Source organism: Furipterus horrens, unplaced genomic scaffold (genome assembly GCF_987537825.1).
Source record: "Furipterus horrens unplaced genomic scaffold, mFurHor1.1.pri manual_scaffold_10, whole genome shotgun sequence".
NCBI lineage: Eukaryota > Metazoa > Chordata > Mammalia > Chiroptera > Furipteridae > Furipterus > Furipterus horrens.
In genome coordinates, this window is record NW_028327180.1 from 31,774,987 (window position 1) to 31,919,165 (window position 144,179).

Genomic DNA, 144,179 nt, shown 5'->3' on the forward strand with positions numbered 1-144,179 from the left:
CCCGCTGCCAGAATTATAACTCTCAATACCAGAGTTTGGTGAAAAGAAAAAGAATTGTTTATTTGCACATAGTTCTGCCTCCCCCTCCCAGACCTGGCCAGTCTTAGGAAAGTCAGAAACACCGTTTCCCTACTTCCTAGGCACAGTTCAGCTTTACCAGTAGCTGCCAATCACTCAGTTCTGATTGGGGAGGTCCTTTCTGTGCTGTGGTGCCCTCCAGCTCTCAATGCAGAACCGCCTGGATTCTCAGCCTCCTTGCAAACTGCCTTCTTCCTGTAAACTGCATGGATCTCCTCTCCTTCTCAACACCGCATGGCAAGAGCTTCTTCTTTAAGCAGCCTGGAGACCCCTTATCCTCCAAGCCACATGGAGGGAGCACACCAGAGCCAGAGCCAGAGCCAGCCTCTTAAAGCAGCCTGGAGACCCCTGCTCCTCCAATCCACATGGAGGGAGCACACAAGAGAGAGCCAGAGCCAGAGAGCGAGCTAAAATGTCAGCAGCTGCTTATATCTCCCTGATTGCGTCCCCTGACGCAGTGGGTGTTGCAAGCAGTTCTGACCAGTCACAGAACCCTAGGCAGGCTCTGTAGGCTCCTTCCGTACCAGCCCACAGTCCAAGATCCCTCCCATCTTCCTGAGCCTTGGAAGTAAAGCGGATCTTTGTGCAACAATGTTTCCAGCCACTAGCCCCAGGCATGCAAGGGCATCCTGAAAGCTGCTTCCTTTTCCCTATCTCCCAGCCGCAAACTCTGGGGTTTGTTTTTGGACTCCCCTGTTTCTATAACAATAATGTGTACGTTGGCCTACTTGATGGTATCCCACAGGTCTCTAAGGTTCTATGCATTTCAACCTTTTTTCTTTTTGTTTCTCAGGCTCAATAGTTTCCATTGTTCTTTCTTCAAGTTTGCTGATATTTTTCTTTTGCCTGCTCACATCTGCTGTTGAACCCCTCTAGTGAATTTTTTACTTCAGTTATTGTATTTTCCAGCTCCAAAATTTCTCTTTGATTTCTCTTTAGGTTCTTTGTCTTTATTGATATTTCCATTTTGTCCTTATATTGTTTTCTTGCTTTTATTCCACATCTTCCTCCCATTCTTTAAAACAACTATTTTAAGATCTTTGTCTAATATTTCTGCTATCAGATCATTTTTAGGGACAGTTTTTATTGATTTTTTTGAATATGCCAAACTTTCCTGTTTCTTTCTATACCTTGTGATTTTTTTGTTGTTGTTCAAAACTGAACATTTGAATTTAATAATATGATTACTCTGGAAATCTGATTCTCCTTCTTTCCAGGGTTTGCTCATGTATATGTGTGGCAGGGGTTGGGGGCTTTCTCTGTGCCAAGGGTCAGACTTAGGTATAAACCCAAGGTCTTCTTGGGTCTCTTCTGAGCCTTTTCCTGGGCACACCCAGTCACTTTCTAATATTCCCCATATATGCTGTTCTCTTTTAATGTCCTAGTCTTTAATGTCTAACTATCAAAAAAGAAAAATGAAGGGGGTAAAAAAAAAAGGGATCACAGACCTTTAAATCTCCTGGTGTCACTTCAGCCAGATGGGGCAGGACTTGCATTAATGGAGGGTGGTGCAACAACCATGGTTGCCTGCCTCATTGTCTTCACATCTGTGATCAGAAGCAGCAATCAGTGATCAGAGCACAGATCACTGATATTTGGAGGACAGCGTTCTTTTTGCCCACCCTGGCTCCTGCAAGCTGTATGCAAGCTGCTCCAGGAACATATGTACAGCTGCCTGCCTTATGGCTGGGGGTGGGGAATGGGTTGCTGCTACAGTGCTAAGAGCTGAAATTGACCCAAGTTGACTGTCCCCTGGAAGTTGCAAGCCTTCAATAAACTGTCCAGGGTTCCAAAATGATTACATCAGACAGATTCTGTCAATGCAATTATTGTCTAGAAGGGAGACAGACAGATCCTTAGCGCTTCCTACTCAACCATCTTCCCAGAATCCTCTAGGATTTTTAATATAAATTTTATTTTAGAGCAGTTATAGGTTCACAGCAAAAATAAATGAAGGGTACAAAGATTCTCCATATACTCCTGCCTCCATACATGCATAGCCTCCCCCATTATCAACAGAAAAACGCCTCAGGGACTTTAAACTACCATTAGTAAAATCATGTGTAAGAAAAGATTGTTTTTTAGAAAAGATCAAAAGTCATATTGGATCATTTCAATGCTCTGCACAGCAGACAAGTCCAGCAGGCAAGTCTGGCCCTTTTAAGACCAGCATTTGTATTACCACCGGGTGGTCTCAGTACCTAAGAGGGCAGAAACACTCATGGTTTCTTCTCTGCGTAAATGAAAAATGCAGGAATAACAGCAATCCTGCCTTTCCAAAGTCATTTTGCCACTTTTTGTCAGTGGCCATAACTTTTTCCTAGTCATCCAGTAATCGTTTTTCACAATGACTTATTCTACTTGAAGCCTCTTTATGAACACAGTTGCCAAATTCTAGAGATTCTGTCACTGCAACACCTTATCATTTCAATGCTCTCTCCCACTACTCTAATTCACCCTTGTATTATATGTGGACTTGGGTCTGTTATAACAGTCTCCTAAACAACTTCCCCCCACCCGCCCCCTGCCAGACACTCCTGGCTCCCATCACATGGTTACTCAATGTATCAACCTAAAGCACCGCTTTAATTATCTCAGACTTCTGCTCAAAAAGAGGAAAGCTTCCAAAGTCAAACCCTAGGAATTGGCTGGGGTTCCTGAGGTGCTTTCTCAAAGTATGAGATCTTAGTTCTAGAGTACTTATTTTATGTGTTTGGATGCCATTTCATCAAAGTAGTGCTTTCTGAGGAACTATCATATGCAAGAGTTCTGTTTTATGACAATCTATAAGAAGAAAATAGTAATAGTCTAGAATTCTCCTGTTTTCCCCACCAAAAAAGAAAAAAGAAAAAGCTTTTTCTTTAAGTTGTTTTCTTGCGCCACCTGGTGTTAAAACTAAACAGCAGCTTTAGAGGAAAAGCAAGAACCTACAATAAATGTTTTATCCCAATTTAAGGATTTTTAGTGCGTGCTAGAAAGGAATCTTGGAGAACAGCTGCCTCATTTTATAGATTGGTACTTTACACAGGATTTAGTGGCAGAACTGTATCTAGATTTCTTGAATCCCAGGCTCCTCAATATTCCAGCACATCTCTATAGCCCCTTAAGTAAGACTCCCAAAGAATTGGGCCAGAGTGATCATACCACCTTTGGAAGAAACAAACATGGATACAAACACTTATGATCTCTTATTATAAGCCAATTATTATGCCAAATACACTTACAAACATCTCATCATTCTTCACAAGTAACTAGTTCTTATTTCTGTTTTACAAATTGCCAAGATTCAGACAAGTTAGGTAACTCATTAAAATTACAGTGTATTATCTGTTCACAATTATTCATTCCTTCCCTGTCCTTGCTATCCTTCTGGTATAGGCCAGATATATACTGCCTGACTTTGGGCTTGGCTAAGTCGGCTTTCTTTGGTTAATGAAATGTGGATGCACTTGGTATGCTCACCATGTGAGCAAAGCTTTGAATTTCGTGGTTTGATTAGGTGCACTTCCTCCTAACCTCCTCCGCGAGAACAACATGCCTTAGAGAGTGGTGGTTCTTTCAACCCTGGGTCCTGAAATGAGATGACACATGGATCTGAGCTGAAGGCAGCTAAGCTGAGCCCATCAGAGTTACACCTGACCCGCAGTTAACCTACAACCCTCCTGCATGTGAGCAAAAAATGAGTAGTTTTTAAACCATTGAGATTTGGGGGTAGTTTGTTGCTCTGGCAAAAGTTGATATACAGGTTTTGAACAAAAGGCTGTCTCCAAAATCTCTCTGGCACCTCGCTGTGAAAAAGAACCTTGATCCCAGGATGATGTCTAATTTAACTAACTGGGGAACCTATGTGTTAGGTCTTAAGTTGTGGACCATCTCACTTCCTTCAAATCTTTGCTAAATTCAACTCTCTCGCTGACACTTATCTTGAGCATCCACTTTAGTTATGCGGCCTGATTCTCGGCTCCACCTCCTCAAGTACTTTTTATTTCTTTTACCTTGATTTACTTTTTTCTCTTTTTAAAAGTATTTGCTTTCCAATAACCAGTTAACTTAATTATAATGCATATGTATAGTTTAAATGTCTCCCCAGCTGAGTTTTAAGAAGGATGATTTTTTTGTCTGTTTTGTGTACTTTCATCCCTAAAACAGTGCCTGGCACATAGTAGGTGCTAAAAAGTTTTTGTTAAATGAATGAATGAAAATATGAAAACACTTCTGAAAAGAACAGTAGCTGTTGTATTTTGATAACACGACCAGTAGAGGTCATAGATGAGTTCTTTAAGTAAGTTGGAACTGCAACTATTTTTATATCTGTGTGAATACAAGGATATACTCGCTCTGGATGTCTCAGGATTAGTGTGGATGGCCATTTGATCAATTTAATGGTGGCAGTTGGCATAGAGCATGAGAACTGCTGAAAGATAAAAATTGATGATGGCTCAGTTTGTTTCTCCTCCATATATGACCTAGTCTTGGGAGCAAAGCCAGAAAAAAAGCAGATCGAAATAGAAAACAGGATACAAGATGCGGCAAAAATTATTGGCTTTTATGTTGTATCCGCTTCTATAAATTGATAAATTGCTTATAAATAAAAGTTGAAGTCAAACACCCAGAAAAGATAGTAAATGCCTATGTTTAACTGCAAAACTCTTTGCCTGGATTAACAGCACAGCCTTCCAAAAGTGTGTGTGCGTTTGTGTGCAGATACAGTCTATTACTATTAGAACTCTTAACTGACTTTCTTCTCTCCTCTTTTGTAACAAAAAATGGCAAACCAAGAATCACAAGCCACGATTCTGCTTGAAGGATGGTTTATTCGCCCTGGCTCAACAGCTCATGACTAAGTGCCATAGTATACAGCTACATGGGGGGTGTAAAGGAATGCTGACACTGGGTTGGAAGCAAGTAGTGTAGATTGAATGTTGATTTTGATTGATTAGTTCAAGCATAAAACTTGAGAAGACAATAAATTTAATTTTATTGATTGCCTCCCACATATCAGGCACTATGATAAGTACTTTTACATATTACCTCACTTACTCCCTGAAGTGAACAGTATCAAAGAAAACATCTAGAACTTGGTAGAAGCTCAATAATCACTGAATAACTGAATGAGTAATTATTGGGAAGAAGATCTATTTATTTTGTTTTGGTTTGTTTGAGAGGGTGGATTTTATTATATTTCCTTGATAGAATTAAATTCAATTCAAACCTGAAATATGGGTACATATATGTTCAGTGTTCATTATTTATTTCATGTATCCATTTACTGGGCACTGAAAAGTATGCATAGAATATGGTTCCAGCCCTGACCAGTGTGGCTTAGTTGGTTGGGCATTGTCCCTCAAAGCAAAAGGTCAGTGGTTCAACTCTGGCCAGTGCATATGCCTGGGTTGCGGGTTCAGTCCTCAGTCAGGACACGTATGAAAGGCAATCGACAAGTGTTGCTCTCCCTCTCTTTCTCCCTCCTTTTCCTTTTCTCTAAAAATAAATAATAAATAAAATATTTTTAAAAAGAATATTGTTCCAGTCATCAGACACAGGCATGGATGGAGAGCCAAGAGGAACGGATGTTAATTCTGGTCCTGCTATGAAATTGACCTTTCCTTAAGATTCTGTACAATGAAAATGATAATTACATAATTCTTACCTTTTATACTTTACAACATGTCATGAAAAAAATCTAGGATACCATATCTGAAATGTTTTAGAGTGATTAAATAGGGAAGTTAAGCAATAATTGGAGGTTTAATACATTTTCTTCTATGATGCCCCTTTGGGGAGGGGGTATGACTGACTCACAAACTCCATCCCGTTACACATGTTACTCTGGCTGTCTTTGTCTAAACGAGTGGATGAACAAAAGTGAACAATAATCAACATCATATACTATCTACACCTGTTCTGTATCCATGGGTAGTATGGATTTCCAGACTGAAGAACTCCATCGTGTTGGAGTATTAGTGATGATGACTTTCTTGAGCTTTGTGTTGTTAACACATTGCATACAGGTGGCAAGAATTCTCATCATTTCTAAAAGGCATTTAAATTCCCCGGTACACAATGTGTTAAATAGCTAGCCAACATAGTTTTATTCTATCATATTATGAGGCTTATAGCCAGATAAGTGCAAGGGTAGATTCTCTTATGTGTTGATATGAAAGAGAATATGCAAATTACTCAAAATATGTTTAGTGTGGAGCATGTTGGGTGGGCAGATGGTGAGGGGCAGACAGTGGAAGAGCTCCGTCTATGAGTTTATGGAGGTTCAGTTTTACTCCAACAGAAGTAAAGTAGAACTTCTTTCTTCCTCTCTCTCTTTTCCTCTTCTACTGCACTTAGAGCTTTAGGTAACCATTAGGCATATAGTATACTCTCTGCAAGCAAAGTCACCACAGATGCCAAATGTGCATGAACAAATTAGAGGTTCTTAGTCAAATCCAAATAAATGTATACCTGATAATGGCTTTGGCTGAAGTATATTTTTATATTTTATAGCATGTTCACATTTGCCAGTGGTTAGCAAAGATTAGGCTTGCCAAACCTTAATGTGGTACAAATGCCATGTTCAAGGCAAAGTAAGTGGACTGTTACAAGATCTGGCAAATCAAAAGCATTATCAACAGCTGCGGTTTTCAAATGCTTTGTGAAGCTGAATAATAAAGCACATATGCATTTAGAGTCGGCATTAATTCTCCCATTAATTTTTAAAATATAACTTATGATCACTGGTAGTTTCAGATGGTTTTATGGTTACAATCAACTTTGGATTAGATTTGATAATGACCAGAAGGCAAAAATTGATCAAGGCCTTACTTCATTAAGAATTTATTAAGAGACTGAGTTCAGAGTCATACTTTTGGACTATTGTGGGCAATAACTTCACGCCCCTCCCCATCCATACTTTTTCTATTCATCACCACTAGAGGACGCATCTTTAGAAATGAAAAGGTCAAAAGGAAGAAGAATTGTCATAAGGATAATGAAAAATGGTGATGCTAAATTGCTAAATAATTGACCTCTATAGAGTAGGATTCTATATATGTTTCTAACTATCTGATATCAACAATCATTTGAAAAGTGACAGATTAACATTTTGCTTTATCTAGTGACTTGAATCATTAAAGTTTTGTCATAAATATGACCAAATATGACACAAATCATTATCAATATCTTGGTTTTTTATATTTTAAAACTCCAATCCACTCACCGTAATTACAACTCTGTACAATCAATTAAAAATTGCCTGTCAGAGATTATCTGAAGTCTAGATTATCTGCATAAGACTGGAATTTACTGTTTTATACAGAACAGGCTCTCAAAGGATACTGTTTCTCCTTTGGAGCTACCTGCAAGAAGACCTGAATAATGTTAGTTTACTTCACAAAAAAAAAAAAAAATGAGAAACTACCATGAACCTCATGACATTAGACTAGTTGGGAAAAAATCTGAATTATTAAAGTACTAATTGGGATTTTATTTTTTAAAAGTGCTTTTGTTAATTTCAAATATTTTTAACAACACACTTGATTTAATCACCAACATTATTGCCTAGTAAATGTCCTTTGCTGATGTTTTTAAGGCAAAGATAAAACTTGATCCAAGACTTGCATATCTAAACTTTGATATGGTCTAGATGTCCAAGTCATCATTATTCTCCTAGAAGTCAATAACCTAACTGTACCTATAAATTGTTTAACTTAACTGGACCCATCAATTTTTTTAATTGAAATAAAACAATGTTCCCAAGAAGAATTGGTTAACCTTTTCAGTACTTTAACCTATCTTCCCTAATCACTGTAGCATGCTAACTTATACAGTTGATAAAAAATGTTTGCTAAAAAAGTTAAATTTTATGCAGTCTAGGAAAATTATTCTAAATTTGAAAATTAGTTCAAATTATTAACAAGAAAACCTTATACTTGTATTCTTTAATGTGAATAAATATTTTCATGTAGTATAATTCTCTTTATTTCTCTTTTAGTAACATTTTTCTTATAGTATTTTACTGTGAATATAATCCCCCTGATAAAAATTTAACACTCTATTAGTTTATATTGAGGGAGGCTCTTAGGGAAGAACTTGAGCAGACCACAAAAACTTTAGCTATCTCGTCGTCGTCGGCAGCCATCCGTCTCGAGAGACGATGGTGTAGCTTCTTAAGAGTCTATCTGCACCGCCGAGAATGGCTGTGCAGTCCGACTCGGGAGTGACATGGTAGTATCTGTCTCCTCCCGTGTTGAATCGACATCTTGCGATGACGCTGAAGCTACAGAGCCTGGGCAGGGTAATATGGAGGGTCTGCTGTTGCCCATGCAGCAGACCCCCCCCTCTCTTCGCAGCTGAAGGGTCCAAGGGAAAGACGGAGTCAATACAGCTTGGCTTCAGGTGCGCCGCAGGAGTTGCCGGTGTTGACTACAACGTCAAACCGCCTTAGGGACTCCGGCTCCGGATTTTCTGTCGCGGTTTACTCCCTTAGCCTTTCCCCTGAAGAGGTATGCCGCAAGGCAGCGGAGGTTTTTTGGAGTCAGAGTTTTCCTTCTCTGATGTACCCTGACTGGAAGATCGAACCAGCGACACTTAGCTCACAGGCCGACGCTCAATCCACTGAGCTAAACCAGCCAGGGCTATTTAGCTATCTGAGCAGAGCATAAATGACGTATTTAGCTGTGTTTGATGGTGTTTTATACTGTTAGTAGTTAGCTATTTGGTTTTATGTCTCATTTCTTAACAAAATCAAAATTGTACCTTTTCCTCTGAAAGTTTATAGTAACAATTCAGTCCACTACAAAGATATATCTCCATGTTGTGTAAGCATGTCACTTAAAAAATATTAGCTGCTTCTTCTAACCTACTGTAGCCTCACTAAAGCAAATAATGGAAACTTTGAATTTATCAGTTCAGGATGCATCTGATTGGCACAAAGCATTTCTCTGAAAAGCAACTAAGGTAGGATTAGCCTTCTAGATATCAACATGCAAGGTCACTTTCTGTATATGTAAAGCCTAAGAGCTGTGTGAAGCTCGTTATAATGAGTGATTGATGCTATGTAGAAATTGTCAGTCATCATCTATTTCTGCCAATTATCCAAGTTCCTGTGACAATAACAAAAAAGAAAATTACATATACCCGTTATGAGTTCTCAGCTGACAAGAATTTACTGTTGTGGAAATACTTTCCTGATTCTGTAACATCATTTGAAAATTTTAAGGTTGAGTAACCCAAAAGTAAAAGTTATTTTAAAGGGGAAAAAAAGCAGTTACACTACGTTGACAAATTCATAACCACCATTTTGACTTACTTTTTTTGGTCTTAGCACATTTTTTTTTCATTTTCCAAAAGATTTCTTGTTACTAATTAGGAAGGTTTAGCCATAAACTCAGAGGGCAAAGCTGTTCAAAAAGATTCCTTTTCTTGAGTTTCATTCAATAGCAAAGAATTTTCTGGTTATTCTAATTGGTAGCTGGCTTCCCAACAGTTTTCCAATGCAGTAATACTATTTCATTCCACTTAATTTAAAAGACATCCATTTCTGTGTCTCTCACACATCTATTGGATCCCTTCTTGCTTCCCCTAAGGGAAGTACAGTGGGCTAGTGTATTTCCCAGTCTATACAGTTGCTGGTGCTGTTAGAGCCCTGTATTCTTTTATTTCATTGGTTCAAGGCCCATCGAGACTCACAAGAGGACTGGATTCAGAACATTTGTTCCTGAAGCCAGCCTGCCTCACCAACTTTTTTATCTTACATAAACCTTCACAATGCCAATATACCCCTGGATAATATTAGCTCTTTTTCTCCTCTTCTTGCCTGCTGCCTTCCCTGACCCCTACATCTTCTCCAGGGACCTAAGAGGGTGTTTCACAATTGCTATTAATGATTATAATAGGTAATATTTATTGATATAGATAACATCTAAGAACAAGATTCCTTCTCTAGTCCTGGCTATCAACACTTCTGTTGACACTTCATTCCCAAGCCATTGCGGACTGGGGCCCCAAGTTAGAAGTTCCCCTGGACTAGAGTTGCCAGATTTAGCAAATAAAAATACAGGAAGCTCAGTTAAATCTGAATTCTATATAAACAATAGGAAAAAAAATGAGTGTGTGTCCCAAATATTTCATGGGAGGTACCTATATTTAAAAAATTATTTGCTATTTATCTGAAATACAAGCTTAGTTGGGCTTTCTGTAGTTTATCTAATAACCCTATATGGGAGCCTTCCTGTGCTGCACAAGGAAGTGAGCCACAACCCTGATGCCTTTCTCCACACCCATCCAGATGTTTGAGGTTGAGCCCCAGGAAATTGGGTAGAGAACAAAAACACTAGTGTCTGACTTCTCCTTTCTTCCCCCATATCTTGGACTTTTACCTTCTTTCACTCCATATCCTCCTACTCTCTGCTCCAGGTATGCTTAAAACTCTGTGGTCTCTAGTCTTATTCATTTAAATTGCCAGCATGAATAAAAATCATTGAAACTTCTCACACTAGTAGAACTATGAGTAATAAAGAATAATTAGCATAGACTAGTCACAAACATTTTGTCAAATGTGAAGACAAAATTGAATGTATGTTTTTCTAGTTTCATGGTGGAGATATAGAAACTAAAATTCTACATTGGTTAACACTTATCTTCTTACAAGTTGTACTTGTTACAAGGAATATCCATAATTAAATATTATAAATTAACTTTTTACATATATTCATATTTCAAATATCAAATATAATGTAAACATAATGAAAACTAATTATAAAGGAAAACTGTGATCTCTTCAGTCAAGTCTTCTTCATAGGGGTTGTTCAAAAAACCTGGATTTTAAGGATTACTATCTTACTGCTGACTTGGAAATCATATTTGGATGTCAGCAACTAAATATTAAATCTTTAAATCATTTTGCATTCCTCCTGCATTACTGTATCCCCTTCCCCATTCCTTGGCAGATAGATGGCTCTGGCTAAGAAGGATACCAAGGAATGCAAAGGAGAAATGCCCATTGATGTATTTGTGGGAGGAGAGATTTCTTCCATTAATTTATACATATATTCAGCTTATTGTCTGTCTTTTACCTTTGCTCCTACACCAATCTAGAGTTTAATCTTCATGAGAACACAGACCTTGCCCTGGAAATAATACCAGGCACATAGTAGCCACCTAGTAAATATTTGTTGGAAGAATGAACAAGCTCTCATTTTACAGTGAGGCAAGTGAGACTCAGGAAGTTCATTTGCCTGCTTGGCACTGCAGAGCTGGGCCTCTTGTAGATCTCACTAACGGATGAGCCCCAGCACTTCATTACTGATACAAATGCCCCAACCTTGAGATAATAATTTCTTGGTCAGAGCCACATGTATACTATGAGATGCCTTTGTGTGAATTAGGGGAAAAAATGCACCTTTTGCTGACCAAGCATAGCATAGCTCCATGGCACACAGCTTGGTAGGGGGAATATAGGCTGAACTTCAAGCCCCATTAACCACCTTCATGGAATGAATGAACAGTCCACACCTCTGTAGGTAATGGCTCCTTTCTTGGCATAGCTGGCCCTTGGTCTAGAGTTATATTAAAAGTTGGGAAAGCTTTCTTTCTTCATAGGTATTTGTTGCTGTCTGTTATTGCCTGTTTTCTCAGTATCTTGCCTCTCTCCCAACCTAAGCTGGGATACTCTCCCAGAAAAATTACTCAAAGATTTCCTTCCCTTCCCTATGCCCAACCTCAATTAGGCAGGCAAGCACAAAGTCTTTCAACTTCTTAAGCCCCTCCCATATGCCTGGTTTCACCTTTCCAATTCCCCACTGATGTCCAGGACAAAGTAACTATTGCCCTCTGCACCAGTAAATAAATAACTGTATCTTTCCCAGACCAGGTCAATAGATCTACCCAACTCTTGAACTTCCTGTGATAACAGGAAAAGTGGTCTCCCAATAGTTTTCCTCGGAGTAAATCATGTAAAATAGCCTGATTGTACAATTCTAAGTATACTTCATAAGCCCATGTGCAATGTGTGTTTTCTTAGACACACAGATAAAAATACCAACTTAACTTTGGAGGCAGCATGATATAGTGGAAAACACACAGCTTTTAGAACAAAGAAGATCTGTGTTCAATGACAGTCCTACCACTTACTCCCCATATGTCTCTGGTTCAGGTTCAGTGCCTCAGTTTCCTTGTTCGTAAAAAGAATAAGACTTAAATTGTAGAGTTGTACACTGATTTTCTGGGGCTGCATAACAAAGGACCACAAACTGGGAGGCTTAAACAGCAAACATTTATTACCTCACAGTTCTGGAGGCTGGAGTTTGAAATCAAGGTTCGACAGGTTTGGTTCCTTCTGGTTCCTTCTGAGGGCCATGAGGCCTCTCTCCTTGGATGGTAGATGGCTGTCTTTATATTCACATGCAGGTCTCCTTGCATATGTGTTTTTCTGCCTGAATTGCCCCTTTTTTATAAAGACACCAGTCCTATTGGATTAAGGCCCACCCTAATAACCTCACTTTAACCTATTATTCCTGCAAAGGTCCTTTCTCCAAATAAGGTCACACTTTGAGGTACTGAGAGTTAGAATTCCAGCATATCTTTTTGTGAGGAACTCATAGCAAGTTGCTAGATGTACTAAGTATGTAATGCATATAAAGCACTCATTAGAAATCCTGGGTATTAAGAAATACTTAATCAATAATAACATAGTTATATTTAATTTTGTTCTGTAATCATAAATACATGGTTACTCTCTGGAATTAATGGACATAGAAAAAGAGGGTCTTTGTGAGGGGAAAATGTATAAATATCCATAAAAGTCAGACATAAGAATCAATTATTGAGAATAAAAAACTTTCTGTTTATGTATGTATTTGGGTAGAGGGGAGGGAAAGAGCAGAGAAACAGGATAAATGGTGAATAGAGGTGATGAAAGTTAATTATCCAGATTGGCTGATTTTGAATTAATTAACACTCCATCTTACTTCATTTTGAAAGCAGTCAAAGAGTGATAGAGATGGAATCAAAGTCTACCCATAAACAATATAATTTGTGCCAGAAACAGTCAAAATCATTGTGTTTTTAAAGCAAAAACGGTCATTAGAGAACCAGCCACTTGATTCTGATGACAGAAAACTCAGACTGTAATTATTGCACAAACGGCATTACTTGGAAAATGTTTAGTAGAGTAACATTTTCAAGCCTCTTTGGGATTTAAAAGTGATGCATTTTCTGTGGCACCTTTGGTTTCAGTGTGTTACTTGAAGAGAAATTTTCATTGTTAATAAAACTAGAAAGGAGGAAATTATATTTGTTAGTTCATGAAGAGAAAGACATTTCGTTTGATCTTGAACTTTTCCCTTCAGGATATCCTCTATGGTGGCTGGGTAACTAAGACAATGCAATGGAATGCACCGCTGAGTGGGTGGGTCTTCAGGAAGATGAAAGGTTATTATGTAAGAATCTGTTCTCCATTAGGAATACAACAAGAGAAAATATGTTTGATTTTCAGAAGGAAGAATTTAAGCTAGATCCAAACACTCTCTATTTTGGTAATCAGTAAAATAGATACCCAAGACAGGCTAAGTAATACCATTCCAAAGAAAATCTATAAAATCATGATAAAAATTGCAGTGTTAATAGCTTTCAAAAATCATAAGACCTTGTGAATATTCTATCCAGCATATGAGATTTGTATTACTGTATCCAATTTTCCAATATCACTATCTTTTCTAAATAATCCTTCTTATTACTATTATTAGATTCAATAAAATACTATATTTTTAAAAACTGGATGGTGAAGTTTGATTAACTTCGTCAAACTGAAATTTAAATTTAATGTTACAAATGCATGGCCTTATGGTTTTTCCACTCAAAGATTTTCATTAAAGTCAAGCCAAAGAAATATTGAAAATGGAGAGAGTTTTAGATGTTAGAGATAAGGCCTATACCCTGATTTTCCTAAGAAGAGCCTAGATTTCTTTGAGAATGGTGTTCTTTCTTTCTTTCTTTCTTTCTTTCTTTCTTTCTTTCTTTCTTTCTTTCTTTCTTTCTTTCTTTCCTTTTCTTCCTTTTTTTCTTTCTTCCTTCCTTCCTTCCTTCCTTTCTTTCTTCCTTCCTTCCTTTTTCTTTCTTTCCTTCTTTCTTTCTCTTTCTTCTTTCTTCCTTCCTTCCTTTCTTCCTTCCTTCTTTCCTTCCTTCCTTCCTTCCTATCTCTTTCTTTCTTCCTTCCTTCCTTCCTTCCTTCTTTCCTTCCTTCCTTTCTTCCTTCCTTTCTTTTTTCTCCATTTTTTTCTTAGCTGATTCCAGAGAACCTTTCCCATAAGGAAGCACGCATACTCTCTGTTTTGTTTTGGAGAGTACAAAAAAACTGTGGTTGTGAAAGGTGAACAAAAGGAGGTGCTGCACTCTATATTATTTCTGTTGATTGAGACAGCAGATAATTGCACAGATCTTCTTTTCACCTTGCCTGAGAAGATATTTTCAATGTATGTCTATTGTATGTCTACAAAGGATTGAAAGTGGTTACCAAGCAAATCTATTTTCAGAAGTAATTTTATACACGAATCTTGACAGATAACAAGGACAAATATGACATAAGTACAAATACATGAAAAATAACATAGGACTTTTGTTTCTAGCAATATTGCTGACTAGATCATCTGAAACCTCTCTTACTAAAAATTACTTAACTATACTAAATAAAAATATAATAAGTGTGCCTTTAAGTGCTAATAAGAAAGTAAAGGGCTCCACAATTAAGAAGGAATACAACTACCTCAAAACTAGAGACAACCAGAAGTTCCAGAAAATCAAGCTGCATGGAAGTCCAACAGAACAAAGATATAAAGAAGAAATACTCATCCAGACAGGTAGGAGGGGTGGAGCCTGGGTGGAGAGGATGTGGTGTGGTGGTGGCAGTGGCAGCAGCAGCGGCAGGCTGGCGGAAAGTGCAGTCACACATTTTAAAAAGTGGGGAGGGACACCTGGGGAGTGTTCCCAGCTCCTCACCAGACCATGCAGCTCACGGTCCCAGCACCAGGGAAAATCAAGCCTCATTGCTTCTGATTATGCAAACCAGTGGGGGTTGGGGCAGAGGTAGAAACTGTCAGTCTCTCAGCAGACCCTGCTTGTTTAAAGGGCTCCCACGGTCCTAGAATGTCCACAGACCCACCCACTCTGGGAATAATGGCCAGGGAAACAGCTAGAGAGGCGCCAGTCCCATACGAAAGTGGGAGAAGTGCCTGGAAAAGGGGCAAGTGCTGAGCAAGTGGTATTGTTCCATCTCAGACCCCTCCCACACATACAGCACCACAACGTGTTGAAACAGGTCGCCCTGTACTGACAAATACATAAGGCTCCACCCCTTACAACATAACAGGAGCGACAGTTCTACTTAAGATACAAAGGCAAACAAACACAGGAGCTTGTCAAGATGAGGAGACAGAGAAGTGTAGCCCAAAAGGGGGAATAGATCAAAGTTCCAATGGGAGAACTAAGCGATGAGGAGATAGCCAACCTAACAAACATAGAATTCAAAATACTGGTGAAAAAGATGCTCACAGGCTTGACAGATATGCTTGAGTATGGCAAATACATAAGGGAAGTGAGGGCTATGCTAAGTGAAACAAAGGAAAATTCACACAAAACCAGTCGTGAAGGGAAGGAAACTGGGGTTCAAATCAATGATTTGGAATGTAAGAAAGAAAAAAACAGTCAACCAGTACAGAAGGAGGAAACAAGAATTGAAAAAAATGAGGAGAGGCTTAGGAACCTCTGGGACAACTTTAAACGTGCCAACATCTGAATCATTGGGGTGCCAGAGGAGAAGAGGAAGAGCAAGAAACTGAAAGCTTATGTGAAAAAATAATGAAGGAAAACTTCCCAAATTTGGTGAAGGAAAAAGACATACAAGTCTAGGAAGCACAGAGAGTCCCAAACAAGCTAGACCCAAGGAGGACCACACCAAGCCACATCATAATTAAAATGCAAAGGTTCAAGATAAAGAGAGAATCTTAAACACAGCAAGAGAAAAGCAGAGTTACCTACAAAGGGGTACCTATAAGACTATCAGCTGATTTCTCAACAGGAATTTTTCAGGCAAGAAGGGACTGGCAAGAAGTATTCAGTGTGATAAAAAGCAAGGACCTACAACCAAGATTACAGTATTCCCTCACTTATCGCAGGTATTACATTCTAGACCCCCCTGCGAAGTAGGGACCTTACATTTATTCTACATTCTTAAACCTACGTAACTTTAACAACATACATATACAATACTGCAAAATCCCGCGATATAGCGAAAAATCCGCGATAAATAATTAAATATAATATTTTTTAAAATCCCGCGATACAGTGAAGCCATGATAAGTGAACCACGATATAGAGAGGGACTACTGTACTCTATCCAGCAAGGCTATCATTTAGAATGGAAGGGCAGATAAAGTGCTTCCCAGACATGGCAAAGCTTAAGGAGTTCATTATCACCAAGTCATTATTGTATGAAATGTTAAAGGGACTTACTTAAGAAAAAGAAGATCAAAACTATGAACACTAAAATGACAACAAACACACAATTATCAACAACTGAATCTAAAAAATAAAAACAAACTCCAACTAAGCAAACCAGAATAGGAACAGAATCATAGGTATGGGGATCATTTGGAGGGTTATCAGCTGGGAGGGGAAAGGGAGAGGAATGGGGAAATGGTGCAGGGATTAAGAAACATGATTGATTGGTACAAAACAGACAGGGGGAAGTTAACAATAATATAGGAAAGGGTGAAGTCAAAGAACTTATTATGCACAACCCATGGACATGAACTAAGGGGGTGGGATTGCGGAAGAAGGTGGTAGTGGGCAGAGGGGAGCAAATGGGAAAAAAATTGGAGCTATTGTAACAATATAATCAATAAAATATACTTTAAAAAAAAGTAAAGGAAATACTCCAGAAATTTATCTGTTGACTGCTCTGGATTTATTTTTTGCCAGACTGGTTAACCATGGATTTGGCTTTAAAGGTATGAAGATACAGGTGACAAATGTTGGGGTCCACAAAGGACAGAAAACTTTCACATAAAGAACCCTGCAATACATCTGTGAAAGGGGAGAACTGAAAATGTTTGTCCCCTCCCAAAGAGAGCCTTAAAAACTTTTGGTTAGCCTGGGGAAGGGGCAAGGGAAGAAAAACTCCTAGAATCTGAAAAAAACCTGAGAACCTCAAGTTGCCCTCATTCAAGTTTAGGGTTTGAATTTACACTGTTTTGAGGGCCTAGATTATCCAACAAAATAGCATAAAAATGGTCTCAGGAGGATAACAATACTGGTGTCCTCAATAAAAGTAATTAAAAGCCTTCTCTAGAAAGACATATTTTCAACCCTGCACAGGGTTCCTATATATAAAGTCCCACCAAACCTGAACTCACAATTCTAAATTACAGAATGCTACATGAAGAAACAATCCAGAACCATCAGCAGAAACAACCAATATAATTAGACCCTGAGATCTTCAGAAGTAGGTTATAAAATAGGTATATTCAAAATTGTTAAAGAGAAAAAGCAAATACTGCTGAAATATTTACTAGGAGTAATTTTTTAGGTCTCTGAAGGGGTTAATTTGTGTCATTTTACTGTGAAATAACTTAGGGCCAGAGTTCTGCTTATGGACAAGAGGGCACCCCATGCTATTTTCAGACTAACCACTTCTGCATAGACTGGAGTTCAGTGAGCAGAACTGCTGGCCTTCGGTTGTGGGCCACCAGCAAAGGGAAGTTTGGATCATCTGAAGACAAGCTTGGAAAGCAGACTGATTAATTCCAAAAGGGTGGAAAGAGGGAGAACCAAGCAGAAGAAAGGCTAGACAAAGCCAGTGAATTTAGAAGGTGGAGAATGTGGGATTCCTTAACGTAAAACAATGCAAATGGAAGCAACCTTTATAGGTCACCTTCACAGGAGGCTGGGGCTGGCACCTGACTTGGGCAACATTCAGAAGTGTTGTTTTGACTGTGAAGTGAAGCCAGATCCAGTGAAAGAAATTTAGTTTCAGAAAGAGACTGTGTCTGCTAGAATGTTAATAGATTTTAATCCCTGGAACTGTACATATTTAACTGGACTTGGTTACTCCTGTCTTGACTCCAAGAACTTCTGTCCTTTGTTGTGTGGGTGTTGGAGACTAAACTACCAGAGTCTTCTGTCTATACTTATCAGCTCCCAAATGAATGGGACAGAAAACTTCCTCAGAATCAGACTTGGCCTTTGTGTTTTAATATAAATGTAGTATCCTGTCAGGTCTACAGGAAGCACATCATGATGAAAGGAAGCATGCTGAAGTCATATGATGGTTACTTTTATCTATATTCAATTGTTTGGAACTTTTTGATACTTGTTTTTAGGATTAGGAATGGAATAGATAAATAAGTAAAATCAGTCCAAACTCTTTTTGCTTAAGAAATTTCTCAATTTCCAAATAAATACCAGCTGTTTTTATTATTCAAATCCAACTCAAAGGTAAAAGCCAAATTAGCATAACATGAAGGGACACTTTATTGGTTGGACATGGTGGTGTTATAAAATGAAATGTTAAATAGGAATAAAATAGAGTGAGACCCCAAGGGATCTGAAAAATCATCAGGCAGTTATTTCCCTTTCTCCCTCCCTCCCCCCCTTTCCTTTTTCCTCCCCCTCCTCCACTATCTCCTTTTTTTTATTCCTCTCCCTCTCTTCTCTCACTCTCTCCATCTCTCCATCCTGGTTGTTCCTTTTTCTCTCAGCATCTGCCTTTGCAGGCATCATTTTTTGCCCAATCACCTGAAGCTTCCCACAATGGCCTCAGCCCTACTCCCAAAGTTTTACTGAGCTGTGCTCTGTGTTTGAGTCTGTATCAGGTGTTACGGACAGATGCCTCTTCCGGCCTGAGGCAGGCATGGACGGGGTGGACATAATCATAGTCCTAAAATTTCTAGAAATTGAGTGGAGTTACTTTTTATCTCCTTGAATAAAAATAGAGCCACCCTTTGCCCCATGGGATAATTTTCAAGCTCCTTTCTCTGTTTAAGGGCAGCTGGGCACCCAAGGGCTCCCACAATGATTTGTACCATATAATAGAAGTCTTCCCGTGTTTTTCCCAAATTTTGTGGAAGCTGGTGATGGTTGTGGTTAGTGTTTCTTCTAGGGATTGAGTGAGGAATTCTTCTGGGGCAGAGGAGGATGTCCCTTTTACAGATATCAGAAAACATGAAAGAGAAATACAGTAGTCCCTCTCTATATCATGGTTCACTTATCACAACCTCATTGTATTGCGGGATTTTTAAAAATATATTTAATTATTTATCACGGATTTGAGCTATATTGTGGGATTTTGCGGTACTGTATACATATGTTGTTAAAGTTACGTAGGTTTAAGAGTGTAGAATATGTTTAAGAACATAAATAGTGTTTATAAAAGTGTGGAAAAGGTTAATAAGGGAGTGAGAAAGGTTAATAAGGGACTGGGAACAGTTTATAAGTATGTGGGAAGGGTTTATAAAACCTTAAAATATATATAAACACTAAAATAAATGTAAGTTTCCTATTTCGTGGATTTTCACCTACTGCGGGGGAGTCTAGAACATAATACCCATGATAAGTGAGGGAATACTGTAGTTAAATTTAATATTTTTTAGATAATATTCTATTTTTCTTTCTACTTCACTTTTTTCTAGCTTCAGAAGCTAACAGGTTAGAAACAGGTTAAGTTTATACTTAAATAGTAGCTTTCTTTAGAACAGCATTTACAACACAGTTTGCGTGGTCTGAGGAATATTAGATATGAAAAATAAGGAATTTACACTAAATACATTTTAGAAATAGTTAATTTAACCAAATAAAACACGTTCCTTTACTGCAGGACTTTTCAATCCTTTAATATGCTAATGCATTATAATTACAGTTTTTTGAAATTTATTTGACCATCAAAAAAGCAGAGAAAGTGCTTCCAGGACAAAGTAAAACTGAAGGAGTTCATCAGATCCAAACCACTGTTATGAAATGTTAAAGGGAATTGTTTAGGAGAAAGAGGATCAAAGCTATGAACATTAAAATGAAAACTGTATCACAACAACCAACAACAGAAGCTAGGGAACCAAAACAAAGGCAAACTAAGTAGGCAATGAGAGTGGGAAAAGAATTATAGGTACGGGGAACATATTGGGAGGAGGTCAGCAGGGAGGGGGAAGGGGGAAAGGAGGGAGATGGTACAGGAATTAAGAAGCTTAGTAGGAGGGAGTGGAGTAGACAAGGAGATGTTGAGAAGAACTATATGCACAACCAGTGGGCATGGACTAAGATGGGGGGGACAACTGGAGGGAGGGGGATCACTGGGTGGAAGGAATCAAAGGGAAAAGAAATTGGGACAACTGTAACAGCATAATCAATAAAGCATATTAAGTAAATAAATAAATAAATAACAAAAATAAACAAAAGAAAAAGAAAAAAGCATAGTTGTGGAAACAAAAGCTTCTAACTTTGTTTCTGCCAATATAAGTTTCACTGCTCTCTTGACCCAAAGGCTGGTCTGATGCTGTGCTTGATTTACATACTGTCTCCCGACTCCAAATGCTCCCTTCTCTGCTATGTGATGCAGGGGCCCAGACTCTGGAAACCATGTTTTCTTTGGTCAGCTGCCTTCCTACAGGGGTGTTCATGAGGGGAACTGGACAGCAGGAGGAAAGAAGAGGAGTTTTCCTTCTTCCTTTTTGTCTGCTGTTTCTAGGTGTCACACTATCAACGGCCTTTCACTGGGCAGCAATAGTCAGTTGCTGTCTTCAGCTCTCCCCGTGCTCCCAGAACCTCAATGCAACCTGTCTTGGTGGCAGTGGCTCCGGGTAATGCTCCTCTCATGTGTCATGGCTCCAGATCCAAGGCAGCTCTCCCACAAGCACCTGAGGTACAAGCAGTGGCTTGGCACTGCCCCATCCTGAGACCTGGGTCCTAGCCCTATGTGTTCCTGACCCAACTTCTCCTTCTGGTAACTCCAGCCTCTTCCCTGAAAATGGAAGCTACTCCCACCTATCTATTGTTATCTTAGTGTTCTATTTTTCTTCTAAAGCCCTCCAACATCTGTAACAACTTTCCATATCAAATTCACTTTGTTAAAATACCTAGCCTGGTGTCTATTTTCCTCAGGAGGCTTCGATGGAAAGAGAATGGCAATGAGAACTACCCTGCCACAGGCTTTAGTGATTGAGGTAGGACGGTTGAGTGAGTAGAAGAGGTAGAGGAGGAAAAGCCTTGAATTCTTTCCTTGATTCTAAAGCAAGTTTTTCAAAATTTAGAAATTGAAGGGAATGCAGAAGAATTTCAGCTTGAAATTTTATAGCATCTCCTGAGATAACGAGATATTGTGGGGTGTTATAAAATAGAATTAGGAAATTTTTTCCACATCCACTGACTTATGTTACTCAGAAACTTATTAAAACGGAAGCAAATGTATCCTGCAGGGCTATATTAGCCACATGAATGAACCACACAGTGGCTGCTTGGAGACAGTGGAAGGAGGTAATGTGACTTGGTAGAGTATTGGAATTGGGAGTAAAATGTGGAATCTCCAAAGATGCATATTAAAATATTTGGCTTTAAAAAGTAACTAAACTAAGCCTCTGGTTCTCAAAATATGGCAGATCATTAGCATCATCTGGGGGAGCATTAAAATGATGAATTGCTGAGTTTGACCCCAGGACCAGGGAGTCAGACTTGCCTGGGTTGGGACCCTGGAACTGGTATTTTTAGAAAACCCCATGTGATCAAGAGATTCTGATGAATAACAGGTTTAGGATCCATTATTATATAGAAATAAAACTTTTCGATTTTTTTTTTTTTTTTTTTTTTTAGAACTTAGATTCAGAATTCAGTGTTTTGTTTTTTCCCCTGAAAGGTCTGAGCTGGGAGCACCACGGTGTTGACAGTCTCTCTCCTGGCAGGAGGCATTTGGGAAACACGGGGCTGGAAGAGAAAAAAGACAGAAGAGTTAGTGAAGGAGGCTGGCATTTGAAGGGCTTTTGATCCTCTCCACCCAGTGTCAAAGCCAATCATCGGTCCTCAGAGCCAGGCAGCGCTGCTGGTTCTCTTTCCCCACCGCGACACCATCTCTGTCCAGGATGCTGGAATTTAATTCATAAGTGGGTCTTTCACAATGTGTAGAGCTGTTCCCAGGTGGCTACCTTCGTGGGATTCTAAGATAGAGGGACCAGGCATCTGACTTAAAGAAACAGCCACATATACCCACAGTCACTGCCAGGAGCTTATCAAGAAAAGAGCAATGAAATAAATGAAAGAATATAGCCAAGATCAGCAGCAAGGAAGAGTCTCGTTTAGCTCTAGCCAGGGTCAGTTTTCTTGCTTTGTGTCTGAAATGAAATACAGAGCAGAGGAGAGCCTCCATATATTTTTTTTTCAAACAGGCGAGAGGGTGCCTCCGGGGCTGTGCAAGTGCCCTCCCTGTGCGCCTTCTGCATCACATCTGCAAAATTGGGGAAATCAAGAACTTTCTGCTCACAGTCAGGGGAAAGGATGCCAAATCTGTTAAGATCGAGAAAAATAAGGGTAATGTGAAGTGTAAAGTATGGTGCAGCAGATGTCTTTACCCTTGGCCGTCACAGACAAAGGAAAGGCAGAGAAGCAAAGGCGGCAATGCCTGCCCTTGAGTTTTGCTGTGAAGGGGTTGAAATGAACCAGACACACTGGTTTAACTGTATTAAAATTTTAAAAATTCAAACAAACATATACATTTTTAAAAATTTAAGGGATGATAAAGCTACTTGTTTTCTGATTGATCCAATCAGCCAATCACCCTATGGCATCCTGTTTGAGTAATGTGATGGGGCTGCTTCATGTGGAATAGTGAGTCCTGGATTTGATCAGGAAATTCACCAGGCATGTGGCTTTTCAAGAGTAGAATCTGTTGACACGAAAAATCCTCAACACATTGGGTGATTCAAGTGCACTTTCATAATTTGCTCTCATTTTCCCCCCTTTGTTATTTCCACATTCCACAGGAATCCATTGCTTCTCTGAATTATGTGCTGCTCAGGACTGATGCTCATACCACCCAGTCAGGAGGGCAACCTCAGCTTTTCCAACTCACAGAACCTATTGTTCCACCCCTCTCTTACCCAGCGATGTCACTGCAGCTCTATACTCCAGCTGGGAGGGCAGGGAAATGACTCCCCAGAGAGCCATTCATCATGGTAATAAATGCTCTAAGTTCCATCAAAGTTCACCTCCACACTGAAGCAAAACAATTGTTCTCTATGCGTTCCTTTTTTTATATCAACATATATACTGCCCATAAAAATGCATTAACTATTTGTGTATGTGTGATGGGTAAACTTGAAGCTGTGTATGCAGCTGTACATGAATTGTGCATAGGCATGTTTGTGTGTTTTTCAGTTTATATGAGCATCTGGCCATTATGCTAGGGCTAAATAGACACCTTAATGCCTGGCTGGACCACTGCCTTCATAGGCTTTATGTATGTACTACAACTACTTATATGCTTGGATTTCCATTAATTACTTCTTCCCAGCTTCCCAGGCATGTTGATTTTAATTGCTTCACTCATTTAAGCATCTCTGAAGACTATAATAGATTAGTTAGCTGCCTGAGCCTGCTGTTGGCTTTCCCCTCTCCCCCTTTTTTGCCCACACACCCAAATTAACCGGAAACAGTCATTGCTCAGTAATGAGGTTGGGGTTCCTCTCTATGGAGTCCAGAAAGACATAAAAGGCAGGCTGTCTTTATGTTACCATCGGCTCCTGCTCTCATCATCTCCTTTCTACTGTATGCTCTCTGCCAGCTTACTTTAGAAAAGCAGACATTACCCCAGCTTCCCAGAGCATGCAGTCCTGTTGTTGAGTCATCTTAGAACAATTTACTGTGTAAGACACCCAGAACAAAACAGCACACACACACTATGTCAAATAGGTTTTAAAGCTCATTTGCTCAATAGTACATTTAATAAAACATATACCAACTTACTTTGGCAATATTTAATGCAATAACTTAAACCTCCCAAAAGGCCTAAACATTTAGCCACAGATGTCATCAAATAAGGGAAAAGTTTGTAATAATGGCCTGTAATTTAAATTTTAGATTGTGAGAAACTTGTTAAGAAAAACAAAAGGGCTTTATTAACTCATTTGCTTTCTTTATCAACTCTGTTTTTGAATTGACTGAATAATACCCAATTAGAATGGTAATTTGTTGGGTCATATATTAGCTGAAAAGAAAAGCTATGTCAGAAGCTAGGAATTACCAAAAACTTATCTTGTTTGAATTAGGATCTGATATCTTTTAAGTAGGTTGATGACAATCTGTCCTTTTACATATTAAAGATGAATGACTTAGACATACTTCCTGCCTGGCTACCACAATCTTAATTGCAGGAAAAGACAATGTGAAACACAGATGATTAAACAACAACCCCCCCCCCCCAATAAAAAACCACAGGCTGCACCAACATATGTAAAAAAAGAACAGTTCCAAATATTGTGCTGAACTTAACTTTTCTTGAATTGATCCATAAGGCCTCCATACCGCATTCTTCCAAGTAACAAGACTTTGTGGGGATTTGGAATGGATGTTATCTGAAAGTTCAATTGGTTTGATCAAAATTGTGGTTGTGTAGACCTAGCTGTTCTCGGGGCAAAAATAGGTAACCAGAGGTTGACAATTAAGCTTTTTGTAAGGAAATCTGCAGTTTACAACTAAATTCCATGTTAACATAGCTGTTGTATGTTATCTTTACATTATGTTAAATTTAAACTTTGGAGGTGATAAGGAGGTTTTTTAAAATAATATAATGCAATCTGAGAAATGAGTTGATTAATCAATGGTTAACATAGTAATTACAAGCTTTTTAATAATAAAACATCTAGAAGAAAAGTTAAATAAACATCCAGATGTTTGATTGACAGACTCTAAATATCCACAGACTCGGTTTATGTAGATCCTGTTTTTTCAATGAATCTTTTATTTTTATCCATTTTTTCTTTTAATCATTGCTTTTGGGACTTAATAGATTTACCTAACTCTTGCAAGACTTGATCATGACATTTTGCTTCTTTCAGTTTAAGACTTCTTAAAATTTTTGAGAAGTTGTAGTGGACAATAATCGTCAAACCAGATTCCTCTTCTTCCTGGGCACACACATGGTTTCTTAGACCCCCGATGCTATTAGATGTGGACATGGGATTGAGTGCTGAGCCAATGGAATGTGTTCAGAGTGATGTGGACACTTCTGGGCCTGTTCCTCCAAGAGCATCCCATGATTGCTTCTCCATGCTCTTCCTTTCTTCTTCTGCCAGGTAAAATGCAAAGATGTGCAGGGCCTTTAGAAACCATATTCTGAAAATAGCGAGGTCATAAAATAGAAGGAAACTGGATCCCCAAAATTATGGCTTAAAGAACACTTCCCTCTGGTCAGGAATGCCCATTTACATGATCAACGAATAAACTTTTTGTGTGTGTTAAAGATTTTTTGGACATACACACATATATAATACAGAAAGTACTCCAGCATATAAAAGCCTTATTATGTGGGGAAGATATGTGGAGACAGATCTATATCTGCCATTATAGCTAAGGGTGGATAGATAATTCTTGTCACTTTTCCCTGGCAGAAAGAGCATGGGCATGTGGCCCTCACCCAACCAATCAGATGCTCCTGCCAGAGCCTTTGGCAGGAAGTGCCTAAGCAAACTTCTTACTTTCTCCATATTTTTGCTGACTAATAACTGGTAAACCCTACAGGGTTTTTTTCGTTTGTTTGTTTGTTAACACTCTATGGCTTGGGCCAATGTTTTTCAGAATGTTTATTGTAGAGAAGTCCATTTCTAGCTTTTGTCCATTACTAAGTTCTGTGTAGATTAGAAATTTTTAAAATCTACTAAAGGCTTTTATTAAGTGGTAATAAATTTGATTTCCCAGATTTTGTTACTTCTCTCCTACTTTTCACTCTGGAATAAGTGGCAGAGTAGGGTGAGACTATAAAGGAATGGACATCACTTTGACATGGGATAGTGGGAGTCTGGAATTTTGGCAGGCATGGGAAATTTGGATTTTGGTCAACATTTAGAATTGTCAGTCATGTCCCAATTAGTTTCCTATAGTCACATTTATTTTTCTAGATATTGTGTTAGGTAGTAAGGACACAGAAATGAGTAATACATGCTTTTACCTCTGAGAAGTCATAATCTGGAAGGGGAGACATATACATGAAAAGACATCCAAAATGATGTGGCAGGGTTATATGTGAAATAAATATAAAAGGAAAAGGACTCTGTATCAGGTTCCTAGGGCTACTGTAACAAATTACCACAAACTGGGTGGCTTAAAACAACAGAAATTTATATTAGAAGTCCAAAATCAAGGTGTGGGCACAGCCATATTCCCTCCGAAGATTATCCAGTAGAATCCCTTGTTGCTTCTTCTAGCTTTCAGTGTTTGCTGACAATACTTAATCATCCTTTGGCCTCTAGATGCATCACCCAAATCTCTACCTCCATCTTCACATGGCCTTCTCCCCTGATCCAGGCTCAATTTTTTTTCTCCTTATTAGGACGCCAGTCATATTCGATTGAAGACCCACCCTAATCCAGTATAATATCAGGTTAACTTGATTGTGTCTGAAAGACATTTCCAAATAAGGTCACCTTCACAGGTTCCGCATGGACAGGAATTTTGAGAAGACACTCTTCAACTCAGCTTAGGTTTCTAACCCAGATGAGGACACAGAAAGTCAGAAAGACCATCAAAGGCTATTTCCTAGAGGAGGTGATAGTTTAGCTCCATCTTTAGGGATGTATGAAAGTTAGAAATAAATGGTTTACTACCTAAACATTCATGATACCATATAAAGTAGATTAAAAAATATCTTCTTACACAGCAAATTTTATTGTGTTACTATTTTAATTAAGATGAGATTAAGTCTCAAACATTTACTTTATCTTTCTCCCTAGCAGTGCCTCCTTCACTACTCTAATCCATGCAATCCTACTTTATTCTCAGCTGTGAAATGTTTAGAGGCTATGTGTTAAATATTATCACATTAACACTTCCTGGTGCAAGAATCTCTCTGTAATCCCAGCCCCTTCAGGCTTATTCTAACTGTGAACAGGGAACACTTGTGGGCCTCTCATTTTTTGCTGATTTTGGGCCTAGGACTATCCTCATTTTTAAGGAAATATAAAAGATGACTGTATCAGAAACATTTATTTACTTATTCACATATTTATTCATTTCACAAATTTTTTTTTGTGTGTATTAATTGTGTGCAGACCACTGGGCTAGATGTGGAGAAGTTTAAAAAGATAAATACAATATGTCCTATCCTCAAAAAGTCAATCATCTAGGAGAAGAAGGAAAACCTAAGTGATATATACAGTTTCTGGCACACAATAATCATTCAAGAAATACTTGCTGAATTGAATAAGAAGGCTTCAATAACATTATAGGGAAGAATCCTGAGAGCTAGACTCTGGGCCCTTGCCTGCCTGAATCTATAAAATGAACTTAATTCCTCAAGCCTTTGAGTCATGTCAGCTTTGAAATTCAGTATTTAACCCTGCTGGGATCCCTGCCACCTTGCCTTATTTCTGTTGTGACTCTCAACCTGTTTTGTGCAGTCTCCTAGAGGCAACCATTTCTCAGATGCGTTTCTCAGGGCTTCCTGCTTATGTTTGAGAGTCACTGCTGGGGCAGATCAATCCATGACCACTTTTCAAACTGCTATGACTGCTTCCCATCTAGTTTTCACCTCATGAAACTCATGACAGATTGGAAGTCATCACTGAAACTTCAAACTGAGGAGTGCTGTAGGACAGATGGGATAGGAATTTGAAAACTATTTCTTCATGTTCTTATATCCTTTTAATATTTATCTTTTAACACGATGCTTGGTGCATAATAGTGCTCATTGGATGTATCAGGTTAGAAAAGTACCTAGAAGTGCTGATTCTGAGGATAATGAGAAGTAGTCACAGATTTCTTTCTAGTTTAGTGCGAGGATTTTTGTAATCTTTTTCAATGTAAATTCTCTCGAGTGGAGGGAGGCTTCTACTTTTACCTCTTAACATGCATGCTTTCAGGCCCCTTATAAGATATTCTAATGGATGAATAACAGGTGAGAATAAAACAGTGAAGAGATTTTTTTAAAAACATGGGCAAAGGGGGATAAATGGGGACAAAAAGAGACTTTGCTTTGGGTGGTGGGCACGCAATGCAGTGTGCAGATGATGTTTTGTTGAGTTGTACACTTGAAACCTGTATGGTTTTGTGAACCAATGTCACCCCAATAATTTCAATAAATAAACTAATTTATAAAGAAAGAACAAAAGAAGAAAGAAAGAAAGAAAGAAAGAAAGAAAGAAAGAAAGAAAGAAAGAAAGAAGAAGGAAGGAAGGAAGGAAGGAAGGAAGGAAGGAAGGAAGGAAGGAAGGAAGGAAGAAAGAAAAAAAGAAAGAAAGAGAGAGAGAGAAGAGAAGTACCACAGAACAGGAGGGAGATGATACAGGACTTGTTCCAACAAAGTTAGACAACAGTGATAAAATGCCACCTTTGTATTTCAGAATCAACTCCGGTATTATGTAATGATTAAGGCTAAAGAAGACATAAGGAAACCTAGAGGAATCTCCTTTACAGGGCCTGTAATACTAATGTCTATGGGTGGAAAATGCTAGACCAGACCTTCAACATGCTGCTCACCTGCCTTTCAAGAGTGAACCCCAAACCACAAAGAAGAAGAATAAAACAGTGGTCTACTCAGACCAGCATTCTGTCTAGGTTGAGACATTTTAGGGGAGAATTCACATACTATGAAAATATAAAATACTTTGAAAATATGTATTATATGAATCTTAACCTTACATCTTTATAATTTTTACACTGTGTTTACTACAGAAAGTATAGAAAACACTCATGCAAGTCACAGAATCCATTAGGATTTTTAGAGGACATTTCACCAGACTGAAGAGACTTTCAAGGAGATTTGGATCCACATGATCAATTTTGGAGACATCATTCAAGCACCGCCCCCCTACTTTTTTGATGGAGACACTTCTAGGCCAATTTATTAATTTTTTATTTTATATCCAGAAGTTATACAGGATCATTTTTTAAAATTCTGATAATACAGAATTAAAAGTAATGGTTCTTCCTGAATGCTCCTGAATATGTTACTGTTTATTTTCTCTTTTAATATTACCTGTAGCCATTATAAACATTATATTTCAAATGGTCTATGAAGTCAAAACCATTTTCATAATAATAATAGGGCATTATTTGCCTTTTTTACTGAGTTGATATTTTCACTAATGGTGCTAAAGCAATGATGGGTAGAAGAACTACTAGTATCTTAGCATGTAAAAAGGCCATGGCATTCAACTCTACTAGCAATCACTGTATCCATCAATGTCATGCACTGACAGGAACAAATAGTGTGTTTCAATTAAAAATGTTATTGAAGAATCAGTAAGAATGATGACTTTGATCAACTCTCAGCCCCGAGTATACATGTTTTAATATTCTGTAAAACAAGATTGTACACACACATAAAGCGCTTTTGCTGCATACTGAAGCCCAACAGTTGTCTGGTAGATAAGCACTTATGTCCTTATTTGTGTGGTGAGATTATCTTGCCCCTTTTTTTCATAGAATGCCAATTGTACTTAAAAGAATAACTAATAGACTGTGGTTATTCAGATTGAATTTTGGCAGGTATTTTCTCAAAAATGAACCTAGTATGTCAGTCACTTCAAAGAATGTTGCCAATGATAAAATTTGATCTTTCAAGTAAAAATTTCAATTTTGGAAAATTTGTTCTGCCAGTGTGAGATTGATAGCTTCTCAATGCTTAGAGATACTTCTGATGAGATCAGTGGTGTTATTAATTAGTTATAAAATGATGCATAAGTAAGAGATCCATTTGAAGTATAAGATGGACCAATGGATTTTAGTGAAACAGGACAACAAAGTACATTAATATGGTTTCAGATATCACACTGTAAGTAACCTTAAAGAAACTGCCATTTGTCCACTTGTAGTGTAGTGTCAAAGACAGAATAGCTACAATTATCTGAAAAGGCTATTATAATATTCCTCCCTTTTCCAACTATATATCTCTTTGAGGATGGATTTTATTCATATATTTCAACCAAAATAACATATAACAGATTGATTGCAAAAGAAGAGAGGAGAATATAGTTGACTTCTGATAATTCAGACTAAGAAAATTTCTATACTGTACATTACACAAAGGTGTTAAAACAATGCCACTCTTCTCCCTGATTTTTTGAAAATATATTCAAATATATATTTCAAATATATTTAAAAATATAAAAAACAATATCTATAAGACATTGTTAACATAAAATGAATAGTAAATATGTATTTAAAATTTCTCCATTTTAATTGCTAATATGGTTACTATCAACAAATTTAACAAACAAAACCTCTTTGGGGTACACAATAATTTTTAAGACTCTATCAGGGTCTTAAACCAAATACTGATTTAGAAGAATACTTAATGACACAAGAAAATACCAGAAATACAAATGTCAAGGGGTAAAAAGCAGAATACTAAAATGAATATACAGCGATTCCAATTATGGAAGAAATATATGTGCACAGAAAAGGAATAGGATGAAATTTATAAAATAACAATAATAACTTAGCTAATTCAAGTTTTATTTTATTTTCATGGATTTTCTAAGTTCTCTACAATAAAAATATTTTTTTAATTTAAAAATATTTATGTTTATGAAAACATTTTCCTTTTATCATCAGGAAGAATGAAACTTCAATTCCAATCACGTATTATACATATTGGCAGCTATCAAAAAACATAATTTTTTTTATTCATCACATATAAGAATTTAATATGTCTAAGAAAATAAATTTTTAAATAGAAAACTTACCAAAATCAAATGAGTTTATTTCTTCCTAGTAGTGCCTTTTAATATGCTTATTCAAATGATGGTTTGGGGGATGCTTATTGAAGAATTAACTGTGGAGTCAGCCACAAAAGAAATTACTTTTTATCTTTATAGAGATACAGCATTCTCTCTCCCTCCCTCCTCTGCCAGCTTAAGCTAATAGTTTTTTTGTGATCATTGGTAGTGACCTTGCAAGTTGTTCAGGATGGCTTTGGGACCATTTGCAGAGGCAGAACCCACACAAGCACCCCAGACTCCAAATAAAAGAAGGTCTATTTGTAGATTGCAAGATCCTATCGTAACTAGCAGAGGTTTGCTTGGCTGTTATCTATAAAGATGAATTATAGGAAAGTGAATAATTAATTGCATTTTCCTTTTTATCCCTACTCTGTACATTACACAATGCTGAACACAAAGCAGAGGCTCAATAAGTATTAATCAGGCATCTATGACACTGCACACAGTGCTTGTTGGGGCCTAAATTGTTAATATTGACTTATCATTAGGCCAAAGAGAAGCAAAGAGTGATCAGCTTCTTTAGATTAATGGATAATTCAGGTTTCTTAAGTATCCTAAAACTTGGTCTTCAACTAGGGCCACCAACTTGTCCCCATTTTTCCAGGACTTGTCTGGTTTTAGTCCTAAAATTCCTGCATTCCAAGAACCCTCTAAGACCCAGAAAACTGGGATGTTGGTCAATCTACCCAACAGTGACCTAACTTTATAATAATGCAACTTCTCTTTATTTTAATTTGACCTTGTTTTTCTAGCCAAACCTGTAAGCCCAAGGCCTACCAAAGCTAGATGGAGGCATCTGCTGGCCTGGCCATAAGACTTCTGCTGTATGTCTTTGTCTTGCAAATGAACAAGATAGAAAACAGAGGAACTATAATTGCACAGAGAGAGGGGCCCAAAATTAAAATATGGTTATGATTTTCCCAGGAAAGCCTTGGGATCCTGGCTTACCCATCCACTCCTTTTAAAGAATGACTGTTTTTCAGGTTGAGTCATCTCTTCTATTTTGCCCTACTATTTATAGAAAGACAAACCAATGAGCCTGAAATGACCCTCCTAAGAACAAAGTTTAATGCCAGATTTAATCTGCTGGAAAACTTGTCCCCCTAGAAAAGAAACCCCAGTCTTCACATCAGCAAAATGAACTTATTTTTATTTTTATTTATTTTTGCATTCAGAGAGGAATGATGATGTCATCCATGTCCTGGACACATCTTAATTTGTGGATTTTTTCTTATTTAACTCTCTTAATTGGATGAAAGTATGCTGCTGCTGATTTATGGATCTCCAGTTGTGCACAGCTGCTCTGCAGTAGTTTAACTTGGCAGATAGTATTAAACCATTGAATTGTGTCATTTATTTGTATACACATACAATAACCTCCTTGTGCAGGTTCTTCAAAAATCCTTGCAGGCCTGGTTTGGGCTGGGTATTTAAGAAGTCTCATAGAGCAGCAATTTTCAACCTTTTTCATCTCATGCCACACATAAACTAATTACTTAAATTCTGCAGCACACTAAAAATATATATATTTTTTGCCAATCTGAAAATAAAAGGTATAATTTTGATTCATTCACACTGAATGGTATTGTTGTGTTGGCTATTGTCATTTTTTTTATGTAATTTGTTTTATTCATAATTTGTTGTGTTTTAGGATACCAAAAGTGATTCCAATGGCTGCTATTGAACAAAAAAATTTTATCCTCATCTTAAATCCACTGATCCATTGCACTCAATGGCAATATTCAATGTTAAAAGGAACATAAAAACAAACATGCACACAATGGCACAGTTTTCATAAAGGTCTATTTCATTATTGGTGGGTAGCTCATTCAACAGTTAAATACATTTAAATAATGTATAGGTGACTGCACAACCGCAGCACTGGTGACTAGATAACCAATTCAACTAGAAACCAGCTAACAAGTAACTGTCTAAATATTTAAAACACAGCTCTTGTTTAGCTCATCCTTTGTTTTGATCATCTTGGAAGGAAAAAAGGCTGCTGGTCACACTGGAAACATACTAAGGCCAAATCTTCTGATATCCATTCCCAGAGGTTTCTTTCAGCTCGATTAAGCCTCCAACTCCAGGGCAAGCCCAAGTTTGTGGCCTCCAGCATTAATGCTCTTCCCATCTACCAGAGCAGACAGCGTAAGCTTCACACCAGGCCTCAGAGTCTGAGTGTAGCCCACTCCAATTAAACTAGAGTTGTTGACTTTTGCAGAAGTGGAAGCAGTGGGATCCAACTGATATTTAGCTGCAATGCCAACGCGAGTGCAGTTGGTACCCGATGTCCAAGCTAGGTTTACTGAAGTGTCAAGATCTTCACATACTTTCTGATAAATTGAGCCTCCAAATTCTGTGCCATCGTTGACATTAGTGTGTAGCTGGAAGTCCCCAGTCCTGTAGCCCACTGCAAAGTTATTCCTTGTCAGCTTTGATTTGGCACTATCAAAGGTCATCTGGTATCCAGCAAGCCAGCCCTCATAACCAAAGACAGCAGAACCATGGATTGCAGGTCCAGCAAAATCAAAGTCAACATTGCAACCAAAGTTTATACACTCCCTCTTGTAAGAAGACTTGATTTTACCACTTTTCTTTCCTGTGTTTGGTGAAAATGTGGTATCAAATGTCAGTTTCAAACCTTGACAAATCTGGTTTTCAATTGCAATTTCTGTTCCCAGAGTGTTATCAGTGTTCCATTTCTCTGTGAAAGTCAGACCATACTCACACCATTTATATTTGGTCTCCAAGGTCCCAGTAACTTTACCAGTGTCTGTATTAGATGAACCAGATGTTGAGAATTCCACACCACTGCATGACTTTGTTTTCACGTCCAGTTTCACCAACCCAAAACCAAATCCTTTGTTGAAAATATCTCTGGCAGCTTTGCCAAAGTCAGCACATGATGGAGGGATACACATTGACTGAGCGCAGCTCTGTCTGTAGGTCGCCATGGCGAAGCAGCGGGAAAAGGCGACCTAGTGGTCTCCTGAGAGGGGACGTTGCCACCGCTCGCCTGCCTCGGGATGGGGCTGCCTATTGTCACTTTTTACTTGAGAATCTAAGGAAAAAGAGTCAGTGCCCCTGACTAAATAGTCAGGTATTGCATGTTTTATTTTTTTATTTGTTTTTTAAAAGGTTTTATTTATTTATTTTTAGAGAGAGGGGAAGAGAGGGAGAAAGAGAGGGGGAGAAGCATTGATGCATAAGAGAAACGTTGATTGGTTGCCTCTCATGTGCCCCTAATTTGGGACCTGGGGAGAAGCATTGATGCGTAAGAGAAACGTTGATTGGTTGCCTCTCATATGCCCCTAATTTGGGACCTGGCCCACAACTCAGTCATGTGCCCTGACCAGGAATCAGACTGGTGACCTTTTAGTCTGTCGGATGATGCCCAACCCATTGAGCCATGCCAGTCAAGGCAGGTATTGCATGTTTTAAAAATTCTTACAGCACACCAGTGTGCTGTGGCGCACCAGTTGAAAACCACTATCTTAGAGTGATTTATTCTTTGGAAGGTTTTCAAAGTTTCCAGAATAAAGAAAGATATTATTTTGTGCCACTGATAAGTTCCCAGGGGAATCAGGGAGACAAGCTAAAGTGGAGAGGTTAACAGAGTGAGAGGTCTCAAGCTTATGTTTGGGAACTCCAGTTTCAGTGGTTGTTCAGGCAATGTAGAACAAGTTCCTGCTGACAAGAGTCTCACTTTCATTATGACATGCCACAGGGAAGCATCTAAAAGAGGGGGGTGATCTAATACAAGTCATTGTAGCATAAATAACTCGAGAAGCTCTGTTGACAATAGAATATCTGGCATTCAGTCATTAACAATGCTATCTTCAAATTTAAAGGGCCCTGAGATTTGTCACTGTTGTCCTTTGTAGTCAAGGAGGATACTGTTGACACTGTGGTTATCCCTGTAGGCAAGTGTAGCTGAAAATACTCCAGTGTGACAGATGATAAGGCCTTTCTGCAGAGTGTACGTGGAGAACCTTTTTTTGGTTTGTGCCTGTTGGCTTCCCAGCACATAACTTCCCTTGTCAAAAAGTCATTGTGTCTCTGCCCACAGCAGACCCAGCTGCTCTGATCACAGCCTCTTGGCTCTAGCATTCCACATATGTCTCCATTGCTTGAATGTCCTTCCTCTGGGGTCTTGTGATGATTATACCTCCTACTTAATCTGCTTACTGTCTCCCATGCCAAAGTTAGCCCTGTAGGTGGACTAGGTGGACACTTATATATATAGTTTATACAGTTTGTAAATATAAAGGTATGTTTCCATACCAGCTTATACTCAAAAAAATTTTTTAAGGCTAGAATTTACCAAAGTGTCATCTCCAAAACCTAATGAGTGTTTACAAGCATCTCAGAAAATCTTATACACTGGCTGCTCAGACAACCTACTTTGGGTAGCAATTAGACAAGAAAACTGAATAAAGGATAGTAAAAGAGCATCTTGATAGTGCCTTAGCCTTAAAATCTCCCATGTGAGGAACTACAAATTGTCTTGGATAGGGTAACCCAAAAATGTAACTAGCTATTTAAGCTCTGAGTGAATCATCAGATCTTTGTGAAGAGTCTGAACTGAGTGTAGCTTCATGCATTAGGAATGTTGTTGTTTTTATCCTCACCTGGGGAAAGTTTTTTCATTGCTTTTAGGGAGAGGGGAAGGTAGAGAGGTGAGAGAAAGAGAAACATTGATGTGAGAAACATTGCCTGGTTGCCGTCTTGTATGCACTTCGACTGGGGATCAAACCCACAACCCAGGCATGTGCCCTGACTGGCAATCAAATCCATGACCTTTTGGTCTATGGGACAATGCTCCAACCAACTGAGCCGCTCCAACCAACTGAGCCACACCAACCATGGCTAAGGAAGTTTTGATGAGGATAGTTGAGAGAGAAAACAATGAGAGCTCAGTCTCAGCGCTGGTCATGGGGCTTTCTCAGAAGGGAAAGGCTTCACCCAGAGCATCCATGACCAGCAAAGGGATATTGATGTCCAAGAAAGGACATCTTATAAGGAGAGAGAAGGAGCCTGAAATTAGGAAAGGGAAGGAACTATAAGCATACTTTGCCTATTTCACAATTTTGCTTCTATTTGATTTTGAGACAATCCAACAAAATAGTACCATCTGACAGAATTTTTGAAGTTGTTTCTCTAAGAAACAACTCTGAATTAGCTTTAAGCTCTTCTTGTGTCTCAAAAAATGCTAGAAGTGAGGCACAGATTCCCCAAGACTCCAGTCATAGAGTAACAATCTCTGATCTTCTATTTATTCAATTTTTCAGAGGAACTAAGAGGAATGGGATTGATAATAAGCAAGAGTTAGTATGAAGGGTATTTTGTTATTCCCACTTTATAGATGAGAAAACTGAGCAAAGCTGGGATCTAAACTGAGACTCATCTGCCAGAGTGAGCAGGTCCACAAATTAGTTCAGTCCAGAGAGCTTACCAAGTATCACTCTGTCACAGAACAGTTGACCCTTGAACAACACAGGTTTGAATTCTATGGGTCCACTTATACATGGAGTTTTTCAATAAATATACTGGAAAAATTTTTGGAGGCTTCCTTACTCCTGTGAAGTAATTTTATCAATTACATTAGACTACTATAAAGCAGTCATAATGCTGTTTTTTCATTATCAATGCATGAATTGTTATATCTGTAAATAAATTACTTTCTTTTCACATTATCTTTTCTTTTTTGATATTTAGTGTTAGTAATACATATAACATCTATGCTGCTTTGTATTATATAAGATACTGATGTAGGTACTGACAAATAATTCATCTGATAAATGGATGATGTAAACTTACTGTATCAATAAATGCATACAGTACTATAAATGTATTTTCTCCTTTTTTTTTTAAATTCAATTTGAGAATCTTTACTGGTGGCTTTAACCTATTTACACAAATTCTCAGCACCAGCATATTAGAACTATTATTACTATATAATTTCATGTTTTCTTTTTTAAAAAATATGTTTTATTGATTATACTGTTAGAGTTGTCCCAATTTCTTTTCCCTCTGCTCCCCTTCACCCAGTGGCCCCGCTCCCTCCAGTTGTCCCCCGCTTTTAGTCCATGTCCATTGGTTGTGCATGTAGTTCTTCTCAACCTCTTCCTGTCTACTCCACTCCCTCCTACCATGCTTCTTAATTCCTGTACCATCTCCCTCCCTTTCCCCCTTCCCCCTCCCTGCTGACCTCCCCCCAATATGTTCCCTATACCTATAGTTCTTTTTCCACTCTCGTTGCCTACTTAGTTGGCCTTTGTTTCGATTCCCTAGCTTCTGTTGTTTGTTGTTGTGATGCAGTTTTCATTTTAATGTTCATAATTTTGATCCTCCTTCTTCTAAACCAGTCCCTTTAACATCTCATATAATAGTGGTTTGGATCTGATGAATTCCTTCAGTTTTACATTGTCCTGGAAGCACTTTCTCTGCCCTTCTATTCTGAATGACAGTTTCACTGGATAATTTGTTGCTGTAGGTTTTTGATTTTCATGACTTTGAATATTTCTTGCCAGTCCCTTCTTGCCTGCAGGGTCTCCTTTGAGAAATCAGCTCATAGTCTAATTGGGACCACTTTGTACATAATTCTTTTCTTCTCTCGCTGCTTTTAAGATTCTCTCTTTATCTTTAACTTCTGACAATTTGACTATAATATGTCTTGGAGTGGTTCTCCCTGGGTCCAGTTTTTCTGTAACTCTCTGTGCTTCCTGGACCTGTAAGTCTATTTCCTTCCCCAGGTTCAGGAAGTTCTGCTTCATTATTTTTTCACGTAATTTTTCTATTTCTAGTTCTTCTTTTTCACCTTGTGGCAGTCCTATAATTCGAATGTGTATTCACTTACAGTTGTCCCAGAGGTTTCTGAGCCTCTCCTCACATTCCTTACTTTTTGTTTCCTCTTTCTGCACTGGTTGACTCTTTGTTCCTTCCCTATGTTCCAATTTGTTAATTTGATCTCTGGTTTTCATTTTCTTACCACTTGTCTCGTATGTGTTTTCATTCATTTCAGTATGACTAGCTTTCATTCCTTCCCCATCTTGTTCCAAATCTTTTGTTAATTCTGTAAGCCACCGTATGACTATAGCTCTGAACTGAGCCTCAGAAAGATTTCCTATTTGCTCATCGGTTAGGTCCCTCATCTGCTGCCTGGTGAGCTACGTCATTGGGATTTCAATCATGGTCTGCTTCATCCTGACAGTTTTGTGTTTAGCTTTGCTTCCTGGGGGGGCTGTAGGGGGTGGAGCCCTGTGCACTTGTCACTACCCAGCGACCTGCAACCTTTTTCACCACTCTGTGGCACTTTGTGTGGGGGTAGGGGTCCAAGCTGGATTCCTGCCATTACTGTCTGCTGAGAGACCCGGAGCCTCCTTCCCGATGCCCTCTGGGCCTCACAGTCCAAGGCAATGGGGGGTCTGCCTTCCCCAGCGTTTGAATCGCGAGCTACCGGGTCTCGACTGCTGCTGGCATTGCTCCTCTGGCATTTCTCAAAGTCCCGCCGCTATCCCCGCTGCTACTGCGAACAACACAGCCTGACCTTTCTGTCCCGATTCCGATTTTGCCCCTCCTACCCGTCCAGATGAGCACCGCTGGTTTATAACTTCATATGTTGGGCTTCCATGTAGTTTTATTTTCTGGAATTTCTGGTTATTTTTGGTTTTGAGGTAGTTGTATTCCTACTTAGTTGTGGAGGGAGACAGAGCGTGTCAGTCTAAGCCTCCATCTTGGCCGGAAGTCCTCTATTTTCTCCTTCTTAATAGCAATTTTTTCTATAGCTTTCTTCATTATAAGAATACAGTATATAATACATATAACATATAAAATGTGTGGTAATTGACTATTTATATTATCGGTACATTTTCCCGTCGACAGTAGGCTAATTAGTAATTAAGTATTCAGGGAATCAAAAGTCATACATAGATTTTTGACTGTGCAGGGTGTCAGTGTCACTAACCCTTGTGTTATTCAAGGGTCAACTGTATTTCAGGGTTATTCACTATATAAATATTAAGAATAAAAATAGTCAATATTTCTGCTTGCAAGGTGTGCAGAAATATGAGAGACCCATAGAGGATTTTCTCTCAATTGATACATGGTAGTGCATGACAAATGCTACACTAAATATTGCAACCATTCCCCTATAAATAAGAAGGGAGCCCTGGAGGCTGAGCAGTCATGAAAACAGCTGAACTTTGAAGGGAAAAGAGAACACAGGCCAAGAGGAGGGAGCTTCTACTTATGCAGGCAGGTGTGGAGACAGGAATGTAATGACACATTTGCAAACCTACAACGGACAAATTTGGTTGAAGAGAATGTTTACCTAAAAAAGCTGTAGAGGGGTTAGGACTGGTCTCTGGAGGGCCTGGAATGCCGAAGAAACTTTCCTGTAGTAATGAGGAAGGACAGGACAGGGATTAGAAGCAAGGTCAAGAGACTACCGGAAGGTTATTGCAATGATCTGAGTATGGAATATTGAATGCTTGAATTTTTTCACATGGCAGGAAAACACCTCTCTGTTTTTTCCATTTAGTTTTCTTTACTGTAGAGAATCAAGGCAAACTTTCTCGATAACTTTGTATATGTAAGGATTGACTTATAGCATCATTAATAAATCTGTTACCTCAAGTGGCACTTTCATAGACTTGCTCATTCAAGAGGGTATCATCCAAGTGTGTGTAGTGCTTCATTCTGTCATGCATTTTGCAATCAGGTCATTCCCTGGAGGTGTAAGGGGTCAGGTCTAAAGGACCTCACAGAAGGGAGCCTCCCAACCAGGATAAGAGAGAGCTTTGGTGTGGGGGCAGGTTGATAGAAGTGACACCTGTTGTACATGGGCAAGCCAGTTATAATTTCTGCTCTCCAAGTGAGAAAACTAGTTCAAAATACATGCTCTCCCCACAAAACAACAACAACAACAAAAAAAAAAAATAAACCCACAGGGTATTAACAAGCAAGTTGCTTGGCCAGAGGGAGCCCCTTGATAAAGTAAGTGCTAAACATCTGTGTCTTTAACCCTAAAGTTATAGATTGAAATGTCCTATTGTGGTTTCCTATTATTCTTATGTAATAGTCTTGGGTTATTGACCTTGTGAGAAACATGGGAAAGTCTCACACCTGCCTCTCCACAAATGAATGAGGTGCCATCTTACATGGTCCCAGTTCCCACAATCCTGGGAACCTCCCACAATCCTGGGTCCTTAGTTTCATAGTGAGACCAATAGATCATTATCAAAGGCTTTGGCAGACCACCATGTAAGCAAGCTTTTAAATATTTTACAGAGCCCATGGCTGACAGAAGTCAAATTTTATATATTAAAGGAGTATTAAAAACACAGCTATTTCCAATAATTTATTATGTACATGCTCATAAACACATTACTCTTGCCATGGAACATATACCTGTAGTAGGACTTCCAGATGGGAATAAATAACACTCACCTAAGGAGAAGGTTGATGTTGTTTTGCAAATGTCAAGTGCACCAAGTTTCCAGCATTGAAGCAGGGTCACAGTTGGCAATCTTTTAAGGAGGAGTCCACTCACCATTGGCCACCTGTGAGAATAAGGCCACTGATTGGAAACCACTCGTCGTCGTCGAGTTGCTGCTATAAAGAGAAGTGAAAGGTTTTTGTTCGGTGTCCTAGCAAATAACTGCTCTTCCTTGTGCTTCATCAGGGCAGACTGAGCTGGTGTTATGGTCCCTGCCTGCTTCACAGTCCAGCATTGACCCTGCATATCAGAGGGGCTGTTGAAGAGGCTCAGGGAGTCTCTTTTCTCCCTCTCTACACCAGAGGCCAGAGAAGCATAGAGGAGAATTAGGAACCAATGCATCTGTATCCTTCTTACCAAAACTAGCATCTGAATGTGCCAAAGGCCAGGGTGACCTGACTGCAGCCATTCCCCATGTTGCTCAGAAAAGCCTCCTGCAGAGGCAGGGGTGGCGATTCAGAGAGGGCTCACCATTAAGCCCAGGCCACAGCCCACGCAACTGCAGAGGAATGAAAAGGAGAACTCTTGTAGAAAAATGCAGCAAATTCTGAAGACAGAAAAACACACAGATGTTTCGTTTGGACATTGAAAAAGCTCATGATGGCACAACAAAGAAAAAGAGAATTATCCCACATTTCAGAAGACTTGGGGAGTGAAGCCAGTTCCTTGTGTTCCTTTGTTGTTATGAGAAAAAGAATATGTATTTTTTTTGCTTTTGACTTGAGTTTGTCTCTGTTTTGCACAGAGAGTCAAAACGTTGGGTAATCATCCTTAGTCATTAAAAGCATAATTGATACTTGGGGCCTGGCATGCAGACAGTCTTTTCACCCACTGCCCAGGGAGGTGTCTGTCCTTCCAGATCTAACCTAAGGAGGCTTGCACTCAGGACTGAGACATCTCCTGGAAACCAGAAACTTGATATTCTTTTGTTAGTCCACTTTTAACTCAGGTTTTATCTACAGGATCTTGCCATTTCTAGTATTTTTGGCATACATGCATTCTAAAAAAGTAATCGCAGTCTTGTAGTGAACAAGGAGTATGTGAAAGTTATAGGTATACTGCACCTAGATAACTTGATTCATAGGTTCTGCTCATCCTGTGTGTGTGCCCTGTTTTCCCTCTTGCTCCAGTCCTGTTTCACTCCCAGCATCCTCTCTCTGTCTCCCCAAAGGAATCCTTATTCTCTGTGAAAGTATTTCATTTGTTTAAGGTCTGTCTATGTTTCTAAATCCAGGGTTGGGGTCTGTGCATTGCCCTGGATTCCGGAGTGCCTAGCAGGGCACAAGGACCCTCAGGATATGCCTCTGCTGGGCTGTAAATGGAATACTCTCTGAGTTGCCTGAATGGGAGTAGGAATCTCAAGATCCCTGAGTGTCCTTAGGATGGCCAGGGCTCACTGAGGTGACCTGAACCTAGGGGCTGATCATGCACCTAATAGGGCCATTAGGAGCCCGGGGTATATCAGGGGGCATCTAGCCATTCTGACACTGTGTCAGGGGATTAAGTCCACTCAGTAAAAACAGAAAATCAAATGATAGCTAAGTGGTTAGTCCTACAATTGTCCTATAGAAATATTGAATATAATGCAAGTCACACATGTAATTGTAAATGTTTCAGTAGCCACATCTAAAGCGGTAAAAAGAAAAGGGTGAAATTAATTTTAATATTAATTAAAATGGCTCTAGCTTAGAGCCAGGCCTGCTTCCCCTTTTAATCCAATGTAGTTAAAATAGAATCATTTCACTATGTAACCGATATAAAATTATTGAGATATTTTACATTTTAATATTAGATCTTCAAAACATGCTGTGTGTTTTATACTTAGATAACATCTCAGTTTATATCAGCCATATTTCAAGTGCTTAATAACTGAAGAGGCTAGTGGCTACTGTTAGGCAGTGAAGTTTTAATCAATGATTCAATCTGTGAATTCTTTGACCTTATCTCCTCAATAAAGTTATTATTAATGATCTAACCTGTTGCCCTGGAGTCTGTATGTATTTTATTCATCATTTTTCATTCAATCAATACTGTTTTAGATACTTTGGACATGGCATCTCTGACCTTTATGAACAAGGTCCCTCCTCTCTAGGACTTTACATCCTAGTGCCTGACATGGGCAATAAGTTAGTAACAAAAATAAGAATATATAATAATTGCTGCTTGTAAGAAGCAATAGGAAGAAAATAAAACAGAATATTGAATAAACACTTATCAAGCTGTCTGAATTTTTGGCAAGGCTGGGCTTGCCCTCTGCCTTGATCTATTCTACACTCTGCCCTGAGGAAGACACAAGTGTTAGCTGGATCGTGAGAGGTGCTACAAACTTGCATTCTCAGAATACAGTCTCTCAATGAACAAAACAACCACCAAACTAATAAAAAATTGTGGTTGTAAAGAAACACTACCAGAATAGTACTTCCCTTTTGTCAAACTATCATTTTCAAAATCCTAAAAATGTATGAGTGGTGCCACATCCCTTAGGATGGCTCTTATAAAAAAAATTAAATGTTGGTGAAGATATGGAAAAATTGGAAATCTCATGAATTGATGATAGGAAAATGTAATGGTGCAAATGCTATGAAAAGCAACTTGGGCATTTCTCAAAAAGTTAAACATAAAATTACCATATTATCCAGCAATTCCACTCTTACGTATAAAAGAATAGAAAGCAGGGACCCAAGCAGATACCTGCACACCAAAGTTTGTAGCAGCAGTAGTCACAATAACCAAAAGATGGAAACAGCTCAAGTGTTCATCACCAGATAAATGGCTTAACAAAATATGCTATAGTCCTGACTGGCTGGGTGTCATTCCCCAAAGTGAAAGGTCACTGGTGCAATTCCTGGTCAGGGCAACATGCCTGGGTTGCAGGTTCAGTCCCTGGTTGGGGCATATAGAGAGGCGACCAATCGAATGTCTCCCTTTTGCATCGATGTTTCTCTCCCTCTGTTTCCTCCTCCCTTCCCCTCTCTCTCTAAAAATAAAGTCTTTTTAAAAATGTACTATGTACATACAATGGACTATTATCTAGCCTTTAAAAGGAATGAAGTTCACATACATAATACAAGATGGTTGAAACTTGAAAACATTATACTAAGTGAAATATGCCAGATGCAAAAGACAAATATTATATGACTTGATTTATACAAAGTGTCTAGAATAGTCAAATTCACAGAGACAGAAAGTAGAACTGTGGTAACCAGGGGCTGGAAGGAGAGGAAAGTGGGGAGTTATTATTTAACGGGAACAGACTTTAAGTTTTGGTAGGTGAAAAATTCTGGAATGGACCATGGTGATGGTTGCACAACAATGTGAATGTGCTTAATGCCACTGAACTGTACAGCAAAAAAAAAAAAAAAAAAAAAAAAAAAAAAAAAAACCAGTGAAAATGGCAAATATTATGTAATATATATTTTACCACAATTTTTATGCGTGTGTGTGCATAGATAGTACACACAGTGTCCTGACCTCACTTGTTTTGTTCATGAAGCAGCTGGTCCATCTTCACAGGTGTGAAAGGATTGTCACTTTCTTTTCTTCAAACCTTCCTTTGAACAGAGAAAAATTAGCATTGGGGGAGACTTGGCACTCACTAGCTTCCAAGTCCTACTTCCCTGTGATTTAAAGAACATTAGTGGATGAAATGCCCAATCTGAAGGGGGAAAGAAAGGTGGGGGAGTGAGAGAGGTTAAAAAATAAGAGGAAAGAGGAGGAGGAAGGAGGAAGGGAAGAGGAGAAAAACCTTAAGAAACTTCAGAGTGCTTATACTTACAGATAAATGAAAAGTTTCTTTTTTATTTGATATATAAACTTGTCCTAAGCAATGCACTCAAAGAGAAAACTCTCAAGCAGCCGTGCTGGGTTTGAAGTCATTTGTCAACTTAATCATGATATATTTCCTTGCCTTGAATAGTGTCAGCTGGAATATGTTACATTCCATGCTAGTAAGGGAATCCAAGTGAACAATTCCCAAAAAAACAATTGTTCTGTCTACAGAGAGTGAAAACCTCCAAACTTTCATTTACTGTTTACAATATTTTTCCATGATCTTCCAATTGGGGAGATATAGTCAAATGGGAAAACAAGGATTGGAAGCTTAAACAGAGTTTTGGAACCAACACAGTGTTGGTTTTAAGGGAGACCAAGATTTCAATCAGAAGGCAATGCTGGGTTTGGTACAAGATATTCACTTAGGGAGAATGGAAAAAAATAATAAGTCAGACCTGATAAAATTTGACACAAACTTAAGAAGTCAAAATGCTTAACTCAGCCTGTTTCCCAAGTACCTGAAATAAATGAATGGTATAATAATGAAATTTTAGCATTCAGCCATGTAATATTTGACAAAGTAATGAAATTAATACCCCAAATTGCAAAAGTATAGTGAATTGTAAAACTGAATATCAATTTGAAGACTATAATAGATTTCAAGTGTAAATTTTTATAATTCTGAAATGGTATTATGTTCATTTACTTCATTTGAAGTAAAATATGTGAACATTCTATTTGACTCATCAAACTTGATGTAACCACCTTATTCATGAATATCCACAACGAAAAACTGAACTTGGCTATAAACTAGTTTCTCTAGTTTCTGAAGGTTATCAGCTATGAATTCTTCTCCCATCTCTTCAAAATTTGGGCCGAATATTAGTATACAACAGGGGGCATATGAATCTATACATGAAAAGTAGGAAACTGGAAATTTCCTGTATCATTTGCATTAACAAAAAATTTCTCATGGGATATACAATGAATTGAAGCAATATTTTTTAAAGAAAATGTATTTTTCTTAATTATAATTTACCAAGCTAATTTCCTCTATTCTTCCTTGTTTGGATGTGAGTAGTTTATTGACAAAAGTACTAAAGAATCACGTCATCTAGTTTTTGGGCATTGGTTTAGAATCTAGACATCTCTTACATTATGCAAATAGAATCATTAGAATTTAACTTAAGTGACTACTCAATGAACTAGATGAGAAGTGAATTAATCCACCCAGGAGACAAGTAAGCATAGGCACAGAGCAGTTGATCCTTGACACACTAACTGTGGCCGTTTGGGTTCATGTGAATTGGAGGAGGATAGAAAAGACTGAATTTGTTGACAAAAATTGCTCGTCACCAAAGACCAGATTTTTTTGCCTTGGATTGTTTTGAAAGGACTTTGCCAGCAATTTAAGAAAGATGATAACTTGGATATTTGCCTATAATTCTTATAACCCCTCCAGGCTGGAGCTAACTATTAGCATTAAAACACTCATGTTAAACTGGTCCTTTGAGGTTTTGTATCTCTAGGCTGACTGAGTCTGCTCCCAATTGCATTTCACCTGAATTCTGAAAGCTACAAGTGTTCTGATATTTTAATGATGTTGAGTCACATTGAGTCAGTCAAGCCAGAAAGCTTTGGGAGTTAGTGGAGAACATTTTGAAATAATCTAAAAAAGAACATGCTTTTTAATTATAAGAGGGTGGAGAGTGAGGAGATTTCTCTCAAGTAATTGGACCCACATGGAAATGAGGCTCTGCAAAAAATGGAATTGTTTTAAAAATATCGGTAGGACGATGTCTAAATATTAAGTCAAACAGTGGCTCCTTACATATTTTAGCCTAAATAGACTCACAAAATCCACTCATTAATCCATTTACTGATGAAAACCCTTGCTGCGTGTTTACTGTGTGCAAAGCACATGGCTGGGTATTAGACAGCACTTAATGTGCAAGGCAAATAAAAAAGAAGTACCCTGTGTCCCTTCTCAGAGTGCCAGTCTTAGAGATGGCCCAACCCATGGACAATTGCCTGTTGCCATCTAGTCTCTCTACCGCTGACATTTTCCCACAATCCAAAAGGATAGAACTGTAGTTCTGAATGACCGTGGAAATATTTCATTGATTTACCCCATTTGCTTTTACAGGCATCAGAAAGAAATTTTGACAGTGGATAGTCACGCACACTGATGACACAGTGCATGGCTTGTAAGTAAACTCATCCCTGTTTTTAAACCCACTGATAAAAACAAACGTTTTGCCTCTTAAGACACACAGTTCAAGAACTAATTTCAACAAGGACCATCAAGTTGGGGACTGAGTCTGATCCAACTTTGTATTTTCAGCACCTTGTGTTGCTCAGAGTAGGTGTTTTGAAATATCTTGTTTTATCTGCACTGCCTGGTATGGCTCAGTGGATTCAGCACTGGCCTGCAAACCGAGAGGTCACCAGTTTAGACACATGCCTGGGATGTGGACCAGGTCCCTAGTTGAGGGCAAGTGAGAGGCAACAGCACATTGATGTTTCTCTCCCTGTCTCTCCCTCCCTTCCCTTTTCTCTAAAAAAGTAAATAAATAAAATATTTTTTTATCTTGTTTTATCTAAAATGAAAGGAGGAAAAAGCTTCTACACAGGGATGTACACAGTAAAGGCTCAGAAGTGTTCCCAGTGCAGTGATCCGTGTAACTTAAAGTTAATTTTGCCACTGTGTATAAACAAAGTCTGACTGAGGTATTTTTATTTCATTTAGTTTGGAAGTCACTCAAGGCAGAGTTCAGAATTAAGAAATTAGATACTATCTTGGATATTGGTAATGGGCCATAAAAAATAAATTAGGTCCTTTAAATTGTCAGTATAAAAAAATCTCCAGAATTTCCAGAGAAGAAAAATGGTGAAGCAAAGTTTTAATTTTTTTTTTTTTTTTTTTTTTACCCAATTGAATCTTTTTAGAATTCAGACAATATAATCAACTCAGAACCTGGTCATAAAAATAAAACTGCCAAAATAATAATATAATATAAATGTTGAATACTTTATTTTTATGAATGTGTTTTTTTAAAAGAAAATAAAGACTCTGCCAATTTATCCCTCAATAACCTTCTAACTGTGTAAAGCATTAAAATAATACATGCTATTTAAAAATTATTAGGAACCCATTAAATTGGCAAGTACTCAGGTTTCATGTATTCAGGATCTTGCTTTGGTGAGAAGCAAATTCTATAAACTCCATACTGGAATTAGATATTTTTGTATGTGAGCAACAGTTTTTTTTATAACTGGAGGGGAAATGTTGCATAAATAAGAGAAAATAATAAATTTTTATCTGTTAAACTCTTCTGTTAGCATAAGCCACCAACAAAACAATCCACAGGGAGGAAAAAGAGATCATCCTTCCATTCATGGATTCTCCCCTTCAAAGGAGTTAGATACACCAAAGGAGAGGACTCTTCTCCAGCTCCTTCAGGGTTAATGGCCATATCAGGAAGTCTTGTTACTGCTGGCTTTATTGTCTACACAAGGCCAGAGTCCACTAGTAAGGGCACATACTGTCACATGCTGTAGGCTCTTTGTGTGTGTATGTGTACATCTCTCCAGCAAATAAATGACAGCCTTCCCAGGGAGTCGTATCTTCTGCTAGGAGGCTGAGCATCTGACCCAGCTCAGAAAGAAAACCCACACAGAGCTGGGAACATAACAGTGCCTGTCCCCCTTTTATCATTTTTTTCTCTTCTGTTGTTTCCCACTTATCACTGGTAAGCACCTCCATATATGTTTACCAGCTGGCATCAGTTATTATAAGAACAGAAGGTAATAAGACTTTTAACTAGAGTGGGCATTGCTTATATGCAATCTACCATGCAAGTCATAAGGGAGACACAGGATGAACGAGGCCTAATTCCTTCCCCCACCACCTCAGTCTAAACGACTGAGCTCAGCTCACCAGCTCACAGGTGATTGGCGACTGGTATTTCAGTCATATTGATTTGTCAAAGTCTTTTTGTTGTTATTGTTGTTGAGCAAGGGGTCATAAACATGGTGAAAAATACAGTGAAAAAAATCAGTGGATCATTCTGTGTTAAATATACTTCATATGAATATTTGCTTATTAAAATGAGTTTTTGTTTTATACAACATTAAAGAACGCATATGACCCTTTCCTTAATTTCTTTTTAATACAGTTCAATGAAAGACCAGGATTTAGTGCCTTGATTTGTTATTTTTTAGCATTGTGGGAATTTTTAGAAACACAAGCATCCTAACTAATAGTAATGGAATGTTTTATTAAATAGTTTTTAAAAGTTAGATATGTTCATAGTTTAGTACAAAAAGGTGACTAAAATGAACAAATCTAATGAAATATCAGTGGTTCCTAGTAAAGACACTTTTAAAAATCCTCTGTGAGCAATAAACTTTAAACACATTTTTCCCCAAAGATCAAAAGATACAAGCTAGGATGAAATAAGGAAAGTCTTAAAAATGAAGGAAATTCTGACACATGCTACAACATGGATAAAGCTTGAAGACATTATGCTAAGTAAAAGAAGCTGGTCACAAAAGGACAAATATTGTACAATGTCCCTTATATGAAGTACCTAGAATAGTCAAATTCATAGAGACAGCAAGTGGAATGGTGAGTCCCAGGGGCTGGGGGTGGGAGGAATGGAGAGTTAGTGTTTAATGGGGACAGAACTTCAGTTTGGGAAGATAAAAAAGTTCTGGAGATGGATGGGTAGTGCTGGTCACACAACAATAAGAATGTACCTAATGCCAATGAAAAATGACACTTAAAGATGGTTAAAATGGTAAATTATATGTGATGTATATTTTACTGCAATTTAAGAAACAAAACTTGCTCCGTGGTGAAGGCAGCCTGACATTGAAAGCAAGTCTTTTCTGCCCTTAATTCCAAAAAAAAGGATTCCTGGGGCTGGGAGAAGGAGAAACAGGGAGGCAAGAATGAGAGGCAGACATGATGAGTTCCTGAGAAAGGGTCATGAACCCTGCTCTTGAGGAATGGGCAAAACCCTTCATACATCTGACAGAGGGAACTCAGACCTTGCTTCCTGGGTAAAGCCAAAGAATGGTAAGAATTCTGAAGAGGAAAAATTATGGCTATTTGCTATGCATTGGCCATCCAGGTCTCACAAGATCCCCAGGCCCCAGTGGGTGTAAGAGCTGCACAGTAATTGCTGTTTCCAGAAGTGGAGAGAAAGTGGGAGAAAGAGGCAAGGGAACTGAAGGGCAGACAGATGGGTCTGAAGGGACCTCACAAGGACTGAACTTATAACTAAGGACAAACCAGGTTGATGGGTAACTCGGTGTCCCCTGTGTGGACAGACAACATGGACAACCAGCTGAGCCTGTCCAGTACATTCGGTGATGTGACAGCAGGGACAAAGTTCCTGAACTGACTGAATGAAGGCTTGAAAAAGTTGTAGCTGCATCATCCAGTTACATTTCTTGCACCCTGAATCTCTAGCCTAATATCAAAAGGCATACTTACATTCCTCCCAGTCACTTGGGACCTTATTAATGACATCCCATGCTAATTTCATACTCATGTGAGAATTTCCATTATTATTGACTTCAGTTAGCATTGCTGGGTGATGTCTTATCTATTGATTCTTTATTTTACCTGGAACAGAGGAAGAAATTGGCTGTCCAATCTCCAAGAATTTGACATTACAAATGGCAGCACCACATCTAAGTGTGTTTACATGAACAAGCAGATAAAAGATGGAAGCTTGGAACACTGCCTCCTATGGCTCTTCCAGCCAAGCTCCCTTCATCAAGAGGAAAGAAAATTGTAGCTCACTGCCAGTTACTCTCTTACCTTACGTCCCACACTTGGACCTTTCAGAGTTAGGACACCCTGCTGCAATGAGCTTTTGAGTAAGTAATTGCCTGAAACATGTGTGGTCCAAAGGTTGAGCTCTTTATAAAGATGTGGCTTATATTTTTTTAGTAAAAGGGGAAAAATATTCACAGCAATGTTTTCTTCCCAGCTTCTCTTCCCTGTTAGGTAAATGCTTTTCTTGTGTCAGTCACAAAATGTTTCCACAAGGTGCATCAGTAGAACATCTGTCCACGGAGAGCTGAAATAGTCTCGCCTCCCAAAGCAGCAGAGCCCACACAGAAGCAGCTTTCAAGGGTAGGTGACTATTTTCTGTTTGGGCATGAAAAAACAAAGGTGAGTTGAATGAATATGATTAAACTCCTGGCCTGAGCTATTTTGCACATGGCCTTGTTTTTGTTTTTCTTTAAAAGAATGATTCTAAACCCTAGTGACTGTTTTTGGCTTCCCCAAACACTTGAAAATTTAAGCTAATTAGAAAAACATAACTTGTACTTAATAAAGCTTTAATCTGCTGATATCAATTTAATATGATTTTTCCCAGTGTTAACTTCAAGTTCCCAAGTCTCATGGAATAGGCGGCTCACAAAGAATCCCAATCTCTTCATGTCACTAATTCTACTGCAGATAAGTGTTCCCTGGGCTCTGCAGGCAAATCCTTGTAATCCTGGGAATGTAGTCCTTAAGTAACTAACTTCTTGCTGGAAAAAAACTACCAGTCCTGGTCTTCATCACATTTCTATACTCTACTCAGTCCAGGTTTGGGCAGTTTCCAGTGTTCCTGTGTCTAGAGACGTCAGCTGCCTATAAGACTTCTGAATGTTGTAGTTTTCCACACATGTCTGTTAGGGTGCGTCTCACAGTTTTAGCTCTCCCTCTTGCTGGCTCTTGTGTTCTCCCTTTCCTCTCTCACCCTGGGAATTAAAGGTATGTGCTCCACAGTCTCAGTAACACTGCCTTTTAAGTGAGACCACAGTCCAAAATAACAAATGAGATTTTCAACAATGTTTGAAGTGGGTACGAGCCATGTTGTACATTTCAAGACTGATATTCTTGCAGAAGCCATTGTGGAAGATGACGAAAGGCAAATGAGTCACAGATGAGGGTGAAACAAAAACAAATGAAATGAAGAAAATGAACAGACACCAATTTTAGAAATGATTTTCTATTCCTAATTAGGCTTGATACCACCATGTTTGGTTACTGGTGTGTTTTCACTCACATCTTTTGACCTTCTTAAAAAAAGGAAACAAATAAGTCACTTCAAGGTGCCCACATTTCAGTTGCAATGTGTGGCGTAATTAGTTCATGGTAAGAGTCTAGTAGCCCACACCTACCATAATACCTGGCTTCTTGTATGCTGTGTACTACCAGAATCTCATTTCATTACTCATGGAAATATAACATTCACTTGCACAGCATTCTGCATTGCTCCATTTCAGAACTTGGCATTTGATAGTCATAAAATCAGATGAGTGATTAAGAGAACCACAACACACAGCTCTTGGAACCCACTAATGCCCAACTTACTAGCCCAAGTATGCATGACAACTGTAAACCCAAATGGTACCCCAAATGACAAAGAAGTGAGCAGAGGATGAATAATTACCTAACAGCCTAATGCAGACATTGGTTTGTTTTCATAATTTTAGGCTAAATATACACAGCTTGATGAAAGCTTTGAAAAAGTGAGTATAGCCTTGACCGGTGTGGCTCAGTTGGTTGGGCATGATCCACAAAGGAAAAGGTCACCGGTTCGATTCCCAGTAAGGGTTCCTGGTTGGGGTGTGTGCAAGAGGCAACCAATTGATGTTTCCCTCTTGCATCAATCTCCCCCCCTTCCCCTCTCTCTAAAAATAAATAAGATCTTTTTAAAAGGAAAGAAAAGGTGAGTATAGTTTTTTATAAAAATCAAAAGCACAAGCAGTTGTTTTTTTTTTTTTTAAACTTACTTTAGAGAACTGGATTATTTTCATGGTGCCAAATTATCACCCCACAGGTGACTTGCTAATTGACAAAGGGAAAATGCACCTTACTAGTGAAGAGAGTTGTAGTTGCCACCACTTTATGCAGGGCTCAAACACAGCATCACCAATAGTGGGCATCCAGGCTAATTGTTCTGCCGATGTCACTGACTATGAAGTAGATCGTCTCACTTATGGAGTATTCTTCAAAATGTGTAACCTGAGTTTCATCAAGGCTTTACATAGATCCAAAGGATAGGCAGAAGATGGAGGAACAAGTTAAAGCACTATGAAAAAAGGATGCAGTTGCTGCCTCCTGAGACTCAATGGTTTGGCTGAACTAAGTGGCTGGGTTGGTGAAGAATGGGGTGGTCTGTGGGCTTCACTTTAAAACTGGTTTCTCTTTTCTGTCCTAAAGGCTTGGACAGAAAGAGCCCAGAGGCCTGAGAGGGGGGAAACCTAAAATATTTCCCTCAGCCCAAACTAAGTATAATGGGCAAAAGGGTTTTGGACAGGTGAGATGTACCTGGCACACCTTCCTCCAAAGAAGTCCTTCTTTTCCCTAATGTGGGACATTGAAAAATTAATACCTGTCTTTTGTTATCTAGTGGTTATGGATTGAATGATGTCCTTTAACCCTGTTGCCAAATCTGCTGCCTCCAGAATACAACAAGAATGCCAGCCTGTTAAATCAAGCATGCCGTTGTCCAGGGACAGCCAAGCAACCTGGAGTCTGCACGATCCTTCCCCATGTGGGAAGGCCACCCTCCCCTCCACACCCCCACTCTTATTAGGGATTTCAGGACCCACGGGTAGGTAGGACGACATCCATGTCCAGCTTGAAGCAGCTAGAGGAGCTCCAGACCTTTGCCCATTGTCCTTTATAAGATTATAAAGGGTCTTAAGTCTGAGAGGGAGGGATTGTTATTTTTTATTGTTAAAATAATTAATTAATTATTTTTAAAAAGAAGAATATATGAAAAGGTGAGGCAGGAGAGCTTGTACATACGACCCATGGGCATGAACTTGGGGGGGATTGTTGGGGGAGGGGTGGTACTGGGCGGAGGGGAGCAAAAGGGAAAAAATTGGAACTATTGTAACAAGATAATAAATAAAATATATTTAAAAAAAGAAAAAGATAAAAGGATGCAGAAGTGGAGAATTGGAGCATTCTATAAGGAACTGACCTCACCTCTTCAGAAAGTCAATAGCATGGAAAAGGGTGTGTGTGTGTGTGTGTGTGTGTGTGTGTGTGTGTACATGCACAGGGGATATCCTAGGTTAAAAGAGACTGAAGACATAATACAGTTTACCCTTGAACCATATGAGGCTCTAATCCCTGCTCAGTTGAAAATCCATGTATAACTTTGGACTCCCCAGTTGTCCCTTGACTTCTGCAGGGGACTGATTCTAGGCCCTTCACAAATACCAAAATTCATAGGTGATTAAGTTTCTTATTTAAATGACATTGACCAATGAATTCATAAAATCAGCCCTCAGCATCCACAGATTCCCAACCTTGGGAAAATACTGTCTTGATCTGTGGTTGCCTGAGTTCATGGACATGAAACCCAGGGATAAGGCTATGATGTCACTAGGCAATAGGAATTTTTCAGCTTCGTTATAATATGACCACCATCACATATGCAGTCCATCATTGACTGAAACATCATTATGTAGAGTGCATGACTATAGTTATAGGTGTTAGTGAAGAAGCATTTTTCTGGCGTGGTAGATTAGATACAGAAGTTGTAGCAACTCCCTTCTAAAGGTATTGACTATTTCCTCACCCCTTGATCTGGGCTGGTGTTGTGACTTGCTCTGACCAATGGAATGAAGGAGAAGTGATGGTATGTGACTTCCGAGGGTTAGTTTTGAAGCTTTTGCTCTCATTCTCTTGAAATGCTGCTCCCACCATATAGATTAGCACTGGCTTTCTTGCTGGAGAGAAGTGGCTCAGCTAACAGCCAGCAACAACCAGCAAACATGTGACTGTGGCTGTCTCAGACCAGCTAGCTTCAGTTAAGCTATCAAATGGCTAATGCTGCCTGCATGATCCCAGATGAAATCAGCCAAAGAACCACGCAGCTGAGCCTAGCACAAACTGCAGAACTGTGAGCAAATTAATGGTAGCTGTTTTAAGCCACAAGTTTGGGACAGTTTGTTATGTGGTAATATCTAAATACTTTAAGATGGTATTTAGGTTTTATTGAATTCTCAAAGATAATGAATTACTGAATATGAATTATTTAAAATTTTGTGTTTCCATGTCTCTACTCTCTTCATAGGCTATGTCATTTAACTTGGCAAATTTTGCATTCAAACTGCATTTTCTAGAATTCTAGAATTTTTAAACAGAAGAATCAGCAGGTCTTTGAGTCTGTAGTTCAAAGACTTTTTCCGCTTTCTTTTTGAGAAAAAAATGTGGACAGTGTTCAGGCACCTCTTTCATTCTCCATATTTTTAAAAGATTAAAGCAATGTCATCTGAAAATTCTATTAATATTCTGGTTTGTTATAAGTTGTTTGAACTTCTTTAGGACAACTAGCATTTGCTCTTAAGTAACCTTACTCTTCAATTCCCTTTACCAAACTCTGCCCCCTGCTTTCTAATCTAAAGAGTAAAATTGAGTCTGAGGGTATGGCCGCCTGTAACTTCCCCATTAACCTAATACTGAGAAAATACCAGCACAGTCCTTGGATAGATTTTATACTTGCTTCTGTTTCAAACTGTCCTCTTTACCATCTAAATTCTTCTGTATTCAGTCCTACTGACTTTTCTCTCATATTACTGGTAGATTTTTAAAAATCTATACTAGTTTTTCTAGATCATCTTTCACATTTTACATGCCCCATTTAAAACTATATGTTCTCAGCGGCAGCTTCTTGCATGAAGACACTAAATCTTTTTTGCTACCTTTTTCCATTTTATTTTCTTCTTCTTCCCTCCACCCAACACCCCTGCTTTGGACCATCTACAATAGTAGCATCAGAATTTTATTTTGAGGAATCTCCCCTGCTTCGTTTTGAACTTTCAGACTGGGAAGTCAAAGTCAGGCTTTTATAATTTCCTGAGATTTTTTAAAGCTTAAACTAACTGAGTGTGTGTCTGGCAGTGACCACATCCCTGTGGAATTTTCTGATGGCCAGGTGGCCCTCTTCCAGGATTCCTGTCACCCCTGATTTTCCATTTGGGGCCTCTGACTTGGCCAGAATTAGAAGCAGGGTGTTAATCCTCTTCATCACTTCCTTTCCCTTATGAAAGATGAAATTATCATTTGGGTTGGTGATTCCCAACCTGGGTGCACATTCAAATCACTTGGGGGCACTTTTAAAATGTCTGGGGCTCTACCCTGGGAGATTCTACTTTAATTAGAATGAGTGGAGCCTGCCTGTCATTTTTTCTTTTTTCTTTTTTCTTTTTTAATTCTGGGATTATTCTAATATATAGCCAGGGCTGAGAACTCTAATTGAGGCAAATCATGGCTTCATCAGATGTTCTGAGTTTAGAAATAAAACAGCTGGCTGATTCCTGGATAGTTCAAGGCCCCATCATGAAGATTTTGAATGCTTCTCTAGTCCATTAAGTTTCTACACAAGCAGTCTAGTTCTAGCATGTCTAAACAGTATAATGACAATCAGAACCATGCTATTACTTTCTGATTGTTGATGTTAATCTCAACACAGCTCTAACATCTTTAAACAAGGTGAAGCTAGACAGCCAAAAGTCCACTGAGAAGTTCAGAAGACAGTTTGGGACATTTGCTTTTCTGTAATTCCAAATAAAGATAAATTACATTGCTCTTGGTGGTTTTTTCTTATTAGTAAAGAGAGTAGTTTGACAAAGGAAGTGTATTTAAAATGAAAAAATAAAACACATTTTTTTCACCTTCTCTGGTCAGTTTCCAGATACAAATTCTGTGTTAATCAAAATGCAACTGAGATGTCAAATACATTAGATTTTTTGAAAACTCTCTCTTGCTACACATTGCACACATCACACATGTGGGGTTTTGAACATTTTAAGTTCTAATTGGTAATTATTATCACCAAGTATGGAAATATAATTTTTTATGAAGCTATTGTTCTCTTTTCACAGTCAAAATGGCCTTGTTTCTAGTTAGTGCCACAGCTGATTTTGGTGTCATTCTCAGAGGTAAACTAAGTGTCAGCCAAACTGGGACATTTAAGAGTAAGTGGCAAAGTCAACCTTGAAGCTATGTGATTTGGACTGAACATGTCTCTTCATAGTACTTACTGAAGGCCTGGCTGCGCCTTGACCATCACAGCATATGCTGGGAATGAACGAATGTGATGATGGAATTTGGTAGGCACTATTAGACATTACAGGCACACAGGGGGAATTCAGCCTCCTGTGAATCAGAGATGACGGTGGGAGAATAGGAGGATGTGTTTTCCTGAATGCTTGCTCAAGGAATAAAAGTCATACAGTGTTCTAAAACTCTAGCTCTAATCTGTTCTGAGTTAGCTGCATAGAAACTGCTATCTGGGGACAGTAGAAGTCCAGAGGTATGCTCTGTAGGAATCTAAAAACAGACAACTAAAAGGATAAGCAACATTCTCATGTTCAAATACTACAACTGCTTTCAATCACTCAAGCGCTTTCGGAATCACATGCATTTTTGTCAATAATTCAGTTTTGCAAATGTTTTGCAATATGGTTTTGCTGACAAACTCTCAATAATGTATTTTTCCACTTTCTAAAGAAAGCACATGTAGAAAAATGGTGTCAGATAACATTAAAGGGTGTGCTTTGAAACTGTGGACACTAGGAAAACTAGCATTGGTTCTCTCTCCAACTCTTAAGTCATGCCATCTTGAGCTGGGATTGCAGGACCCTGAAAGCAATGCATGAGAAGAGGGTGGAATGAAAAAGAATGCCTGACAAAACAAGACAGCTCACAGCAGAGTGAAGACAGCAGAGCCAGGGTTTCCTAAAATTGGTAGGCTTAACTCTCACTCCAGACTAAGAGTAATTTTAACGTCTCTTTCATTTTATTCAGATGGACATACCTAAATACACAGAAATGTTTTATCATCCACTGCCAAATAGCAACACTAAAACCAACATATACTTTTTGTTTTGTATCTGCAAAAATGGCAAACTCATGCACAAGTGTTTATGGAAGTTACCAAAAAAATTGTCACATTTCTGCTCCTTACCAAATTGTACAGTCTTTCTAAACAACTCTATTGACTCTCCTGGAGAAAAGAGAAGAACCCCACTGCTTCAAATTAAGGTCCACACATTGGCAGAGGAATCACTGGTTATGACTGATTAAAAACAGATTGGGGAGACTTCTGGCCAAGATGGAGGCGTAGACAGACACACTGAATTTCCCTCCACAACTAAGAAGGAATATAACTACCTCAAACTAGAAACAACCAGAAGTTCCGGAAAATCAAACTGCATGGAAGTTCAACAGACAAAGATATAAAGAAGAAACATTCATCCAGACAGGTAGGAGGGGCAGAGCCCGGGTGGAGAGGACACGGTGTGGTGGCAGCAGCGGTGGCAGCGGCAGGTGGGCAGAAAGCACAGACACAGGTTTTAAAAAGTCAGGAGGGACACCTGGGGAGCATTCCCAGCTCCTCACCGGACCTCGCAGCTCATGGTCCCAGCACTCGGGAAAATCAAGCCTCATTGCTTCTGACTGTGCAGACCAGTGGGGGTTCGGGCAGAGGTAGAAACTGCCAGTCTCAGCAGGGACCCCTTGTTTAACGGGCCCCCACAGTCCTAGAATGTCTGCAGACCCACCCACTCTGGGAACGATGGCCAGGGCAGCAGCTGGAGAGGCACCATTTCGGTGCGGAAGTGGGAGAGGTGCCTGGAAAAGGGGCGAGTGCTGGGCATGCAGAATTGTTCCCTCTCGGACCCTTCCCCCACATACAGCACCACAACGTGGTGAAACAGGTCACCCTGTACTGATGAATCCCTAAGGCTCCGCCCCTTACAACGCAACAGAAGCGACAGCTCTACCTGGGATGTGGAGGCAAACAAACACAGGAGCCTGTCAGAATGAGGAGACAGAAGTATGGCTCAAAAGAGGGAATGGATCAGGGTTCCAGTGGGAGAACTAAGCGACGAGGAGATAGCCAACCTAACAGATGAGCAGATAGACAACCTAACAGATGCAGAACTCAAAATACTGGTGATAAATTTTCTCACAGGCTTGACAGATATGCTTGAGTATGGCAAACGCATAAGAGAAGAAGTGAAGGCTATGCTAAGTGAAACGAAGGAAAATCCACCCAAAACCAATGGTGAAGGGAAGGAAACTGGGGTTCAACTCAATGATTTGGAACATAAGGAAGAAAAAAACTGTCAACCAGTGCAGAATGAGGAAGCAAGAATTGAAAAAAATGAGGAAAGTTTCCAAATTTTGCGAAGGAGATAGACATATAGGTCCGGGAAGCACGGAGGGTCCCAGTTGAAAGATAAAGACAGAGTCCTGGGGACAGCAAAAGAGGGGCAGAGAGATGCCCACAGGGGGCTGCCTATAGGACTATCAACTGATTTCTCTGAGGACACTCTGCTGGCAGGAAGGGACTGGCAAGCAGTATTCAATGTGATGAAATGCAACCTGCAACCAGGATTACTCTACCCAACAAAGCTATCATTTGGAATGGAAGGGCAGATGAAGTGCCTCCCAGACAAGGTAAAGCTAAAGGAATTCATCATCACCAAGCCATTATTATATGAAATGTCAAAGGGACTTACTTAAGAAAAAGAAGATCAAAACTATAAACACTAAAATGACAACAAACTCACAACTTTCAACAACTGAATCTAAAAATTAAAAATAAAAAATCCAACTAAGCAAATCAGAATAGGAACAGAATCATAGCTATAGGGATTTTTTGGAGGATTATCAGCTGGGAGGGGGAGGGGGGAAGGGGGGAAGAGGAGAAATGGTGCAGGGACTAAGAAGCATAATCAGTTGGTACAAAATAGACAGGGGGGTGTTAAGAATAATATAGGAAAGGGTGAAGCCAAAGAACTTATATGCATGACCCATGGACATGAACTAAGGGGGGTGGGATTGCTGGAGGGAAGTGGGGTACCTGGCAGAGGGGAGCAAAGGGGAAAAAATTGGAACTACTATAACAACATAATCAATAAAATATACTTTTAAGAAAACAGATGGGGTGTTTCTTCAGTTAGGAATAAGTACATTCATTTTGTAAATGGTTTTCCATAGGAAAACAGGCATGTTCACATCTTTCTTTAGTAATGCAGGGAAAAAACATAGTACCTCTAATGTTTTACTTTTATGTGCAATACAATCAATCTCCAAATTTCATCCTAACCCAGTAGGCATGCGTTCTTCCCTTGGTACAATTCAACCAGGATGGCATAAAATGGGGATCAAAAGAAGACATTGCACCTATCTCTTCACTTGAACACAGTCAGTGTAAATTAAAGTGTCAAACTTCATTTTGATGAGACAGGCTTGAAAGTCAATACTGTTTGGGTAAAAAAGAGGTTAATGAGGAAAATGTAATCCCCACTCAAATGCCTTTGGAATGCAAAGCCACATTTATTTGCATGTGTGGTATCTGTAAAAGGTCCAAGGAATTTTGTTTTTGGTGTTTTGAATTGTTTATAATGTATTTTCTTTTTATTCCATCGACTAACAATTCCCAGAAATGATGGAAATCAAAAGACAGAAAAATGTAAATGCATTTGGGTTCTAAGAAAATTACCAGTTGCCACATCAGCTCTAGCCGCAGTTTATAAAGCAGGTGATTATGGAGACAATAAAGAAAAATGTTATTAAATCAGTAACAATTCCTTGAATCTTGCCAATTCTGTGATAGCGCCTAAAAGTCTGACACTCCAAAATATTCCATGCCAAATTTTGCAATAAAATTTTACTAATAATCATGCTCATTTGCAAGCATACAGTTCAGATACTCAAGGCTGCAGGACATAGGGCACACTGGGTAATTTCTTTGACGTTGTTATGTTTCATTAAATCATTTACCAAAATAAAACAAATCTATTATTTTAAAATCAACCCTGAAAGGATTACTAGCTTTTCAATAGACCAGTTTTTCAACACACTTTTAAGTTGTTTTCTTGCACATTTCAGGGTCAGGAACTGCTTCATTAAGAACACTGGGTTTCAGAGCAGCCCCGTTTTCCTCAGGCGGAGCAGCCAGAGCGGCCAGGCCCTCAGAGCAAGGGCCATCTTGGCAGAAAGTCAGTCATATTAATATTCAGGCTTCAGTTCCCATGTACCATGGAGTCACCACCCTATTGCGGCAATATGATAGTTACTTTTCTTTCATGATAAGGGTTAGGATTATCATTGCTTAAACTTACATTTGAATGCCTTGATCAATTTGAATGTTTCCTCTAGGCTTTTAAAGTTGCAAGAATACAAAGGAGACAAAAATTAACATTTTTACAGCCTCTCCTAAGTCGTTTATTTCTGGCAAATTATTTTAGGTACATAGAGCACTGATTTTCAACCTTTTCCATCTCGGGGCACACATAAACTAATTATTAAAATTCTGAGGCACACCAAAAAACATAGTATATTTTTTGACAACTGTTGGAAACAAGGACATAGTGACTCCCAAACCAGTAAAAAGTCATTGGTAACAAAGGGCATATGTAATTAAAGGGTCTTAAGGGCAAATGTAATTAAAGGATCTCTGAGAAGGGAGTAGACAGCATTAGCATATTCACAAATCACAATAGGAGCATTTAGATGAACGTGTTAGATTGTAACTCTGGAGTATCCGGTCATGGGTCATGGAGAAACGGGGAAGAAGGAGAGGGGAGGGCAAACTAGTTGCGTTAGGGCGGGGAAGCTAATCGCTCTCACTTTAGGGGGGCAATTTCAGGGTGGGGAAGCCAAGACTATAAAACCAGGTTCCTTTGTCTATTTGGGGCGCACATTCTCCTGGCTGTGAGGGTGTGCCCGGCTCTGCAGACTCGTGAATAAAGGCCTCGCTTTACTGCTCAAGTCCTGTGTCCCGGTTTTTATTGTGAGCGTTTCTCACACAACCTGACAAAAAATAGGTATAATTTAGATTCACTTACACCGATGACTATTGTTGTGTTGGCTGTTGTCATTTTTTATTTGGCAATCTAAGGGAAAAGAGGTCAGTGCCCCTGACTAAACAGTTTTAAAAATTCTTGAGGCACACCAGTTGAAAATAGCTGACACACACTGATAAAATTCTACAGTTACAAAATCCCTTCAGGAACCTCTATTTCCTTCGCTTAGAGTTTTCAAGGGAAACTCCTTGAGGGTAATTCTTTGCACTCCTTCCCTCCTCATGCAAGGAAGAGCAGTGATTTGATTGGTATTTGGAGGAAGACACTGAGCATGCCCAGTCTGGCTTTCAAACCAAATGATGTCCAGGAAGAGAAGTGTCATTTATTAGGCCTCTAGAAACTCAACCGCTTCACAGAAGTAAATTAACTAATACAAAATTTATATTTTTAAATATGTTTTAGCCACATGTTCATCCTGGATTCCTACAGCCCTGCTCCACATTGTTCACTCTGGGCCCAGGCTGGGGAGCAGCCCCTATCTGCACCATTGCTGGTATGGGATTAGGACTGAAGACCAAGGGGAGCCATTTCCACTCACGCTTCATTGGCCAGGTGCAGTGCCGCAGAGTAGGGATGTCTACTGCCCCTGCAGAGAGGGGTAGGTACCATACATTTGTGGACAATGACATAGTTACGAGGGCCATCAGTTACTTCTGACAAAAATCAGTTCAGTGACATATATTCACTCTTATCTCTGCTCAGCAAGAATTGATGAGCTGAAGGATCAGCTCCTGAATAAAATCTGCAGGTTTGGGGTGCTAAGGGGGAGGGATGAGGGTTTGGGCAGGGAGACAGACAGTAGAGGCGGCCCTATTTTCTTCAGCTGCAGCGTAGCTTGGCAATGTCCATCTAGCTCTGGGTTCACACTGAGGAAAGCAGACTTACCCAAGTAACTTCTGTTCACCCTCAGGCTGGAAAAGGAAAACTCACTATCTTCCCTTAAGTAGGTTGTAGCCTCACTGGGAAGTGAGTGTCCAGAAATTACAGCAGAGTACAGGACTATATACAATCAAGTATCAAAATGCGCAAACAAATATTTTTTGCCAGAACTCTCCAAAAATTGCCTTTTTTCCTGCTTTGCTGTGAAAATCCAAAAGGAAAGCCAGTGGAAGTGAGGCTTTGTGGTGAGAGGTAGGAGATGAGAGCGATCCAGCACATGCATCCCTTCAGCCTATGGTTTGTGAATGGCAGGCACATTCTCCTGGATTGGGCTCACCAACCCCAAATTTCTCCTGGCTGAGGACAGTCATCTCACCACCTGCAGGGTCCATACAGTTCCGTGCCTACACTAATCAAGACCTCAGGCGCAAAGCACTAACATACTCATTCCCTGCACCAGCCAGGGTTCCATACGGAAAACACTAGATCTTTCTAGCTCAGAGGGATTTAGTACAAGTTATGAAGTGAAAGAGCTGGAGGAGAGGAGTCACCAACCATCAGAGCCCCCTGCACCCACGAGGCTGGTGACTAGTCAGTGGACCATGGAATGCGGCCACTGCCCATACTCATGCCTTCCAGAGTCTTCCTGTGTACCTGCAAAGCTGAGGAAAAAGACTGTCCTCTTTTCTGTCTTTCACATGCCATGTGACTGCATTTCATTATGAGAAGGTAAATGTCATTCTGAACTCCTGCTGTAGAGGTGATTGGGAATGATTGTTTTCATGCTTCTTGGCCCTGCAATACAAGGTGGTGGGGAAACCTAGGCATACTAAGTTCTGTAGACAATAACTAGCCACTGTTCTCCTACAGGGACTTGACTGTGAATCACTCTCCTTAGTGGTTTGTCCAAGAATAAGGTGCCCCAGAACCCATATTCTCTCAAGATGGAGAGACCCAAAACTAACCACTGAGAGCCAGTGTTATGATCCAGTCACCTTCCTCCAAATCTGATACCCTGGAAGTGTTGCGTGTGAGGGAACTGGTTTAGAGGGGAGCAGTGTGCTTGGAATTAAGGTGGTATTAAGGCTAAGAACTCAGGAGCATTTTCATCTTGCCCTGCCAGTCACCGTCCCACTCCACGCCCTTCTCAAGATTTTATAAGCGATGGTTCTCAAGGGCTGGTCCTGGGCCAGGAGTATCTGCATCCCTTAGGAACCTGTTAGAAATACAAATTTTCAAGATGCACCTCAGAAATGGTGAATCCAAAGGAGAAGTGGAACCCAGCAGTCTGTGTTTTATAAAGCCCTCCAGGTGATTTTGCTTCCCCCTAAAGTTTCAGAACAACTGCTGCAGGAGATAGATATTTCTGAAACAACAGAAAATGGGCAATAATGTCTATGTGATTACTAGGGGTGAAAAAGGAATAAACCTCAGTGTGGAGCTCTAGTCAGGCTAAAATGGAACCTGTGCCTAGATCCATCTCCCCCAAAGACTAAATCTGTATCTCCTTTCTGTATAGGTGACCACGCGGTACAGGAACCCAAAACCATGCCAGGTGAAGGGAAACAGGGTCACACCCAAGCTGGATCTTGGCTCAGCTAACCAATCCTAATATCTGAAGTGGAAGAAAGAGAAGGTTGACATTCCTGAGGGCAGGCTCTAGCAGGTTCTCTTACCAGGAAATAGGAGAAAGAACCAAAGAGCCGTCGCCTTTTAACGCAAAATGACCTGCCCCCTAGTAAATAGGGCTTACTCAGCGTCCTGAAACTTGAACAGTAAAAGTCTATCTGCACTTCTTCAACACAGAAGAGGAGAAACAGAAGCATTCCTCACCTCCAACATCAACCACTGAGCTCCTAAATTGCTTCCCACGGTTCAAGATTTTTTCTACTTTCCCCTGTTAAGATAATGAATCCCCATCCCATCCCAAAATTTCTGACTTCAGCCAATCTCTTCCCACTCCATATTCCCGAATGAATAAGGAGAGTTCTGCTTTAGTCTTTGCTGCAGAGTTCTTATTCAACTCTTCCTATTGTCTGCCACCAGTCTTCTCTGAGGCCTGGGGCTTTGTGTCACTATTGCCGGTCCTCTCCCTGGGGCCTCCCTGGATCTCCTATCCAGTATTATAATGCTTTCATAACCAGGAAAGAACCCACTGTGCTGAGATTTTAACAACTGAATGCCCATCTCCCAGTCTCATTTTCATTGAGGGTTGTTTTTGGTGTGAAGTCTACAATACTCATTTAGCTCAGTGTCATGCATCAGGGGGTAGCAGGCGCCTCAGCTTTGCACCCCAAACCCAAGAGCTTAATGATGATTGATACCTTGTTTGAGAAACACAAATTTTTCTAAAACCATGGCTTTCAAACTTTTTAAAAATGTAATTCATAAGAAATACATTTTACATCGTGACCCAGTACATATGTGCGTGTGTGTGAAAAGAGATTTTTGAAAGGATATTCTTACGGTCCTTCTGACATCTTGTTCTTTCCTGTTTTATTTAAAAAATGCTAGTGAAATCCCATAGTCTTGATTTCACGAGTTACTAATGGTTGATAGCCTGCAGTATGAAAAACACTGCTCTGAAGTGCACACTGCAATAAACACAACACTGGCACCACTAAAAAAAGCAGCATTAATACCACACTGTCATCATTACTAGCATTGCTAAGTGCTCTATGTATTTGTCTGTATGTTACTGTCATTTCAATTAAAATCTTCAAATTGCTATAAGCCATAATACCAACTTTATTCTCTTAGTATTGCAGTGAATTTTTTTAAACCACTTTTATTGAATTCATCTTAACTTCAAGTTTGGTGCTAATTTGCAGCAGAGAACATGTGGAAGGCTCAATTTTTATTACGAGATTAGCAGCTATTTTCTAAGTTTCAACAAACATTTTTATTCAATGAAGTTTGGTTTAAATCAAGCAAATCAATATAATCGATACAATTGCATAATGGAGTCTTTCCCTTCTCCCTGTGAAATAACAGTAGTTCAAAGACTGTTTAACATTTCAAGGATTAAAAAACGAGGTTTGAAAACCGAACCGTGTGCCTAATAGATGAAGAGCCTGAGTTGTCATAGGAGGAAAGATCTCCTTTCAGACCTGGGAGGATTTTTGTCTCTTTATAACCATGCACCTACTCTGTCACTTAGGGACAGGTACACACAACACCCGAGACCCGATTCCGTACCCATAGCTGTGCTCACACCGAGGCGCGCGCGTGCCCTCGCGGCTCGGCCCTTCTTCCGCAGCACAGACAGATACAGGATGCCGGCCGACTGGAACCGGCCTTCACCTCTCCTCGCTCGCCTTCTCCAAATCAAAACCCACCGTAAGCACAGCGAAGAGCGAGGAAACCTCATGGCTTTAATTACTTCAATTCCCCAAAGCTCCATGTGGCACACAGGACACCTCATTTCCCTTTAGGCTGGCCGTCTTCCTGCGAGGGGTGCGGAAGAAGAAAAAAGCCAAGCTCCATTTCCAAAGGGCGGAGGGCGCAGAGGGAGCGCGCCAGTCGGGGTCTGTGCTCGGTCTTCCACCCAGCGCTCAGCTTAGCACCGGCGGGGAGCTCCTCCCGCTCCAGCAGGGCTTGAGAGTTGGCGCCACCTGGCTTCTTAAAAAAGAACCAAAGGCTGAAGGTAGATGAGGTTGAACATGGGCCCGTGTTCTCTCCTTTTTCTACCGCGGGCAACAGCGCAGGGAAGAAAACCGCAGTGTGCTTTCCATTTCAAAGTCCCCAGAGCATTTGCGCAACCGCGCAGCTGGCAACGCAGAGCTGCCGTAGGAGAGGCAATTACCTTCCCGGGAATCGAAAACACAGGAACTCCCCTATGTTAGAATAGCTGATTCCCAATTTAAAGCAGATCCAAAGTGCACAAAGAAATGGCAACTCAAAGCAGCATAAATAAATAAGCACTGGTCAATTTACGCATTGGTCAGCTCTGACTGCTTTGCACAGATCACCTAATCTGCACAAACTTCCTACACAGACCCGGGGAAAAGAAAGAAAACAGGAGAAAGAGCATCCTAAGGTTCTGACATCCACTTGGTTGCAACATTGGAAAGGAGGCAGGTTGTGAAACGGATCCCCTATCCTTCGATGTGTTCATTTGCAAAATGGGGAAAACATTGTCTTCATAACCGCTCCAAGTGACCGATTTGAAAATAAAATGAAAGCCTGGTGGGAAAGTGCTTTCAACTTTTACCGTTTTACTAGTAAAAATGGTAATGGCCTATAATTACATGCAGTGATCTGTAAATTTCCACTAAGTTTGTCTTTATGTGTATGAATGTAATAGATTCACAGAATCTAATTGGAGGACATCTACAAACTACTTTATCTAAAACCTGGACTAGTTATCAGAAGTAATTATTTATCTACCTATCTCAGCATGCCTTTTAAGGGCTGGGATCTAGGGAAAGTATGTTTGAAAACTACTTTACTAGGTAACCAGCCATGCAGGTGCACAAGCAGACACATGGATGCATAGAATACAAACACATTAAGTGCATGTATGAAAATTGTACATGCATGGGGCAATGTGGGTTTGCATTGATTATAGTAATGACTCATATACAGTGCTACACAGTTTACAAAATACTTCTGCATTGATTTTTCACTTAATCCTCACAATATTAGGGGGCATTGTTATTCTCCATTTTACAGATGAAAAAACTGAGGCTCAGAAAAACAACTTTCCCAAAATCTTGATTATCAGAAGGTATAGAACCAAAGCCATTTATTTTAATTCTGGGCCATTTTCATCTCCAGCAAGCATGTGAGGGACAGCTATGTGTCCCAGGCATTAAAACATGTGGTCACAAATATTAAAGACTTATTCCACTGCCCTGAAGAACCCACACCTAAAGGAAAAGAGACAGAAATTGTAATCCTGTAGGGGTTTAGTGGAGGCTTCCAAGAAGAGGCGACAGCCAGGCTGAATCTTGCAGAACAAGTAGAATGAAGTCTATTGGAGATGGAGAGAAGTGTGTACCAGGCAGAAGACAACATATGCAAAGATATGAAGGCCAAAGAAACCAGAGTGTTCAGTTTAGTTCAGCAGAGACAGGGCTTAGTGTGTGTGTGCAGGGAGTGGCAAGAAAGAAGATTATTGAGAGCATTACATACTCAGTATTTGAGTTTTCCTGATCTATGGGGAATGAATGAAAGATTTAAAGTAGGGAAATGGCATGATCAAACTGCATTATACGAAGATCACTCTGGCTGCTGTGAGGACAGACTAGAGAGTAGCACACTGGCAGTGGGAAAAATGATGGCATGTTGCATGCCAAACTTAGTATCTGTCCATACTAAGGCAAGAAGTGGGGAGAGGAGAAGAGAGGGTGTATTTTAAAGATATTTAGGAGCACCTGGTGAAAGTTGCCAGGTTACTGGTCTGAGTGCCTGATGGTTGTTGGTACCATTCACAGAGACTAGGAGAACAGACTCTGAATGTACAGCAGGAACTAGAAATAAATTCTGTTTTGAGCATGGTGAATTTTAAAAATCTAAGCATGTCTGCAGGGACATGTCTCCCAAGCAGGGAATTGGATATTCAGGTCTAGTGTTCCAAGAAACACCGAATTGTAAAGAAATATGTCATCAATATGAACTGAAACCAGAGAATGGTTAATAATAATAATATTTCAAGCACCAAGTACTTACCATGTATCTGGCACTGTGCAAATCACTTTTAGATTACCTCACTTAATCCTGACAACCGCAGGAAGTACAGTGTTATGATTAAGAATCTCCCAGGAAGAGGTTTTCATATAAGAAGAGAAAGTCCAAAATAGGACCCTTGAGATGAAAAAGGCAGGAGAGCTCTTTTACTATAGTGCAGGCTATAGTTGCAAAGAACGATTTACATAATCATTCAGCCTTAAACACAAAGACAACATGTCTGCCTCCAGTTGGTTGAATTCTCAGATCCATTCTTGCTCCATTCCTGCCTAGAAAAACATCCTAGAGGGGCTGTCTGGGCTGCATAGTCCATTCCTGCATGCCTAATGTCCCTGCTGAGGGAATGCCCTCAGAGCTGGTGCTGTGTGGTTTTTTTTAGCCCCAAGTCATTAAGGTCCCCAGTCTGAAGGTGTTAGATGAACAGACTGCTTCTGGGCAGAGAAACTGCTTGTTCCACTATATACCTGGGTAAAACATATGATTGTTCTTCTGAAATACTTCAGAGTCCGGTCACACAGCATCAATCAGGATAGTCCAGGTCAACCAAGGCCAGACAGACAGGAGGCAGAAAGTGCCCTAGACTTAATTTTCAACATGGTGACAGTGCCCCAAGTCATTTTCTCACATCAAAAACATGCTCCCGCCCTGGCTGGTGTGGCTCAGTGGTTTGAGTGCCTGCCTGCGAACCAAAAGGTTGCCAGTTCGAATCCCAGTCAGGGCACATGCCTGGGTTGCAGGCCAGGTCCCCGGTTGGGGGCGTGTGAGAGGCAAACAACCGCACATTGATGTTTCTCTCCCTCTCTTTCTCCCTCCCTTCTCCTCCCTAAAAAAATAAAAATAAAAATATTTTTAAAAACAAACAACAGCAACAACAAAACATGCTCCCCAAAAGCAAAAGCACCTTCACTATTCTATTTTGAATGTTGGATAATTTTTTAGTCAACTCTTCCACCTGCTCCCAATATTGATAATTTGGGAGTTTGTTGTGTGAGGGGAGAAGACCAGCAGAATATTCTGAACATTGGCTTTACCTTTTTAATTAATTATTATTTTGCCTCTTTATTAAGCATGATCAGAGGTTTCTGTCTCTCTTACATTGCATTCAAGACTCTAAAAACAAATGAAACTTACTGCTGTATTTCTCATTAGAAAAACCATCGTCCTGTCCCAGTGATCTTTGAGAGTCTCACACAATAGAGCTGGTGTGTTTACAAAAGCACCACATAAGTGAAATGGTACTGATTGTGTTTTGCTTTAAATATCTACTTCAAGAAAATTATATTCTGGTCCAGATATTCTTGATATAAATGAGAAAATCGAATAATTGGGGTAGTAGAAGGAGGCACCCTAACGATTTGACCCATGCTCACTTAAACCTGTCACATAGACTGGTGGGTTCCATCTTTGCAAGAACTTTCTTGGAGGAGTGTAGCACTGAACAGGAAGGCCACCTAGTCTCTCCAGTTGTGTGACCCCAGGATATCAGCTCTCTGGGCACCAGTGTGCTCATCTGCATGATGAAGGGGCTGAAGCATCTCTAAAACATTTTGCAAGGTTACCATTCCCTGAGTACTTAATATAAGAATAAGCAGAGTTCTAGTGTTGGCTCTGCTGCTTCTCCATCTGGTATAAGTAAGGACCTCATTGTATGGTGATACGTATGATAACATCTGAAAATATGAGAACAGAAATTGGATTTATGGACAAATGGATGGTCTAGATTTACATATATTATTATTATATATTAATATGTATATTGATCTAGATATGGGATAGTGATCTAGATAATAAATTTATGTGGAGAGAGAAACAGATTAAGAGAGAGAGAGAGAAATAGCTCTTGACTGATCAAGAGATGCAGTGGGCAAAGCCAGGACTAAAGTCTAGATTTTCTAACTACTTGTCAGGTAATTTGCCTCCTGGTCTCTGTGTATAAATCATATAAGTCACCAGAATACTGGAAGATTTGATAAGATTGGTGTTTAATCAGCTCCATGTGTGGTTTGCTTCCTTCCCCCAACCATCATTGATATTGCATTAGAAAAAGCTGCAGGTTCTGGAGACAGCATGAATCTTCTTTTAAATGGGAGCCCTGAAAATTTACCACTGCCTTTAATACTAATCCTACATGTAAATTTGCAGAAGGGGAACATCCTGAGATCATTTTTCAGAGGTGATGAAAGGAATCCATTTAATGGAAGAAGCTAGAAGAGAGGAAATTATCCAGCTTGTCCTTCTACTGAGGGCAATATGAAATAGTGCGCCCAGTGGGCAGTAGGCACAAGGAAAGAGGGCACTTCCCCAGCTTCACCTGAGCTGTGTGCCCTGGGAAAGTAACTTTACCTTTCTGTATCTTAGTTCTTCAGGAAGTTCAGAAATTGAACTTGATCACTTTAATGATTCCAAATATTCCAAGATTTAATTCTGAGAAATTCCTAAGGCAAACTGCTTGAACTTTTAGTCAACTGTCTCCTGTGTCTCTTTGCTGGGTAATTTAAAAAACTGGGACAGTGATCTAAATCATAGATTATAATTATAACAAACAGCAGCAGTTAATGAGGAAGAGGAACTTTGCAACTGAATCTTGCTTAGACTGAAGTTAAAAAGTGTTTTTGCAGTCTACTGTTATCACTTAGTGTGCTCAACATTCATTCAGTAAAGATTGAAGTGCCTCCCATACACTGAGCAATAAGCTAAGGCCTGAGGATACAGCCAGTGTACCTTGACCACATGAACCACTTGGGAACAGGAAAACGTGCTTTTGCAGGTATAATGCCAAAAGCGACCCAGAATCTCTGAATCTGACAATGCCTCAACTCTGCCACAGCTGACTATGGGATCCTGGGCAAGTCCCGGTTCTCTCAGGCCTGGCCCTGCAGCCAGCCCATCTTCAAAGTCCCTCCCTGGGCTTCATTCAGTTCCTGAAAGACCTCATTGAGCGCCTCCGCACAGCAGCCAACTGCCTCACGCGAACGCAGGACGCCGTAGGTAACCCGAGCCTGCGGCTCCCTCCCATCTGAGAAGAAAAAAAAGGGGGGGGGGGGCGTGGGCAAGGATCAGGAAAAAAAAAAAGGAGAAAAATACTGAGAAACATGTTTTGGCAGGCAAGGCCTTCGGAGACTACCATATGTGCTCCATATTGAGCAGCCCCTGGTCTTTGATGTTTTTTCTGCAACTAAAGACATTCTTTCTCAAACTGCGCCTAAGTACTACGGACATTAAAACAATGAGGCCCGAGCGCGCGGACCTGGCTCTAAGGTGTTTAATTCGTCCTTCACCCAAGTGCTTACCACTGGTTAGCTCCCCGGTAAGCACTGTGGCCGCGGGCAGGGCTGCCATCCGCTCGCGGCCCCACCCCCCTTTTCAGCCGGGATTTGTCTGGATAGTAGAACTCCTTTAGCACCAAGTTCGGAAGTAAGTACTTTCCCAACCGCCCGGCAAAAAAAAAAAAAAAAAAAAAGTCCCCCAGATGTTTCCTGCTTCACGGAAACGAGCCCAGGTTGGAGCTGAAGCATTCTTATAGGACGGCGGGTCACGGGGCCCGCCCGGCGCCCGCGAGCCCGGCTCCCCGGCGAGCAGCCGGGTGCGCCGGGGGCCTGCTGCGCTCCCCGGGTTCGCGCCCACCCAGGCTCGCGGGGGAGAAGCCAACAAAGTGGGACACAAACGGGGGTGGGGTGGTACTTTTATTACGTGCCGAATTATGAATCGCAACTGACGATCCCTAGTAGATTTACACTCTGATCCTTGGGGAGTTTATGAAATAGTCACTCCGGCCGATTGTAAATTCCTCCTTCTCTTTGTTTCCCTCTACTCACAGCCGACCCAATGGCGACCTTAACGAGGAAGCTCCATCCACTGGAGGGCCCTGCCGGGGGACAGCGAGGCCTGGCCGGGAGGAAGTGAAGAACCCAGAGGCGGGAACTTCCCACGGCCCCGCAGAAGGGTGGTGCGCACGCGGGATGGCTCTCGTGCTGCACGAGGCTTTGCAAATTGGGGCCCCCTCAAAAGTGGGCCCGACGGGCGGACCCCCGGACAGCGGCGTCTGAGCTCCCGCTGTTTCCGGGTCTCGGCAAGAGCTTCCGGGGTGCGCGCCACGCGGCTGGTTTAGGCGCCTTTGGATAATGACAAATAACTAGGCGGAAGATTCGTGCCAAAAGAGAACAGTAATGACCGTGGCCTATAATAACGTCGGGGTGGGCAACACCAGGACTCGTACCGAGCAAGCCATTGCTCAGAGAAGGGAGTTTCCTGCAGGAACTCGGAATGCCGCGGGGATCCGCGAAGCAGCGGACCAGGGCGCTGCCCCAGCCTCCCGACCTCACCAGTGGTCGCGGACGCTCGGGCCCTGCCCAGGAGCCCCTTTACCCAGAGCAAATTCCCTGAGCACACGAGGTCCGGCCTTTCATCCCTCTGGCTTCCTGGAACGTCTCTGTTCTTGGTCATCTAAAGTGAGATTTGACTCATTCGAGAGGACTCCCTTCACCCTGACCCGCGAGGTTCAAGAAAGGAGCACCGTGGCTCAGAGGTCACAGTGTCGCCTTGACTGTGTTAACTGGGTCAGCTGGAGCAGGCTCCCTGGACGCCGAGGTGCGGGTTTTCCTGGAGGAATCAGCATTGGGTTAAAAGTGGGAGTAGATTTCCCTGAAATAATCTCGTCTGTGAGCCTGAAATGAACTGAATAGGCACAAGATACACACTCGCGCTCCTTGAGTTACAACCGCTCTCAAATAATTGCCCCCTTTCCTTCAGAGCATTTGCTCTGTTAACCAGGATCTGTTGTCCAAGCGCCTACTGTGTGCTCAGAACTTTAACAGACCCTTTGGGGCACACAAGGCCAGAAAACGAGGTTCCTGCCGGTGAACCTGGTTGAGGACTCGGTATGAGTGCGTTAGTGGAAGAGAGAGAGGGCGCCCATTAAAATTACTTATTGTGCTACTTTTTTTTCTTGAAAGAATCAAAGGCACCCAGAAAAGAATATAATGTTGTACGCCTGCACTTTGGGGCTCTGCTTCCTTTTTCTGACCCTTCCTCAACTCAGCTTTTCCCCCTCAGGAGATTTGTAATCCCCCTTGGGGAGGAGGGCGGGTGGGGAAACAACCAGCCCAGGTAAGTATGGGAGCCACATGGTCTCACGAATGGAAAAAAGGAAATCATCTCCAAATGCAACCAGGCAGGTGGGAGTAGATCGAAGCTGAAAGGGAATAGGAAATCTATCAACCCCCAAGGCAGCAGACTCCCTACGGGTGGTGAGGTGTGAGAAACAGTCAACATTTAGAGCACTGAAGTCAGAAGATTTTTGGCAGCTGTTAGATTAACATCCTGGTCTACAATCAAGTTCACGTGACCGAGAGGATGTTTCCCGTAATTCCGTTGCCTGGCTACCTCTCTCTCTCTCTCTCTCTCTCTCTCTCTCTCTCTCTCTCTCTCTCGCCCCTCTCTTCCCTCCCCCTCTCTGCCTCTCTCCCCCCCCCTCTTTCTCTCTCTCCGGCGCGCGCGCACTACCAAGTTTAAGAGATCATACAGAGTCCCAGCTGAATGGTGCTGCTGGCCAAATATGGGCCCTGGAAGGAGTCCTGACGTTAGGAAACTGCTCACGTCGGACAGGGGCCTTCCGGATCTCACTGACTTGTTGCCTCCCTAGCTGTCACCTTGCAGGTGACAGAGAGGCCCCGTTTTCGGAATGGGAAATCCAGGATCCCCCCTCTTACCAGCTAATAACCTATGTGTTCTGGACCCTCCCACCCCGCAGCGGTCCAAACTAAACTTTTCTTTTTCTATATGTGTAAAGCTCCAAGCGTCTTCCGTGACTCCAGCTCCCTCCTGCCACAACAGTCACATTTCTGGGACGCGATCTTCCATAATTAGGGCCTGACCACTGTGGAAATATATGCAAGATATTTGCTATACTTTGTGGAACAAAATTAAATGGAGACTGGCTCATACTTCGGGGCTCCCAGAGTGCGTTGAAGAAGGGCCCAGCACCCGCCGACCTTGAACCCTTCTCCTACTGGGGGAGGGGCTATGGAGCCCAGGCCTATGTGACTCTCTTAACAGCTTAAATCCCTGGGATCCCGCCCTGACCCAGGACCCCACAGCAGTGCAGATGTTGCCTCTCAGTCCCTGTGGCCAGCCGGCCCTTGCATCCTTCGCACTCCCAGGGCCCCTGGTCATGTACAGTCGGATTGACCCGCTGCTCACTTATGCAGGATAAGGCTGTGCTCCATTGGCAACACGGGCCGGGGGTTTTGTACCAGCTTCCCCTCGCTTCGAGCGGCTGTCCTCTCTGGGGGGTTGAAGGTGGGTTTTCCAGACGTGTAGCAAGAAGGTAACAGAACCCGCACAAGAGAAAATGCAAAAACACAGGATCAGATCTCAATTGCCAGGGTTGAAGAATGTAAACGCGGGCGAGTTCGAGGACGCGGAAGTTGGAGTTCTCAGAGTCGCCGATCGCTTGGGGGAGGAAGGCACACCTCGCCGACATGGGAAGGGGACACGGCAGATCCACCACATTTTCAGCATTTCTAGGAAGGAAATGCAGTTATTTTCCCGAAGACGAATAATGTAGAGATGAAGATCACCAGCTCAAGGGAAAACACTTCCAAACCTCTCCTTGGACGAACGTTCTCATTTTGCAATCGCAAAAACAACCTCAATGAAACAAAAATGCTGGCTCGAGATCACGAAGTAAGTCCAGAAACCGGGATCCGAGGTTGGCTCCGAAATGGAGTAAGCACTAGTCACTCTGTCTCTGACAAGCCGCTCAAGCTGGATCTCCGCGATTTACTTCATTCTACAAGAGTTGCTGATCTGTACAAAATCCTACCTGCTTTTGAAGGGGGGTGTCATCCTTAGCAAAGGAGACACGCACCTACCGTAAACTTGCTGCTGGGGGAGTGGAAGAGGAGGTTGTAAGTCTTAAGTAGCCAAAAGTGTCTTCTACGCTGACTGTTTCACATAACTGCCAACTCCAGAGCTCAGAGTCCACCTGCGAGTGACACTTTGCCTGCCCAGTGGATGTCAGAGCAACAGCTGCGGATATTGTCAACCTGTGTCAGCTGGTTCAATTCCCCTATCACAGCCATCAGGGAGCCCAAGCTGCACCGGTTTTCTCATTTGGATCCATTTCTTTTGCTCTTGGCTGAAGGAGTCATTCTGGTCATTAATAACTGTAATAAGCTCACTCTGGCCGACGTCTCTCGAAATGGCGAGGTGCCCAGAGGCTCCCCTGGGATGGTGGGCAAGATAGGCCCGTTTGGTAGCTGGTGGTGGCCAAGTGGGGAAGGACCTTGACCAGACTTGCCCATAACTCCCAGGGCTTTTCCCACCCCCACTGACTGTCCCAGTGTCCAGCTTTTCCTACCCACCACCAGTGGGGAGAGCCCTTAGGGGACCAGATCCACTTGTTTTGCGAGAGTGCCCTTCCCAAAGAACTCTAGAGATACTGAATGAGGGGACTGGGCTCTGGAACACATGTGGAGAAACCCAGCAAAGTGGAGACAAACATGCTTTAGCTTCAGTTCTTGACTCAGGCAGAAATACAAATGCCCTTTGAATTTGGTGCCCATTTCCCTTTCTCGTTCCCTTTCTTCCTCCAGTTTTTTGTGCTTTTAATGCCATTTGAATTTATTTTTAGAGTTTTCAGACCATCAAGAGTCCCTGAGAAAAGAGGACATGTCATTCTATGTTGCCACCATCCTGGTAAAGAAAAAGTACAATTCAAATTGGCAACCTAATCCCATTGCCATGAGCAGTCTCTTTCACTCGGTGTTGTTCTTAAGCCAAGTGTGCTGCCACCAGCCACAAGTAGCAGGTGGTAAAAACAAGAGCAGAGTATAATAGAGGAGAAATACATGAATACATTGCTGCTTTCTTAACTTTGTTTTTAGTTGTCTGTCAGCATTGTCACTACTAAGTAAGATAATAAATAACTGTAAAAAATTTTGCAGGGGCATAGGGGCTTACTAGCTGGTTTTTAGGAAGTCGTCATAGTCCCTTTGTCTCCCAATGTAATGGCTGTAAAATAAATCAATATATACCCTGGTACAGTTTAAAATCCCATTAAATGACCACTCATTTAGCTACTTCCAGGTTTGGAATAATGCTCCAAGGGTGACTAGGGTCCAGAGGACTTACATTAATCAGAACTTCAGGAAATGCACCTGATATTCCCAAAAATCCCCTCCACAACCAAAGGGAAAGAAAGGACTCAAGAGGAATGACTATGGCTTCAGGGACTCTTTAACACAATTTGTCCTTAATGCCCACCTGGGAAAGGAGGTGGAAATAGCGGGAGAGAAACATGATATGTGAGTGAAACAGCGATTGGTAGCCTCTCTCATGTCCCCAAATGGGGACCTGGCTGGCAATCAGGGTAAGGGCCCTGACTGGGAATCTAACTGGCAACCTTTCAGTCTACAGGCTGGCTGCTCAGTCCACTGAGCCACACCAGCCAGGGCATCCTCCCCCTAACTCTTCCTCTTACTCAGGCTCAGCATCAGAATGAAGAAAGGGGAAAAAGGAGAGCAGACAGATAATAGATAGGCTCTGGACTGGGAGTGTGCCTTTGTAGGAGAGAAAACAGAAAAGAGTTTCCCAGTCCATTTCCCAATCACAATGGCCTTCCCCACAGGCTGTACACTCTCCTGACTTCATTTCTAGCTTTGCCTGCTCAGTACCACCTCTCCTACCTTCTGCAAATGCCCCAAATCCAAAATCTAAAGCATTTTCTTGAGGGTAAGCAAGCAGTCACTAGATAAACTCTCTATAGATGAGAAGAAAGTCCATGACACCGAGAAGCAACTACTAAAGGGCAGAGAGGTGTGTGTGAGAGTAGCAATGTTTGGGAGGTGGAATTCATGGGGTTTCATTCCAAAAGTAGACACAGGAATTTGAAGAGCCCCACACTTTGTCCTCCCCAGCTTATGGGTGGGTGGTTCCTTTGTTCATGGTACAAACCCTGGCCCTGACAAGCAGAAAAATGGCTAAGGTGTCTCTTGGAAATTAGGGACCAAGTTAATCCCTTTCTAGGCCTTGAGGTTTCTAAGCTTCAGGCTTAAGAGTGGGGCTTTGGGCTCCATTTATGTTAGTGATATGAACAGAAACTCCAGTCCAGTAAATCTGAGTTTAAATGTTCTCAACCCTGGTGTGTTGGGGAAAGAAAAGTGAAACTACTGGACATGTGTGGTATACTTGGGCTCCTCTGGTTAAGAGAGTCTTTGTAACTTTGACTCTCTTGTGGATATTTTGGAGGAATAAATATAAAGGCTTTACAGCTTAAAATGGTAGGTACCTAAAGCTACAAGTTCTTAGAATCTGAATTCTCATCACTTAAATCACTCTCTAGGAGTCTATGTTAGAGGATCATGGAAGACAGTTCGTGGCTCTCTTCCAAGTTCCCCAGGAGACCTGGTACAGACTGAAGGACTCCTTCATGTGCCATCAACTCCCAGGATGGTTGCTAGAAACACAAAATGGCAGTGGGGAAGCTTGAAGTTTGTATGGTCTGGCCAGGTCCCTCCTCTCTGCACCTCAGTTTCCTTGCAGGCACACAGGGTTTAGAAATACTCTCCTTACAGTGTGTAAAGATTAAACAATATGCAGCCTATAAAATGCTTGACACTTAATAGGCTCTCATTAAAAGTTAGTTCCTTCCTCCATGTCCTGGAGGTAGGGGGCAGGCAGATTTTATTACTCCTCTTTTCTTGATGAAGAACTGAGGTGGGGTCCTGGGGGACCTGCAGAGGACCACCCTTAACTTCCCTTGGCTTGTCAGATTGACGCCCCAGGGCCACCAGCCTCAATTCTGCTAAAGTGGCTCAGGGCTCTCTATCACTGCAGTGCCCTCTGGGACCCCCAACACAGACCCAGGTGAGGGCCAGGACCCTGGTATCTAGTGTACCAATCCCAGCCCAGTCCACTGTAACTGGACTCTGAGAATCCACCCTGTCTTAGGTCCTGCCTGCCATAGGTTGGGGAGCAAGTGACTCCATTGGACAGCCAAAGAACAAGGGACTCTTGGTTCAGGGAGCTATTGCTCCCCTGGGCCAGCCTTCGCTCTTTTTTCTCTGCTCTGAAGCATTCATCATGACTTCCTTGTTGCATGGTTCTAACTCTCACCCACTCCCAGGTTTACAGAGCAGCCCTGCATTCCCAGAGCTGCGGCATATGGGCCAGAGGAGGTGGGGGCGGGGCATTGTGCTCTGCTGCCTCAGCACCCGGTAGTGTCCAAATGGTACCCGTTGTGTCTGGTGCTCCTGAAGGGAAGGTCAGAGGTGGTGCTTATTATGTAGGTAAGCCCTGACTCCTTGCTCAAGGCCTGGAGCAGGGCCTTGTTTTTTTAAAAATTGCCAATCTACCCTCACAATTACTAAAAGTCGAACAGTCTCCAAGTCCTTTTTTCCCCTACAACTGCCCCCTCCACCCTCTCGAAGGGCCAGGGCTAAGACCTCCTCCATACCTGGGATCCCTGACCCAGCAGCCCCAACCAGCCCAGGAGAGAAGAGAAGGAAGTCAACAACCCCATACGATGAGGAGCAGTCCTCATCCCTATCACCAGCAGAAGATCTGGAACAGTCCATAGGTCGCAAAAGGGCTGTCTTGACACACGGAAGTATTTAGCAGGTAGCGTGCTATTACTGTCTAAGAGGGTGTGAAAAGTAATATGAATGTGAAATACTGTGGGAAAATGGAAAGTTTCCAAAACAGGCAGAGAGGCCCCTCCGCTGCTTGGCCTGGAAGGCCCAGAATCTCTACTGCCTGCTGAGTGGCGCCAGGAGGCACTGCTAGTGGCCTGGAACTAGAGGGAATGTGGGGGGTGGGCACCAGGGATCAGGGGTGTGGGGTGCTCACAGAGAAGACTGGACGGCGAGGTGGGATTCAACCTGGTAGCACACGAGAGAAATGAGAGAATCTCAGCAACGCCCTGTTGGTTCCCCCCTCCTGAATGCCAAGGTTGACACCAGGCAGCCTCGGTAGAACTTCAACCCCCCACCCAAATGTACAGAGAAAGACTTAATCAAAAAACAGATAATGATCATAAGTTAGATGGAAAACAAGATTTTACTCATTTTATGAAACAATTTATCAATATACTGAGTAAAGATGACAGGAAGTATGCAGATGCTTTCTGCAGGAGATGGAAGTAGAAGTGAGATGACAAGGTCCTCGTTGATGAAAATGTCTCCAATCCATGCTAGATCGAGAGCGCACACGCCGTACAAACATTCTCACATTGTGTTGTGCAGACAAGGACCCCCTCCCTTTGGTCTAACAATAGTCCCCATCCCTGACACACATAGGGATTCGGCCTTTTCCACCTCCGGGGGTCTCAGCAATCCCCAACTGCCAAACCTCAGGCCGGCAACAGGGGGAGCCAGACCACAGGCAGCGCCCGGGCGCTAGGTTGGTGCCCAGGGGATTTCTCCATCAAGGGCAGAGCCCTCTAAGAAAGGCACTAGAAAAGGCCTGGGGCCACTGTCTCCTCCATATATCGTAGAACTACCCTTCAACCCCCATCCCACCCAGCCGAGGGCCGAGTTCTGGGTTGTCGCCAACTCTCCCAGATAAGAATGAGCTTTTCGACCCTCATCTGCTGACTCTTCAGGCAGGGCCGGCCTGGTTGAAATAGCACTCGAGGCCCAGGAGGACGAGGTGCGAATGCCTAGCTTTGGAATAGGTGCCACTGCATCTGTGCGGCGCGTTGTCAGTCTGGAAACGCTTGTACCCACATTCACATTTCTCTCCTTTTGGGCTTCCTGCAAGGCGAGAGAGCTGGCCTCCTCTTTAGAACATTTTCCTACACTACACTTCGTCGGAGCAGCCTGGTGATAGTGTAGTTGGTTGCAGATAGTATCAGGTTTGGAAACAGACCCCCGCAGCGTATTACGTGTTCTAATTCACAGGTACTAGGGAGTATTTAAGAATGGGTGCGCGCGGTCACCCTGGTTGGTTTTCTCATGCAAATAGCTCAATATTCTAATCATAAATCAAAGTTCCAGGGTCTGCTTTTGGGACGCGCGCTGACGAAAGAGAAGAGGGGAGGGGGTGCGTGTGTGTGCCTGTGTGTGGTGTGGTATGAACACAGGAGGGGCAGAAGCAAAAGCTACCACCACCACGGAGGAAGGGTGGAGAAGGATGGGGACGTGGCGGCTGCGAGCGCCTTTATAAAGCCCTCGAGAGTCTCCAGCTTCTGGCCCCGAGGCCTGAGCCTCAGAGTCACTCCCGGCGCTCCTCCTGCCCGGTAGCGCGAAGGACGGCGCGGCTGGAGCTGGATTTCGCATTGGCCGCCCCGCACTGCGCCAATCCGCCTAGGCCTCGGCTTCCTCCGTGGCCGCCGGCGGCCCTCCCTGGATCCACGCGCCTCCGGGCCTAACCGCCTTTCTTGCCGACCTTCCCTGGTGAGCTCACTACCTCTCCACGCCCTCCCGCGCGTCCGCAGGATCTCGCTCCCCGCCCGGCGAGGGACCGACGCGGAGCGCGCTCAACGCGGGGCTCTGAGCTTTTTCCGCGCCCCTGGACTCTTTTTAGGGCGATGTCTGGCAGCTGAGAGAGATGCCGCAGGGGGGGAAGGGAAGTCGAAACGTCTGAAAAGAAAGGAAATAACTTCTTTCTTTGTGGCCCAACTCAGAGCCCCGAGCTGGAGTGCAGGGAGCCCGAGGCCCAGCCCCGAGGTTCAATCCGACGGCCCCTAGAGTCAGGCCCAGCAGCCCGCGACTCTCTCCTTCCTTTCTTCTTTCTTCCCCGCCCCTTGTTCCCTTGTTTCTCCTTTAGTTTTCACACGTGTTTTAAAAATTCATATGTGGGCACGTTTAAAAAGCAATTTCGCATTTTAAAGTCGGCAGTAGCAGAGGGAGAATTACAAATCGGATTGGATTTAATTAGCTGGTAATGCTCCTCTCATGCCCCCCGTAATTAAACAGAGATTCTAGTGGCGCTTCAGGGCCCACAAGTGATTATTACAAGCATATTTTACATTTACATTAAAATGCTGTCCCCGGGGTGTAATCCAAGAACTGGCTCCATTTATTCGAATTTTGAACCTGAGCGCTGAGGCCAGAACACTGCTCCCCAGTTATGGAAGGATGGATTCTGGGGTCTGTAGTTTAGTTTCCGTGGCTATTTTTAATTTGTCCGATTCTGTTTCTAAGGAGCAAGGAAAGATAGCTGATGTCTCCCGAGACCCCTTGGAATCCCGCAGGAGTACCTTGGGCACGATCCCACCAAGACCCACGCCAAAAAAAAATTTTTTTTTTTAATTTGAAGTGTGAATTTGTGCAAAACCTAGAGCCACTTTGGTGGGTCCCCACCAAACAAAGAAGCATATCCAGCCCAAGCGGTATCTTCAGCCTCGACAGCGGACCAGACTGGCTGCCCTGAGGTTGGACTCTTTTCCTATAGAAATCCAGAAGCCCCGTTTGGTGACCTCGAAATCTCTCTCTTCTCTTCTTTCCCACTTTGTCTGTCCCCATTTCCAATATTCCCCGCTCTGTGATTCCCTGCAAATCCCTCTGGCCCAGGGACTTTGCCCACCCGATGTGCTCACCTTGGGAACCCGCAGTTCTAGTTATCCTCCATTCCAACTCCACTGCCTGACAGTTTCCAGGCTCTAGCCGAAGCGCGTGTCCGTGTTGTCACCAGATTCACTAGTGCTTTTGATGAGAGCTGCTTCCCTTTTGGAAACACATTTCCTCTCCCCAAGAGAGAAGAATCTATTCTGCACTGGCTTAAACACACAAGGCAAAATTTCTGTGGTGTGAGAACATTAGCCTCTAATAGCTTTGGAGTCCAGTAAAGACTTTCAGGAAATGGAGATAGGCCTGTTCAATTAACTGGCCCCAGATTGTCATTTTGGGGGCTACTTCTTCTCCCTCTGGCCTTCTACATCATTTTTCCCCCCAAAACTTTTCTACCCACTCTCCTTTTTTATTTATGCTCTTATCTTTCTTAAACAAAGGATCCCTGGAAGGAACTACCTGAAGAGAGGACCCCCCCACACACACCAGTGTCATTAATTAGGGACACATGCTAGCCAGGTACCAGGAGCATCTTTGACTCTGAGTCTTCCCCCTCTGTGAAGAAGTGGTCAGAACAGATAAACTCTTAAAGACTCATTTCCTTTCTTAAATTTAATACTTTTAAGTCAAAACTTCTCTGTATTTCTGAATATATATATATATCAGTAATGTTCTGTGCCAAGATAAGTAGGATGTTTAAACTTCTCATAGTACCGTCTCTGGCAAGTTCCTCCCAGAGCAGCCTTCCTCTCTGGGCACAGAAAGAGCCCCTCAGGGTGGAGAGCCTCTGACAGGTCTTCTGAATATAGCCACCGTCCAAGTCCACTTATGGTTACATGATTCATTAGGACCCTTAATCCTCATCTGACCCTGCTGATTCAGACACCACCAGTGAAAACTCATAAAACCGGCCAAGAGGCTGGCCAACATATGCATGCATTAATTAGAGTTATGTGGGCCTTTAGCTTCCAGTCTGATGAACTGCCCTGGAGCTGCAGGAGGCAGAGGTTTTGGGGTTCTTTTTGCCTACAAATGCTCTTTGGCCATACCAGGGCATCAGCTGAACACAGTGGGTGATCTGAAAGCTAACCCTGACCTCCTCACCCCTTGGAGAGTCCCCTGATCACAGTAACTAAAGCTAAAGCCTGGCAGTAGGTCTTGCAGAGGAACAGTCAAGAATCTGTTCAAAGGGGAAAAAGGGAATGAGCAGTGAGTTTTGTTATTATTATTGCACCCAGTATTATGAGAGAAGGACAGAGACATGCCCAAAGAGAAATAAGAGGAATATTTGGTATTAAAAAAAGGCACAAATATTTAGAAACCCTCTCCATGAACACACACACACACACACGTACACACTGTAAAGGCTGTAGTTTATCGAGAAGCTGAAAGTGCTTCCAACCCATTTACAAGGATAAGGGAAGGTGTGCTGGGAGGAGTGTGGACTTGAGCCAATTTGGCAACCACAATTCTGGCCAGGAACCAGGAAGTCACAGAACACTCCAGATACCAGGCCTGGCCCCATCCCTGGCAGGGGGCCCTGTACATGGTACTTTTCCTACAAGGTGTGTTCTTTTCTTTACCCACATCTGACCCTTAGATACAGGACAGTCAGGGTCAGTCAATGTCAGTCAATGAGATCCCTTAGCCTTTCTGATATAATTGAAGATTCCACTTGCTTTGTATAGGGAGCAATCAACTCTGGTTTTATCTTGTCTCTTGTTAAATTATAAAGGACAGAATCCTCAAGGTCTGTTAAGTCTACATACACTTCTTTAATGCACTGCAGGATTTATCTCATTTGTTTTATATTGCATGTGTATTTTCCAGTCTTTGTCCCCTCGTTTTATAACCCAAACAAAATATCTACAGGCTGGAACATGGCAAGACCACTCTTATAATAGTAAGAAACTTATTTGTTACTTATTCGGTGCATAATAATTTAGTCCTTTTAAATTTGAGTTGGTGGAGGACACACCAAAAAATGAGGAGCCAACTTTCTATAAATGTAGAATTTTATAACCTCCCTCTTTCTGCTTGCTTTTCTTCCTTCCCTTGTTCCTTGTTCTTTAAACTCAGCCACAGAGAAAAGGCATTCAGTTTGGAGTCTTAGGGATCCTTTGTTCTGCACGTGCCTCATCCTCTTCTTTCCGGATATTTTTAATTATAATCAGAAGACATCTCACACCCTGACCAGATTGTATTTGGTGTGAGCCTCTTTAAGTTCTTCAAAGCTTCCAGCTGCCCCTCCCCCACCCAATCCCTCCTGATCAGCAGAGCAGATTCAAATGGAGTAACTTGCATCATTCTAAATCCATAGAGATTATATTCCTGTTTGCTTTTCCATGCATTAGGAAACTCTGGAAGAATGTGCAAGAAAGTAATAACAACAGGAGAAACAAATGGACAGAAATTGAAAAGAAGATGATTTTGTATATTTTGAGCCATGAAAATATACTATCTATTTATTAGACATTAATCTAACCAAGATCTATATTAGAGCTGCTAGATGCTAACTTGTTTAGACATAATATCACTTATTGAGGAGGAGGATCTAGAGGACATCTACTGACATTATGGGATTGAAAATATGTAATAAACTTTATGTTTCATTCAATGGGTTATAAGTTGGAAATCTGACTAGAGAATAATATTTTTGTGCAGAAGAATAAAACTATAGGTGAGGCAAAATGCACATTACTCAAATACCCCTCTCTTATTCCCACATGGGGTTATTTGTCAGTTTAAAGCCATTTTCTCCTCCAGTTAAGTCAGGTCAGTGGGAACAGAACTCAGGACCGTCCAAGCCCTTGGTCCTTAGGGGAAAGTCTAAGCTGGAACACAAGTGAAAAAGAAGGATTGACATTTCTCAATAGATGTTTGAAAATGGACAATTTCTTGTACAAGGAGGACAAGACCCTTTCCTAGAAATGGCTGCCTCTCAGCCTACTCCCCCTCCATGCAATCTTACCCTTCTCAGGGTGGGCTGCACACTCTGCCCTAGGGTGCCTGCCCCTTTCCCTAGGCTTTAACCAGTTGCAAAAGTTTTAGGCAAATTCTAGTCAGGAAATTTAATGCTTTAAGGCTAAATTTTAAAAAAGAGATTAAAAATTATGTTAATCAGTAGACTTACTCTACCCCAGGTAATTAAATGGCCCCTGGATGCCAAAAAAGTCTTTAAGTTAGAACTGGTGTGCTCTTTAAAAAATACACAAATAAACAACTCCACCCCACCAGGAGATGCAGTTCTTCAGCTCACACTAGTTTATGTCTCTTGCAGCTTTTCTTGTTGCATAGTCCCTGCTAGTAAACAACTTAAACCACTCTCATGGCAAAGGTCAAACTGCAAAATAAAAGGGACCTTTAAAAACTCTCCTATAAAGGTATGGTGTATAGAAAAACCACAGGGGGAATAATCTTTGCTCTACCCACTTGTTTTGATACATAAATTATCTCCGGAACAAAAAATCAGATCATCTTTTCCCATGGAAACAGGTGGTTAAATGTGAGACTTCCAAGGAGGTACTGTGTTTTATTGGAAACTGGGAGAGATTTCAGAAGAGGAACCAGGAGAAGGAATAGGCCAATGTTTGTGAGACTCAGAAAAGTGGATTTGTAAGAAACAGTGGGGCAAGAAGGGAAGGGGAGTTGAAAAGCCCCTGGTTTCCTCAGCTGTTTGCCGAAGTTGGAACATATGGTGCCAGGGTTTTCCAAAAATGACAGTGGATGGAAAGTAAAATTATTCTTCCCAAGTCGTGTCTTCCCCCAAATAAAGATATCTCTTCAGGCTGGAAACCTTTTCTTTTTCCACAGGGAATGGATGGAGGTCACTTAGAATCAATTCTCATCTTTTAGTAAAAATAACAGAGTGATTGTGGAAGCAAACAGAAGGGGTCAAGGTGTTTGTGCTAAACACTTCAAGATCGGGCCTGGCCTGGAGTGGGAATATCCAAACGGGTTCTTCATATTTCACGTTTTATAGACAGTCTTTTCCCTAAAGGATATACTTTCATTAGGTCATAAATGCACCAATAGATGAGAAAGAGGGAAAGGGAGGTGTGTGTTCGCGCGCGTGCGCGCGCCTGGACGTGGGGCGTGGATATACTGGGTAGGCTGTGATGGGAGGGGCGAGGTAGGTTCCAGGAGCCCAGGTCTGTGCCACCCACCCCCGCAGGCAGAGGTCGGGACTAGTGAGATGAGGCCGCACTCGGTTAGGCTTCCTAGAGCTTCTGCTTCGCTTTCTTAGGTCATACGTTTCCCGTGGATTTCACAAAAGCTCCTCACTGCCCAGAGTCCAAGCATTTACTTGCCTAAAGGCCACAAGAAGGAGGAGAGTGAGGTGGGAAAAATGAGGTGTTTTTTTTTTTCCCAATACGGTTTGTTAAAAATTTAAATGGAGAAGTTTATTAGTTTGGGCTTCAGTGCCTGAGCCTAGTAGGAGGAAAATGGGTTGTCTGGTGCCTTTCATTTCTGCTGGACCTCGATTCCCAGACTAGAGAAGTTTACCTCCCCCCAATAGCCAAGAAGTGCGACTTGGTGCCCTAAGAGGTGCCCTGTTCCAGGCAGGAGAAAAATTTTCAGACAGAGGATCATGCTGTCACCGCTAGCCCCATCGACTTCTTTTAGCGCATTTATCAAAGTGAGTCGGAATTATGCAACCAGCATCAATTAGCCGCCTGAATCGAGTCCCAGAGATTGTTTAAATCCACAGCACTGATTTCACACTTAGAAGCCGGTAGCAGTTTTGAAATTACTGTAAAACACCACCCGGATGATATATCGTCTGTCTAGGCCAGATTAGCAAGACACGCGCGCATACTCTATGTTTAAATCACACCCTGAATGCGGAGAAAATATTTCAGTAGGGATTACACGCGACAGAGCAAAACTGGAGCAATAATTATTTCCCTCTCTTTAGATTTCCTGTTTCTACAGAAAGCATTGGTATCAAGGACGAGTTAGGTAATGTGAGCTAAAAGGCAAGCAGGTCGCTGTCGTTTAAACCCAATCACAGTTCGTAGTTCAAGGAAAACTGCCTTTAATTGACACTGTGTATATTCCTCTTCTCCTCTAGGGCTGCCCAGTCAGGGACGCCCCCAGGAGTATTTATTTCCAGGGCTTTTGGAAACAAAACAACTAACCCGGTCTGCTGTGTAAGAGAGCACTCCAAGATGGACTGCCGGAGAAAGGCTTTTTGACCTCTGTGGAAATTAGTCATATTGACAGACGCCGGGGGAAGGTAAATTACCCCGCGCGCTGACGTTACGCAGAAGCGCGCCGGATTGCTACTCGGCCGCGGCGCAGAGGGGGCCCGGAGGCTCCCAGTTAAGTTTCCTCTGGTTCATACAAAGCCCCGCTTTGCTTCTCCAGGGCCTTCTATTTCAACGTGAATCCAACGGAGAGGGCGGTTTTAAAAAAAATAAAAGAAAAAGGTGATAGAGAAGAAAAGAGCAAGAGAAAGTAAAAAAAAAAAAAAGAAAGAAAAGAAAGAAAGTGGAAGGAAAGAGAAATACTGCGCGCCTTTGTGCGGGCAGGCTGGAGGACAGGGCAGAAAACGCGCAAAGTCCGAAGGGGAGGGAGAGAGGGAGGAGGCAAAGAGGGAGAGGACCGCGCGGCTCTGGGCTCCCAGGTCTGCCACTTGGGAGGTCCGGGCCCCAACCCAGGCCTGGCCAAATGTCCCCCCGGGAGGTTCGAACTCGGGCGGGGTCACAATTACACCTCGGCTCCAGGCAAGGACTTAAAAACCGAGTGGCGGGGACCGCAGTCTGGAAGCAAGGCCCTGCGGTCATCAGAGGGGGCTGGACCCGTGCACAGGAACCTTTTACAAGGCATATGGGTACAAAGAAAAAAAAAATCAAAATAAGCCACTTTCATCCAGCGTGGGCCTTGAAAATAAAAGCTGCCTTTTAGAGGGGGCGAGCGGGAGTTTTGAAATTCAGTGTGTGTTTTGTTTTATATAGTTTTGTGGTTTACCTGATAACCTAGGGGGAAATTGTCAGGGAAATAACTGCTAGACTTTTTTTTCCGGAAGGGGGTTGTCGTAAGGGGTACACAGGTTTGTCCTAAATCAGTTTGTGCCCTAGGCCTGCAAGCAACTGCACACATCCGTATAGATCATTATGCAGATAGAGGGAGACTACTGGTGTAAGTGGATCATTATCGACATAAAGCAGGGATCCAGTGGTCCCACCACTTTTCATTTTAAAATGGAGTCTGCGGAGAGGGCAGAAGGGAAAGCGTCAAAATTGTGGCATCTGGTTTTATCAGAGATTGTACCCGAAGGCTTCTCTAAGAGCAACTGGCATGGGTACAAAAGACGCGGGTCAGGATGCAAAGACGAGTCGAAATTTGCAATCCACGTGGGCGTCCAGCTAAGCCCGGTCTCAGGCCCTTGTCTCCCAAGGAAGGAACCGGACAGCCGGCCTAGCCTATGAAGTGGAACAAGCGGCGGCCCCCTCCAGCACAGGGCCAGGGTCAGGCCCAGGGCTGGGGATGCGGCTAGGTCCTCCTGAACCTTGGGCCCCCTCTGCAATATCTGGAGCTCCTGTTCCGGTCCCCTAGAGGCTATTTTATAGAAAAAACGAGGCTCTCCAAGCTCCTTTTCTCACATGGGGTGTGTGGAAGTAGGCAGAGGCAGCTGCACGGATATTTTGAAACAAAAATTGCTTATCTTTAAATTAAAACAAAACAAAACTCGCTCTCTCTTTCGTCTCCACCCCCACCCCCCACTCCCCGGCTCAGGACAGTGGAAACACGCCAAGTTTCACAGTGAAGAGAACCGAGGGGTAGGAATGGGTGGGGTCTAGAAATCCCAGCAGAATCAGGGTACCGTGCACCTTCCTTTCTGCTTTTCATTCCCTCTCTCTTGGCCACTGCTGCTCCCCGGGAGCCGGCTTAGTAACCCTTGGGAGGTGAAGGAAGGACAGAGGAATCTCCATAGCCTCCCGAGGAGTCAGGGAGGCGTGACATTTGTTTATTTTTTAAAATAAAGGCTTAAAATAATTCCAAGAGTTTCTGCAAAGAGGTTTCCAACCCGATGTGTATCCAGGAATGCAAAAGTTTGGACCCAAACTAGCGAATGTTTATTCTATAGAAAGTTAGGTCTCGCTGCAACCCACCTCACCTTGGAGATGCCCAGTCCAGCTTCCCGGCTTGGGCCACAGCCGGGAGCTCCGTCACCCCCCTTGTCGCCCTCCTGGATCAGGCTGGGTCCCTGCGGGCGAAGGGATCCTAGCTGACAGTCCCCAACCCCTCCCCCCTCTTGGGCTCAGCGAAGCCCCCCTAAGTTGCCCAGGCTGGCCGGACGGCGCTCCGCTGGGGAAAACGAGGAAGGGAAACGGGAGCCAGGCCCCGGTACTCTCTGCTTCGGTCTTAGGTTCAATTCTCCCCGCAACCCCTCTCCCACCCCACCCTTGCTCTCCCTACAGGAGTTCGGCCCTGAGGTTCACCCCAGCTGCCTGAGGAACTCCAGGTTGCCCCCATGTCCCGGACGCCGCGCCCCTACCCACCGGATTGCCTTCGGGGGCCCTCGGTGCTGTGTGGTCGGCACGGCGCGGCGCTGTGGCTAGGCGGGCGAACAGGATCACCAGGCCCGCCAGGTCTGTGCTTTTAGCAGCCGGGTAGCCCTGTGGGTCGAAGATGCTCAGAGGAGGAGGAAGTGCAGAGAAAAAAAGAAGAGGAAGGGAGGAAAAAAAAAAAACCTAACATACACACACGCACGCAAAACCAACTTTGGGGTTGGACCTTTTCAATTTCACACGAAGCGACCTGGAGTATCTGGAGAAGGTTTTTGAAGACGTTTAGGAGGGAGGGTGAGTTTTCTGCTGAGAAACTCAATCTGCCATACAGTAGCGGCCCCATCTGGGATCTGTCACTGCTGACAGCACCACAGGGCACAGCCGTGATCTTCTGCACAGCCTGCACTCCCCGAAATACCCTCCTTAATCAAAGGATGTCTGAGCGCCCGATCTCAGCGGAGCGCGCCGGCGAATTCCAACCCCGGCCCGCCCCCTCCCCACGGACACAGCCGTAGCCCCTCTCGTCTTCCCAGCACATTAATTAAAAGCGGAAAAAAGACCAAGGCTGATGTCATTGCTCTCAGAAGATCATAAACGTAAAAGGCATCCTGTGAGAATCCCTGAAAATGACTTTAATGAATAATTTCAGAGACAGTTATGGCTTTGGGTGATTACTGAGCGAGAATATGAAAACCAGATTTGCAAAGCAAAGGCGATGGTCAGGCGGCCAGGCGGCCACTTTCCCATTAAAACTGCACCAGCTTTCCTTCAGTGCCAAGTTCTAGTTATAGATTTAGGTTGCATTTTCTTCTTTAAAAGTAAAAGCAATGAACACCTCCCCCCACCCCAAAGACGAAAATGTTTCTGCCTGACCCCAAAGACAAAAATGTCAGGCTAAGGCAACAACAATCCACTTTAGAGAGACGGCAACCATGTCCTGGCCTCAGTGGCCACTGGCCTCCATCTTTTCACCAACAAAGCATTTACTGCCACCTTAATTTAGAATGATGTCTTTTTTGGCATCTTCTCAGCACTGTACTTGATGAGGTTGAAAATTTCCTCTCCTCCTAAATCCACTGTTTGTTCTCAATCCTTTCAGCTGGTGGAACAGCAAATGACCCTGCCTCTTACAGGAGAATCTGCAGGTCTCCCTAACTCTGTAGTTCTTGCTCACCAGTGCATTGAAAGATGATTTGGTTCTACAACAAGAAATGCTATTTTGAAACTTTCTGGTCACAGGGGAGCATCAGGTTGGCTCTGTTTGGTTCATGATTAGTGCATTAAATATACTAGTTGAGAAAACTGTGTTGTTAGTTGGGGATGGAGCAGGTGAGTATCCTGTGGTCCTTTATATTAATAGTCTAGCTGCCTGAAATCCTGTGTCCTTTACTTGGAAATATAAAATGGGGTCCTCTGGGCCTGTGGCCCATGTTGATTCATTCCATCTATTGTAATTCAAGTCAAAGTTAATTTATGCTACACCAGAAAAGTAAGAAGGGAAAAAGCAATGTGGAAGTTTGTTGTTGTTAGCTTTGTTTGTTTGTTTCTGAATGGTCTGAATGACTCAGACAACTGACTATTTGACTGAGCAGACTCCATAATTAAGGCAGATCCTGGAGAAGCCACTTGCCAGCATTGTGGGAAACTCCTTTGTGCAGCCATTGCCTGCCCTTCCCCCCTCTAAAAGCACAGATAGGTTCCCCCTCCTCCAATCAGTAAGGATTCTGCTGTCTAAAAGCCTTGCTCTCTATCCCTAGTCCCCAAAGGCTCCCCCAGCTCAATATTTCCTTCACCCTCTGCTGGGGATAGGAGTAGGTGGAAGGGGAAGCCAAGATCTCTCAAATGTGATGTTTTCACTGACTTAGGAGGAAATGATATTCTTCCGTTCCAGATTACATGAAGACACTTTGGAGTTGGGTATATTGAGTGCCTTAAAGAATTGGGGAGGAGAGGGGTGAACATTTGGGAAATTTTCTCCATTGGATTTCCTGTTTATTTTTGATAACCTTGGCTCCCCCAAATAGATCTTCTTGTTACTACGCTCAGAACATGAGCTATGACTTCTTTTCTCTCTAGCTAAATTCAGCGTAGCCTCTGACTAAACACTCAGCTTAGTTTTTACAGCCTGTGTGCAAATGGGTAGCAACTTCTGGATTTGCTTTGAGTCCTTACATTGACCACTTAAATTCAGGTGCAGGACTGACCCATGATATGGTCAATTCTCTCCCTGTAGAGACTTTAAGTAATTCTGGTCTTGCTTTTCCCCTGCCCCGTCCTTGATAAAGCCACCCCAAATCATCTAGTGTTTCACATTGGAGGTTGAGAGAGAGCAAAATGTGAGAGACGGGCTGCAGTGTGTGCATGAAGACTCAGGCTGTGGTTCCCAAATGTCCTGGGGGTGGGGAGGGAGCTCTGAAAACTGCAGACTTTTTCTCCTTCTTGACCTGCTAAATCAGAATGTCTGGTGAAGATGGAGTTGAAATAAGGGCTGAATTTATAATCTTCAAGGTCTTTGGAGGTTTCGGATGACTAGCTAGGTGTGGGAAGCTCCAGTGTAAAGGGTTCTGGAGTTGGATCATCCCAGTGGCCAGGACAGTGCCCCAGGGTGCCAGTATTGGAGTTCTGAGGCGTGGTCCTCTGTCCAGGAATTATACAAACATGCCCAGTCGCTGCGCTGATTTTTGAGATATAGTAGGGGACAAAGCTGCTACCAGTCATGCTTGTCCTTGTGAGGTGTCAGTGTTTTACACCAAGGACAACTCTGGAGGGGTAAGGGGCAGGGAGGCAGAAGAGGGTCTCTGCTCCTTAGATACACCAGGTGTAAATAGCAGGTGCAAAGACAGAGGCTTGGAGAGCAGTCCTGTTCTGTAATTTGCCCTCCACCCCCACCCCACTAGGCAGAGCCTTCCACTATTTAACTCCCAAGGGCTGTAGGAGCCAAGTGGGTACCAGTTCAGGGAGAGCGGCCCTAAGAGTGGCCTGGACCCCTAAGAGCCGCCTTCTTCCCCGCCCCTGGCCGGCTTGGGCACCGCAGCAATGGCCTCAGCTGTTAGTGTAGGAGACCAGCACCTTAGCACACGGATAGCGGACGAGAACCCGCCGGTCAGGGCCGGATGTGGGAGGTTTTCCGGGCGGAATGCACCAGACCTACGAGTTGGAAAATTTTAAGTGGGGAGGGGGGACAGTAGAAAAGTTAACCGGCTCTGTCTCACCTTAAACAAGGAAAACAAAACCGTCTTCTGCGCTAAAAGTATAAATTCAGAAAGTCTCAATGCACAGGCGACTGGCGAGTTCCAGCTGCCGGCCTGGCCCAGGGAAGACTTGGCCGTGCGGCCGCCCATTACACCCAGCTCGGCTGGGATGGCTCCGAGCCGTCTGCCCTGACGTCAGCGAGGCTCCGGCCCCGCCGCGGCGAGATAGGCAGCGCGGCCGGGCGCGGCGCTAATCACTCCCAGATGTCCCTAATAGCGGAGATAAAGACGGACTGAGCGGCCGGGAATAAATTTGTAATCAGGGCTCCACCATCTGATCATCAAAGCGGCCCAAATACCGGGAGAATTTGAAGAGAATGTGTGTGTAGGGAAGGGGGGCGGGGTCGTGTTTAGGGGAGAGAAGGGGGCGCGCTTCTCGAAGGGAACTGACTTGGCCAGGGTGGAACGGGAGAACCGGGAGAGAACTCGCACTTCTGTGCGCATGTAAGTCGGATACGCGGTGCCCTTTAACTTCCACGAGCCCAGAGCCCGCCTGGCCGTAGCTGCTGGGCTGTTATAGGCCAATTAGACCCCGGCAGTCCGCTGCTGTGAGCGAAGTGCGCATTGCGCGGCTGCTAGATGATCAGGCGGCGCGCTCAGAGCTGTTTGGCCCCCGGAAATGTGGTATTCGTTTCCTCTCCTGGAGTTTGCCCCCTCCCCTTCTCCCCTTATAAACAGTTAAAAAAGTACTCTGTCCCCCTTTCCTCCGGTTAACCTATACTCTACAGAATGGCTGAGCTTGAGTCATGGTCCTGGGCCCCAGCCTGAGGGAGGCTCCAGGACCTTTCTCTGAGAGGGATCCTTGGGCTCCTACAGGGCAGGAGTCCTGTGCTTCCCGAAGACCCCGTAGCGCCCCCTCCTCGCACTGGGATGGACCGTTGGAGCTGGATCTGGCGGAGGGAGTGGGTTCCCTCAGGCCAAAAGATTCAGAAAAAGCAAGCAATGGTCAGATTCAGCTCTCTACGGGGCAAACGCCACAAGCCTCCTTTCCGGACCATCCCCGCTTGGCATCTACCACCAGCCTCTTTTCCAAATCCAGGCACGTGGGTGGAACTGGCGGGCAGGAGAACGCATGGCAACTGGAAGAGAAAATCGCCAGCCGCAAGCGTGGCGGCGTTAGACACTGCGTTTCCATAAAGGCACAGGAATAACTGAGAAGTTTCCCGCGCTTTGCAGACCCTCAGTGCAAACGCAGTCCAGGCATTTGTGGTATATTTTCCCAGTTTACTGTCCCCTGCACACACACCTCAAGCCCTCGCAAGTGGCTCTGTTCTCTGCAAAGCAGCTCACGGGCTTCCTTCTGATCCCTGTGGCTTTGAACTTGAGCTCACTCTTACCCTTCACACCCCATCCTGCAAAATACGTGTGCACAGAACATACCCTCCTGTTACCTTAATAGCTGGGTGAGGTACAAGCTCTGGGATCATCATTGGGAGGTGTGGGGACAGCCACAGAGCCATAGGTGAGAGGGAAGGGATTGAGCCACCCTGCACCTCCAAGTCTAACACTTGCTTTGCTAGAGCCCAGGTGACTGCCCTCCCTGGCACCACTACTACACCCACCTTACCATGGAGACAACCAGGGTACCTGGTCCTGCCACACTTGAGGAGGGCAGCCTAGGCTAGAGGTCGACCCTTCCTATGTGCCCTATCTACTGGGTATTCTGCTCCAAGGCTGGAACTTCCCATGGGTCCCTGGAAGGGGGGACCTCAAAAATTAAAGGAAGAAGAACCCCAGGTGATCTTGCTGTCATCTTCTTGGTGTCTTGACCTGGAAAAGCTCTTAACGCTGCCGTCAGTGTCCTGGATGGGGGTGGAGTGGGTGAAAGTCCTGGAAATCTGAGCCTGGGAGTGGGGAGTGTGCTTAGGTCCCCCTCTGTTGAGTTTTCCAAATCACTTCCCAAGAAATTGAGAATGGGTTTGTAGGAATGGACACACACACATGCACACACACACAGCAGCGGAGCCCTAGCCACGCTTGTGCTCCAGGGTTATCAGGCTCTCGGCCTGCGCGGCGGTCTGGGGCCGAACCCTGACAGCCAGATCTACCATCAATTTACCTTCCGCCGCCCCAGCTTCCCATTTAGCTTTTAACGTCAAATCCTGCATTTTTGTCGGCTCCGGCCTGTCTAGAGAGCTTGTGATTTCGCTGCAGGAGTGATTGCTTTTAACAAAATGGCAGCAACCACATTATCCGAGCAATTAAAACAGAGACCTTTTAGCTGTCCCACAAGGCAGGAACTTGAAAACTTTTTTTTTAAGGAGGAAAAAAAAAGTTAAAAGAGATAGAACTGTGTAGAGGAGAAAAGCATGGAATCTCATGCCATAAGAAAAGCCTGCCCAGCACACCACTCACTTTCCTGGGACTTGACAGTATGGGGCAGGGATGTTGGGAGGCCGGAGTGACTTATAATCTGGATGTCTTGCCCGTGGGAATGTCGGGCCAGTTAGGGTGTGCGTCTCGTTAAGGGGTTTGTCCTGGGTTGTCGGTTCTGCTGCAGGTTTGGCTTTGGGGTTCCTGGCGGGTAGGAATGTCCAGGTGGTTGGAGTGTGGGATCTGCTGCTGCTGGGCCCGAGGAAGCAGCGGGGCAGGCAGGAGAGGGAAGGAGAGGACGCGGGCAGCCTCTGGCTCAGGCCAGACAAAGAGGACAGATTTCTTGAAAGCCGGCTTACAAGCCTGTGGAGTAGCGAGCTGCCCCGTAGCCACGGTGCTGCCAGGGTTTTCTGGTTCTCCTCCGCTGGTGTTTAATAAACCAGAAAAACAGTTGAACTAGCAGAAATGCATTAAGGCCCAGATGGCGAAGTAGACTAGCTACTCAAGTCAGGCACAAGCACACAGCATGATGAAGATAACTCCTCTCTGGTTCCTATTCTGAAAACCTCGCTGACTCTCCACCATTCACTCCACTACTGCGGGACACGCTTTCCATTGACCCCTAGGATCTAGTTGGTGTCTTCCCCTTGAACGGATTTAAGTAAAGACGTGAAAGGTGGCAGGAGGCAGGAGAGGGAGGGAGCCACTCGGTCAAACAGACAGGGATCCCGAGAGTAATAGAAAAATCAGGGCGCGCCTCCCTCAGCCCCCCCAGTGCTATAAACAAAGGCAAGTGTCTGTAAACACAGCTCAGCGCCCACCACGTCAGCCCAGCGCCGGCTGACCCGAGGGGAGAAAGTTCAGATCGCTTTGGCCGAGTTGTTCTAACCCCTCGCCCTCGCGTTGTCAGCTGCCCGCAGAAGAGACCCGCAGAGCCACTCGCTGTCTCTCCCCCCCGCACTTGCGAATTCGCCTGCTGCAAGCCATGGCTCAGAGTGGGCACCGGCCAGGCGTGGGAACCTCTGGGATATGGGGGGAGGGTCTGTGCCCGAAGCCGAGGTGCGAACATCACCCCGAGGATGGGATCCAGGATGGAAAGCCTCTGGCAAGCCTCCCTAACACCAGATTTATATACGTAGCGTTTCATGAAACAAACCGCTTTTTAATACGTTTCACCTTTCTTCCCTCCTCCCTCCTCACTCCTGAATCCCTCCCCTCTTTTCCCCCTTCCCCAGCCTGCCAAGTCCTTTACGGCACACCAGTCTCCCTGGTTCTAAGCGCAGAGATTTAGGCTCTAGCCAAGACCAAGGGCAAAGAAGGCCTCAGGGACTTCCTTCCGGGTCGTGCTGGGACTCTGGGAGATCAAACCTCAGACGGGGTAAAGTCCCGGGAGGCTGGTAGTCGGGAGGGAGCCGCTTGCTCGCCTGGCATGCGGCCGGGAAGACTTCAGACTCCGCACAGTTAATATTGAGTTCCCCGTAGCTCCTTGTAAATCTAGCTCCCACCACCCACCCCTTTTAAATCCTTGGTCGCTTTGGAAATTTCTTACTTGACGTTACCTACGTTCCTTGTTACCTAATCAGGGACTTTTCCGAAGGCCCTCCCTCTCCCCCAGGCCTGCTCAGAGAAGAATCCACCCCCCGCCCCCAGTCGAGACCACGCAAAAAACCTCCTCTTCTCTCTTTCCCTTTTTTCCCTTTCTTAGATGAAAGCCCTATATTTTGAATTAAAGGCTCTATTGCCTGGGATCCTCTCCAAACCTCTTCCACTGAAAACGCAGTCCCCAAACAAAAACTTATGTCCTTCTGGTTGATTTCAGAAAAACAAGGACACCTTTCCACCTTCTGGGGGAACTGAGGCCTTTCTCCAACTCAGACCATCTTCCTACAGACCACTCAGCATTCTCCTAGAGGCTGCGGAGAGAGGGAAGCCCAGGTGCTTTGACAGGATTTTCATCAAGGACCCTTCTCTTTAAGGGACCCCTACTCTCTGGGAGGACCAGTGCTCAAGTTTGATTGGTCGAAATCACTGACTCTTTCAAAGTTAGAGGCAATCATGATAATTTAGTTTACTTCTGAATATTTTAAATACTATGAAAACAAATATAACAGTTTTGTTTTCAAAACTCTCTTGAGGTATCAACTATTAAAAGATTGGGGTTTTGTAAAAAAACACACAGTGGTTTATTGAATACTTACAACGTTTACACCTTCAATATTAATTAAATTCCACTTAGTTTTAGAGGACGGAAGTGCACAAAACAAGTAGCTGTTGGAAACATCTTCAAATCGGGAACAACCACAGATGAAACGACAGCACTAGATACCGACCCCAACGGAAATGTTAGCGGCCCCGTTTTCTGCTTTGAAATAAAGCTTTATAATCCCCAGGAATATTTATATCCAAAGGCCAAGTATTAAAGATACACTTAACATACACACCAATGTCCGCTGTCTTTTTATCTGGAAGGGGTTGGAAAGGTGGGGAGGGAGCCACGCTGGTGTCTACACAGCCAGTAGGGAACATTCAAACACAGAGAATCTACGAGACGAAGGGATCCCTTACCACGCGGGAGTGTCCTCTTCATATTAAAATATGGAATGCTTTTCTTCAAATATCCACTATTTTTGGAGGGGGAGGTGGGGAGCGGATGCCTCAAAGGGGGGCAAAGAGAGGGGAGGCAAATTGCACATAAATAAATCGGATGACTCCAAATGCAAGTAGTCCTCGGAGCGGAGCGAGCGCGGAGAACTTGCTCGGAGTCCTGGGTCTACATCCGGCTCCTGGGCTCCAGCTCACTCGCGCTCTCTTCCTCCTCCTTCTCCTCCTCACTGCTTGAGCTCCAGGGCCCAGACGTGCTGCGGCCATCCCGTCCGGCCTTTGGTTTTCTTGTCGTTGCTGCTCACTGTGCTTTTCAAGATTTCATTCTGGGCAGAAGGGAGGAGAGGGGGAAAAAAGTGGAAAGAGAAATTCAGAGAGGAGACCTGGTTCCACGTCGCTCCCGCGCTCCCCGGACTTGAATAGACAGTGTGACAGAGAGGAAGGTATGGGAGGTAGGATGACTTTAAGTCTTAGCCCCTGCAGAAAAGCTACAAGATTGGCGCTGCCCTAGGCTACAGCCCAGGCCTCCAAGCGCCTGCAACGCTCAGCTACCAGATCGGCACGTTTATAAGCAACCACCCGTTTTCAAGTCGTTTATGGAGGAGCTGGGGGTCCTTAGCGGGAGTCAGCACAAAATGTGGTTTCCCTGGTTTCAATCGTAATCCCAGATCCGAGCTCTCAGGTATGAGAGGAGAAGTTCCCTTGCCCTGGCTTGGGCCTGTAGTCCAGCGGTTCTCCGCCGACTCAGCAGTGCCTCTCCTCCATGGCCTCTGAAACCCCTGGTTATTTTGGACGTCACTTGTTTATGCAGCGACTAAAATGCCACAGGCCCCAATGAAGAAACACTGGACGAATGGGATTATTTTTCAGGCTCCTTTTGGCAACAGCCCTGCTCTGAACACCATCACCCTAAAGGAACTTGGTAGGGACTTGAGAAAACTAATTTTCAGTCTATAATTTTGAGTTATGGTTAACAAGAGTAACAATGATCATACTAACATTGACTGTCTTAAAATGTGCAAGTCAATACAAAAAGGAAATACCCATGAAATGTACTCATCTGGTAAGCTGCATTTTAAACTCACCGCCAAAGAGAAACTGGAGCTCCGTGTTGAAGTTAAAAGTGCTTATTTTATATTCACCTTTACGTCTTCAGGGCACAGTAAGAATAACCATAAAACTCTCTTAGAATCAGCAGCAACCTCGTTCTCAAGAGGTGGAAATGGAATCAATAGTAAAATAATTGGAATTGAGAGTTTACGGGCGACTTATTTTTGGAGTAACTAAAAGCATAGGATTGGAGGCCCAATGCAGTTCTAAAGGTCACTGAACGAGGATTCTGGGCAGTGTGATAGGAAGATCCATCGCGACTCCAAGTGCCTGGGGTAGCAGCGATAACCCACAGGGAAGATAACCAGTGCGAAGCACCGCTCTTAACCTACTCCTCCTGCTGACACCCTCCCTCATCTCCTCTGCCACTTTGGAAAACCATCCCTACCACAAGCTGGTGCAAAAAAACCTAGGCTCAGGACGTTGCCAAAGAAAGCAGGATGCCATTGCTCAGTCCATTTGGAAAGAGACTGGGAACACTAGTCACTGGAACCCCGGACTCCCACTGCCCACTGACCCCTGGTACTAACCAGCTCTTTCTTCCTTTTCTCTTCTTTCACGTCTGTCTTCTTGATCTCCGCCTTGAAGGCCTCCGCCTCGCCGTTCTGGTCATCCTTGGCCAGCAGGTCCATGAGGTAGGCGATGTAGCTGGTGGCCAGGCGCAGTGTCTTGATCTTGGAGAGTTTGGTGTCGGCAGGCACGTTGGGGATACATTCGCGCAGTTCCGCGAAGGCGCTGTTGATGCTCTGAGTCCTGCGCCGCTCCTTGCGGTTGGCGGTGCCTCGGCGCTTCACGGGGCGCGGCCCCCCCAGGCCTGGGGGACCGGCGCCCGGCGGCACCCCCCCGTAATGGGAGTGGTCCAGGCCGGCGGCGCCGCTGGCATAATCGGGGCTGTAGGACAGGGCCATGCTGTAGTCGGGGGGCGACATCTCGGGGTGGCCGATGAGCCAGCCATGGAAGTAGGGGTTCTCCTCATGGCTGCAACGGCTGGCGGCGGCGGCAGCGGCGGCGGCAGCAGCGGCGGCGAACGGGTAACCCTCATGGTGCACCACCGGGTGGTGGGGGAAGCCCCCAACCAGACTCATTTCGCCCTCCGCGCCCCTCCACGCGCCCCAGCGTGCGCGCAGCCCCGCCGCGCCCTCGGCCCGGGCCCCTGCTTCGGCGCTCGGAGGCCTCCCCCACCCCCCACCCCCCAGCCCCGGGGCGCCCGGGCCGGCCCGGCAGCCGCAGAGGGGGCTGCTGCAGCCCGGGCCCCGGCCCCCCGCCTGGCCGGCCGGGCCTGCCTCAGCAGCGCTGCGGCCGCCGACTCCCCATGGGGCGCGGCGAGCTGGTCCCGGCACCGTGCGCCCTTGGCCGCTGTCGCCGGCTCCCGCCTTGCTCCACGGCCCGCGCGCCGGCTGCTGCTTCCCGGGGTGCTGTGGGGACACCGAATCTTCGGGTGCTCATGCAAAAGTGCCTGACTCCCGCGAGGCGGCTTCGCAGAGTCGCAGGGCTCCACGCCCCGGCCGCGCTCCTGGCACCGAGTCCCGGGACGAGTCCGAGCCGCCGTTGGAGGAGCCGGCCCGGCTCTGCAGGGAGGCGGCGGGGTCGACTGCTCACTGTGAAGCTACCTCCATGCGACCCTCCCCTTCCCGCCCCTTCCCCTCCCCCCACCAGCCGATCTAGGTTCTTGGGCGCTTATTGTTTTAATGAAATTTTTGGTGGTTGTTGTTTTGGTCCTTGAATGTGATTTTAGCTGCGAGTAACGTGTCCTTGCTCCTCTAGGGCTCCCTCGGAGGGTTTTCAGAGAGGTCTCAGTGCATCCATTTTCTCAGATCCTCTCCTTCTTTGGGGGAAGGATTTGGGGCCCTGCGGTCGCCTTGGAGCACGAAGGCCTTCGGCTCGGGCTCTCAGAGGGGTCTGTGCGGTGGCCAAAGGAGCTCCCGGGTGGTGGTGGCGGCGACTCTGAGCTGGACGCCGTGAGGGGAGCAAGCGGATTTTCCCAGCAAGATCTCCATGTACAGCTACATCTTTAGGGCCGCTCGGGTTAATATATGTCGTCAGAGGCTCCTCACGCCAATCCCGGGGCGGCGGGGGCGGCGCCTCGCTCTCTCCGCAATAAAACTTTTTGATGTTCTTTTTGCTAATTGCCGAGGTCCTCTTCCAGGATTGGCTGCGCCTTCATACCATAAGATAATTAAAACGAGGGAGGGGGGGACAGGGTTAAAAAAACTTTTTTATCAGCCAGAGGTTAATGCAAGTGTTTAACAGATGCTTCATTATTAAAATATTTTTTCTCCACATCTCAAATATTGAAGAATCTCAAACCAGGTACAGTACCACTCCGCTTTTTTTTTTTTTTTTTTTTCTGGTTGAAAAAAAGGAATGTAGATAATGCTTTTCGAAGTGTTCAGTAGGTAACCGAGGCAAGAAATTCAGCAGGCAGACGGGTGCAGATTTGTGCGGGGCCAGAAAGCAGAGGAGGCAGGGCCCCCACAAAGGGGCGGCTGAGCTGAGGAGGGCGCGGGGCGCGGCGGGAAGGCTGCTGCATGGACCCGAGCACAGGCTGGAAAATCCTAGTTCTCTATCTCTTCACATACCCACCTCTGTAATCCGGGCCCGGGTGTTTGGTGTGGCTCATGTGATTATAGCTGCTTTTGGAGATCACGGTTGAGAACCCCGGAGGAATGGTCAAGCTGTTTGTAAATCCTCTTATTTCCATATTCTTCAGGGATGTCAGTCCTCAGGAAGACCTTGGGCGATTTCAAAGCGCAGGCACCTCGATTCCTCGAATTTGTGGTGTGGCCAGTATCGGTATCCCCCTGGTTTAACTAGCCTGTTTGGTAAGTAACTGAATATTTTTTACAGCGTGTTCAGAGCTTATTTTCCAGTTTTTATGAACAAACATATAAATATATCTCCACATTCCTGCCTCTCCCATAAAAGCGGGCATCTGTGGAAAGCAGGTTTAGTTATCGGAGTGGAACCATTAAACACCAGTTTAAGAGGCAGACCAGGAGGACCGCTCGTGGATGTTTAGACTGCTGGCCTTGGTGATCTTGAATGCATTACAATGGAAAATGGATCTCCACTTGTAAGTCACCCAGCGGCAGGGCTCCCTGCCTGGCGTCCTTCTAGTGTGAGCGGCTTGAGAAAGGATCCAGGGAGACTAGTGGGGTGGAGGGCAGTGGGAATAGACAGTGACAGGAGCTGAAATTATCCCTGATCCTCTGTTCGGCTGGGAGCCTGGAGGGGAGGCTGATGTATATAAATGAGGGTGGTAGATGAAGATTGTATTTGATAGAGTTCAGCGTGGAAAAAGGGTGTCCACAGAAGCTGAGGGCTGTAAATTGGAGGGACCCGAGTGGAGTGTGCAGAAGCCCATGCAGGCCTGGGTGGCCTGGGACATGCTGCTGGGCCCAGCCAGGGTCACCTCATTGGAAACCAACGACTCCACCTTGGTCATTGTCTTTTGGAGGCAGGTCACAAGGTGTGTGAGGACAGCCTTCTCCTTGCCTGCTGGGTGCTTTCCCTTGGGGTACGTAACTTGGGGATGGAAGGCAAGGTCCCGAGGAATGGAGGGCAGGGTTAGTGGGCATCCAGCTCTGGTACTGCTGGGGATTCGAGGCCGTCAACCACTACTGCCAGGATCCCTGTGCAACAGTACTGAGATGTAGTTTTTTAAGTTTGCTACGGCAGGCAGGGTGGTAGGAGAGAAGGAACTTAGAGAGGGACCTAGAAACACAGGCTGGGTGGGTGTTCATGCGAGGCCCCTTCTGTCCTTTTGGCAAGAGGTCAGTTTCCTTGGATGGCTTCAGCTGAATGTCTTAAGGCAGAGAACAGGGAATGGACAGTAGCTCAAGACAAATTCATTGTTAAGTGCCAGGAGCTTGCATTTGGACTCTAAACAAAATAGGGATCTACAGTTTTGAACCTCCAGCTTGGGGGTGGTTCTCCAGCTTTGAACACAAGGAGAGTCTTTTTAAGAACTAGTTCTTCTAGGAAAGAATATAAGTAGTGTGGTTGGGGCTCTGTTTACATTTTCACTCGGAGGCAAACCCTGAATGTATAAATACTGGTAGTTCAATCTCCTGACATTTGATACATTAAAAAAGGGGGGGAGGGCTGTTTATAAAAACACATCTAGGTCATGGGAGCAGGTAGACAGAGTAAGATGGTTGCACCCTGGCTAGGAACAGATAAAAATTCACAGAGAGTAGTTGGTAGTCTGCTTTCAGACCCACAGGGAGTTTTGAGAATTGAACTGAGGAAGAAGAGGCCAGGGCAAAGGCTGAGTGGGAGCTGAGGATGCTGTGTCCACCACAGGCAAGTGGCCTCAATGGTGAAGGCTTCAGAACTTGCCTTTCTCATGATCTTTTAATTGAAACAACAACAACAAAATGAGCAAGTCCCTTCATGGTTCCAGATAGCATGGCAAGTGATAAAAGAGATGGACAACATGGGACAGAAAAAAGTTGTAAAAGATTCTAATCTGAGCATCAGTCTTCACTGACAGTGTCATTATCAGTTAATTAATGTGGTCCAAGGGTCTAGGGCTTCATTTATCTCAGAAAGCCAAACCCAGAGGCTATGGCCTTAGAAAGGCGGCTTGGAGGCAGGGACATATGGGTGAACTCTACTGTCTTCAACTGTATTTTCTGACTCAGAGGCCAGACTAGCTGAGCTCCACTCTGAATTCTCAACCAAATGCGGCCACTTTTCCTCCTTAATGTTCTCCTTGGTACACTTTGCTCCAGGTCTAGTGGGATTCTGAGTTAGCTTGCTGCTTTGGAAAGCTGCAAGGCAAAGATACCATTTCAAGTTTGCCCCCAATTTAAGTGGCCTATGCCTTCTTGAGAGGTGGTAGTGATGAAAATGATGGTAGTGGGAGTGATGGAGGGGGAAGGTAGAGGGGAAAAAAGGAAATGAGGGTGCGGTTGGTCGCAGGCTTAGATGTCAGCCCAGTGACCCCACCCCAGGGCGTACTAGTGGCTTCTGGTGTGCTGCTCCCCAAAGGGCACATTTTCTGAGTTCTCAGAGGGCCCAGCTGCTGAGAGGCCGCTGGCTGGGGGCAGTCTGAGGGTGGGTGCCCACGGGAGGAATCCTGGCAAAGGCACACTTCCCACCTCTCCTTCTACTTTTTGGAGACCAGGGGCTGCAACTTGTCTTACTCTGGTTGGTCTGGAGACCCCTTTCCAGGGGGGCCATCCTGGTTTGGGAGAATGTTTGTCGTTCTGTGCCCCTGTCTTCTGGATCGATCGTAGCTGATGATGTATTTACTCACTGTGCTGTGCATTACATCTGCCTCCAACTAAATAGACAGAACTAGGTTCAAACATTTATTTTGTGCCCAGGTCTCTGTCTCCTTCCCTTCACTCCTCCCCCTCCCCCTGGAAAAGATTCAAAGAGCACAAGAGAGGCTGAGCACTCCCTTGAAAACATTTTCGTCTTGTGAGATACTACTTTAAAAATGAATCTGGTTTAAACTAAATGTTTTTTTAAACTTCAGTCTGTTTTCAGGGGAAATACAGATCTTATTGAGGTATTTATTATTCCAAAGGCAAGGGCAGTTTGTATCTTGTGTTTTGCTCATGAGAACTCAAAATAAACTGGACCTGAAAGGAACCAGGCCAAAGGGCCATAAACACACATTTTATGTTTACGGGAATTATGGCTCAATTCCCTTCATCGTTTTTCAAATCTCATTTTACCTTATTTTCCCAACCAACATAGAACTAACTGAGCCATTCCCCTATTTCGCTATAATGAGCTTATAGAAAGCGGCCCCCAGGTCAAACCCAGAAGCTGACAGAAGAAGCAATATGTTCTTGAAGATGTAACCCCAATTCTATCTGCTCCAAGGATGGTGCTCTCTGTGACAGCAGGATGGTTCTGCATTCCTTTCTGTACCTCAGTGAGACAGAGTCATTTTTACATGCTAACCACTTAGTTTCAGAGCCCTTAGGACATCTAGCAGGAAGCACACTGCCTGAGTGGCACGGCACAAGGGTTTCTCTAACTGAGGTTTTGTAGGCCCTCAATTCCTTGTTTTCCTTGTCGGAAATAGTTGTCTACAGACTTGGCAAGCGACAGTGGCTCCAGACATGAGATGTTGCTCACAGTATAAATCTACAAATAGAATCAAGTTCGATTGGACTTCTATGTCTGTTTCAGAAATGAAGGGCAGGAAAAGCTTCCCTTGTCTCTTAAGAGGTTTTATTTCTTCTGAGTATTTTCTTTTTTGGATTTTGGGTTGAGGGCAGGATATTGATGTGTGAGCCTTCTTCCCGGCTCTTCCCCACTCTTCCTGCCTCTTCCCCATCCAGAACAGTTCTATGGAGTTGGGGGTGGGGAGTAGTTGATCCAACTGCAAAGATGACTATGGAGGGCCTGACTGCTTATAATTCCTTCAGTCCAGTTATGACTAAGAAACATTTAAGTCAGTGGAGAAAACTGAGACTTTCTTTCTTGATGTCTGTATACCCCCCAATTTTTGCCTCTCTCTCATTCTCTCTCTCTCTCCTTTCCTCTCTCCCCTTCCCTCCCTTCTAATTTGCTCTCTAGCAATGTTTAGATTTACAAGTTTTTTGACATTACTGAACCTAAAACTAATGAAGATGAATAAGATATTTGTTCATCCTAATACCTCTAAGAAAAAAATCTTTTTAAAAATTGAGATATAATTGACATACAATATTGCGTAAGTTAAAGATATACAATATGTAAGGAAAACCTTAATATCTAAGATTATTGGCATTGGGAATTTTCATTTTCTCCAAATAATTTATCACTAGATCTCCACGTTAACTGGAAGATATTTGGCTGGTCCGGCAGATTCTCATTGATAAGAAAGAACTAAATACTTTGCTAGGTATCCATGTCTGTCAAACTAAAATACTTATTTAGACTGAAGGGAATAAAAGATAATGTACATGAAAGGGCCTCACAAGAGGCAGTATAATGTATACATAGGAGGTGTTATTAGTGTTATTATAGAGGTCCTAAGAGGTACTGTAAATCTGATCTTAACTACTTTATAGTAAAATATAAAGTTTAGAGCAAAAATGGCATAAGAAAATACCTCCCACAGGATTTATGTTAACTACTCATCCACATTCTGGTTTCAAGTAAATAACATCTACACTAGCAATATTTTCTTCCAAGCCGGGAGGAAATCATTCAACATTCAGATGAGGAAGTAATTGTAATTTTGCATACATGCTCTGTGGAAACAGTAAGTAATAGACTTCAGCTGGTCTTCAGTCCAGTATGGAGTTCAGAATAAAATGTGGAAGCAAATGGCAACTTAAAATGTGGGGCTTTGGATCAACCATTTATGTGACTGAAGGGTTTGTTTGTAACTTGAGGGCCTGGCCATTGCCAGTTCTAACTGCAGTGTTGCTCACATTCCCGGATGTCCTGTTCCGAAGCCTCCTTTGCAAAGTCACATCGATGTATTTCTTTAGCCCTGGCAGTTTCTTCCAAACCTTTTCTACTTTCTTCTAGGGCCGTTGATTCTAGACAAGGGACTTGAGCCAGGATGGTTAGGTTTCAGGTTAACAAAAAGAAACACTTTTATTGTCAATATTAATGGCAAACCTCGATTTTTACAAGGCTTGGGTTTAGCAGTGTGAGCAGATCAAAAGCAGCTTGGTTTGATTTCTCAATATTCTCTGGAGCTTAGAAAATTAACTGCAATTTTGGTCCTAACGAAATACCACACACACAAAAAGTTACAGAAATGTTGAAGTAAATCTTTCAGTAGAGTTTTTTTTTTTTTTTTTTTTTTACCTGTGTACAACATGTCAGAATCTAATAAATTTGCCCACTGAACCAGAGCTGAGGTTTGAAGGAGACCCCCTTAAGAAAATGTGTGAGCAGAGTGTCTTCATTTGCAATGTCAGGAGCCTGTTTCAGTGTGCGCATTCCACACTTGCCTTTCTGGCTGGGTAAGGATCCGGCAGACTGAGGTCTCCCTGGTAATTTGGGTATACCGAGTCTCCAGTTAATGATAGATAATCAGCCTTTGGGTCATTCGGTCATTCTCTTATTACAAACCCCTCCTGCTCTCTCTGATCTCCTTTCAAACTAAATTTCACACAAATAAAGCAAGACAGGGACAAACTCTTAAAAAGAGAGGGAAAGAAAGAAAGAAATATTAGAAACTCCTGATACAGAACTCTAAACAAGGAAAGGCGAGCTAAAAGAGGATAGGAAAGAACATCTTATCAAAATGAACATGCTGTGTACAAAACATGAAAAGAAAAGGCTCTGGTTTCTGTTAAAGTGACAGAAAATAAAAATAAAAATAATTGCAGGCAGAAAAGTTATAAACAGAGAAGGCAGTATGTTTGCTGGAAATGCGCAGCACTCCGAGGCTAATTGTTGTTACAGATTATATATCTCCCTCATGGTTGGAGAGGCGTGACTTTGTTCCATTTCCCAGAAGAGAATGGTTTTCTTTTAGATACTTGCGTGAGTGCCCACTTAAGTTAACACAGGCCAAAACCTCGAGGAACAAAATGTAGAATTGCATTCTGCTTGCAAAGCCTCCAACTTCAAACGAAGGAACTGGTTTTGCACAAGAAAAGCAGAATTCCATTCAGAACACATTTGGAGGCTTCACTAAATCGGTAACACTGATGCATTTTTGTTTTGCTGATAGAAGGCACAGGTCATTCTTGGGGAAGTCCAACCGAAACCAGGCCTCTCCTGCACTCCCCCAACCCCCTGGGGTCTTCCTTCTCCCTGTCTACATCTGCCTGTGACTCCAGAAAGGCAAACTTCAGATTGGCCAAGCTACACACCCGACCAGATCCCTCTGGGAAAAGTGCTGGCACATGTGGCTAGAAGAGGAATTTTGGTGACAGCGCCCCCAGTGCCATTTTGCAGCCCCAGCCCTTGACAGTCTTTCTTGGCCCAGGTCCAGGACTCTGGAAGAGTCAAAGGCTAGCCACTGGTGTTGTCTGCAAGCCCCAAGTTTTCAATCTGATGAAAGACTGGAACTTTGGCCCAAGGTTTGATCAACTCACAGTTCTCCAAGTTAGAGAAGCAGGCGGGAGGTGGCAGTAGGTGGCCAACTGTGGGTCTGGCATTGCTTGACTTGCCAGCATAGCCAGCAAACTCACCTCTCTCCCACTTCTGTGTTTCTTCTAGGCCCAGCTGAAATGCCACCTCCTCCAGAAATCCTTTCCGGGTATAGCGTCCTTCTCTCTCCTCCACCAAATCAAATCTTTCTTCTGAACTCCTTTCTGGTGCTCCTGCTCTGTTCCCCCTGGTAGATCTTGGGGCACTTCCTGTACCTGTGGGTTCTTAGAGAGACCAAGCAATGCATTGAACCCAGTAGGTGCTTGAACAGCTTGTGTAAAAGGGGTGACTTAGAGCAACCAGGTGAATTCCGCGTATCCCAATGGCAATCGGATTGGTTTTATTTTGAAAGCGACTAGAGCGGAGTTCATCGCCTTCCATCAGGGAGCAGATCTAAATCTCCAAGCCCTCGGAAGAACAGGGAACCCTTCCTCCGCTTAATCGCAGTGGCATTGTGTCTGCATCAGCCAGCTTTGGATCTGAGAGCGGTAACGCAGTCCAGCCTCGCTGGTATTCCCTGTGGACCTCCTGAGCTCCGGAGTCAGAGACAGGTACGGCATACTCTGGGCTCCCTCGGACTGGTGCCTCTTTCTCTCTAAGCCTTAGTTTCCCCATCTGAACAAGGAGGGTAATGACACCGACCTCCAGGGTGTTTAGGAAAGATTAAATGAGATCTGACTGCGTTCAATAAATATTTATGTATTTTCTTTTCCTGCCTCTTCGGTTTCTTGCCCTCTCTTCCAGGCGCCCAAAGACCCAACCCGACAACTAGGGGCCGGGTCGCGTCGGGGCCACCGCCACGCCTCTGCTGGGATCACAAGGGCCTTGGCCCTCGCAGGACAGTGTGAGCTGCAGAGTAGGATGAGGGGCTGCAGCCACAGCTCGGGACTGTTAGGGTGCAGGAAGCGCAGCCAGAGCCACCACCCCAGACTTCGGCCACTGCGCTGGCTGCTGGGCTGCTCCCATCCTCCCAGTTAGATTTTTGTTTTGGTCCCACAGCGCTCTAGGTGGTAATCACCGCCAAGGAGGCCAGTTCTCCGCTGCTCAGGCCCAGGGTGGTCACCGCTGCGGGAAGGACGGGACTCCCTCCGGCCCAAATTTCCTCCAACGTGGCTCCGAGGACTTTTCGCTGGAGGCGGGCAGGAAGGGGTTAAACGCGCCCCTCCCCCCACCGCGCCCTCCTTGCTGGGCGAAGGCCGCTGCCTCCCTCCAGAGGTCTCATTAGGGAAACCCTCACCGCTATTTTCAACATTTCCTCAATCAAGAGCCTTTAAATAGAGCTGCACAAACAAATTGGCGGCAAAAGCGTAGATCTTGTCACGATTGAGACCAATCCCAATATTTCAGCCTTGTTTGCTTTGCAATTACGGGTTGGCTTGTGGCAGCGGTGCCACCGGGGCAAATCTGCAGCCGCCAGCTTTCTCCTCAGCACCCTCGGCGGGTGGAGGCGGCGATCTGCAGAGCCAAGGCCGGGGGGAAGGGGTGGCGTAGGGGGAGGGGACACGAGGGGGTGTGGGCTGCCGAGCCTTACCTAACCCACGTGCACAGGGCGCGCAGGGCACTTGTGAAAGGAGTCGGACTCTTCAGGTTCCCGACAGAACACGGAGGTGTATACAATAACAATAAAATGTGCAATACACATGTGGCAATCATGTTGTGTCCTTATGCAGCTTCCTTTCTCTCCTTTTCCCTCTTCTATCTCCTGACATGTTTCTCCAGTATTTGTTGGCGGTTCCTGGATTGCCCCTTCTCTCTTGCTGTTAAACTGCTAGCATGATTTGTTATATTTTCCATAGCTGCTTATTCTTGTTTGACTTTTTGTACAAAGTCACTTTAAATCTGCGGCAGAAAGTATGAAGCTCCAAGTCCTTTGGATGGGCTCCTACAGGCACTTGGCTGTCCCCAGACCCTCCTTTAATTCTTGCAGGGTGGTTCGTCATGTAAATCAGCCGCTGGGTGCCTTTGGTCCCCGCCCAGGCCAGCCGAGTTGGTTTCAGCAGAACAGTAGTTAACTCCAATCAGGTCTTAAGCCTTATATTTCACAGACAATTAAATCTTGGCGGCTGTTTAACAAAAATGTAATATTTACTCTGCTCTATACTGAGGAGCACTTTTAAAGTCAAAAACAAATACTGCATTTCAAAAAAGAAAATATGATAATAAATCTCTTTTTATGGATTCTCTCTGCATAAGTGGAAACAACATGATTTAAATCCTGGACACTTCACCCTCCCTTTCAGGAACAGCTGAAGTTATACAGATACTGTCTTTTAACACACATTCTTCATGTCTGGGGGGAGGCACCCACATTTGCTACTCTCACATTAGTTTCCAAGATTTCACACCCCACTCTGACCCATAGACCCAAATGCAACAAGGATTATGAAATAATTAGGTCTGAGATGTGAAGTCTGTTTGCACATGGATTCAAGAAATATGGGCATGACTGGGGTAATTAATTTATAATTTTGTATTACTTTCTAAATGACTACCCATCCTCCTCTCATCGATTTCTGAAGGAGGTGGAAAAGTTGAAACAGAGAAATAGTTTTATGAGACTCTGGGGTACATACTAAAATATGCTTCTTTATTATTTAAAAATGCATAAGGTATTTATATTTGTTTCCTGGTGGTCATAAAATTCATAGCCATTTTTGCCAATTAGTGATCTCTTTTATGCTTCAAAAAATATATATTTTTTTGTTTCTAATTCCACCTGGACTGTATCTTCATTCTTCTGGATCACCCTCCTATAGTAGTATTTTGGTTCTCCATTTTATTTAAAGCAAACCTCAGATATGATGGTTTCCTAAAATTGTGCAGTGACAAAGCCATAGAATAATATTTCAAGCCCAGAAGTCATGCATTCAACATGTATGTCTCTCATGGTGTTTTCTAGCTGATTGTTTTAATACTTCAATAAATAGGAAGCAGTAGCTAGAAAGGGTACCATTTCCTAAAATTTCTCTCTTTACACCCCCCCCCCAAAGTTTTGGTCTGGTATATTATTCAATGCACAAATTATAATATTAGTTTCATGTGTGTTAATCTGTTTAGTATTAAAACTGCAAGTGTCTTAACCACTAACATGTTTTACTACACTTTCAAATGATCTTAGATAATTATGAAGATTTTGATGTTAATCCCATGTTAAGTGAACAACTATGAATATAACCTTAAAGCATTGTTGTTCTTATATAAATGCCAACAAACACAATTGTAGAGGGAACACAATTACTTTTTATCTGACATTATCCTATAAGGATATGGCTACATTCATTTCTTTTAAAATCAGGTCAGTTTTCAATTACTATTTAACAGATTTTTTTTCAAAACATTTGCAATGCCCATAAACCACAGTAACTTTGTACTGACAGATACAGATTTTTCCTACATTGTTATTAATTAGCCTCTTTGCAAACTCACTAAAATAGAAAAATATACAAAGATATTAAAATGTAGAGAATAATTATTAGGGTCTACATATTTATTAAGCTAAACCAATGTTATTAAAATTAAAAACATGTGCCTGGCATATAAATGTTTCTTTAAGAATTCTTTTTTGGATGCTCAGTTATTATATTTAAAGCCAACTGAGATTTTCAAGTTCTGATTTTCCACTCTAAACAGGCATTGCATTGTTTTAAACAGTAGCTCCTGGAACAGTACCACCCTTAGTATTTCAGACTTCCAAACAACAATTGGAATTGGATAAATGCTTTCAGCTGGAAGCACTTTCCTAATACCTTTGTAGGTAATAGGATTCCCTATTTGTGCTGGGCGACAAATGGACAGTGCACTGGACAGACTGCCTACTCTTTGCAGAATCTACAAGAAATTAGAGGCTTTCCTATGAGATTGCTTGTGGTTTATCTAAAAAATTTCCATTAAGCTGTGAAATCAGAGCATATGAGTGCCTCTTCTAACTATAGTTATGAAATGATGACTTATAGAGGGATGCAAAATATAAGATAGGAGGGAAGCAGAAACAGAAAATCTGAAAAAGAAAGTTCTTAGGCACGATCTGGCTCCCTGTCTACAAACAGGAGAATGAAGAGTTGGATCCACATCAGGGAAGAGATTGCTTTTTTGTTTTCTTCAATGTAGTGATTTAAAAGTAGATTTTTCACTGAATGGAGAAGCCCAATCAAGAAAATATATGTAAATTCTTGTATATGGGAAAATACTAGCTACCTTGATTTTCAATATTAGGTTAAAATATAAGGAGCTTTAATTCATCATACCATTGTTCTTTCTAAATGAATGAATGTTGTTAACAATTGGTGTCAAAAGTTTTGAATTTTTTCAAACTAGTATTAAATTGGACTAATAAAGTATATCCATGAGATGACTTCCATAGATTCCAATTGGCTGATAAAAAAAAAGTGGGGGGAAAAAAACCAAAAAAGCACTTTTTCAGGGAGAAACAAAGCAACTGGTTAAGAATATGGAATAAATAAAGCAAGAAATTGCCTCTTTACATTCCTAGTAATTCTTTCTGCTTTTCTAACATTGTTAAATTCCTTGCATCATGTGCTATTCAAGTAAAGATAATGTCAGCGATAAAATTACAGAATCTAATCAAGTGACTATTTTTGCTATATTTGCTTTATTACAATACGTATTATATTGCGGCTGTTGAAGGTGTAGGTTTTTTTTTTTTTTGAAGGTGTAGTTAATGCTGAAACTTTTTTTTTTTCAGACAGAGTGATACTAAATGAAATGTTAAGAAATATCAATCTGATGGTTCATCAAAAATACAGTAGTAATGTTAATGAAGTGGCATTTAGATCTGTGTGGTGTGAGCTGTGCTTTATAGATTATAATGTTTTTAAAACCATGACCTAGTTATTTGTGATGAGGACATCTGAGAAGAGAAACTCAAGGGTCCTCAGTTTGTACAGGCAAGTACAACCCAATTGCATAGGGGAACTTGCCCTAGAAGCATTTCTCTATTGAAAATGCCATTTCTCCACCCCTCCCGCAATACTTCCGCTAGCTGTATTTTTACTAAAAAGTTACAGAATTAAGAGTGGCTGCAACTCACTGAGCTTTTCTCTCCTTAAATGTCTTACTATTAGATGATTGAAGAGTTCACTCAATTTTCCCTTTGTTTTATGTTCTCATTGTTAACTGTATTAATATATGGCAATAATTGGATCATGAACTGAATTTTTCTCATTGCCTTGGATCCTATGGGTTTTTAACTTATAACCTCAGATTCGTCTGAGTAAATAGTAAGCCATATACATTTTATTGTATTATTAATTATGTTCTGCTTCATTTCTGTAAGGATTTCAAGTAGTTGTTTGAGGAATTAAGAGGATTTTTCCAAGTTTGTTTGTAAAATAATTTCTGTAAATGTAATGTTGTAATTTATTTTGATGTTTATTACAAGGTTGATGATGTATTCTGGTAAAAATTTTGATCCCAAGATGAAGCAAAATCACAGTTGGAATGCAACAAATTTTTAAAATTAATTTTGAGTATGTCATAAGGACATTTTAATGATACACAGTTGGGAAAGAGGGGAAAGAAGGTGAAGGGTCTAGTCAAGGAACTAGTATAAATGACCCATGGACATGGACAACTAAATGGGGATTGACTGGGGGAGAGGGGGAGTTGGGTGGAGCAGGGGAGAGCAAAGGGGGTAAAATGGGACAACTGTAATAGAACAACAATAAAAAATAAAAAATAAATAAAACAAAAAAAAATACATAGCAAAGAAACTATTATGTAGGTAAAGCAACATAACACAGTGATTAGAAGCAAAGCCACTGAAATCAGAGGCACAGTTTTGAAATTTAACTGCATCACTTATCAGCACGTGGTCTTTGGCAAATTATCTAACCATTCTCTGCTTTACTTACCACATCTGTAAAAGGTGGTGATAATTTTAGACTCTGTCACAGTGTCATGATGAACATTTGGTGAGATGATTCACATGAGGCTCTTAGTAGAGGGTCTGGCATAGCGTAAGTGCTCAATAAACATTAGCTTTTCTCTTTGGCATAGATCTACATGGTTAAGAGTGGCACGCCAGTTACCTTCCTGAGAGGCACGAAGTAAGTGTAGGGGTGTTGACAGCCTATGGACGCGAGATCTGTACAGGCAGTCTGCATTGGCACCCAGCCCTCAAGGTTGACAGGGTGAAGGCAGTGGCTTCTGGTTGTCTTCAGAGGCTCTAGAAAGGTATGTGGAAATGGTCCTAGTGATAGCAACCCGTCAGACTGGCTGAGGATAGCCAGCTTCATGCCATCTTTTCCACATGTGGTGTGGTGTGTTGGTGCCTAACACAAAGGGCAAAATGGAGGAAATGACACTTTAAAGAAATGGAATATCCTAGGTGCCTCCATTTTTTCTTTTCTTAATACCAAGTGTCGGATGAGATTTATACTTACCAAGTATATGGCCACGGCCACCACTCAGAGGCTCAGGAGATTTTAATGCCTGAGCTCTCCACAATCAAACAACTTCAAATATCATGAGCCCGTAAGGGAAGAAAAGACGTGTTTTAAATGTCTGATCTTTTAAAATTTAAACGCCAGAGCTGCAGAGCTGTGCACTTATATCACTCAACATCTCTGAACCTTAATTTTCTTATATGTCAAATCTACCCTTCCAAGTAAAAACCAGATTGAAGAAATAATGCATATAAAGAGCACAGGATAAAATAAATGCTCAATAAATGCTAATTCCTTTTCCCGACATCTCTCCATTTGATCCTTATGTATTCTAATATATGTACTTTCTTTTAATCCATTCCCAACACTGCTTAGGAGCTTTGTTTCTGTTCAGTTTTATAACTCTACCTCTCCTCCATTTAGACACTGAACTGAGGTTCAATTAATAGGGTCTCCTCATTGTTTTATATAACTGTACACTCCAACGGTAAAACATTTTAAATGCATTTATTTATAAATATGTATCTCTACTACTTTAATGATGTATTATTTACATTATAAACCAATGCAAAGAATAAACATAAAAAGGGTAAGATGAAGAATTAAACCATAGGTTTAAATATTTTAAGGTGAGATTCAGGCACAACAATGAATACAAATTCACATTTCAAACAGTCTTGGTCATTGAAAAGTGCTTCAGTTGATTTACTGTTTGATTCATGTTGTTGATGTTTCTTCCTTGTTTTGTGACTGACTGACGCTCTTAACTAGGCGGGGGAGCAGGTCCATTCTGCCATTTTTTTTTTGTTGATGGTTTATTCCTATGTTTTTTGAATTATCTTCAATCTAATGTATTTTTCAGGAATCTTTTTAAGCCCCTTGTCCATTTGGTGAAGGTTAGCTTAGTTAAGACTGGATGATACAGTCTATGTCCATCTAACTGAGACAGATAAACCATAACCCCTCTCATTTGGGTGGCCACTGTTAACACCTTTTCAGTTGAGGTCTCCCACTTGCCTGAGAACCCTCTGTGTGCCCCAGACAACTGCTGATTAGGAGAAAGTGAGAGTGGTGGTGGACTCATTTCTGATTGTTTACGTAAAAACAAATATAAAGAGAAGGTCTAATGGGGTCCTCCTGCACCCAAGTTTTTGAGTCTTAGACTCAGAAGTTGTGATTCCTGCCATTTCTCTGCCATGATGTTTGTTCTATGGCAGAATGAATGAGACCCTTAGGTGCACTGGATTCTGTTTTCTATAACTTGCCTTACTCTCTCTGTCACATAGTTGAATAACTTCACTGTTGACAAATTGCTTTCATTTATTTCTTTCACTTGAACTCATTGTTTCTGCAAGGCAGGTAAAGTAGGTTTGATTCTGTTCATCCTAAAAATGGAAGAGATGCACCATCAGTGGCGTTGAGTGGAGGGAGATAATTGCCCAAGTTCCCATAGTCAGTTGGAAGCAGACTTGGATTTGAACTTGTTTTTGGAAGGTCATATCATGCTGTTTCATCATCTTAACTTACTTTTTAAACTGTATTTATTTTTGTATGAATAGAGGACAGATAGATTACATATGTGATGTAAAAAATTACATATTTTAAAATAATGTTAAAATAACAAAACATATTAAATTTGAAAGACCTGCTGCCAGTTTTTGTCCCAAATTGGATCTCTGGCTTTGGCTAAAAATCAACCTTGACAGCACCAAATGCAGAAGAACACGTGGAGCAACTGGATCACTCATATTTTGCTGGTGGGAATTTAAAATGCTACAGCCAGTCTGGAAGACAGTTTGACAGTTTCCTAAAGGAATAAATATGCAACTATCTTATGACTAAGCATTTGTACTTCTGATCATTTATTTAGATAAATGAAGACTTAGGTGCACACAGAAATGTATATGAAAGCTTATAGCAGCTTTATTCATAATAGCCCCTAACTGGAAACAACTCTGATGTTCTTCAATGGATAAACAAACTGTTAGCCACTCTGCTAACAGTTAAGCATGTACTGTTAATCAGAGTACATTCGTACCATGGAATATTACTCAGCAATAAAAAGGAGTAAATTATTGATAAGCACAATGACCTGAATAAATCTCCAGAGAATTACAGTGGGTGAGAAAGCCAATGCCCAAAGGGTACATTTACATACAGTTCTTGAAATGACAAAGATACAGAAGTGAAGAAAAGTTTTAGTGGTTATTAGAGGTTATGGGGTGGTAGGGTTACAAGGGAAGTGGGTGTGGCTATAAAAGGGCAACAGGAGGGATGCTCGTGGTGACAGAAATGTCCTGTATCTTAACCCGTATTCATGTCAATAGCCTGGTTGTGATATTGTACTATAATTTTGCAAGATGCTACTGTTGGGAGAAACTGAGTAAAGGTTGCATGGAATCTCTGTTATTTCTTACAACTGCATGAGAATCTGCAATTATCTCAAAATAGAAAGCTTAATAAAAAGTCATTGACATGTAGTGACTTTCAGAACTGACTGGAAAAGAGACGCAGGATGGCATTGAGTACAGGAGTTGTAAACTTTGAGAATGATTTTCAGCACAGCACTCAAACTCTTCTGCATTTCTTCCTTCTGATTTTTTATGAATTGTAATGCATATTTACTGCGATTTTTGGGAATGAATAAAATAATTCCCATGTCTCTGTCATAGGACTTTGCTGACTTGCAAACCAGAAGCATTTTTTAATTCATCAGCTGAATGCTTTACATATCAGAAGATAAAACTAGATTACATTGAATCTGATGTCACAATCTGTTTTTAAAGTCAGTCAGAGAAGAGATCATCTTTTCCTTCTTTTTTCTTCATCTGTTTAAACCCATATATCTCCATATCGTACTGTTAAATCTAAAAAAAACACTAAGGGTGCATATTGTAGAAAGAATTCCTAATGTCATTCTTAAAATGAGAAATAGAAAGTTATATTGAGAATCACACTCTGCAGCACTCTTGGATAACAACTGCATCCAAATCTATGGCTGATCTGTTGAGAAGATAAAGTAGCAACAATATTGCGGAGGGTTGGTCTCACCTTTGCAGGCTACCAGGGCGCAGTGGGGCCCTCTGCAAACACCTGACGACGCGGGAGAGTGATTTCATCATTGCAGAGGAGCTGCCATCATGACAAATAGAGGTTAAATTGTGAGAATTCTAGGACATATTTTGGGAAGGATTAAATAAGTCAGGGGACTTGCTGACAGCAAATAGTATCTTTGAGTGGCTGATCTGCATCACAGAATCAGAGAATTAAGATGAGTGCCAGGTAGTCATTGGGAGCTGGAAAAAGTCCCAATGAGTTGGCTGACTTAAGTCTAGGCTTCATTTCAGCATCATTAAACAGTCTTTAAGTAATGACTTATTAGTTATCACCTTAAGAAAAGATTATGTTAAATACAATGGTGGCATTAAGATATGTTAATCTAGGAAATATTAGTTATAGTTTACTTAAATGATTTCCCTCATAATAGGGTTAGCAGGCCTTAAAAATGGTTCTTTATAATCTTTCCCATCCTATCACTATTTGTATTACTAGAGCACATCTTTTCCAAAGAACTTAAAGTGCATTCACTTCTTAAGACAGACTGAAAAAAATTTTTTTTAATTCTAACAATGTATTAAAGCTCTTATTCTCTTAAAATAGTGAATAATAAACTTTATCCAAGGATGTCATTATTGGATGTTAAAATGAAGCCTTTTAACTCAATTAGCTCTCTCAGAGTGGAATGAGAAATGTCAGGACAGACCATTGGTACCAGACATCCTGAAAACACTTGTAGCACACGTGGGCATTTCCAGCTGGTTACCAGAAGGACTTGCCATGAAGGGCAGAGTCTGGGAAACAGGTGGACAGTGGGGAACAAAAATTCCCCGGCCCATGTCTACTCAGGAGAATTGAGCACGGCTGGTCTGCCTCACTTTATAGTTTTTTAAACCAAGTAGACTAAGAAAAAACAGCAGCAGCAACAACAACAATAAAAATAAATAAATAAATAAAATCCGTAGACTTTACAATACAACAATAACTTTAATACGAATGAAAACAAAAAGTGGGCTTTTATGAGGTTGACTTGAGGTCAGGAAAAGAATGATAAACTTTTGAGAGGAGGAAAGAAATCATCAAAGCCAAAAGAAGCTCAAAGTGGAGTTTTAATAGCAGCTATCATATTGCGCCCAAGCCTTGACCATTTTTGATGCAGCTGTTTTGTTTTAAGTTGTCCCATCCCCGTTCCCCTTACACAACCCTCTGCAGTGACCACAGGCACACAGCCAGGCACTTGGACCATTCTAGATAACCGTAAACCCCTCAGAGAGTTGCTGCAGGGGCAGTGTAAATGGAAATGATGAAATCCAATCTGGCCTTTAGCTGAATCACTGTCTGAGGTTAAGCCCAGTGAACAGCGAGCACTATTGGGAGTCTCCGTGTACCTGAAAAAAATTGTACTGATGGTTTTTGTGCAAACTTTGTATGTGTGGGAAAGTTATTTTTTATATTTAATACCAACAGACCTTGGGTAGCACTTTGGACACAACTTATTTATTTAATACTTAAGGACAACAGTGGAGATAAGCTTCTCACTCTGGAGGATCTTTTTAAACATTGCAAGAATCATTTTATTGAGTGGCGTGCTTTGTCTTCTCACTCACAAAACAAGCATGAATTATTATAGGGGTGAGCATTTTCACAGGGCAATGAGCATTTTCACACACTTCTAGGCTGGTAGGAAGTGCTAGAACTTGGTCAAGGTCCTGCTTTACCCTGCACCAGAAATTAGAGGTAATAATAATAATAATAATAATAATAATAATAATAATAATACAGGCACTCTGTACCAGGCCCTGATCCAAGTATGTTTCCCATGTTAAATCATTTATTTTTCACAATTATCAACTAAGAGTTATTATCCCTATTTTATAGACAAGAAACAGGCCCAAAGAAGTTACCAGCATCACACAGCTAGTAACATGCAGAAATGAAACCCATGCAAACTGGCTCCTGAGTGTGTTCTTTTATCCAAGATCGTTCATTTATTTGCCACGTATCTACTGAGCGTCTAATATACAACAGGCATTGGGCTTTATGCTGGCAATACTTCAGTGAATCTAGATATATGTCTCTGCCTTCTTTGAGCTTACGACCTATTGAGCATAAAAGCTAATGACTTACTGTGTGAAAAGCTTGATACTGTGAGAGGGTATCAGTCCACATTTGTATGCTATGTTGGTTTTGATAAGAGCTTCTTAATAAAAATAGGGAGCCTGACTGCTCACATAGCCTTGGTTGTCTTCTTTCTTCTGCTCCCCATCTGAGCTGGCTCACTTAAATGTGAACTCTCAATGTTAGGCTGCTTCACTGTACTCTGATGTGGGTCTCAGGTCACAGGCTAGGTGGGCAGCTTCCCTACCTGGATATGATTGTGCCAGTAACAGCAGCAGTAGAGGTAGGAGTTGGGCCCAGGCAGATCTTAGAATGTATTGATGTTAACTCATTTTTGCTTTGTTTTAGTGTATAGCCATACAGCTCTGGAATATGATTCTGGGTTCAACAATTCAGGGATGGCCTGCAGAGGGGAGTTAGGAGATAGCCCCAAGGGCTTTATTCTTCTATTAGAAGGCAAGTGCAACCTAGTTCTTCTAAAGACATAGTCACATCTGTTATCTTTGACCTCTGCCAAAACAATTCTGTCTAACTCTTTTGGGAACATTAAAAGTATTTCTCCTGGGATTCAAACTCAAAATTAAAAGGAATGAACTCATGAGGTAGATCTGAGTCTAGGGTTTTTTAAAATTGAATTAAAAAAATTTTACGTACAAAGAGCTAACATTGTTTCTGCGGTGAGGCAGATATCTTGAGTGACTCATTCAAGGAAGTCCACTCAGTCCAACTTAATGAAGCCTATATTCTTCACTTACTGAGGGAAACACAGGCAGTACATATAGAGGCAATATTTCTAGGTCAGCCCATGCAGGTTTGAGCAGATGTGGAAAAAATGAGAACCCTGGCCAAATGTTCTCAATGGTTCCAGTAGAGCTGCTGGTGACTCATTTTGCTTTCTTGAAGGCAACGAGGCAAAAGGCTGAGCCTAGCTTTTGAGATTTTTATCTTGAATTCCTTCTGGAATCTCCTCTAGAGTATACCCCTTTGTGATTATGGGTTGAGTTCCCAAGTTCAGGGAATTCATTCATTCATTTTATGATAAATGTTTATGGAGTGCCTACTGCATGCAAGACTTAGAATCAATCAAACTTGAGATCCTAGAGTTCATTGGCTTTCTTAAAATTTTTAAAAACTAAACTGCTAACTTTATATTTTTTAAAGATTTTATTTCTTTATTTTTAAAGCAGGGGAATGAGGGAGAAAGAGAGGGAAAGAAGTGATGTGTGGGAGAAATATTGATCTGTTGCCTCCTGCATGCACTCTAACTGGGGATTTGCCTTCAACCAAGACATGTGCCCTGACTGAGGAATCGAACCAGTGACCTTTCACTTTGCAGAATGATGCCCAACCAACTGAACCATACTGGTCAGGACCAAAAATACTAACTTTAGATTTGTGAGTTTTTATGATAAAAAAAAAGTCACAGATTGTTTAAGAAACAATGATCTATTCTGCTCTGGAGGAGAATATTGAATTCTGAAACATACTGATATCTGTAAACACATTTGGTAATGAGACAATATAATTTTTATGAGAACATACCTGACTACGAACACTGAGTTCCAGCCTCTTTTGAATTTGTAAAATAAGTCAGAGTTTTTTTCATACTAATGATAATGGGAGAGACATATGTGCATAGAGGGAGTCTATAGTTGAAGGCTCCACTGATTAGGAGTTGTGTTCTGTGGTTTTTGCCACTTGTGAGTGATTAAACCCTATAGAATAGAGTCTGTCCCCATGCATTTGGTTTATAGAAAACCAGTAACATGATATGGAATTAATGATCCAGTTTCTCAAAAGGGGAGACTATTGGCCTAACACCTTCCTAAGTTGTAGCTGTCAACATGTTTAGTTTGGTTCTAATGGGAGCTAGGCTGGAGAAAGGAAAAGTTTTGTAGGAAAAGTTATGTGATATTAATAAGAACCACATTCTGTTTGATGTTCTCTCAAATTATATGTGCTTTATCTTACTAAAAATTGAACCATTCAAAAATAATAAATCTTTCCTATGGCCCACAAGTGATCAACATTTTGGATGATCAAAAAAATTTTGTCCTAAAGATAGCCCCACTTTTAGCTCAGTTTTATTTGCTAGTGCTGATTTATAGCCGAAAGCATCACTTCATATTTTTCCAAGCATCAAAGTCATAATGTGTTTTACAAATACTCAAAAGTACTTAAAATCCATGAACCTCTGTATTCCTTTTTTTATTCTTCTATAAGAATGTATTCAAATTGGTTAAACAGATGGCTTTCTATTTTTGAAAAAAAAAAAGCTAAGAATTTCACCTCAACATGGAGAACTCATAGGTTAAATTTCATTCTGAAGTGCACTTTTATGACCAAGTAATTAACCTTTGAAAATGAGGGTATTTGAAGGAAATAAGGAAAATCTTAAGATGATCTCATTAACATTGGCATGGTAGACTTGTCAGAAGCAGAGATGCTCAAGGTTAATATTAAAAGACTTTAAAATATTTTACAAATATTATTTGTTTTTCAAGTTTTCCTGTTTTCTGTCTTTATTATGATAACCTTAGGAGATGAATACTTTAAGAAGTGTTTCTTTATAACAATGGGAATTGGCACAAAAATTGTGGAAAATGGGTATAATAGTGACTACTTTATCATTTTTTCACATTAAATGAGATAACACTTATAATGTGAAAAATAATCATCACTCAATAAATGCTAATATCCTTAGTTGGAGAGAGCATCTTGAACAAGTATTGAATAAGGAGAGAGCTTGCCATGTCTATGGGGCAATAAGAAGACTATTATGAGTTTTGTCATGAAGGATCTAGTAAGAGAAGTGGGCTGAAATAATGTAGAAAGATAAATTAGAATCAGAGCCAATCATTCACTTGTTTTCTTATTCAATAATTTATCAAGCTCCTTTTATGTGGGAAGCCCTCTGCTAGGCATGGGGATACAAAGACAAAGAAGACTTAGTCTGATTTTTCTGTGGATGCCAAGTAAGGAATTGGAACTATATGCCGAGGAAAATTATATCTTTCAATAGAGGAGGAGCTTGAAAGTGATATTTTTGGATGGTTAATTGAAATATATTTATCCTGACCCAAAATATAAATTCAGGTGTTGTTTCCTAGTGCCTGTGATCCTGTTGACCATGATCATTCCTATGATGGAGAGCTGATTCAAATGGGTGAAGAGGAAGGATTTATGGGTAGAACTTCATTCTATCCCTTGAAATGAAGGGATGAAATGAAACCTTAGCACTGAAACTGCTCATCTTGCACTTGTGGTTAAACTTCTCATCTAATCTGGTATTTTCTACACTTAGTGAGTATTGCATTGGGCCCACAATTATGGTGACCCTTAGAATTTGGCACCAGAATAACTGTTTATTCAGGAGTAAGGAGAAACTTAAGAATCTAGGCTTTAGTAAATTTCTCCATGATTGACTGTTTTATGAGTGGAAGTCCCTTTTCTGTTAGTAGTCTCTATAACCAAAGATCCTGTGACAAAAACAAGCAAACAAAGCCCAAAAAACAGACAAAAAACCCAAAGCAAAACAAAATATGGATATTCAACCAAAAGTTTTAGATTTAGATTGACTGATTTTTTTTTTCAGGAAGTTCTGCTTGGATAAACAGCTTCTATACCTTCTAGTTACAAATTCTTGGGTCTTATTCTCACCTCTGCCTCTTTGAACTACTATTTTTATCTCAATTTTCTCTTTTAGCCCAAGGCTTAGTAGAATACAGATCAAATGAGATGTGGAATATGTTACTAGAATCTCCTAATACATTCTGGTTAACTACTAATTTCAATGGCTAATTTCTTTATTTCATAGTTGGTACTATATTGAAATTTGGTACCAAACTATAATAAAATTCCTTTAAGGTGATCATTTTTGGTGCTCAGCTTGCAAAAATGCCACTGAGACTTAGGATGCAAAATATACAAAATATATAACTGATAGCATTTTCCTTTAATAGTTAAGCACCAGCTTTATGCCCATTGTTATACATTATTTTATACTCCCACACAGACATCTATCGACATAATGTTCAGTCCTTTTGTTTGCGTGTGTGTGTCTGGCTCTTTAGCTCAGGTGGTCAGAGTACTGAGCTAATGAGAACAAGGTCACAGGTTCAATCTTTGTGTGGGCCAGCAGAGTTTGCTTTGTTCAGTGGTCACAGACCTGGTCCAGCCAGCTGTCTAGCATATGTCTGCCCCAGGTCATAAGAGGACATGGCAGGAGTGTGTGGATGGACAAGAGCAAATCCATCACCACCATTAGAGAAAGCCAAGCCAAGCACGTGTCCTACTAATGGGGGTCAATAATGTCTCATTTAAATGAGGTTGACATTTTAATACCTTTTGCCGAGAGGGTCTTTTGAACACCAAATTTAAACATTGTTGCTTTTTTGGTATGAATTCACTTCTAATAAATGGAAGGATGTATAAGGCTTCAGATGATTGTATATTTGCAAATATAGATTAATGACTTAAACATTTAAGAAGTTGGTTTAGTACTAAAAAAGAAATTTCAGTATGGCTATTCAGTTATTTTCCCTTTTTCTTAAAATCTGTTTAAGCTAGTGAAATAAGAAAATAATTAATTCTTTGGAGAGTGATTGATAATAACTACCTTCATTTAAGAAAACATTTTTATTAAACTTTCTGATAATTAGACCATTAAAATGCTAGCGAAAAGCAGGTAAAATTAATTCTGTGTTATTCAACCTTTTGGCCCACACCAAGCCCACACATACCATCTTTCATTTCTAGGCAAACATGTCCCCCAAATTACTTCATTATTTAACATCATGTTTTGTTAGATTTCAAACTGAATCAAAATTCAACTCCATTCCAAAGTGCTCTCATTAGCTGTTTTCTTCAGTTGGATCTTTGTGAGCCTTGAAAAGACATTTGATACAGAAGAGGGGAGGGCAGAGCACAGAAGGGAAATTTGATGAGAGAAGGATGAATATTGGGTATTTCTTTAAAATTCATTTATTAAAAAAATTAGAACAATAATAATGTAATATATATTAAAATATAGAAATATATTTTGACTAGGTAATGCATTCACTAGGTTAAAAACAAAAAATATATATAAAATGATACATTGTGAAAGTTTTTCTTCCTCCCTTGTCTTTCATGTACCCAATTCTACCTCCCTTATATAGTCATTTTTATAGATTTCTTTTTTTTTCACAGGTGAAAGACTTCTTTTTAAATTTTGTCTGTTTTATTGATTATGCTTTTACAGTTGTCCCAATTTCTTTTCCCTTTGCTCCCCTCTGCCCAGAACCCTTCCTTCCCTCCAGCAGTCCTACCTGCCTTACTTCATGTCCATGGGTTGTGCATATAAGTTCTTTGACTTTACCCTTTCCTGTATGATTCTTAACATCCCCATTTCTATTCTGCACTCTCTTATTATGCTTCTTAATTCATGAACCATTTCCCTCCTTCTCCTCTCTTCCCACTCCCAGATGACACCCCTCCACATGCTCCCCATACCTATGATTCTGTTCCCACTCTGGTTGTCTGCTTAGTTTGTTTTTGTTTTAATTTTTTAGATTCTGTTGTCGATAGTTGTGATTTTGTTGTCATTTTAATGTTCATAGTTTTCATTTTCTTTTTCTTAAATAAATCCCTTTCACATTTCATATAATAATGGCTTGGTGATGATGTACTCCTTTAGTTTTATGTTGTCTGGAAAGCACTTTATCTGCCCTTCCATTCTAAATGATATCTTTGCTGGATAGAGTAGTCTTGTTCATAGATCCTTGCCTCTCATCACTTCGAATATTTCCTGCCAGTCACTTTACGCCTGCAAAGTTTCTTTTGAGAAATCATCTGATAGTCTTATAGATACCCCTTTGTAGGTAACTCTCTTCTTTTCTCTTACTGCTTTTAATATTCTCTCTTTAGCCTTAACCTTTAACATTTTAATTATGATATGTCTTGGTAGGATCCTCCCTGGGTCTAGTTTATTTGGGACTCTCTGTGTTACCTGGACCTCTTTGTCTATTTCCTTCCCCAAATTAGGGAAGGTTTCCTTCATTAGTTTTTCACATAATTTTTCAATTTCTTGCTCTTTCTCTTCTTCTGAGACCCTTACGATTTGGTTATTGGCACGTTTAAAGCTATTCCAGAGGTTTCTAAGCCTCTCCTCATTTTTTTCAATTCTTGTTTCCTCCTTCTGTACTGGTTGACTATTTATTCATTCCTTATGTTCCAATTTGTTGATTTGAACCTTTGTTTCTTTCCCTTCGCCACTAGTTTCACATGGATTTTCCTTCATTTCACTTAGTATAGCCTTCATTTCATCCCTGTCATGCTTAATCTTTTCTGTCAAGCCTGTGAGAATCTTTATTACCAGTGTTTTGAACTGTGTGTCTGTTAAATTGGCTATCTCCCTGTCGCTCAGTTCTCCCACTGGTACCTTGATCTGCCCCCCCCCCCTTTGGGTGGTACTTCTCTGTCTCCTCATCTTGACAACTTTCTATATTTGCCTCTGTGTCTTAAGTAGAGCTGTTGCATCTGTTATGTTGTAAGGGGCAGAGCCTTAGGTATTCATCAGTGCTGGTGACCTGGTTTACCACGTTGTGGCACTGTATGTAGGAGAGGGGTCTAAGAGGGAACAGTGCTGCTTGCCCTGCACTTGCCCCTTTTCCAAGCACTTCCCCCTCTTCCTGTACTAAACAAGCTGCCTCCTTGAAGAGATAGGCAGTTTCCTCTTCTGCCCCAATCCCCCATGGGTTTTCAGTGTCAGAGGCAATGTGGCTCTGTTTTCCCTGGTGCTGGAACCATGAACTGCATGGACTAGACTGGGGCTGGATCACTTCCCAGGTTTAAAAGGTATGACTGTGGTTTTCACAGTGGCTACAGTCCCTGTGCCTCTGCCACTGCCCACAGGGCTGCACCTTGTTCGCTCCATCCAGGCTCCGCTCCTCTTGCCTTTTTGGCTGAATATTTCTTCTTTATTTCTTTGTTTGTTGAACTTCCATGTGGTTTGATTTTCTAGATCTTCTGTTTTTTGTTTTTTGTTTTTTTTTAGTTCTGAAGTGGTTGTAAATTCCTTCTTAGTTGTGAGGAAGATGCAGCATGTCTACCTATGCCTCTATCTTAGCTGGAAGTCCCATTTTTATAGATTTCTTATGCGCTCATATGAAATTTGCACATGTATCTTAAACCCTCCCCTCTTTTTATATAAAAGTTAACACATTATAAACATTGTTTTTAATCTTACTTTTTTTAACTTAACAATATGTTTGAGAGACCCTTTCATAATGCAGATTAGCCTTATTCCCCACCTCCCCCAACTTTGTAACATTCCAATGAATGGATGTGCTATAATTTATCTGGTTACCTATTGATGACCTTTGATAAAATTTCTAATATTTTCTATTACAGACAGCAAAGTGATGAATTAATTTGGCAAGAAGCACTGCCTATCAGTTCTGTGGCAAATCTGGTACTACAGCTTCAGCACCCTGGCAACACAGGTCAGCTGTCATGTGTGCCCATCATCTCTGGGCCCTGTCTCGCCTGCTGGCACCCTGGAACTATTGTGGCTTCCTGACTGGGGATTTCCATCATGTTTGGTGTCCAGCATTTGTTTTCATCACTGCCCTCCTGGTCCTGCTGACCAGGCTCTATGTGGCTGTCGGGTTCACCATGCCGATCTCCCTCCTCTGCTGCCTGCTCTGTGGCATCCACAGGGACTTCCTAAACTGGCTTCAGAAAGGTTTTGATGCCTTCTTTCATCCTTACCTGGTTGCAGTTCTCCTTCCTTGTGTCAACAGCTGTGCCAGTTCCACCATTTACTTCTCTGTTGGCTCCTTTAGGCAGTGATGGCGGAAGTTACAACAGACCCTGACGCTGGTTCTCTGGGGGCTCGGCAGGACTTTCCCAAGTTGGGGAAACATAGAGAAAGCCTCTCCCAGAAAACCTGGAGATGTCGGGAAGCAGTCTGGGTCCTGATTCAGTTTGCTTTGTTCAGACAGATATGACTTTGAGAACCAACTGGGCCCCAGAATTAACCTAATAATCCTGCTCCTGAGGTTAAGTGAGACCATGGCTGTTGAACAAGCACTGGGTGCAATGTCTGAAGGTCCGCCCGCCCCAGGGCCTTCATCCCATTCGCATGGAGGCTTGGCAAACTCTGGGGTCCAGGATTGTTCCCACTTTGGAAGAATCCCACCTTCAGCAGAAGATGAAAGCAGTGCAGGAAAAGCCTAAATTTCTTTCAACACTGCACTTGATAGACATGACAAGAATATTACATTTTTAACAACTTTTTTTGTGGTCACCCCCTACTACAATCTATCTCTATAAATTAAAAGAATTAAAGTTCAATCAAGCCCCAGTGACTTGGGCAGGCCTTAGACTAGCTCCCTACCGTAATAAAAGTTGATTGAAAAAAAAAAATGAATGTAAAACTTATTTCAGAATGAATTACATAGAAAACATTTTTAAAATTATTTTTTAAACATTTACATATCATTCCATTACATGAATATACTGTATCATAATTTATTTATCTAGTCCCTTATTGGTAGACATTGTTGCCACTGTTTTATTTTTATAGACAATGTTTAATGAATAACCTTATATATGTGTTATAGATGTGAAAGTAAATATGTATAATACATACCAAAAAGTCAGGTTTTTAGTAAAAATAGAAATTTTAATAAAGTAAAAGTCATAAAAAATTTATCATCACATTATACAATTATATATTTTTATTTTCCAAGTTCCCTTTATGTCTTATTCATTTTGTCTAGTTGTAGAATATGTTATTTCATTTTTTTCACCTGACATTGCAACATAGACATTTGAAGGACATGGATTCTTAAGCTACAGCAGAAATTTGAGGGAAATATGACAAAGAAGAAGCTTTAGTGAAGTGTGTCCTTAGGCAGTGTCAGAGTCATACAACAATTCTAAAATTAGAAAAGCCTGGGTGGCTTACTTAATATTATAGAAAACAACTTACATCAGAACTGTGAGTCCATGATCACTACAGGAGTGAAAGGTTTAGTTATAAATAATAGTTTTGAGTTATGAGTAATTTTCAGATACTACTAGCTTTGAGAAAAGTAGGAAAAACCCTTCTGTCACTGACTTAGAAATTTTATGAGAAAGTAACTTAGTACTAATAATGAGGAATGCTGACATATACAATTTAAAAACTTTACTATATCCAGGTAATTTTCTTTCATACCCAATTAATTATGATATGAAGAATTCTAACAATTATTTAAAATGAAGAAGCAATTTATAGACAATAAGGTAAATTTTAGAAATTTCGACCAAGGAGCACATTCTTTAGTAGTTCTCATCCTGCTCTGTACATTGACAAAATAACTTTGGAGTTAACATTTTTGTTGGACATGTCTTGTTATGTGTGATGAATAGACACTTCCTTTTAAAGAAAGGAAATTTAAGTAAGTTACAGATGGAAGACTGGGTTAAGGTGGGATGTATTAAGACCTGGGTTATTTGGGGGCTATAGAAATGGGATTCACTATGGAGTATTCATTCATTCATTTACTCATTCATAAATCAATTCATTATATCACTGATTCATCCATTCCTCGTTAGATTGCATATTTATTTGGCTCCTAGCATGCTAATTCATCGTATTAAAACTCTGGAAAATATAAGAAGTACAAAGTACAGACCTTATCTTAACAATCTTATATGGGAATTAAGAAATGGATCGAATACTATATAAGAGTTTATGGTAAGTACCTCAAGAATGATATAAAGTGCTATTGCAGTTCAAAAGAGGAAGACATCACTTTCAGTAGAAAAGAGATAGTGGCATTCGTTCTGAAGTACAAGATAATTGGAGTGAAAACACAAGACAATAGATTTTACTGACAATGTATTTGAAATCTGTATTGACTGGATCAATTGTCATAAGCTGATGAAATGGGCTTCTGGCCTTGCCAGCTGCCCATCTTTCCCTTAGGGCTCAGATCAATACCTCACACACTTGCATAACCTGGTTTCATGTTGGCCACTGGGGCTGAGTAGGCTGTTGGGCAGAGGATTTTGGCATTTCTCTAGATGCACACAAGAGACCAATTGCCTCCGCTGTTGCTTATGACCCAAAGGCTCTTTCTTTCATGGTTGATTTTATTCCCTTATTTTAGCATGTATATTGGTGGGATTAGCTACCGCCTCCTCAGGCGGTCCAGTCTTAGCAAATTCACTATGTGGCTTTAGCATATTTAATAGATACCAGTTGAGGCAAGGCACATGGTACTGGGCTGTCTAAGCACTACTGTTATGCAACCTCTTTAAAGTAGCTATTCTGACCCCTATTGCTAAGCCATCGTGGTAGGATCAGGAACAGTTCTCCCCAGTGTTGCCACAGAATAATTATGGGAAGGATTTTGATGAATTTGAACCTAGGATGGGGTGCAGGAAGAAAGAAAACTCATCTTAGGTGAAAGAAACAGGACAAACAAAGGTGTTCGCACAGAAAATTGCCAAGTGTGAGGGGTGGAGAGTAGAGCTCAGTGCAGCTGAACTAGGGACTTTGAATGAGAATGGTGGATCTTAGGCTCCTACTTTTTTAGCTTGTTGCCCTAATCATGATACTTGTGTATATATATAAGCATCTGTAAGTAATTATTATTTAAAATGTATATATTATAATATGTAAAAATGTATATATTGCATTCACATTAATTATGAATATTAAAATGGCAATGAAATGAGAGTAATGTATTTGTTAAAGTTAACTGGGTTTGTTGGTACGTCACTAACACAACAATGATATTTAAGATAACATTCTAGACCAGATTTTTCCAATTAAACTTTTGGTGATAATGAAAATGTTCCATATCTGTGCTAATATAGTAGACACTAGTTACATGTAGCTATTGAGCACCTAAATGGGGTTAGTGCATACGAGGAACTGAATTTTTTATTGTTTAATTTTAGTTAATTAAATTTGAATGGCCACATGTGAAGTAATGGCTACTGTATTAGACAGCACAGCTCTAAACAATTTTTAGGGATTCCGAACATGGAGAATCATAGCATTTAAGGGCTGGAATAAGACTTTAATATTTACTTTCTGGCACTTTGATTTCACAAATGAGGAAACTGAAGCTGAGAAGGTGAAATGTCTTGTCCAAGGGCACAAGGGTAGTGATAAGCAGAGTTGGAACCCGGCCTTCTGATGCCCTGACTCCCAGTTTGACTATGGCCATATCCAGTTAAAGATGGTTGATTTGTAGATTGAGAAAGTAAAGTCAAACTTAGTTCTTCACATCAACCCCCCAAGAGATATAAGAGATACGGATATGTGTTGGAAACAGTACCAGACCCTGAAATTAGGAGGGTGGTTGAGGGAGAGAGCTGCAAAACAGCATAAAAAAACTACAATCAGGGCCCTGGCTGCTGTGGCTCAGTGGCCTGCGAGCCAAGTGACGCTGGTTCGATTCTCAGTCAGGGCACATGACTAGGTTGCACGTCAGGTCCCCAGTTGGGGGCGCGTGAGAGGCAACCACACAGTGATGTTTCTCTCCCTCTCTTTCTCCTTTCCCCTCTCTCTAAAAGTAAAATAAACAAATAAATAAATAAACAAATAATTAAAAAAAAAAGAATCTACAATCAACTTGGGAAAATGAGAAATTTGTATATATATAAAGCCGTCACTGGTACAAGACAGTCCACATGAGCTAAGTGAACAAATCCCAGACTGTGTCATAGAAATGTAGGGAGACCACCTGCATGAGTGGTAAGAAAAGGCTTCAGGGACAAGAATCAATATTCAAGTCTCTTAACATAAGAGATAAAAGATGACATCAATGTCATTCAAACTTAACGGTGGTTGATATGAAGTGAACTTCTGACCCATAACTGATTTTGTGTTTTTGCATTCTGTGTTAATTATACACACTCCTTTATCCCCACAACCAGCAATGTTGCTCCTAGTTTTAAAATGTGAAAGGGAAGTGGTTTGTTTTAGGATTATTTTCCTGTAGAATGATAATAATATAAAATAAATTTGTATTAAAATTGTGCTGTTAAATCACAGAAAGGCAAATAAAAGGCTGTGAATTTAAATCAGGAGAATAAGTATTGGCTGTGATTATCTTGTAGGCATAGCCGGGAAATCAAATCCTCACTTGGCTTACTAAAGTCTTAATGTAGTAATGCATGACAATATTTCCAAATTTTTCCCCATTGGTAGGCAAATCGAATGGGACCTAAGTGCTCACAGAACATTTCAAAAAATTCAGAGAGAAAGAGAAATGGAAAGTGTTAGAAACATGATTGAATTTTGAAAAGGATACATGAATATAAGTAAAATAAGGAATGAAAATAATCAACTATTAGCTAAAACTGAAGTCCACATTGTGGGTTTTTCTTAAAATTTTATTTATTTTTTATTTTATAAAGGTTAATATGTGTTAAACATATTCAGCTAAGAAAGTAAAAAAAAAAATTAAAAAGCAACTAAAAATCATTACTAATCTCACTCAGAAATAGCCACTGCTATTTTTTTTCCTCCTTGCAAACATCTACTTTTAAATGTTTAGTAGTTAACATTGCAGAGAGCTTTATATGAAATTTTCACTTAACTGTAATTGAGTTTTGAATGGAGAAATTTTTTGAGTTACAAACTTTTGCTGGGGAAGCCCATGCGAGATGGGGAAGCTATGTAGCATTTCTCTGCCTCTGCAAATCTTTAAGGATATTAGCAAATTATGTAATCACTTATAAAGGACTTCCCAAAGTTTTCTTTGCTGGTATGCTTTGGTAAGGAGGTAAAACAATATGGCTTGGGACCTTATTCATTGACTAGGTGTTGATACAAATAATCCCTCAATTTGCTCCAAGTGCTTCTTATGCCCATACTTGAGTCACCAGAACTGCCACTTCAGAAAACACTGAATGTCATCAATTGTCTCATTTGCTTATAGAGATCCCCTTTGGTCTATGGGGCCTCTGGAGTGGACTTCAAGCACCATCTTCTTCTTCCAATGAAACAAATTTATGTAATTATATTGTATTTATTATATGGACTTTTTCTTTGCCATGTCAATGACTGAAAATAACTTCACATGCTGTTTTGTTCAGTCCCTGATTTGGCAATTTGGTAATTTTTTTTAGTGTTTTGTTCTTTCTGTAAATGATCTATTAGAAAAATTGCTAAAAATATTTGCTCCAACTTGGGTAACCTAAAATGATACTTGGTACTTACTGTACTAATCATGAACTTTATAAATCAGTTTCTCATCCTCAGAGGAATTTTTTTTAAAGATGTTATTTCCTGTACAATTATTGCTTCCTTTGATCTCAGTCAACATTTGGTCTTTTAGATAAGGAAGACCAATAATTCCTCAGCTATAATTTCAGCAACACAGATAACTATCATGCATTGTGTGACATGCAATTCATTATTCAGTTGTGAATAACCACCATGGTCCTATATTCAATGTTTTACTTCACCTTGTCAAGACTCACTGAGTTAATATTACACTTATGACTATTTTTTGTATCCAAGAGGGATAAAACAACTCTATAAAATAGCAAACATTTTAAGGCATCCTAGAAGAAAATATCATAGTGAAGTAAATTTCCATATGTAGCCTAGTTATTTTATTTTATTCTGTCCAATAAAGGGGCCTCCTTTCTTTGATGTATCTAATAATTCTCATTATTGTTTTCCGGGTAAACTAGATAAATATGCAGAACCAAGATTCAGTCTTCAGAAATCTCATGATAAGCATTTACATCTTTCTTCTTCATCCATTTTATAATGTACTGTTGAGCTATTTGCCTGGCATAAAGACCTCTTTGGAATGTTATAGAAAACAAAAGTTTGGTTCAAGCTCTGATCTCATACTTAAGGACAATCTTCTTACAGTTTTCAGTTCAACCAAAAAGAGAGTTGGCAGTCTGGAGATGACTGGAAGAGCAGTTTCCTAATTTTGAGTTTTTGGCAAGCTGGAATTCCACCTGCTAAAACTTAACAGTGTAGAGATTGTTATCCACTGTGTATGCCTGCAACTTTCTGTTTGGTGCTCAATAAAGCAGACTGTATTACTGTACTGGAAAAATTTAACTTGCTGTTCTTTTGAGTATTAATCTATCAAAATATTTCCTGGAATTATTTTACAGACTAACAAAAGAGCTATTATACGTTTACCATCAGAAAGTTCTTTAGTTCATGTTGATATTTTTAATTCCTTAATTGAATGGTTTTACTTCCTAGCTTAATGTAGACATTATTTTCAGATTATTAGTGAACTAAAAAAAAGTTAATTTGTAAGTTGAATTGGATTTCTGTTACAAACTGAAAAGCTTTTTTGTAGCCCAAGAACATTTTTTTTCTAGACTTTGATTCTCCCTACCACTACTCTCCCTGTACCCTGTCTGCCCTCATCAAGGCTCCTTCATTCCTTAATTCCTACTTCTCCTCAGCAGAGCAGCTCCTCTATCAGGTAGCACATACCCACTCCTCAGGACCAAGTGATTCCCAAACAATTTAGGAAGAATGCAGGTGTTTCATATGATATAAGAGGAGAAAAAGTAAGGAGAACATATGATTTTCTGGCACAAATATCAGGATAAAATTCTGGTCACTTTACAACATAAATTTGAACTCCAACGCTAAAAGACTTTTTATTATTTTTTCTGAAAAATCATTTTGAGACAATAATACATAGTACGTTCTTTTCTATTGTAGCATGAAGATCCAGAACATAAGCTTATTTGTACATTTTTTAAAAATTATGCCTGGGGCTATATATTTTTCTCTTATCTTTGTATAAAGTTGTAGTGGAAGAGGTTCAAAGTTTGTTTAAGCTTTGCAACAAATTTTTCAAAAATCATAGACATATAAAAACTAAACTTGTATGGACTAATTCCACCTTAAAAACATAAACTAAGAGTTGGCTGACTTCTGCTGTTCTTTCTTGCTCTTACTCAAATTTAACTTGTGTGTGTGTAGGGTTTGTAGGTATGCAGAAACTATTAAAAACAAGAGAATTTAAGGGAAGAAATGACCACAGTAAAGAACACCTTGTCTACACAAGCAAAATAGAGTCATTTAATAATTATCAGGTAAATTTGCACTATATAGAATGTTGATTTAATAATATGATCTCTCTAATAACAATTTTTAAAATATGAAGATAAATCTTTACTTCTTCTATGTAGAGATAACTCAAAGTGCCTTGACATAGGACAGTACCAATATTAGCAACCTGAACCTACCTAGGCAAAATTTTGTCAGAATAAAATTCTATACTTAATGATCTTTCCATTAAGTTCCTTCTTTGCTTTGGACTGTTTGCTTGGTTGAGCTGTCAGCATCGTGAAATGAAAAGACTGAGAATTTCAGAATCAAAAGACCCCAGTTCAGTGTTATAGCTTTGGGACTTTGAGAAAGTCATGTAGGTTCTCTGAGATGCAACTGTTTCTTCTATAAAATGGGCTAATAATACCACCTCCCTTACAAGGCTGTTATGAGGAAAAATTAATTATGTAAAAGTGCCTAATAATGTACCTAATACATAGCAGGTACTCTATATTTTTATGTTCGTAGCATATGAAGGATTAGTTATTACTGATTAAACATTTAGCAAGATTTTGTAATGTGGCACCAATCCTATAGTATTTTGCAATCACCTCATTAACAGTCAAACAACAGGTGTCTATATTATCATTTATTTGTGTCATCTCATCATACTCAACTGAGGAAAGAAATAACAGAGAGTACATCTCTTTTAAAACTCAGTGACTGCCCTGAGTGCTTTCTTTCTGGAGATCTTAACATGGGTTTACTTCCTTGTCTTATAGTGGCTGGTTGCTTCAGAATTTTTATTGTGGACCCACTGGGGCCTCATGCAGCCTTCCCACACCACCACACATCTACACACTCCTCAGAACAACTAGAAGCTCATTCATTTTCTAAAATCATAGGGACTCTCAGAGGCCTGGGAGATGGAAAGGGCTGGGGTAAAGAGATGGGTGCCTCTCTCAGTTCCTCTGGTCTGCTATTTTCTGCAATTCCCCTCAAGAGCTTGTAAAATCCCACAGTATGGATCCCATGACCCCCTCTGACATCCTCTTTTGTTCTCTTTGTGTAGGAAAGTCTCCACCTTCCATTTGAAAATCACCTCTGTGGTTTGTCCAAAGCTCTAAAGAGGAAAAGGATATGTCAAGGGCAAACACTATTCTCACTTGGAGGTTGTGCATAGTATTGAATGCCATGCCCCTCCATGTCTGGGTGTCCTAGCAGAGGCTGAAGCCTCAAGTGCTACAGCCCCTTGAGCTATAGAACCCCATATTCATGGTGGACAACACTTTAAGAATAAAGCTCTATGGCCTTAAGATCATTTTGCCTTTTCCCTCTCTGCAAACCACTCCATTTGCATAATTGTTAAGAGGGAGGTACCTGAAATCAGTTAACTCTTCCATGTTATGAGACCTTTAGTCATATCTTTGTTATTTAGAATAGGCATAATAATACTAACCCCACATAGCTCTGTGAGAATTGAGATGAGATGCTGTGTCTATTGCACACTGCAGGTCCTCAAATACATGTGTTTTATTGCTATTAATAACAAAGTTAAGTTCTAATAAGGACTGAAAAAGCTTCAGAATCATGTCCCTTCTCCTACCTGAACAAAAACAAATGATGCTTATGGGGACTAAGGATGAACTCTGCCACCCTGGTTCTGGTGCTCACTGCCTTCAGCATGGTGGATCCTACCTACACGTGTTCTGTGGGTTTCAGTCACTACTAGTTCCAACATTTGCAGGGAGCCCTGGCTGGGGGGAGGTGGCTGAGAAGGGCAGGATTTTCTTCATAGATTTCTCAATGAGCCATAACTCTTTCAGATTCACTGCTCACACATGGCCTCCAAGCAGATCTGACAGTTTGCATCCATGATGCAGCCTGGGAAAGGTAGGGTCTGGAAAACTCATAAAAGCAGACAGACTCAAGGGTAAAGGAAAATCAATCTTCTCTTGCTTTGGACCAAGTTGATGAGAATCATTCTCCCTGATTCTCTATAAATTGGAACAAGGCTTAGGATACTAATCTTACTGTAATACTATTTGAAGACGAACACTGACATTTGTGACATTTAAATAACGGTTCAAGTCTGCTATTAAACCAGGGTCTCCAACTGTTTAACCTTTGCCCTTGTGTACTATTACCCTTGGCCCAGTGTGTGCAAATGTACTTATTAACGCATTTCAGCTTTCTGGTGACATATGCTTATTTAATTCCATGTGGACTGCACTGCATCAAACACAAACTTTATTTTAAAACTTTTAGAAGTGATACATTCTAAGGTATGTTCTCTCTGTCTCATAGATTGTTTTTATACAGTTAAGGTTAGTAAAAAGTTGAGGTAATTATTCAGAAACTTTCCCAAGGGTGGAAGAAAATATATTTCTTCAACTAAAATTATCCAGAGAAATTAAAACCATTTACTCATTTAATAAAATTTCTTGAGTGCTTTTTATGTATTATATACAGTGTTAGATTCAAAAGAAGGAGGATGTGGACCCTTCCCTTAAATAATTATGTGATTTTATGGCCTTGCTCATGTAGTTCTGCACCTTAATTTATATGCACCTGACCTTGGTCTTTGCTTCATTGCATGGGCAAAAACTTTGCTGGTTTCAGAAGAGCTGATTCTTATTTAGTTAAACTCATGTAAACTACTGAACTAGAGACAGGAGGATATGGATCTTTTCCACTCAGATATAATATTTTTAAAAACACAGGGTTAGTGTTAAAATCAGGAATAATTTCCTCTTCATCGCTTGGATATTTTCCTAAATAGGAGAAAATACTTCCTGTGATAGTTTTTATCAACATATACCATTTCTTGAGCATCAACAAATCTGTTCCACATCTGATGAAGAATAGAGTGGGGTCACTTTAATATTAGGGTATTTCAAGGCCCGAGATTCTAGTTTGGCTTTCTATTAATTTAGTCCTAGCCTGGTTGGCACCTGATAGACCTAAGCGGGGTCTGCCAATTTCCAGGTTTAAAATTCAACAAGATCTTAACCTCATAAGCCTTGGATCCCCCGTTTATAAAATGGGTTAATAGTCCTTACCCTGCTGAGTTGTTGGGAGGATCAGAGAAAATAATTGTGGGCAGATAACTAACAGAGAACCTGCCACAGTTCAGCCCCTGTTCTGGTCCCCATACTTTAGAGAGCTCCTCACCCTATGCTGACCCTCTTCCAGCTCTGCCACTTATCATAGAACAAGCCTTTTCCTTCTAGGCCAGTGGTTCTAAACTGGGAGGGATTTTGTTCTCAAGAAGACATTTTGCAATGTCAGGAGACTGTTTTGTTGGTTACAACTTTGGCGGGAGAAGACAGCGCTGCTTGCAGTTAGTAGACAGAGGCTAGTGATGCTGCTAAACACCCTGTAGCCCGCAGGAAAACCTCTTCCTTCCCACTACAACAAAGACGTACCCAGTGCCAATGTCAATAGCCCCAAGGTTGAGAAACCCTTCTCTGGAAATATCACTGGGTTCCATTAGGATCGAGTTGGTTTCTCTTCTGTGTAACCACAACGACCTCGACTAAGTCGCCATCTTTCAAATTCCCCTTTTGGTAACTTCCTCAAGTCTCAGTGACGTGTTCTCCAGTGCACTGATGGGCAGCGCAGTGATGGAACCACTGCTGGGTGTCACATTTTGCCTGTCAGCGGGACCCTTCCCTTATCACTTGCAGGCAGGGACCGACTTTCAGGAGTTGTCCAATGTCAGTGGTGGGCCCCATCTCCTTTTAGTTGCAAGAAGCAGGACCATTCAGGCCATGTTCTTCTGTGGGGTGTGCTCTACTCTCCAGTAATCTGCAGTTTAAAGCTGTGTTTACATGCTTTCAAATATCCAGGTAAAATTCCAAATAAATGGATCATCGCATTTGAGAAAGTAGATTATAATGGATAAGAAAACAAATTTTCACCTGGACGCGTGCAGTTATTAGACATAAGCTTAAGTGCATATAATTGTGGAAAACCTAGTAGGATACACAAATGAATATCAAGATGCTAGCTCAGAGCACAAAAATGGAATGTGGATTAGAGTACACCTGCATGTGTGTGAGTGGGTGTGGGATGTGATTGAGTATATGAACCTACCACTTTCTAAGTATTTTATGTATGTTTTCTCATTCAGTCTATAGTTGCATGCTGTAGGTATTATAAAGTCCATTTTTTTACAGACAAGAAAATGAAAACCCGTGTTAATGGTGAAGGTGAAGTTTGAATTTAGGTGTCTCTGATTCCAAAGGTATGAGGGCTGTAGTACGAACTCACATTGGCAGTTATAGAAACCAATGGTTTTCTTATAGAAGAGAAATGTTAGGAATAACTATTTTTTAAAATAAGTTTGTGTTATGCAAAAAGAAATAGGTTCTAAGGAATCACTTAGAAACTCAGTTTATGTTACTTAGCAGTTGTGGCTGGCAGGCTTATTTGAGACACTTCTCTCTCTCTCTCTCTCTCTCTCTCTCTCTCTCTCTCTCTCTCTCTCTCTCTCTGCTTATCTGAGGATTTAAGCCAGCTTCCACAAGAGCCTATTGATTCATTCATTAATATAGTTTAATTTTTTAATGGTAAAAAAAGTCAAAATGGCTTTTAAGTGTAGTAAAGACAATGAATTGACTGGCTTGCTTACTCTCCCTTCTGTCCTTGCTGATATTCTTTTAGTTTCCTTTCTGTGGTTTGTCCATTTTCTTCTCATTTTTTATCCAAGCCACTCAATCAATGTCAATTGATTTATTCGGACAGGTCTGTCTAAAGTATTCTTAAGTATAGACTCAGGATGGTTTTCTGGCTAATATAATCATCTATGCTAATATTACTGTTAAGATGACTAAAAAAGAGGCAAACAAATTCCAAAAATCAATTCCTTTATTTTCTAAACATCCTATTTTTATGTTTCTAGGCTTAGCTTGGCCATAATTTAAAAAAAAGACTGTATTTATTTATTTTTAGATAGAGGGAAATGGAGGGAGAAAGAGGGGAGAAAATATCCATATGTGAGAGAAACATTGATCAGTTGCCTCTTGCACACCCCCAACTGGGGACCTGTCCTGCAACCCAGGCATGTGCCCTGACTGGGAATCGAACTGGCGACCTTTTGGTCTGTGGGATGTTGCCCAACCCACTGAGACACACCAGTGAGGGCACCTGGTCATAATTTTAAATTGAAGAACTGAAGCTAATTATAGCTCTATGTGTAAAAAAAGATGTTTAGAGTATGTTTGTCATGACACAGAGAATTCTGTGCCAACAGTTCTATGGTTTAATTTTGTTTATTCCTAAAATTCCCAGTCTACTAGGCATATCCAGGATCATGTCAAATCAGGAACTCTTACCATGGTTGTTAAATAATTAGATTCTTTTTTCAAAATTACTTTGCCATGTGTTTTAATCAATAACTAGCAACATTTAAAGTATTTTATAAATTCTACCAGTTATAGGAGGAAAGAAAAGGACTCATTATAGACCCATGTTCACAGTAGAAAAAAAAAAGATGAATCTTTTCATCACTCAGCAGCATGGGGATACTCCAAATATATGGTATTTTTTCCCTCTTGGAGTTATTTATAGGCCAGAGGGGAGGGTGGACAGAACTTCTTTTGAAGTTAAACATCTTGCTTGGATGAGCAGATATGTTGCATCAAATCAAAGTAATAAAAAGACAAAATGCTTTATTAAATCTTCTTTATCACTATATTGTGCTCCAATAGGACGATCTAATTAAAGACACAGTTTAGCCTCTTTTCATCTGAAGAGGAGTTCAGAGACTTTCATTATTAAAAGGTTTGTGCAGAAACAAGTACATTGCTTTATTGCTTCCAAGTTTCTCGGTGATGCCTCCTTCCTGTTTGCTCTAATTGCTATGGATGTCTTGGCTGCTATTGATATAATTAGTTCTTTTCATCTTCAAAGTACCTGGAAGGCACTAACATGATTAATATTCATAATACCATTCTGAGGTAGGCACTGGATGTGCTATATTCTTTTGGCAGATATGAAGCAAAAAAAAGTTAAAGTGGTATTAATTTGAATGCTGACGATGAATTATTTGCTTGCTGGTTCTGAGCTTCCAAAATTTTAAACTTGTCTCTTACATCTTTGTGCCTTTCCTTGTGCATCCTTGTCAGACGCTGCCAAGTCATTTTGCTTAACATGAGACTTCTTCAAGTAACCAAAATAGTCACCATCACCATCATCAGAAAAATGTATACAAATTAGAGAACACTCAATTAGTGATTGCCCTTCAGTTGGGTTCCTCAAGGACCTCTTGATTTAACAAGCAATCACAAAGTACTGAATTGTGCTTAATATAATTCCTGAATAATATCATTCTTGCATAGAACGTCCTTCTGCTTAGACTAAATTAGGGATCTAAAACTAGCAGCTGCATATATATCTTTGCAGGCCAGCCAAACTGCTGTACTTTCTCTTTTTTGAATTTGCAGTGAGGTTTGTGCTCCTTAGATCATCATAGTTGATTCTGTGTAATTTATTTTACCTGCCTAACTGCTGAAGGCATTTGAGTTTACTGACTAAATGGGGAAGGGAAGGATTATCTTATTTTCCCAAACCAAGGTAAATTTGGTAAATTGGCAAAATCAGTAAATTGTTGACTTTATTTGACATTGTGTTACCTCTGCCCAAAAATGATCTCTCCTTTTTTGCTGGCAAACTCTTACTTTTAAATTTCATTTAGCATTCCCAGAGGAAAGTAACCTAATAAAGGACTCTGCACTGAGTTGTAAATGACTGACATCAGCCTGATACTTTCTTCCTCTAATGCTATTGGGAGTTTAAAAGAGAATGGTAACCACGCCTTCATCTCTGGTGCCTGCCAAGTCAGGTTTTTTTTGGCAAGGGAGGAGGATGGAGGCATAATGTTATGATTGGAATCTCTCAAGTCACATGATATAATTGCAATAATTGGCTTTTACATTGTGTCGGTATAAGGCCAGTTCTACCTTAAAGACTGTTTTTCCTAAATTCATATTTCTATGCCATAATCTAGAAAACTCTAGGCAGATTGTCTTAATGTTTGTATTTCCATTCTGAATTTGATGCGGACCTGCCTGGCCCTGGGAGTTTCAGACCCAGATCAAGTGGAGATTTCCAGCCATGATGAATGACCTTGGACAGAGGAGCTGGTTAACTAACAGTAACTAGTAGTGAGAAATGTGAAACATTCCGGTTGTGACTTATTCCAGAATGGACCTGCAGGCCCGAGAAATGAAAGCATAGACCACAACCTCACTGTCTCTCTTGTGCCCTCTATGGCTTTATGTTCCATGTTAACCTGACCTTAGTTGAGCTAACTCAGCCTAAGTCCTCAAAGGCCCAGGCAGCGCAAAAGCAATTCACTTTCTCAGACACGTGCATCTCAGTTAATTCCTTTGGCCTTCCATTTTTAATTTTTATAGCTTTTCAGCTTTAGTTTAACAATAATTTGTGATCAAGGTTAAATTAAAGTTTATTTTATTTTTGGTGACATTTTCACAACGAATTTGAACTTAGGTCTCTTTTTGGAGAAATATTTACAAAGAAATAACATCAAATTGCATGGTGTAAATGCCATGCCATTCAACTATGTAAATAGAAGCCGAGATGTTTAATTGAAAATAAAACACTGGTAAAATGTAAACATTTTTGTTCCAGTTGCTCTGAGTGAAGGCTTCAATGGCACAAATGAACACAGTAACTGATGGTGGAAATTAGAGTTTATAACAGGGTCCAATAACTCTAGAGCGTGTGGAAACCTTTTTTAGTAATTGCTGTATTCTTCAGTGCTGTTCAGTCCACTTCTCGAAATGCACTCATTTGTTGCCATGAAAGCTGGCTGTTAGATATGCCTTCCACTGACGCTTTAATGTCCAATTCAATATACCACCATGGATTTGATTTCTTCACTCATTAAGTTCTTCCATGGCTGTATATTAGATATCTCTTCGCATTGTTTCATTGCCTCAGACCACTAAGAGTACACCTGCCACTCCAAAAGCAAATTATTAGTGTTTTAAATTTGCTTATCTATTCATGTAGCTGAACCTCTGTTATATGGATCAACTTCTGTACCCCAAGCAAAGCTTTACAGGTAATATCTTGACAGAAGTAATATTGGAAGAAATGTACATATTTGGTTATCATAAAAAAAAAGCATAAGTACCTTGGAGACAGTTGTCTAAATACATTTACTTTTTGAAGAGGAGTCTTCTATTCTACATTTATGAGCTCTAATATAAGAGGATGAAGTTGTGACACTGTCTAATCCAAAACTGGAGATTTCAATGATATCATCTGATGGCATATTTTATCTTTAAATTACATTAGTAGAATTTCCATTACCTTTCTTGAAAATCTGTATCCAGAGAGGAATTATAACTTAACTATTATAAGCGTAGATTCTGGAGGCAGATCTATTGGATTAGCTAGGAAACCTTAGACAAGTTACTTAACTGTTCTACCGTTCAGTGTTCTCATCTGTAAAATGGGAACAAATATCATACCTAGTTCATTAGGCTGTTGTAAGAATTAAATGAAGGAACAAATGTAAAGTAATTAGAATAATGCTTGGCACAGTTAGTGCAATATAAATGTAGTTATTTATTTAATTAGTAAATATTTATCAAGACCTTTTACTATTTAGCATTTATTAATATGCATCAACTTTCTATATTATTATTATCTTTATGGGGAATGATTGTTTTATTTTCCTGATTTATTTTATTATTTTTCAACTTTATTGTGGTATGATTGACAAATAAAAATTGTATATATTTAGGTTATACAATATGATTTTTAAAAGGTGTACAATAACATGATGACTTAATATGCATATACATTGTGAAATGATGACCACAATTAAGTTAATTAATACATTCATTACCTCACATAGTTACCATATTTCTTTGTGATGCAATATCTAAGTTCTACTTTCTTAGTAGATTTTGAATATACTATAGAGTATTAACTGTAATCACCATGCTACACATTAGACCCCAGAACTTATTCATCTTATAACTGAAATTTTGTACCCTTTGACCAACATCTCTTCATTTCTGTCACATCCCAGGGAAATAATTCTCTAAGGAAGTAAACCTGATTATAAATTTTCCCTGCTTCATTCTCCAAAGTGAGAGTGAGTTTTTAAAGAATTAAAAATCTGATGAAAATGTGCTCATGTCTGGCAAAATCCTTAGTATGAACATTAAAAAAAAAAAAGATTTTATTTCTTTATTTTTAGAGAGAAGGGAGGGAGGGAGAAAGAGAGGAAGAGAAACATTGATATGTGAGGGGAACATTGACTGGTTGCCTCTTACATGCTCCCCCCCGCCCAACTGGGGACCTGGCCCACAACCCCGGCATGTGCCCTGACTGGGGATCAAACCAGCGACCTTTCGGTTTGTAGGCTGACACTCAATCCACTGAGTCACACCAGACAGGGCTAAACATTTTTTTTTTTAAAGTTTAAAATGTAGCATCTGGACTTCAGTAAGCAAATATGCAGTAAAGTCTTTTTTTTTTACCTTTTGAAAAGTTGATCTTTATTTTTTTCAAAAGGTAAAAATAAAGAGTAAAGTTCCATGTTGGATTGCATTTTTGCCATCATTTAGTGAAACGTTTATGTGCAAATAATGCTTTTAACTTTTCATATTTGCACAAAGAAAGTTAAGCTATGAGCTGACAGGAATTACTTAAAGTAAAAAATGAGAAAGATCTGACTCAATCTCACCAAACAGTGAAATTCAATTTGGAAATATTCTTTTTAGTTGAGAAAGTGGCTGATTCTTAGTTTTCTAGCAGAAGGTCAAAGATCTCAGAATAAATTATTTTGCTGTCCGTTACTGTCAGGTCTCTCTCTCCGATCGAAGTCAGGCAATACCCAGGCACCATTTTACAACCTTACTTGCTGTAGCAAAGGCATGGGTGTGAGGCACATTGCTTTGGTTTCTCAACCAAGGCATTAAATATCTAAAGCTCAAAATGGACTTCATCAGAAATAGAAAGTTTCCCCAAATCAAAGGCTTTTTAAAAATCAAACCAAACCAACTTTTATAGTAAGCCTCTGGTGTGTGTGTGTGTGTGTGTGTGTGATTCCATTATCCAACTTCCTTTATATTAGTTCTGCTGCCCTTTTGGTGAAGTCTCCCTGTGTGGAGGAGCTGCACAACTAGTTAAAGGGATCAGACCCTCCTTCTCTTCCCCAGGGAAGTCATGTGATTTAGACTTGGGCAAGCGGACCATGTCTTCTAGGACTTTGAATCTTGAGAAACTGGGTAAGCAGGCAAGGGAAGGATGGAGGGCATGCTTCCCAGGTGGCAGAGGCCGTTGGTTTGCAGGAGCTTGCTCAGCTTGCCTGCTGCTCTGGTTCTCGCCGCCCAGCTCTGTTGGACCCCAGGGTTCCTAGCCTTCTT

At 41.5% G+C, this 144,179-nt stretch overlaps 1 protein-coding gene, 3 long non-coding RNA genes and 2 pseudogenes across 7 annotated transcripts; 3 read left to right on the plus strand and 3 right to left on the minus strand.

The window, feature by feature from the left end:
- Positions 1 to 21,899: 21,899 nt before the first annotated feature.
- On the minus strand, positions 21,900 to 81,508 carry LOC149999434 (uncharacterized). Of its 2 annotated transcripts, none has more exons than XR_016513398.1 (3): positions 81,329 to 81,508; positions 40,488 to 40,600; positions 21,900 to 22,029 (listed from the first exon to the last, which is right to left on the minus strand). It is a non-coding gene; the product is annotated as an uncharacterized LOC149999434 (long non-coding RNA). The 2 variants fall into 2 exon arrangements; XR_016513397.1 differs by lacking the exon at positions 81,329 to 81,508 and adding an exon at positions 65,436 to 65,753.
- Positions 32,650 to 34,006, minus strand: LOC149999435 (non-selective voltage-gated ion channel VDAC2 pseudogene; annotated as a pseudogene).
- Positions 54,143 to 64,820, plus strand: LOC149999436 (uncharacterized). Its single transcript, XR_016513399.1, has 3 exons — positions 54,143 to 54,239; positions 61,621 to 61,816; positions 63,617 to 64,820. It is a non-coding gene; the product is annotated as an uncharacterized LOC149999436 (long non-coding RNA).
- Positions 81,509 to 96,482: 14,974 nt separating the features above from the next.
- Positions 96,483 to 99,240, minus strand: HAND2 (heart and neural crest derivatives expressed 2). The gene is made up of 2 exons (XM_090288929.1): positions 98,622 to 99,240; positions 96,483 to 97,307 (listed from the first exon to the last, which is right to left on the minus strand). The coding sequence occupies exons 1-2, from the start codon at positions 99,174 to 99,176 to the stop codon at positions 97,209 to 97,211; spliced, it is 654 nt and encodes a 217-aa protein (XP_090145055.1). The 5' UTR covers positions 99,177 to 99,240; the 3' UTR covers positions 96,483 to 97,208.
- LOC149999438 (uncharacterized) lies at positions 98,494 to 108,806 on the plus strand. 3 transcript variants are annotated; one of them, XR_016513403.1, is made up of 4 exons: positions 100,296 to 100,401; positions 100,802 to 100,913; positions 107,227 to 107,708; positions 107,902 to 108,806. It is a non-coding gene; the product is annotated as an uncharacterized LOC149999438 (long non-coding RNA). The 3 variants fall into 3 exon arrangements; XR_016513404.1 differs by lacking the exons at positions 100,296 to 100,401; positions 107,902 to 108,806 and adding an exon at positions 98,494 to 98,613 and having other exon boundaries at positions 107,227 to 107,864; XR_016513402.1 differs by lacking the exon at positions 107,902 to 108,806 and having other exon boundaries at positions 107,227 to 107,864.
- A 16,769-nt stretch (positions 108,807 to 125,575) lies between these two features.
- Positions 125,576 to 126,983, plus strand: LOC149999439 (mas-related G protein-coupled receptor member X2-like; annotated as a pseudogene).
- The last annotated feature ends 17,196 nt before the right edge of the window (positions 126,984 to 144,179 follow it).

Coding starts and splice junctions, on each gene's coding strand:
- HAND2 (XM_090288929.1), bottom strand. CDS start 99,176: ATGAGTCTGGTTGGGGGCTTCCCCCACCACCCGGTGGTGCACCATGAG. Junction 97,308..98,621: donor AGAAAAGGAAGAAAGAGCTG/GTTAGTACCAGG, acceptor CCTTCTGCCCAG/AATGAAATCTTGAAAAGCAC.